Source organism: Salmo salar, chromosome ssa22 (genome assembly GCF_905237065.1).
Source record: "Salmo salar chromosome ssa22, Ssal_v3.1, whole genome shotgun sequence".
NCBI lineage: Eukaryota > Metazoa > Chordata > Actinopteri > Salmoniformes > Salmonidae > Salmo > Salmo salar.
The window spans coordinates 3,896,401-4,033,629 of NC_059463.1; the positions used below are offsets into that span (position 1 = coordinate 3,896,401).

At 41.6% G+C, this 137,229-nt stretch overlaps 1 protein-coding gene and 1 non-coding gene across 4 annotated transcripts; one reads left to right on the forward strand and one right to left on the reverse strand.

The window, feature by feature from the left end:
- The first annotated feature begins 46,102 nt into the window (after positions 1–46,102).
- On the forward strand, positions 46,103–107,725 carry LOC106582652 (matrilin-4). 3 transcript variants are annotated; one of them, XM_014165906.2, is made up of 13 exons: positions 46,103–46,385; positions 50,963–51,104; positions 51,324–51,526; positions 51,852–52,242; positions 52,666–52,788; positions 53,173–53,295; positions 69,581–69,703; positions 76,168–76,290; positions 100,961–101,083; positions 102,211–102,615; positions 102,894–103,046; positions 103,423–103,527; positions 106,573–107,725. In XM_014165906.2, the coding sequence occupies exons 2-13, from the start codon at positions 51,032–51,034 to the stop codon at positions 106,629–106,631; spliced, it is 2,004 nt and encodes a 667-aa protein (XP_014021381.1). In that variant the 5' UTR covers positions 46,103–46,385; positions 50,963–51,031; the 3' UTR covers positions 106,632–107,725. The 3 variants fall into 3 exon arrangements, with proteins under 3 accessions (XP_014021381.1, XP_014021382.1, XP_014021383.1); XM_014165907.2 differs by having other exon boundaries at positions 51,351–51,526; XM_014165908.2 differs by lacking the exons at positions 52,666–52,788; positions 53,173–53,295.
- On the reverse strand, positions 47,913–47,967 carry LOC123729731 (U7 small nuclear RNA). The gene has a single exon (XR_006761439.1). It is a non-coding gene; the product is annotated as a U7 small nuclear RNA (small nuclear RNA).
- Positions 107,726–137,229: the final 29,504 nt, after the last annotated feature.

Below are 137,229 nucleotides of genomic sequence, written 5' to 3' on the forward strand. Positions count from 1 at the left end.
GTATTTTATCGATGGCGGTTGTGGTATCATTTAGGACCTTGAGCATGGCTGAGGTGCACCCATGACCAGCTCGGAAACCAGATTGCATAGCGGAGAATTTACGTTGGGATTCGAAATGGTCAGTGATCTGTTTGTTGACTTGGCTTTCGAAGACTTTAGAAAGGCAGGGCAGGATGGTTATAAGTCTATAACACTTTGGGTCTAGAGTGTCTCCCCCTTTGAAGAGGGTGGATGACCGCGGCAGCTTTCCAATTTTTAGGGATCTCAGACAATACGAGAGGTTGAACAGGGATTGCAAGTAATAGGCGTTGCAACAGTTGCGGTGGATAATTTTAGAAAGAGAGATTCCAGATTGTCTAGCCCAGCTGATTTGTAGGGGTCCAGATTTTGCAGCTCTTCCAGGACATCAGCTATCTGGATTTGGGTGAAGGAGAAGCGAGGGGGGGGGGGGGCTTGGGCAAGTTGCTGCATGGGTGCAGAGCTGTTGGCCGGGGTAGGGGTAGCCAGGTTGAAAGCATGGCCAGCCGTACAAAAATGCTTATTGAAATTCTCGATTATTGTGGATTTATCGGTGGTGACAGTGTTTCCTAGCCTCAGTGCAGTGGGGAGCTGGGAGGAGGTGTTCTTATTCTCCATGGACTTTAGTGTCCCAATACTTTGTGGAATTTGTACTACAGGATGCAAATTTCTGTTTGAAAAAGCTAGCCTTTGCTTTCCTAACTGACTGTGTATATTGGTTCCTAACTTCCCTGAAAAGTTGCATATTGTGGGGGCTATTCGATGCTAATACAGTATGCCACAGGATGTTTTTGTGCTGGTCAAGGGCAGTCAAGTCTGGAGTGAACGAAAGGCTATATCTGTTCTTAGTTCAAATAAAAAAAAATTAATGGGGCATGCTTATTTAAGATGGTGAGGAAAGCACTTTTAAAGGATAACCAGGAATCCTCTGACGGGATGAGGTCAATATCCTTCCAGGATGCCAAGTCGATTAGAAAGGCCTGCTCGCTGAAGTGTTTTAGGGAGCGTTTGACAGTAATGAGGGGTGGTCGTTTGACTGCGGACCCATTATGGACGCAGGCAATGAGGCAGCGATCGCTGAGATCCTGGTTGAAGACAGCAGTAGGTTCCTTGATAATTTGTGTGAGATTGAAGGCATCTAGCTTAGATTGTAGGATGGCCGGGTGTTGACGACATTCGATCCTCGTTTGTTAAGCATATCCAAGTTTAGGTCGCCTAACAGTACGAACTCTGAAGATAAATGGGGGGCAATCAGTTCTCAAATGGAGTCCAGGGCACTACTGGGGGCTGAGGGGCGTCTATAGCAACAGTGAGAAATGTATTTCTGGAAAGGTGGATTTTTAGAAGTAGAACCTCGAACTGTTTGGGCACAGACCTGGATAGCATGACAGAACTCTGCAGTACATTGCAACCCGCCCCCTTTGGCAGGTCTATCTTTGCGGAAAATGTTGTAGTTTGGGATGGAAATTTCAGAATTTCTGGTGACCTTCCTCAACCAGGATTCAGACACGGCTAGGGCATCAGGAGTGTCCTAGTCATCAGGTGGAGTTTGCTAAAGCAGTGAATAAAACAAACTTAGGGAGGAGGCTTCTGATGTTAACATGCATTAAACCAAGGCTTTTACGGTTACAGAAGTCAACAAATGATAGCGCCTGGGGAATAGGTGTGGTACTGGGGTCTACAGGGCCTGGGTTAACCTCTACATTACCAGAGGAGGAGTAGGATAAGGGTACGGCTAAAGCCTATAAGAACTGGTCGCCTAGTGCGTTGGGAACAGAGAATAAAAGGAGCAGATTTCTGGGCGTAGTAGAAGAGATTCAGGGCATAATGTACAGACAAGGGTATGGTAGGATGTGAGTACAGTGGAAGTGAACCTAGGCGTTGAGTGACGAGAGGTTTCGTCTCTGGTGGGACCAGTTAAGCCAGGTGAGGTCTCTGCATGTGTGGGGCGTGGGACAAAAGAGCTCTCTCAGGCAAGATGAGGGTGACGGAGGACTCCACAGTGAAATAAAACAATAAGGACTAGCCAAGACAGCAGTAGACAAGGCATATTGATATTAGATAGGCATATTGACATTCGAGAGAGTCATAAAGCAGTCACAGGTGTTGATCGGGAGAGCTAAGACAACAACGGGTAAATGGCGATGAATGGGCTGAGCGGGTCAGTTACCTATAGTCCTGCAGAATTTTTTTGGTACCCTTCCCCAGATCTGTGCCTCGACACAATCCTGTTTTGAAGCTCTACGGACAATTCCTTAAACCTCATGGCATGGTTTTTGCTCTGACATGCACTGTCAACAGTGTGATCTTATATAGACAGGTGTGTGCCTTTCCAAACCATGTCCAATCAATTAAATGTACCACCAGTGGACTCCAATAAAATTGTAGAAACATCTCAAGGATGATCAATGGAAACAGCATGCACCTGAGCTCAATTTCGAGTCTCTTAGCAAAGGGTCTGAATACTTACGTAAATAAGGTATTTCTGTTTTTTTATGCCGAATGTCTAAAAACCTGTTTTCGCTTTGTCATTATGGGGTATTGTGTGTAGATTGAGGTTTTGTTTTATTTAATCCATTTTAGAATAAGGCTGTAACCTTCAATGTAGAAAAAGTCAAGGGGTCCGAATACTTTCTTAATGCACTGTATATATAATAGGACTAGAGCTGTTACGGAGACCATATTACCGCCGCACCTGCGGTCATGAGTAATGACCACAATCAAATTCCATGTGACGGTAATTAGGCTTCTCTAAACTCTGATGCTGCTGTTGGTCATTAGTAGCCTACCAAACGTGCTAACTGCCTGGTACTCAGCACTCTATTGTCCCTCTAATCACTCTGACATCAATGAAAATGTTAAAAACAAAATCAAATCAAACACTTCATGAGAGCCCATGAGCTCATGTTGCCCAACATTTCTACAGGCTATGCAATAGTGTGAGAACAGAGTTTTGATGGCCTCTATTAAAAATAGGTGTATCCCATCAGCTTTAGGCTAAGCTTACTAAATTTATTTATGAACTTTCGTAATATTAAGCACATTGTTTCGCTTTACAACAGGAGCATAGCCTACCTGGCTGGCATGAAAAATTAACATTGGGAAAGCGTCCTCTATTCGCTGTTTAAGTGCATAGATTACTTTTTTTCCCCATGCCTCTGTTCCGAGATTGGACCATATCATGAACCTTTCTAAATCAAATCTAATTTGCTGTCACATTCGCGCTCATAGTCTACTGCCATGAGCGCATTGCTGCACTTATGTGAATAAATAGCCTAATAGTTTATCAACATTTTAAGCTAAACGTTCTGATCTGTTGCATGAGCCTCATTGCTTTTAAAAGTTTTTTTTGATGTGTGTGGTTGTATTAATTTGGGATCTATTGCATCCCACAACTGTCCCAGAATATCTTTGGAATATGTATTTTTTGCACAGAAGGACAAGTTGACCAATAGAATAGGTTTACTGTTGTACTATGGGGGATAGTAGATTGGCATAGGCTAGTGCTTTTGCTGTTCGTTAGGTCTACTTATCTTGTTGGCTGATGAAAAGTAGGCTAATTGTGGACAGTTCTAACATCTTCAATATGAGCCTCGGAAATCGGATAAGAGGGTAAGTATGTCTTCATTCACTTGTAGCCTACTTCTTAGCTGAAATGCATGTGAGAAGGACCTGATCACATGACGGGCATTGCCATGTGAGTGAGAGGTGCTTCGGTGCACAGCAGCTGGGAGAAGGGAATTATAATTATACACTTTGGCCGCAAAAGGCATGGATTTTTTTGGTGGGCATTACGGCCACACAAGGGGGATAGTGCTGGGAAATTCGAGGCCTCATGAGAAAATTATCAAGTGCTTGTCAAATTGTGAATGAGAGACTGATGACGTGAGTGCAGCTTGAACAAGAAACTAATCAGAGCTCATGCCTTTTCATGGAACTTTTTTCAAATCATTAGAGTCCTATCATGCAGCCTTAGAATGTATTAAAAATCAAAAACGCATAGCCCAATGTTTGTTTCACAACTAAAGTTGCATAAATAACTCTAAATGAAGCATATAGGAGAACCATTTTCTTTGTTAACCGCTCAACACAGATTAGCCACATGTGTGCACTTCCTTTGAAATCTTATGTAGAAAATATCCTTTCTATTCTATTAAGCTATGTTCAATTGTATTCTTCATACTATAAAATAATGCCACGGAATTCTAAGCAAATCTGTTCTGCTAAATGAACTAGTGTAGCCCATAGCCATATGGCATAGGGGGGGTCTAACATATCATGGTCTAACATAAGGACAACTTAGAGTATGATATTCTGTTCTTCTGAAATAGACTACATTTTCTTCCTATGTTTCTTTAGACCTGTCTAAAATAATGGATTTATTGTGATGGTGTAGACTATATTAAATGGATTTATTAGACTTTTTAGAATGTAGATGTTCCAAAGGTCTGCATCAGTGGCTTGTAGGCTGTGTGTGGAAGCCAGAAGATGCTAAACGTGTCTATGTTAATTCATGGTCAATTCTAGTATTGAAATGAATTTTATAATATCTGTACATTACAATTATACCTGTGATTACAAAAGTACAATGATGAATGTTTTGCTTCAGTTTGAGATTAAGAATCAGTGGTAGACTTTGTAAGTGCATGAAGAGGTCAACTGTACAAAAGTCATGTGCCTGTTTGTTGAAACTATACTTTCAGTTCCTGTTGATACTATGTTCCAGTCTTACTTCTGCTAGCACATGTTAGCAATAGGAGGAAGAAGGATTGGGAAACTAACTGCAAATAGCAATAAGCTGAACTCCACCTAGCAGAGACATCTTTGTATTAGCAACTTAATTATGAGCTTATATGGTATTAAAGTTAAGGGACGTCACCCTGGGCGAGGTGATCCTCAGTACTTGCAAATTACTGTAAGTGTATACTCCGGGTTGCAATCCATCTTGCAATCCTTATTAAACAAACTAACCTCTGATCAAAGAGGTATCCTGTGGTCTCTTGTATAAAGATAGGGCAGAATTCCCTTACAATTCTTGGCGAAGAGGATTGGATAGATAGCGGCAGTCTTCAACTGATTCCAGAGTGACAACAGGTCAACCATACACGGGGGTCACCAGTGACCCAGGGAATTCTCACTCCACATAGAGGTTGGAGCAGACGAAACCCGCCTGAAGTCGCTGGAGCAGGGGAGACGGTCTACTCTATCCCAAACAAATTTAGATAAGACCCGGATTCTTTGATCATGGGTTGGCGAGTTTAGTTAAGAAAATAGCATTTCGTTTTAAGAAAATAGAATTAGTCGAGATCGAGCCAGAGTCCTCTTGAAGTCTAATTCTGGTCCTTTCTCAAAAAGGGGTTTGAGTCCTCTTAGAGAAGGCCAAAAATATTTAGAAGGTTGAATGGTTTATAGGGGTGAGAGTCCCCTTGAGAAGAAGGGTCCTTTTTCTATTAAAGGGGTTGGAAGGGTCCTTTCTCAAAAAGGGGTTTGAGTCCGCTGAGAGAAGGCTGAATGAGAGAGGGGCAGTCCTCTTGAAAGAAGGGTATTTTCTCTATTATAGGGGTTGGCTGAATGGGAGATGGTGGTTTGAAAGTAATGGTTTGGAAGATTGTGACAGCATCATGATGTAAAAGGGGCTGTTATAGTACTCATCAGACATATACTGGGAAAGTGAGAGAAGTGCATTTGGGAGAAGATATACTTGTGTTCTTTCCCATTTGGGGGAAAAAGAGCTTGGGAATATTATTATAAAGATCAGGCTTAAGATGTTTTTTTTTCTCCATTTGTGAGCATATGTAAAAAGATAGCTTGTTTGTACTGTAACTTGTTATACTGTAAATAATTAATCTGTTAAACTGATCAATATTGTTTTCTGTGTTTTACAGAGGAAAATGGGAAACAAAGGAAAACCGGTGGTTCCTGAGGACACTGGACCGAAACGATCAATGACGAGACTATGGGGAGAGTGGGCAACAAGTGAGATCCCACTGTGGCACAAGGAAGTGGTTTTCCACCAGGAGGGACATTGAGGATGAAGAAATTGGAAGAAATATGACAGAGACTTGAGGACAATGAAAGACTAAAGAAAAGGGGAAAGCCAGGAGGAAACTGGGGGTTATTTAGAAAATGGGAAGTGCATGGAGCTGTGTGTATGAACTGTGCGGGATGGGAGTACAAAGAGCTAGATAAGGTCTGGGAACACATAAAACATGCCAAAAGACAATTCTCAGATATTGAAGAAAAAGGAGAAGATGCCAAACTACAGATGGCTCAGCTGGTTTTCTACCAAGGGAAATCCCCACATCCACAACCATATGCTCCGCAACCAGATGGGCTGCCAAGAGAAAAATGAGCAGGTCACCCACGGAGTGGTGGTGGAGAACGAGCCCAGGGAAGAGGCCGTGGAAGAGGAAACTCAGACTTTCATCTGCTGTACCTGCAATCAACCTGGCCACACTTCCCACTTCTGTCCCCAGAAAGGATGCTTTGTATGCAGCAAACCTGGTCATTTTCAGAGAGATTGCCCAAACGCTCAAGGCAACCCAGAACCAACAGATCGTGGACCCTGGCTGAGTGCCCCTCCACACACAGCGGCGCACAACCCAGGGTTCTGACGAGACGAAGGAGAAGAGGAAGTTGAGACAAAGACAAGATGATAGTGCTAATCTTGTGCCACAGTTGGTGAAACTGTTCTCCTCATCAGTCACCCATGGTGCAAGTTTAGATAGAAATTCAATCCACTTACCTTCTATGCGATACGGGGGCAACCATAACGGTTATTAATGCGAAATCATACCCAGACCCACCTCTGTCTGAAGCTACTGTCATTTTGGTTGGGGTGTCGGAGTGCCCATGACTGACCACTTAACTAAACCACTCATGGTGAAGTTGGGAGACATGACTTTAGCGCACACTTTACTGGCCTCTCCACATTGTCCTAAAAATTTGTTGGCCAGAGAACTACTATGCACATTTGGGATTGAGGTTCACTGTGATACTAATGGAGTAGACATTTCTACTCCTCCGAGTTGTGAACAATTGGTACATGTCCATTTTGATTCTTTAGACATATTATACTCTGACAACTTAGTTGATGGGGAGATGACCAAAGATATTGCGAATTTAGCTAAACATTGGTGGGTAACTGGCAGGGAAGTGAAAGAACCCGATTTGCATTGTACCGCATACTATTCAAAACACTGCCGAGATGAGGGGTTTGAAATAGACTGGGGTGTTGATAAGCCTGATGTTTTACAACCCTTAATATGTACGTACATAAAGATTTTGTGGGGATTACTGTGACAGTGCAATTCAGAAAGGGTTTTTCAGAGGAAATGGGGATGTTCCGCATTTATCTGTAGCTAAAATTGACACTTTGGAATGGAAGGACATAGGACTTGCTTTAGTCGCTTTGAGCAGGATGATGATTGGGGATTGGATCATGATGGGAACAGAGTGTAGCCATCATTGAAAATTGTTGAAATAAAGTGTTTATTTGATGTAACCCTTGTAGTGAGAATCGCAACTCCAATAGAGCCACTATTGGAAATAGAGGACGTTTTTCTCTTAGATACTGATGAGCACTTACTATCACAAGTGCCAGATTGTCTGTGAGCAGTTGATAAGTATGACATTGGTAAAAATGAAGGGGGCGGTTCCTCTTGTGGTTGCACCAAAAACTACATTTAGACCATCGTGGGCACAGTATCCCTTGAGCAAACAAGCCCAAGAGGGTATTGCTCCAGTCCATGCGGCTTTGGTTAGGAGGGGAGCAATTGTTCCATGTCCTGATACACCCTGTAACATACCCAGTCTTCTTGTAAGAAAAGAGAATGGAGATTAGAGATTTGTACAAGACCTGCGGGTTGGTAATCCCTCAAGGTTTTGTTTCACCACCCACCACATTTTCGGCAGCTTTATCTGAAAATGTAGAGGGTAGCACTCTGATTCGGATGATCTGGATGATCTGTTGCTCTGCTCTCCATCAAAGGCTGTATGTGAGGTCAATATTGTCATGTTATTGAACTTCCTGGCTGAAAATGGTCACAAGGTGTCTAAATCAAAATTGCAGTGTGTTAGAAAATCCGTAAAGTATTTGGGTCACGATGTCACTCCTGAAGGGAGAAAATTGGGTACTGAGAGAGTGGAGGCTATATTGGCAGTGCCTAAACCTCTTACCAAACAACACATGATGTTATTACTGGGGATGGCTGTCTACTGCAGAGCCTGGCTGTCTGACTATGCTGAAATAGTCACTCCCCTTCGAGCTTGTATTTATGGTCCCCAAATGACCGCACAGGATCCAGTTATTTGGAATGAGAATGCAGAAACAGCCATGGTTGCTCTGATTAACCATGTCTGGGTTTGCCAGACCATTCCAAACTTTTTAATTTGATTGTGGGTGAGAAAGGGGTTGTATGTCTGCTGTTCTTACACAAGAACATGGAGCTCAACAAAGACCAGTAGGATACTATTCTAAGCATTTGGATCCAGTAGATGGGGATGGTTTGTTGTCTTAGAGCGGTTGCTACCGCAACTGAGGTTGTGTTGGCTTGTGCTGATATTGTTGCAATGAGGGAAACTTGTAGATAAAATTTGCAGAGCTCGCCCTGAGTTGTCTGATGTCCCTTTGTCTAATTGGGACTTGATATTCTTTGTTGATGGCTCCGCTTAACGACACTCAAAAATGGGAACCATTAATGGCGTACTCAGTGGTTACTTCCTCTGTTGTTGAATCTGCTAGACTACCATCACATTTATCTGCCCAGGCGGTTGTATTGTTTGCATTAACCTGTTGGGGGTAGGGGGCAGTATTGACACGGCCGGATGAAAAACGTACCCGATTTAATCTGGTTACTACTCCTGCCCAGTAACTAGAATATGCATATAATTATTGGCTTTGGATAGAAAACACCCTAAAGTTTCTAAAACTGTTTGAATGGTGTCTGTGAGTATAACAGAGCTCATATGGCAGGCAAAAACCTGAGAGGATTCTATATGGGAAGTGGCCTGTCTGACAAGTTGTTGTTCATCTGGGCTCTTTTTATTGAAGACTGAGGATCTTTGCTGTAACGTGACACTTCCTACGGCTCCCATAGGCTCTCAGAGCCCGGGAAAAAGCTTAACGATATCGAGGCAGCCTCTGGCTGAAACACATTATCGCTTTTGGCAAGTGGCCGATCAGAGTACTATGGGCTTAGGCGTGTGCCCGAGTCGACCCCATGCTTTATTTTCTTTCGTCTGTTTACCTAAATGCAGATTCCCGGTCGGAATATTATCGCTTTTTTACGAGAAAAATGGCATAAAAATTGATTTTAAACAGCGGTTGACATGCTTCGAAGTACGGTAATGGAATATTTAGATTTTTTTTGTCACGAATTGCGCCATGCGCACGACCCTGATTTACCATTTCGGATAGTGTCTGGGACGCACGAACAAAACGCCGCTATTCGGATATAACAATGGATTATTTTGGACCAAACCAACATTTGTTATTGAAGTAGCAGTCCTGGGAGTGCATTCTGACGAAGACAACAAAAGGTAATCAAACTTTTATAATAGTAAATCTGATATTGGTGAGTGCTAAACTTGCCGGGTGTCTAAATAGCTAGCCCGTGATGGCTGGGCTATGTACTTAGAATATTGCAAAATGTGCTTTCACCAAAAGCTATTTTAAAATCGGACATATCGAGTGCATAGAGGAGTTCTGTATCTATAATTCTTAAAATAATTGTTATGCTTTTTGTGAACGTTTATCGTGAGTAATTTAGTAAATTGTTATCAAATTCCCCGGAAGTGGGGGTATGCTAGTTCTGAACGTCACATGCTAATGTAAAAAGCTGTTTTTTATATAAATATGAACTTGATTGAACAAAACATGCATGTATTGTATAACATAATGTCCTAGGTGTGTCATCTGTTGAAGATCATCAAAGGTTAGTGCTGCATTTAGCTGTTTTCTGGGTTTTTGTGACATTATATGCTAGCTTGAAAAATGGGTGTCTGATTATTTCTGGCTTGGTACTCTGCTGACATAATCTAATGTTTTGCTTTCGCTGTAAAGCCTTTTTGAAATCGGACAGTGTGGTTAGATAAAGGAGAGTCTTGTCTTTAAAATGCTGTGAAATAGTCATATGTTTGAAAATTGAAGTTTTTGTATTTTTGAGGAATTTGTAATTCGCGCCACGCCTATCATTGGATATTGGAGCAGGTGTTCCGCTAGCGGAACGTCTAGATGTTAACACTCATGACACTGATGATATTTCTTTAGGAAATGCTGGAGCTGATTCTGCAGCAAAAGCCGCTGCTGTGTCACCTTTTTCTCGATGCAGAAGGAGCTTAACCCTTTCTGTTAAACCGCTATTTCTCTTTACAGGACTCCGATTTTTGCAATTCGTTCCAATCATTGGCAGCAGAGAACTGGAAGGAAAGGCGGCCAAAAGAGGAATTGTCTTTGGGGGTGACCAGTGAAATATACCTGCTGGAGCGCGTGCTACGGGTGGGTGCTGCTATGGTGACCAGTGAGCTGAGATAAGGCGGGGCTTTACCTATCAAAGACTTGTAGATGACCTGGAGCCAGTGGGTTTGGAGACGAATATGATGCGAGGGCCAGCCAACAAGAGCAAACAGGTCACAGTGGTGGGTAGTAGGCTTTGGTGACAAAACGGATGGCACTGTGATAGACTACATCCAATTTGCTGAGTAGAGTGTTGGAGGCTATTTTGTAAATGACATTGCCGAAGTCAAGGATCGGCAGGGTAGTCAGTTTTACGAGGGTATGTTTGGCAGCATGAGTGAAGGATGCTTTGTTGCGAAATAGGAAGCCGATTCTGGATTTCATTTTGGATTGGAGATGCTTAATGTGAGTCTGGAAGGAGAGTTTACAGTCTAACCAGACACCTAGGTATTTGTAGTTGTCCACATACCCCAAGTCAGAACCATCCAGAGTAGTGATGCTAGACGGGCGTGCAGGTGCGGTCAGCGATCGGTTGAAGAGCAAGCATTTAGTTTTACTTGCATTTAAGAGCAGTTGGAAGCCACGGAAGGAGAGTTGTATGGCATTGAAGCTCGTCTGGAGGTTAGTTAATAACACAGTGTCCAAAGAAGGGCCAGAAGTATACAGAATGGTGTCGTCTACGTGGCGGTAGATCAGAGAATCACCAGCAGCAAGAGCAACATCATTGATGAATACAGAGAAAAAGAGTCTGCCCGAGAATTGAACCCTGTGGCACCCCCATAGAGACTGCCAGAGGTCCAGGCCATGGGGATTGGGATTGGCATCCAAATTATCCTAAGACCATGGCTCCCACTTTGTGAATTTGGTAATATAAAGTTAGATAGAAGCATTGAGGGTGAATCAATCAATTAAGGGGAAGCTAAACGAATTTATGAAGGAAATGAACCTGTTATGGGTGCAATGCTTGCCTCTGGCTCTGATGTACATGAGAGAAAGGACCTCTGACGGCATTGCCCACATGAGGTACTTATAGGTCAACGTATGAGAATGACACTCCTTTTCCGCAGAACATAATAATGATGATGGGCTGTGAGGAGAAATGTTAAGGTATTGTCAAGTTTTGAAGTCTATATTCCCTCAGGCACCCTACCTGTCCCGATGGAGAGACCTCTGCATGACGTGCAACCAGGTGACTGGGTGGTGAAAAAGGACCTGAAAAGGAAAAACATTACACCAACCACGTTGGAACGGACCATTCCAGGTGTTGCTGGTGTTATCCACCTCTCTCAAAGTAGCAGAAAGAGGTACCTTGACACACGCATCTCACTGCAGGAAGATCAACGACCCAACATAAACATGAAGTGGGTTACACTGACCTTGCTGCTATTATTAACTATCACCACAGCTAAGAATCAGAATCAAGGTTTCATAGACTCTGTTAAAGTACCTATCTTTAAAAGGCGAAGGCGGGAGACTGTTGGGGAACGGTCAACCTATTCCAGATAGAAATATCCCTACAGAACATCCTGGGGAATGTCATCAGATCTGCAAAAGCACAACGAACTCTGACTTTAGTGTTGTCTGACAAACAGGCGACACGAATGAAATTGCCCTCAATATTGTTGGAAGGATATACAGTGGAAGTCCGAAATTTACATACAACTTAGCCAAATACATTTAAACTCAGTTTTTCACAATTCCTGACATTTAATCATAGTAAAAATTCCCTGTCTTAGGTCAGTCAGGATCACCACTTTATTTTAAGAATGTGAAATGTCAGAATAATAGTAGAGAATTATTTATTTCAGGTTTTATTTCTTTCATATTCCCAGTGGGTCACAAGTTTACATACACTCAATTAGTATTTGGTAGCATTGCCTTTAAATTGTTTAATTTGGGTCAAACGTGTCAGGGTAGCCTTCCACAAGCTTGCCAAAATAATTTGGGTGAATTTTGGCCCATTCCTCCTGACAGAGCTGGTGTGACTGAGACAGGTCTGTATGCCTCCTTACTCGCACACGCTTTTTCAGTTCTGCCCACACATTTTCTATAGGATTGAGGTCAGGGCTTTGTGATGGCCACTCCAATACCTTTTCTTTGTTGTCCGTAAGCCATTTTGCCACAACTTTGGAAGTATGCTTGGGGTCACTCTCCATTTGGAAGACTCATTTGCGACCAAGCTTTTACTTCCTGACTGATGTCTTGAGATGTTGCTTCAATGTATCCACATACATTTCCTACCTCATGATGCCATCTATTTTGTGAAGTGCACCAGTCACTCCTGCAGCAAAGGACCCCCACAAACATGATGCTGCCAGCCCCTGTGCTTCACGGTTGGGATGGTGTTCTTCAGCTCGCAAACCTCCCCCTTTTTCCTCCAAACATAATGATGGTCATTATGGCCAAAAAGCTCTATTTTTGTTTCATCAGACCAGAGGACATTTCACCAAAAAGGATGATCTTTGTCCCCATGTGAAATTGCAAATTGTAGCCTGGCTTTTTTATGGCGGTTTTGCAGCAGTGGCTTCTTCCTTGCTGAGCGGCCTTTCAGGTTATGTCGATATAGGACTCGTTTTACTGTGGATATAGATACTTTTGTACCCGTTTCCTCCAGCATCTTCACAAGGTCCTTTGCTGTTCTTGATTTGCACTTTTCACACCAAAGTACGTTCATCTCTAGGAGACAGAATGCATCTCCTTCCTGAGCGATATGACGGCTGCGTGGTCCCATGGTGTTTATACTTGTGTACTATTGTTTGTATAGATGAACGTGCTAACGTCAGCTTATTGCTCCCAAGGATGAACCAGACTTCTGAAGTTCAACCAATTTTTTTCTGAGATCTTAGCTGATTTCTTTTGATGTCAAGCAAAGAGGCACTGAGTTTGAAGGTAGGCCTTGAAATACATCCACAGGTACACCTCCAATTGACTCAAATTATGTCAATTAGCCTATCAGAAGCTTCAAAAGCCATGACATCATTTTCTGGAATTTTCCAAGCTGTTCAAAGGCACAGTCAACTTAGTGTATGTAAACTTCTGACCCACTGGAATTGTGATACAGTGAATTATAAGTGAAATAATCTGTCTGTAAACAATTGTTGGAAAAATTGTGTCATGCACAAAGGATGTCCTAACCGACTTGCCAAAACTATAGTTTGTTAACGAGACATTTGTGGAGTTGTTGAAAAACGAGTTTTAGTGACTCCAACCTAAGTCTATGTAAACTTCCAACTTCCAACTTCAACTGTATGACTATGGTTGAGTGCCATGCTGTTCAGCAACAATGGACTCCTAATGAACTCTTTACAGATATGAGAGAAATATTGCTTTAATAATGCTGTGTGTTTTGATTAAACTAATGTGTAAAATGTGTTTTTCTACCATTACAACAACCACCATGGTTCGACTACAGGATATTGATTGCCATTTGGGAAAAGGTTTGGATCAGGAAGTTACCCTTGAGAATAATGAGGAACGGATTCAGCTTAAGGTACAGGACAAGAAGAGGAGATCGGTTACATATAGTTTATTACATGAGTTGCCATTATCAGGAGCATTAGACAATGGTCCACAGTTCTGCATGTACCAACACACCATGTTTCATTATCCATGTCCATTTATGGGATGTTGCAAGTGGTGCGATGCCCTTTGGATTTCACATGCTGATCCTACCATACCCAGACATGATCATCATATTGAACCATTTAATTGTGCTATGTGCCAAAGAGATGATTGTCGTATTTGTGCTACATTCCGTTGTGAACCAAAATAATTGTAATGTTTGGGTTGGAGGTTTACCTCCAAAGGGGGGAGTGAAAGGAATTTAATAATATCTGTACAGCAATAAGAGGAAGAAGGATTGGGAAACTATCTGCAAATAGCAATAAGCTTCACTCCGCCTAGCAAAGACATCTTTGTATTAGCAACTATTAATTATGAGCTTATATGGTATTAAAGTTAAGGGACGTCACCCAGGGCGGGGTGATCCTCAGTAAGGGATAAAATGGGGAAAACACCATCTTTTGTACTGAGTGTGCTACTTGCAAATTACTGTAAGTGTATACTCCGGGTTGCAATCCTTAAACAAACTATCCTCTGATCAAAGAAGTTTCCTGTGGTCTCTTGTATAAACATAGGGCAGAATTCCCTTACAGTATTTGCTATTTATTAGGATCCCCATTAGCTGTTGCAAAAGCAGCTCCTCTTTCTGGGGTCCACACAAAACATGAAATGATTCAGAACATCAATAGACAAGAACAGCTCAAGGACAGAACTACATAAAAAAATTTTTAAAGGCACACGTAGCCTATATATCAATACATACACACAAACTATCTAGGTCAAATAGGGGAGAGGCGTTGTGCCGTGAGTTGTTGCTTCATCTGTTTTTTGAAACCAGGTTTGCTGTTTATTTGAGCAATATGAGATGGAAGGAAGTTCCATGCAATGAGGGTTCTATATAATACTGTATGCTTTCTTGAATTTGTTCTGGATTTGGGGACTGTGAAAAGACCCCTGGTGGCATGCCTGGTGGGGTAAGTGTGTGTGTAAGTTGACTATGCAAACAATTTGGGATTTTTAACACAATGTTTCTTATAAAAAGAAGTGATGCAGTCAGTCTCTCCTCAACTCTTAGCCAAGAGAGCCTTGCATGCATAGTATTTATATCAGCTCTCTGACTACAACGAAGAGTAAGACATGCCACTTTATTCTGGGCCAACTGCAGTTTAACTGGTCTTTCCTTGCAGCACTGGACCACAAGACTGGAAAATAATCAAGATTAGAAAAAACTAGAGCCTGCAAAAAAGCAGAGCACCAATATTTTCAACCATTGAATCTATATGTTTTGACCATGACAGTTTACAGTCTAAGGTAACGCCAAGTAATTACCAGATTCAGCTGAGGTCTACAATTTAGGAAATTATTTTTACCAAATACTAGGCTCTTAGTTTTAGAGATGTTCAGGACCAGTTTATTACTGGCCACCCATTCCAAAACAGACTGCAACTCTTTGTTAAGGGTTTCAGTGACTTCATTAGCTGTGGTTGCTGATGCATATGGTTGAATCATCAGCATAGATGGACACACATGCTTTGTTTAATGCCAGTGGCAGGTCATTGGTAAAAATAGAAAAGAGGGCTAGGCGAGCTGCCCTGCGCTAAACCACACTTTACATGTTTGACATTAGAGAAGCTTTCATTAAAGAAAACCCTTTGAGTTCTATTCGATAGCTAGCTCTGAATCCACGATATGGCAGAATTTGAAAAGCCATATGTTTTTTTCAACAACAGGTTATGGTCAATAATATCAAAGGCTGCACTGGCCGTGCTGCTGCTCCAGTTTCAACTGTTCTGTCTGCGGCTATGGAACCCTGACCTGTTCACCGGACGTGCTAAATGTCCCAGACCTGCTGTTTTCAACTCTCTAGAGACAGCAGGAGCAGTAGAGGTACTCTGAATGATCGGCTATGAAAAGCCAACTGACATTTACTGCTGAGGTTCTGACCTGTTGCACCCTCGACAACCACTGTGATTATTATTATTTGACCCTGCTGGTAATCTATGAACATTTGAACATCTTGGCCATGTTCTTTTATAATCTCCACCCGGCACAGCCAGAAGAGGACTGGCTACCCCTCATAGCCTGGTTCCTCTCTAGGTTTCTTCCTAGGTTCTGGCCTTTCTAGGGAGTTTTTCCTAGCCACCGTGCTTCTACACCTGCATTGCTTGCCGTTTGGGGTTTTAGGCTGGGTTTCTGTACAGCACTTTGTCACATCAGCTGATGTAAGAAGGGCTATATAAATACATTTGATAAAATTTGTGAGACTGGCAGTTATTAGCTTGACAATCACCTGCTGACAAAATTTCATGATCACCACAGCCCTAAACAGGACCCAATATTAGATTTATGAATTACTGCTCAAGTTAGGAGTGCGCTATTTGAACCATATGTTAGCACACCAATCTCCAGGCCATGTGGGGCAGCAGCGTAGCCTAGTGGTTAGAGCGTTGGACTAGTAACTGAAAGGTTGCAAGATCAAATCCCCGAGTTGATAAGGTACAAATCTGTCGTTCTGAGCAAGGCAGTTAATCCGCTGTTCCTAAAGCTGTCATTGAAAATAAGAATTTGTTCTTAACTGACTTGCCTAGTTAAATATAAAATGTAGGTACAGTATTTAACTATGGCTCAGTATTTTCTATCGTGTAGTTTTGCCTAAAGTGTTTGTGAATGAGTTCAAATCGCTGTAAAGCCATTAAAACAAGTATTTCATATCTGCTTATGCTCATAAATTATTTCCGCTCTGAGCTTGCTCTACCACATAAACATTGTGCTCTCTTTGCCTCAAATTCTTCATGTACAAGTGGAATCTGGATCCGTGTTTGCGCATGTAAAGAAATTACTGAAGTAGCACAGAGTTATGTTTTACTTTACCTGTCTAAATGAGGGGTATTTGGACATACCTGTAGTCAAGTTATATTCTCTGAGGGCCAATTAAGGTCATACATCAGTCTCTCACTCCTACTGTATGGCAGGAAGATCACAAGGAGCAATCACCATTAACATTGTTTTCATATTTCTACCTTTGGGATTCCTTTTAGACAGTGTCTTTCAACATCACCCAGCTGTGAGCAGCTTCTCAATTGATCTGTTATCCCTCAGCCTCCAGACCAGAGGTACAGTTTGCTGTTTGATACGAAGGTGATGAGTTATTGGAAAATGCCTCTGCTGTGACAGCAGACTGGCTGGGTAGTAGCCCCTTTTATCCAGCCAGTGGAACACAGAGATCCAGGGGCCTCTGGACTAAACTGTAGGTAGCAGGCCTGTTGACACTGCCAGAAGAATGCTCCTGGGGGCACTACCACTGGCTCAACACTGCAGGACAGTACCCGTACGCACAAACGCGTGCACACGCACTCAGTCTTACACACGCAAGCACACGCAAGCACACACTCACTGGGATTGAGGACTTGTTCATGAGGATGAAATGGACTCCTTGGAGACCCCTTATATAAAACAGGAGGGGAAAAGATATGAATGGAAGTGCAAGAATGGGTCCTTTCATGTTGCGGGTTACTTTTCAGCATGTGAATCAGTTTGAGAGTTTCTTTATTCCTCAACACATGATACAGATTAGTGGGACTACAGAGATCTCCTGTGCCAGTCGGCCTCCTCTCACGCATGTTTGTCTTGTTAATGACGAAGGGAAGAGGGCCACATGCCTCTCCATTCCCTCCAGATGATCACATACGTGTAATCACATACATTCCTATAGAGCCTACACATTATTCTATCAGGCTTTTCGTCTTTGTCTGTGAATATCTATTTTGGTTTTAAATCAGACTGGGCTCTACTGGGTCCAGAAGCATGATTTCAGAAGGTCTGTGCCATTTTATGCTATGGCCATTTGAGTAAAGTAAATTACTAGCCAACAACTTAAAATGTTCTACTCCCAAAAACATTTTTGGTAATATCAATATTAGTGAACACATTACGTCATAGATGATTTGCCCTGAAAGACACACCCTGCCTAGCTGGTGTATGACACAAGGCTGCGTTGTTCTTGTTCTCAGGCCTGCTGGTATTCCCAAGTAGTGACAACTATCTGCCTTTAGCTTTCAGGACAGCTCAGGACATCTGCTCCACAGCAGCAGAGGACAGCCAACCAATGAGGATCTAGTCTGAAATCTGGGATGGAGTTTTAGCCTGCCTGGTGACGTCAGGTGGTACATTAGTTAATAGACCAACAAAGAGTTCAAAACCTCTCTGCCAATAACAGCTAGTTTTCAGTTTTCCCCTCCCCTCTCAGACCATTCTCAGACAGTCCAAGCCAAATTTGTGCTTGAGAAATTGCTCTAGCCAAGAAGATATTTGTTTCATTTTGACCATTTTAATTGAAAACAATCACATTAAGGTACTTAATTGTTACCCTGAAATTATTTGATATTACGATAAAAAAAACTGCTTCATTGGGCCTTTAAAAACATGCTTTAAAATATAAGCCATTTAGAAGCTATTATCCAAAATGACTTAGTCATGCGTGCATATATTTTTATATATGGGTGGCTCTGGGAATCAAACCCACAATTCGATAGTTACAAGTGCCAAGCTCTACTAACTGAGCCATACAGGACCGCTTATTATCTGAAGAGGTTTTAAATTAAGAAAAATTGCTATTAAAGTGACAGGGTTGACCGTAACAGGGTTTTTGATTTCATCTCTCCCCTTGTAACAAGGGGAATGGGAGCTTGTTGTGTGCAACAGGGAGAGGCAACAATGCAAGCGTAGCATTTTTTTGTTATCTATGTGTAATAGCATTGGCATGTTATGCTCAATGCCCTCAGTTTTTTACCACAAAACACCAGAAAATGGCCAAAAAGACTAGAACCAGCTCATCTGAGGGAGACATGTAAACATCACATTTAAATAACAAAAAAATCTTCAGAAATTACTTTCCCAAAGCAACAAAATAACTAGGCATTTACAATGATAGTAAAAACTCTGGTTAGGTGCAAATCTTGGTTAGGTGGTTTTAAAATCGTCCTAGAAATTGGATGTAAATAGTGGGATATGCCAAAATAGGGATTACAGAGAAGACAACTAATTTGAATGAAAACTCACTGCTCTTGAACTTTTTGACATGGTTTAGGTTATAGATTTATATTAACTGTTAAATTGAGTATTTTATCAAAATGTACACATAATTCCTGAGGAACAAAAAAGCACTATTCATAAAATGACCCTACTGTGGGAGAAAAAAAAAATACTACTTAGAACAGTTTAATTTCGATCATATTTTTTGTGTCTACTTAATAAATTATGACTGCACTAGATTGCTCCATTGCTAAATTAAAATAAATTGATAGATTTAAAAGTAAACGTGCTTTGTCTACTGGATTAGCAGAAAATAAGAGAGAAAAAAAATTATTACAATGCCAGTGCTGTTCAGTTAAAGGGTAATACAACCTCAGTCACAAATCAAGATTAAATTACATGCATCCCTCCATCTTTCCACATATATTTGCTTGAAAGGAGTTTCTTGGTGTAATGATATATGGAGCTGACAGTATTTTACTCTGCTTTCTCTCATAACATTCATGTTCCAGCGATGGCTGTCATTTCTCCTGAAATAACATCCCCAGTTCTGTCGCCACATGCGCTTTCCTTCTCTACTTACATTTTTCTTCGAATGCATTCAATTAATTTTCCACTCATGTTTTTTTTCTTCACCAGTGCTATTGAACAGGCAGTATAATGGGTCTCTTTACTGGAAGAGCTGTGACTGGGTCAAAAGAGCGTGACTCACTGTGTTTCTCTTCAGGTTAGCTTAGAGTCTGAAGCCTTCTGTCATAAAGCGTTAAGATTAGCCAGGGTGCCTAACTGTTTCTGCACTTAACAATGCTATGTCGTTGTCTTAGTAAGACAATGAACAAGTGGGAAACAGAACGACACCACCCAGGTTATGTCACTACTGTATATGTATTATGCCATCAGCACAACATAACAAGTGTGCTAGTTTTCTGCTAATGCTAGCAAAAATGCTGTACGATGGATCAGATGCTCTGGGATAGCACTAGCTATACTTAGCGCTAGCTGTATGGGCACCAGGGCTACATTCCAATTCTCTGCCATTCTCTCGAAGTGTGCACTTGTACACTCCCCCTAATAGATTTAAAAGGGATATGGTGAGGGATATGGTGGAAACTTACTCTAGCTATGTTTGCTCCAAACCAATGCTTTTAAATGCATGAGAGGGACTGAATGAGTGCACACTTCGGGAGAGGGGTAGAGAATCAGAATGCTAGCTAGCTCTGCATGAAGAAGTGGAAGTTGTCTGAAGGTGTCAGAGTCTGGGGCATTTTTCAGCACCCCTCTTGCCTGTAGGGGTGTAGGTGAAGCTGACGGTGCATCGAGCTAGTGCCTAGCTCCACTCCTATTCCACAGATGCCTTGGTTTCATGCATGTTAACATTAGACGCCTCCTCCCTAAGTTCGTTTTTTTTCACTGCTTTAGCACACTCTGCCAACCCGGATGTCCTAGCCGTGTCTGAATCCTGGCTTAGGAAGTCCACCAAAAACTCTGAAATCTTCATCCCTAACTACAACATTTTCAGACAAGATAGAACGGCCAAAGGGGGCGGTGTTGCAATCTACTGCAGAGATAGCCTGCAGAGTTCTGTCCTACTATCCAGGTCTGTACCCAAACAATTTGAACTTCTACTTTTAAAAATCCATCTCTAAAAACAAGTCTCTCACAGTTGCTGCCTGCTATAGACCACCCTCTGCCCCCAGCTGTGCTCTGGACACCATATGTGAACTGATTGCCCCCCATCTATCTTCAGAGCTCGTGCTGCTAGGTGACCTAAACTGGGACATGCTTAACACCCCAGCCATCCTTCAATCTAAGCTTGATGCCCTCAATCTCACACAAATTATCAATGAACCTACCAGGTACAACCCCAAAGCCGTAAACACGGGCACCCTCATAGATATCATCCTAACCAACTTGCCCTCTAAATACACCTCTGCTGTTTTCAACCAAGATCTCAGTGATCACTGCCTCATTGCCTGCATCCGTAATGGGTCCGCAGTCAAACGACCACCCCTCATTACTGTCAAACGCTCCCAGAAACATTTCAGCGAGCAAGCCTTTCTAATCGACCTGGCCCGGGTATCCTGGAAGGATATTGACCTCATCCCGTCAGTAGAGGATGCCTGGTTATTTTTTTTAAATGCCTTCCTCACGATCTTAAATAAGCATGCCCCATTCAAGAAATGTAGAACCAGGAACAGACATAGCCCTTGGTTCTCTCCAGACCTGACTGCCCTTAACCAACACAAAAACATTCTGTGGCGTTCTGCATTAGCATCGAACAGCCCCCGTGATATGCAACTTGTCAGGGAAGTTAGAAACCAATATACACATGCAGTTAGAAAAGCCAAGGCTAGCTTTTTCAAGCTGAAATTTGCTTCCTGCAACACAAACTCAAAAAAGTTCTGGGACACTAAAGTCCATGGAAAATAAGAACACCTCCTACCAGCTGCCCACTGCACTGAGGATAGGAAACTCTGTCACCTCTGATAAATCCACTATAATTGAGAATTTCAATAAGCATTTTTTTACGGCTGGCCATGTTTTCCAGCTGGCTAACTCTACCGCGGTCAACAGCACTGCACCGCCCACAGCTACTCGCCCAAGCCTTCCCCATTTCTCCTTCTCCCAAATCCAGTCAGCTGATGTTCTGAAAGAGCTGCAAAATCTAGACCCCTACAAATCAGCCGGGCTAGACAATCTGGACCCTTTCTTTCTAAAATTATCTGCCGAAATTGTTGCAACCCCTATTACTAGCCTGTTCAACCTCTCTTTCGTGTCGTCTGATATTCCAAAAGATTGGAAAGCAGCTGCTGTCAACCCCCTCTTCAAAGGAGGGGACACTCTTGATCCAAACTGCTACAGACCTATATCTATCCTACCCTGCCTTTCTAAGGTCTTCGAAAGCCAAGTCAACAAACAGATTACCGACCATTTCGAATCACAACCGCACCTTCTCCACTATGCAATCTGGTTTCAGAGCTGGTCATGGGTGCACCTCAGCCACGCTCAAGGTCCTAAACGATATCGTAACCGCCATTGATAAGAAACAATACTGTGCTGCCGTAGTCATTGACCTGGCCAAGGCTTTTGACTCTGTCAATCACCACATCCTCATCGGCAGACTCAATAGCCTTGGTTTCTCAAATGATTGCCTCGCCTGGTTCACCAACTACTTCTCTGATAGAGTTCAATGTGTCAAATCGGATGGCCTATTGTCCGGGCCTCTGGTAGTCTCTATGGGTGTGCCACAGGGTTCAATTCTTGGACCAACTCTTTTCTCTGAATACATCAATGATGTCGCTCTTGCTGCTGGTGAGTCTCTGATCCACCTCTACGCAGACGAGACCATTCTGTATGCTTCTGGCCCTTCTTTGGACACTGTGTTAACAACCCTCCAGACAAGCTTCAATGCCATACAACTATCCTTCCGTGGCCTCCAACTGCTCTTAAATACAAATAAAACTAAATGCATGCTCTTCAACCGATCGCTGCCTGCACCTGCCCGCCCGTCCAGCATCACTACTCTAGACGTTTCTGACTTAGGTATTTGTAGTTGTCCACATATTCTAGGTGTCTGGTTAGACTAAGCTCTCCTTCCAGACTCACATCAAACATCTCCAATCCAAAGTTAAATCTACAATTGGCTTCCTATTTCACAACAAAGCATCCTTCGCTCATGCTGCCAAACATACCCTCATAAAACTGACCATCCTACCTATCCTCGACTTCGGCGATGTCATTTACAAAATAGCCTCCAATACCCTACTCAATAAACTGGATGCAGTCTATCACAGTGCCATACGTTTTGTCACCAAAGCCCCATATACTACCCACCACTGCAACCTGTACGCTCTCGTTGGCTGGCCCTCGCTTCATTCTCGTCGCCAAACCCACTGGCTCCAGGTCATCTACAAGACCCTGCTAGGTAAAGTCCCCCCTTATCTCCGCTCACTGGTCACCATAGCAGCACCCACCTGTAGCACGCGCTCCAGCAGGTATATCTCTCTGGTCACCCCCAAAGCCAATTCCTCCTTTGGCCATCTCTCCTTCCAGTTCTCTGCTGCCAATGACTGGAACGAACTACAAAAATCTCTGAAACTGGAAACACTCATCTCCCTCACTAGCTTTAAGCACCAGCTGTCAGAGCAGCTCACAGATCACTGCACATAGCCCATCTATAATTTAGCCCATACAACTACTTCTTCCCCTACTGTATTTACTTATTTATTTCGCTCCTTTGCACCCCATTATTTCTATTTCTACTTTGCACTTTCTTCCACTACAGATCTACCATTCCAGTGTTTTACTTGCTATATTGTATTTACTTTGCCACCATGGCTTTTTGTGCCTTTACCTCCCTTATCTCACCTCATTTGCTCACATTGTATATAGACTTATTTTTCTACTGTATGTTTGTTTTACTCCATGTGTAACTCTGTGTTGTTGTATGTGTCGAACTGCTTTGCTTTATCTTGGCCTGGTCACAATTGTAAATGAGAACTTGATCTCAACTTGCCTACCTGGTTAAATAAAGGTGAAATGAAATGAAAAAATCTGTAGATAAGACCGTCCAGACTGAGGGACAGGAACGGTGATGGGGTGCCACAGCCACCTCCACTCCACATTGAACACGTAAACTTCCGGAACCACACACAGCATGGACTTTGGTGACTTGCAGCAAGGCAATAGTGAGGTGAGTTGGGCAACTCTTCCTGTACATTCCAGGCCTGGTCACTTATTGTAAAATAAGTTGTGGTGCTAGAAATATAGTAGAGTTTGTTTTTTAGGGTTTAAACTGGTTAATTGAAATGTGCTTCTTTTGCAGGTATAGAGAAAACACACCCCATTGTCTCACCAATGTTAAGATTAGACAGTGTTTAGGCTGGGATTCAAACACAGAAACAACCTGAATGCTGCAATGGACTGCAGCAATTTCTGCTTGAGCCAACATCCACACGACCCACTGTGAATGTGTACATTGTCACAATTAAATTGTCTTTAAAAATGTAGAGCTGTGCTTAAAACCGCTAAATTAATCTCTTCCACTGCTCACTTCTAAAGTGGATACCTACTCAACTAAAGTGGAAAGTTTGGCGACAGCGGCCAGTGTGACAGAGGTGCGACTTCATGACATGGAAACAATGCAAACTAAGCTAGAAGGGGAAATTAATCTCCTAAAAAAATAAAACAATCACTCATCATTCCCATAAATTCAATGTGCTGGTCACAAGACTTGAAACTGATGTCGAATCGGGCAACCCAACATTCTTCATGAGCAATCTTTTCTATGAACTGTTTGGGCAGGATAAGCTGGGTCCCCATGCCGCTGATAAACACTGCACACCACACAGGTCCTCTCTGCAATGGATATCTGTGTATGATTGTACAAATCCACAGTTTTGAAGTCTAACTACAAATTGTTCACCTCGTAGCTGAAATCAGGGATTCTGACCTATGCAGAGAAGAGGATCAGTATCTACCCAGACCTGAGTGCCGAAATGCTGAAACAGAGGGTGACCTACAACAAGGTGAGATCCCAGCTAAGCAAGCTAAACTTGAGATGCGGCTTCATCCACAAAGCAAAACTCACCTTCACTTTCCAGAATACAACACACAAGTTTTCCACTGTCAAGGAGGATCAACACTTCTTAATGAAGCACATGGACATGCTGCTAACTCCAGACCCGAATCCTCGGGATGCGAAAGAGGCAGGATAGCCGGCATCCTGACGAGATTATGTTGGTGAGAAAATAGACCGCCGTTGCCCTCTGTTCTATTGGCACACGTGCAATCACTGGAGAACAAACTGGATGAGCTCCATTCGAGACTATCCTATCAACAAACCTGAAACTAATATCCTATGCTTCTCAGAGTCGTGGCTGAACAAGGACTGGATATACAGCTCGATGGTTTTTCTATGCATTGCCAAGACAGGAGGGCAGACTCGGGTAAGACTAAGAGAGGAGGGTTGCGCAATCTCCAATGTTCAGGAAGTCTCTAGTTTTTGCTTGCCTGAGTTAGTAATAGCAACTTATCATGAGGTATTCTATTTACCAAGAAAGACAACTACAAAAAAATGGACGAAGACTATTAACCACAACAAACTAATGCTGGCACTAAAATCGCACTCAACGGGCTGTATAGGGCCATAAGCAAACAGGGAAGTGCGTCGTTTCTCATGGCTGTGATTTTAATGCAGAAAAAATTCACTCAGTTTTACAAAATGTTCACTAGCATGTCACCTGTGCAACTAGAGCGAGAACTTAAGACAACCTTTAGTCCATTCACAGAAATGCATACAAGGTTCACCCTCGCTTTGGAAAATCACACCATAACTCTATCCTCCTGCGTACAAGCAAAACAGGAAGTACTAGTGAGGCGGTTAATAATGTAGTGGTCCAATAAAGCTCATGCTAAGCTACAGGACTGTTTTGCTAATACAGACTGGAATAGGCAGCAGCTACTCTTCCTGGGGTCCATCAAAAATGAAGGCAGTAATATACAGTTGAAGTCAGAAGTTTACATACACTTAGGTTGGAGTCAGTAAAACTCGTTTCTCAACCACTCCACAAATTTCTTGTTAACAAACTATAGTTTTGGCAAGTCTGTTAGGACATGTACTTTGTGCATGACACAAGCAATTTTCCCAACAATTGTTTACAGACAGATTATTTCACTTATAATTCACTGTGTCATAATTGCAGTGGGTCAGAAGTTTAAATACACTAAGTTGACTGTGCCTTTAAACAGCTTGGAAAATTCCAGAAAATGATGTCATGGCTTTAGAAAGCTTCTGATAGGCTAATTGACATCATTTGAGTCAATTGGAGGAGTACCTGTGGATGTATTTCAAGGCCTACCTTCAAACTCAGTGCCTCTTTTCTTGACATCATGGGAAAATCAAAAGAAATCATCCAAGACCTCAGAAAAATAATTGTCGACCTCCACAAATCTGGTTCATCCCTGGGAGCAATTTCCAAACGCCTGAAGGTATAACGTTCATCTGTACAAACAATAGTACGCAAGTATAAACACCATGGGACCACGCAGCCGTCATACCGTTCAGGAAGGAGACGCGTTCTGTCTCCTAGAGATGAACGTACTTTGGTGCGAAAGGTGCAAATCAATCCCAGAACAACAGCAAAGGACTTTGTGAAGATGCTGGAGGAAACAGGTACAAAAGTAACTATTGCCACAGTAAAACGAGTCCTATATCGACATAACCTGAAAGGCCGCTCAGCAAGGAAGAAACCACTGCTCCAAAACCGCCATAAAAAAAGCCAGACTACGATTTGCAACTGAACATGGGGACAAATATCGTACATTTGCAGAAATGTCCCTCTGGTCTGATGAAACAAAAATAGAACAGTTTGGCCATAATGACCATCGTTATGCTTGGAGGAAAAAAAGGGGGAGGCTTGCAAGCTGAAGAACACGGTCCCAACCCTGAAGCACGGGGGTGGCAGCATCGTGTTGTGGGGGTGCTTTGCTGCAGGAGGGACTGGTGCACTTCAGCAAATACATGGCATCATGAGGAAGTAAAATGATGTGGATTTGTTGAAGCAACATCTCAAGACATCAGTCAGGAAGTTAAAGCTTGGTCGCAAATGGGTCTTCCAAATGGACAATCCCAAGCATATTTCCAAAGTTGTGGCAAAATGGCTTAAGGAAAACAAAGTCAAGGTATTGGAGTGGCCATCACAAAGGCCTGACCTTAATCCTATAGAAAATTTGTGGGCAGAACTGAAAGAGCGTGTGCGAGCAAGGAGGCCTAAAAACCTGACTCGGTTACACCAGCTCTGTCAGGAGGAATGGGCCAAAATTCAACCAACTTCAACCAAGCTTGTGGAAGGCTACCCGAAACGTTTGACCCAAGTTAAACAATTTAAAGGCAATGCAACCAAATACTAATTGAGTGTATGTAAATGTATGACCCACTAGGAATGTGATGAAAGAAATAAAAGGTGAAATAAATCTCTACTATTATTCTGACATTTCATATTCTTAAAATAAAGCGGTGATCCTAACTGACCTAAGACAGGGAATTTTTACTTGGATTAAATGTCAGGAATTGTGAAAAACTGAGTTTAAATGTATTTGGCTAAGGTGTATGTAAACCTCCGACTTCAACTGTACATATTACCTCAATTACCTCAACTAACCCATATCCCTGCACATTGACTCGGTACCGGTCCCCCTTGTATATAGCCTCGTTATTGTTCTTTTATGGTAAAAAAATGTTTTATTTAGCTTTTTTTACTTTTTAAAAACTCTTCATTGTTGGGTAAGGCCTCATAAGTAAGCCTTTTATGGTTTTATTCGGTACATGTGACAAATAACATTTGATTTGAGTAAATATACACTACTTCTGAGGTGAGCCTTCATCTCCTAGTTTGAGACACGATTCCAATCAGTGAAAAGGTTGAAAATCTGACTTGGAATACTTTAATGGATTAGCAAATCTTTGAAACATTTTTGATGGAAAACAAATATTGTCCCAGCATTACAACCAGCTAGAAGATCTACTTCCTCCTTTCATGAGGGCTCTGCCAAGTCATTCTGCCCACAGCAGTAAAAAAAGAGAGTGTCTGTGGATGGAGGACAGAGACAGCGGTTCAGACAGCGATTCATACCTAGAGTGACTGTAAACACGGTCCACTGTCTGGCACTGGCTAGAGGTAACGTGTGCTGACCATTTAGGACTGCAAGTGGTTGAACAGGGCCACCCTCGACCCCGCGGAAATACACACCGCAAATGGAAACACAATCAAAACATACAGACAGATGTAGTACAGATGACTGATGCAGCATGACAAATACATTTCACTGTCACACATTGTGCAAAACACATTTCCCCACCTCAAGTAAACTTAAAATACACCACATATGCCCGCAAATAAGCATAAACCCTTCTTACTAATGATTGACGAAGCACGACAAACAAAGGTTTGTTTTACTTTCACACACAGTGCGCCGTGGTGCATTCTCCCACGGCAACATGACAAATTCTAAATGACCCCACTTGTGATCTCAGCTGTCAAGCCTCTTTGGCACCTCTCCTTTTTAACTTGCAAGGAACAGGAGCCTATGTCATTACAACCGGACTCATATTGTGTGCTCCTGGATCATAAGGTCAAATATCTGGACTAACTAGGAGTGGCAACTTGTAGCAGAGTGGTCATTTATTAACTGGCACAGCCACAAAGTCATAAAATCTGATTTTAAACCTAACCCTAACCTTAAACTAAGACCAAAAAGCCCCCCACCACACACATTTTTTAAAATGCAATATAGCCAATTAACCTATCTAAGGGGAAATTACTCAGTTCTGCCTCCAGGACAAGACTCATGACAATAAACATCAGCCTACCAGCTTGTACCTCCACTCTAGCCCTACCGTGACCCTGGGGACTGTGGCACCTTAGGATCACCTGTCATTCACAGTCAGCGTTTTTCATAGACTGACTCCCTCCTCTGGGACGGCTGGAGATCACTTTCATCAGCTTACTGTGGAAGGAGCCAATCTCCTGCTCATGCAGAGAAGAGCGTCAGGACCAGGTGAAAGTGCTTCCTTTTGTCTGTGTCGGAGATGTAGAGGGATTTGGCACATGCAAAAATCTAAAAACATTTATTAAAATGGTCAGGAATGCCTCGGACGCTGTGTTCGCACCGTCAACAGTCTTCTGTAATAAAATATTTTGAGACGTTGTCTGGGTCAATAGAGCGGTCAGTGTTGTGGGGCTGGAAACCCAAAAGGCCATGTTGTCGTCATAAAATGGGAGACACTTTTCACCTTGATCTCTTTTTACTTAGATTCCAACTCTCACCCAGGCATCAGGTTGGTCCTTGAAGGCTAGTTTGACAATGTCTGTCTTAGCGTCACTGGAGCTGTCCAGGCCCATATAACCAGAGTCTGTAGCAGTCCACCGCACCAGCGGCTGGGTAAGATTACAGAGCTTGTGTCAGATCATGTAGTACAGGACTTTAATTGAATACTGAAGAAAGAAATGGCAAATATGTGGGGGAACATGCATTCTAAGGCTCACCCTTCAAAAGGTCTTGTTTCAGTTTCCATCCTGAGCTACTGATGTAAACACGAGGGTAAAACAACCTATTGTATACACAACGTTCCTTCATACCATACTAAAAGCAACTGTCAATTTGGCTAAAGTTAGTTTGCCGACAACATAACCCACTAAACTCCCCGTGTGTCATGATGACAGGACCGTGTGAAATCCTTTATCATACATTGATATGACTTATTACCCCATTTGTCATGTATATTGGTTGAGTACACAGATTTGCAGACTTTATTGCAGGTGCTCCAACAGTGCAGTAATACCTACCAATAAAAATAAAAATACACAAGCACTAAAAAAACAATTATATAGGATGAGCCATGACTAGGATACAGTATATACACAATGCATTCGGAAAGTATTCAACCCCTTGACTTTTTCCACATTTTGTTATGTTACAGCCTTATTCTAAAATTTATTAAAATATGTTTTTTCCCTCATCAATCTACAAACAATACACCATAATGACAAACAACCATTTTTTAGAATAAAAAAAAGAAATATCACATTTACATAAGTATTCAGACCCATTACTCAGTACTTTGTTGAAGCATCTTTGGCAGTGGTTACAGCCTCAAGTCTTCTTGGGTATGACACTACACGCTTAGCACACCTGCATTTGGGGAGTTTCTCCCATTTTTTTCTGTAGATTCTTTGATGCTCATACAGATTGTGTCAAGGCTCAGGAGAAGACCCAGATGCAGACAGTTTCGAAGTAACAACATTTTTACAAAAACAGGGGGCAGACAGAGGTCAGTAATCCTGGGTGGTGTGACAAGGTACAGAACGGCAGGCAGGCTCAGAGCAGGCAGAATGGCCAAAACTGTGAAAACAGGAACTGAGAGAAAGACAAGAGCGCAGAAATAACGCTGGTAGGCTTGATGAAACAAAACTAACTGGCAACAGACCCGAGAACACAGGTATAAATATATTGGATATAATGGGGAAGATGGGTGACATCTGGAAGGGGGTGGAGTCAAGCACAAAGACAGATGAAACAGATCAAGGTATGACAGATTGGATGGGGAGTGTCACTGCACAGCTATTTTCAGGTCTCTCCAGAGATGTTCGATCGGGTTCGAGTCTCTGGCTGGGCCAATCAAGGACATTCAGCAACTTGTCCCGAAGCCACTCCTGCGTTGTCTTGGCTGTGTGCTGAGGGTCGTTGTCCTGTTTGAACGGGAACCTTTGCCCCAGTCTGAGGTCCTTATCGCTCTAGAGCAGGTTTTCATCAAGGATCTCTGTACTTTAATCCATTCATCTTTCCCTTAATCCTGACTAATCTCCCAGTCCCTGACACTGAAAAACATCCCCACAGCATGATGCTACCACCACCATGCTTCACTGTAGGGATACTGCCAGAGGAACTCTGGAGCTCTGTCAGAGTGACCATCAAGTTCTTGGTCACCTCCCTGACCAAGGCCCTTCTCCCCTGATTGCTTAGTTTGGCTGTGCGGCCTACTCCATGAAGAGTCTTGGTGGTTCCAAACGTCTTCCATTTGAGAATGATGGAGGCCACAGTGTTCTTGGGGACCTTCAATACTGCAGAAATTGTTTTGTACCCTTACACAGATCTGTCCTCGACACAATTGTGTCTCGGAGCTCTACGGATAATTCCTTCAACCTCATGGCTTGGTTTTTGCTCTCACATGCAATGTCAACTGTGGGACCTTATATAGACAGGTGTGTGCCTTTCCAAATCATGTCCAATCAATTGAATTTACCACAGGTGGACTCCAATCAAATGGATGCACCGGAGCTCACTTTCGAGTCTCATCGCAAAGGGACTGAATACTTATAATAAGTATATATAAGTATGAATACTTATATTATAAGGTATTTCTGTGTTTAAATGTTAATACATTTGCAAAATGTTCTAAAAACCTGTTTTCCCTTTTCATTATGGGGTATTTTGTGTAGATTGATGAGGGAATAGTTTTTTATTTTACCCATTTTTGAATAAGGCTGTAAAGTAACAATGTGAAAAAAGTCAGGGGGTCTGAATACTTTCATTCACATCTTTCATTCACATGTAAAGTGAATGAAACAAGTATGTAAACATTATTAAGGTGAACAGTGTTCCATGACTCTGGTGCAGAACAGTGACTAAGGTTCAGTATAATGTAGACTATATGATGGAGGTTGGGTAAAGTTTTTCAACCAGGCAATGGGTCACAGACAGAGCTGGATGAGAAATGAGACATTTGGAGGATGTTTAACCGGTGGGGGCCTTGTAGACTGGATTTTTGGGCGACCTTTGCATGGAGTATTTGTACAGCCTGTTCAGGGTGAAACTGCAGATACTGTCTCACTGACTCCCTGCTGACTCTTGGCAGTGGAGAGAAACTTTGGTACGGTCTGCTGAATGAATGGAACTCAATTCAAAAAATAGACAAACTCTCCATTGTTGTTTTTAGAAGACTGAAGTTATGAAAAATGGTTGACACTTCCAATGTAGGCTACTCCTCAGAATTCAAGATTCTAAGAATTTAAACAGCTTTACAATTCCATGATTGATTTAGGTGAACTTTTTTTTTTTCATATCAAAATAAATCAACAAATTAGCCCACCATTAGGAAACCTTTTTCTTTCTTGTTCGACATTGCATTGAAGTGTGACTTTGGCATGCCTTCACTCTGAATAATTCTGATTCCACTATGATATAAGCATATTCCCAAAGGATGAGTGATCCATTAATACAGGTACTTTGCAAAGCAAGTAGGTTATAATACATACAACAAAAGATGCCTAAGATGGTTTCCACTATGATTTTAGGTGTACAGACGGGTAGGAGAGAAATTGTGTGTTTTAATTCCTGACTAATGCTGTGGCAGGAAACCACTTCTCCACTACGACAGCGTTTCCTAACTCCAGTCCTCAAGTGTCCCCAGACAAATAAACCTGATTCAACTTGACCTGGGCTTGATGATTAGTTGACAAGTAGATTCAGCTGTGCTTGCCCCGGGCCACAAAAAAATATGTACTGTTGGGGGTACTCGAGGACTGGAATTGGGAAACAGTCAAATCTTTCGCGGACACACACTTTATCCTCTTCCTAGTAGACATAATTGCATTCTATTTGCTAAACAGTCCATAGAGTGAAGGTGCATTTTATAAAAAGTAACCCTCTGATTTCTTCCCTTCCTTTTCTGAGCAAATTACTGTATGCTGTCAGAATTTGATTTCCAAAAAAAAAAATCTTGCTTAAAAAAATTATGAACAACATGTGGCCATTAGAACAAAGACCGTAACCAGAGAGGAAGAGGTGAAGCGAGAGAGCTGACTACGCCTCCAAATCTGTGGTCAATGAGAGTGTCGACATTATTCAACATAAGCTTAAATTGCTAATTTGCTATGTGAGGCTTATTTGATTGAATAGAAGTTTCGTAATGTTTAGGTTGTTATGAATGTACTGATATAAATGGATATTGTGGCTGTTCACATGGTAGAATGTTTGCGCCTCCTCCCGCCTACATTCGCTGACATTTATTTCCATTGTTAGAGCGGTCAGTAGAGTATCTTGTCAGTATATAGATCATCTTTGCCGTAACTAAACGGCACCACTCAGCTCTCTGAACAAAGACAACCACATTCAAGGTAGAGCGAGAGAGCGAGAGAGACTATTTTCTTATTACCCACAGGGCCATGGAATGTGCCTCATAATTTGGTGTGTTGAAAAGGTTCTCCGATATGAGTGGAGAGGTGGACATAGAGACAGAGGAAAGAAGGAAAATAAACCAAACAGCAGGTTACTGTTCTGAAGATGGAGGACCCATAATTGGCACTGGCACACTCTTGCTGGGGCTGTTGTGCATAGGGCCTGAGTAAAATAATTCCTGTAAAGGGCCTTGTAATTTTCAGAAGTCAAACTACACACAACCAAAGACATTGTGAGAAATTTCCAAGACAAGTGCTTGGATAGCAGATCACTGCTTGGTTTCCCAAAAGCATCTTAAGGCTAAATGAATCGTTAGAACCTTCGTAAGAGCATCGTTAAATCTCCGAGCCGTTTCCCAAAACCATCATCACTAAAGTTGCACTTGTTTCCCCAACTGCCTCAGAACACTCGTAGAACACCTAAGTGCGTCGTGAAATGCGTTTTTTTCCCTACCACTTGATACACAGAAGATCTCGAGTAAATATGGTATCAAGATGTTTGTCTCTCAGAGACCACTTATAACTTCACAACGAAGTCGACTACAAATACAAAGTTGCCATGTCTTTAAAATTGATGAGTTTCATTCCAAAACGGCATATATCCTTTTTCAGAAATGTTGGTAAATTAACTTTTATTGTTTAAACAAATTATGAAAAGACGTGTTTTTTCGCTATCTAATCATGGCATGTGGTTGTTCATAACAAATCTATTACTTTGTGGTTTCATTTCAGAGATATATAGAATTTAGCAAAAACATGATTATTTGAATCTGCCTCACTCTCATATCAATAAATAGTACTGCTAGGTTTTACAGTGTCAAATTTAACAACTTAAGTTTTAATAAATAAAAGGACAAATTATACATTTGACAAAACACACACACACACACACACACACACACACACACACACACCCGTTCAAAAGTTGAGTCAATTAGAAATGTCCTTGTTTTTTAAAGAAAAGCTATAAAATAACAATTGATCAGAAATAGTGTAGACATTGTAAATGTTGTAAATCACTATTGTAGCTGGAAACGGCAAAATATTTAATGGAATATCTACATAAGCGTACAGAGGCCCTTTATCAGCAACCATCACTCCTGTGTTCCAATGGCACGTCGTGTTAGCTAATCCAAATGTATCATTTTAAAAGGCTAATTGATCATAAGAAAACCCTTTTGCAATTATGTTAGCACAGCTGAAAACTGTTGTTCTAATTAAAGAAGCAATAAAACTAGCCTTCTTTAGACTAGTTGAGTATCTAGAGCATCAGCATTTGTGGGTTCGATTACAGTCTCAAAATGGTCAGAAACAAAGGACTTTCTTCTGAAACTCATCTATTGTTGTTCTGAGAAATGACGGCTATTCCATGCGAGAAATTACCAAGAAACTGAAGATCTGGTACAACGCTGTGTACTACTCCCTTCACAGAACAGCGCAAACTGGCTTGAACCAGAATAGAAAGAGGAGTGGGAGGCCCCGGTGCACAACTGAGCAAGAGGACAAGTACATTAGAGTGTCTAGTTTGAGAAACAAACGCCTCACTAGTCCTCAACTGGCAGCTTCATGAAATAGTACCTGCAAAACACCAGTCTCAACGTCAACAGTGAAGAGGCGACTCCAGAATGCTGGCCTTCTAGGCAGAGTTGCAAAGAAAAAAACAGACTTCTAGGCAGAGGAACTCTGCCTAGAAGGCCAGCATCCCAGAGTCACCTCTTCACTCATGTTCTATTTTGCAAATTGTAGGCTACCATCTGTAATATATATATGATGTGTAACAACATGTGCAAAGACATAAAACATTTGCAGCCATATGTGAAATGTTTCTAGAAGCTGATCTGTCGTCAGTAATGTGGAATAATTCTAACGCTAAGTTAAGATTTGAATGGAGAAAGCTGATCAGAGAGCAGTGCTGCCTTTCAGTCTTACAGATGTCAGATCTTAATATTACCCATTTTGTCACAGGAGGAAAATAATCCTGCAGCTGGAAGATTTGAATAAATATTTAAATGTATAAAAATCGCTGCCAGGGGACAGCTGGAAGCGGTGTTTGGAGGCTATACAATTCAATACCGTACCTAGAGGGCTATAGTTTGGGGAAGACCGCAAACCAACCATACTAATATCATCAAGTATTACCAAGTATTCTCACGGCTTCCTACAGCACTGCTCTAGCGCAGTGGTCTGAGCAGCGAGCTTAAACTCTGAGCATCACAAGTTCACGCCCAGTGCTCTGCAATATTTTGACACTGTATGAACGGAAACTAAAATGTTGGAGTAGTATACTGTTATTATATAACTAATCCAAAAACTGATGCCTACCTGCCTCCAAAGACACCTACCTTTAGTATGTAGCACTTTTCCAGTAGGTCACTGCCATTTGGAACGGGATTCGAAGGCAGCATCATGTCACAATGCATTCACATTCCACCAAGCGCAAGAAGTTTGTAGCGACATTGTAGCCACTGTAGCAGCATGAGCAACTAGTGCTAGCAATTCAGCGAACAACTACCCCAAAATGGAAATATCTGACATCAATAACACGTAACAGAATCAATCTCCTCAGTACCGACCATAAAACAAATAGGCTCACATCAATAGCTTCATCCCAGATACCCTAGAGCAGGTATTCCCAAACTGGGCAAAGCCATCGGGGGTACGCCAAATAAAAATGTGATTCACATTTTATTTTTCTCGACACATTTTCAAACAGTCCATTTATATTTTCCAATGGGGCTATACATTTGGGTGAGGTTTTTTTCTCACCTGAGTAGCCAAAAATACAATTAAAACATCTAGTGTTCAGCGAAATAACAATACAATGTCAAATACAGGTAGCCTAGTCAAATAATTAACATCCAATCACATTAACTGTTACGGACCATTAGTGGAATTCCCACGAGAGAGTTTGTAGCTAAACGTAGCTGCTGCTCATGTTGGTATCTGTACTGATGGCGTAAAAGCCATGACAGGGAGACATAGTGGAGTGGTAACGCACGTACGCCACTTGGGTACACTGCAGCATCCACCGAGAAGCTCTTGCTGCCAAGGGAATGCCTGACAGCTTGAAATACGTTTTGGACACTACAGTGAAAATGGTTAACTTTGTTAAAGCAAGGCCCCTGAACTCTCGTGTATTTTCTGCACTATGCAATGATATGGGCAGCAACCATGTAACGCTTTTACAACATACAGAAGTGTGCTGGTTATCAAGGGGAAAATTGACAATTTTCACTTGTCTGACCGCTTGCATGATACTGAGTTTCTCACTCTTTCTGGGTGAGGTTTTTTCTCACCTTAATGATCTGAATCTAGGATTACAGGGACACTGCTCAACTATATTCAATGTGCGGGACAAAATTGATGCTATGATTAAGAAGTTGGAGCTCTTCTCTGTCTGCATTAACATTGACAACACACAGGTCTTTCCATCGTTGTATGATTTTTTTGTGTGCAAATGAATAAGCTTACGGACAATGTCAAATGTGATATAGCGAAGCACCCGAGTGAGTTGGGTGTGCAATTACGCAGGTACTTTCCCGAAACGGATGACACAAACTGTCACGTCCTGACCATGGTAAGCTGTTATTTTCTATGGTAGACTGGTCAGGGCGTGACAGGGGGTGTTTTTCTGTTTTGTATTTCTGTTCAGATTCTAGTTTTCTATTTCTATGTTGGGTTTGTTTGGGATGATCTCCAATTAAAGGCAGCTGGTCCTCGTTGTCTCTAATTGGAGATCATCCCTAAGTTTTTTCCACCTGGGTTTGCGGGATCCTGTTTTTGCACAGCTCTGTAAAGCCTGCAGAACATGACGGTCGTTTTTTTGCTTTAGTGTTCTGAGTTAAAATAAATATTTATCATGAGCACTCAACACGCTGCACCTTGGTCTACTCCTTACGACGTTCATCACACAAACAACTTGATCCGTTATCCCTTTCATGCCCTGCCTCCAGTACACTTACCGATATCTGAAAGAGAGAGCCTCATCGAAATTGCAACAAGCGGTTCTGTGAAAATTGAATTTAATCAGAAGCCACTGCCAGATTTCTGGATTGGGCTGCGCTCAGTGTATCCTGCCCTGGCAAATCGCGCTGTTAAGACACGTATGCCCTTTGCAACCACATACCTATGTGAGAGTGGATTCTAAGCCATCAATAGCACGAGAATAAATACAGGCACAGACTGTGTGGAAAATGATTTAAGACTGAGACTCTCTCCAATACAACCCAACATTGCAGATTTATGTGCATCCTTTCAAGCACACCCTTCTCATTAACCTGTGGTGAGATATTCACAGTTGTCGATGAACAAATATTTTATATGTAAGATGGTTAAATAAAAATGATTGATTATTATATTATTATTAGAGATTTGAGACTGGGACGGACGTTTACCTTCCAGCAGGACAATGACCCGAAGCATACTGCTAAAGTAACACTCGAGTGGTTTAAGGGGAAACATTTAAATGTCTTGGAATGGCCTAGTCAAAGACCAGACCTCAATCCAATTGAGAATCTGTGGTATGACTTAAAGATTGGCTTCCGCTAGTGTACAGCATTCAACTTGAAGGAGCTGGAACAGTTTTTTCTTGAAGAATGGGAAAAAAATCCCAGTGGCTATATATGTCAAGCTTAAAAAGACATACCCCAAGAGACTCGCAGCTGTAATTGCTGCTGCAAAAGGTGGCTCTACAAGGCAGTTGGCCTAGGAACAGTGGGTTGTCATTGAAAATAAGAATGTGTTCTTAACTGACTTACCTAGTTAAATGAAGGTAAAATAAAAACAAGTAAAATAAAAGTTATGCACGCTCATGTTTGTTTGTCTATTTCTTTTTTGTTTCACAATTAAAAATATTTTGCATCTTCAAAGTGGTAGGCATGTGGTGTAAATCAAATAATACAACCCCCCCCAAAATCTATTTTATTTCCAGGTTGTAAGGCAACAAAATAGGAAAAATGCCAAGGGGGTGAATACTTTTGCAAGCCACTGTACATGTACAAATTACCTTGACTAAACTGTACCCCAGTATATAGCCTCGTTATTGTTATTTTGTGTTACATGTTCCTTTTCTTACGTTTATTTGGTACATATTTCTTAACCAACAATGCAGTTCAAGAAGGACTTAAGGATTTGTAAGTAAGCATTTCACGGTAAGGTAATACACCTACTGTATTCAGCACATGTGACAAATAAAGTTTGATTTGATGTAAGCTTGAATGCATGATATCATACAGGCTACGATTTATTGAGATAGTAAAATATACTGCTCATCCTAGATCTGAATGAAATAATCTTATTAAATACTTTTTTATTCAAATAGCTGAATGTGCTGACAACAAAATCACACAATAATAATCAATGGAAATCCAATTTATCAACCCATGGAGGTCTGGATTTGGAGTCACACTCAAAATTAAAGTGGAAAACCACACTACAGGCTGATCCAACTTTGATGTAATGTCCTTAAAACAAGTCAAAATGAGGCTCAGTAGTGTGTGTGGCCTCCACGTGCCTGTATGACTGCCCTACAACACCTGGGCATGCTCCTGATCAGGTGGCGGATGGTCTCCTGAGGGATCTCCTCCCAGACCTGGACTAAAGCATCCGCCAACTCCTGGACAGTCTGTGGTGCAACGTGGCGTTGGTGGATGGAGTGAGACATGATGTCCTAGATGTGCTCAATTGGATTCAGGTCTGGGGAACGGGCGGGCCAGTCCATAGCATCAATGCCTTCCTCTTGCAGGAACTGCTGACACACTCCAGCCACATGAGGTCTAGCATTGTCTTGCATTAGGAGGAACCAACCGCACCAGCATATGGTCTCACAAGGGGTCTGAGGATCTCATCTCGGTAGCTAATGGCAGTCAGGCTACCTCTGGCGAGCACATGGAGGGCTGTGCGGCCCCCCAAAGAAATGCCACCCCACACCATGACTGACCCACCGCCAAACCGGTCATGCTGGAGGATGTTGCAGGCAGCAGAACGTTCTCCACGGCGTCTCCAGACTCTGTCACATGTGCTCAGTGTGAACCTGCTTTCATCTGTGAAGAGCACAGGGCGCCAGTGGCGAATTTGCCAATCTTGGTGTTCTCTGGCAAATGCCAAACGTCCTGCACGGTGTTGGGCTGTAAGCACAACCCCCACCTGTGGACGTCGGGCCCTCATACCACCCTCATGGAGTCTGTTTCTGACCATTTGAGCAGACACATGCACATTTGTGGCCTGCTGGAGGTCATTTTGCAGGGCTCTGGCAGTGCTCCTCCTGCTCCTCCTTGCACAAAGGCGGAGGTAGCGGTCCTGCTGCTGGGTTGTTGTCCTCCTACGGCCTCCTCCACGTCTCCTGATGTACTGGCCTGTCTCCTGGTAGCGCCTCCATGCTCTGGACACTACGCTGACAGACGCAGCAAACCGTCTTGCCACAGCTCACATTGATGTGCCATCCTGGATGAGCTGCACTACCTTAGCCACTTGTGTGGGTTGTAGACTCCGTCTCATGCTACCACTAGAGTGAAAGCACCGCCAGCATTCAAAAGTGACCAAAACATCAGCCAGGAAGCATAGGAACTGAGAAGTGGTCTGTGGTCACCACCTGCTGAACCACTCCTTTATTGGGGGTGTCTTGCTTATTGCCTATAATTTCCACCTGTTGTCTATTCCATTTGCACAACAGCATGCGAAATTTATTGTCAATCAGTGTTGCTTCCTAAGTGGACAGTTTGATTTCACAGAAGTGTGATTGACTTGGAGTTACATTGTGTTGTTTAAGTGTTCCCTTTATTTTTTTGAGCAGTGTAGCTTATTTTACTGACTTTTAAGGATGATTAACAGCCAGAATAGTGGCGTTGCACTGTGAAGCTTATTGTTCCATTGGAGCTGCAGTTTGTCTAATGAGTAGGCTTGGGTTGTGATTAATTCATACTATAATTCATAAACTATCACACCTGTGTATACAGTGCATTTGGAAAGTATTCAGACCCCTTGACTTTTTCCACATTTTGTTACGTACAGCATTATTCTGAAACGGATTAAATAAATAAAAAATTCTCAATCTACAGACAATACCCCATAATGACAAAGTGAAAACAGATTTTTAGAAATGTTTGCTAATGTATAAAAAAAACAAATACTTTCAGTAAATAAGTATTCCCTTTGCTATGTGACTCGAATTTGAGCTCACGTGCATCCTGTTTCCATTGGTCATCATTAAGAGGTTTCTACAACTTGATTGGAGTCCACCTGTGGTAAATTCAATTGATTGGACATGATTTGGAATGTCACAGCAAAAACCAAGCTATGAGGTCGAAGGAATTGTCCGTATAGGTCTGAGACAGGATTGTGTCAAGGCACAGATCTGGGGAAGGCTACCAAAACATTTCTGCAGCGTTGAAGGGGACCAAGAACACAGTGGCGTCCATCATTCTTAAATGGAAGAAGTTTGGAACCACCAAGACACTTCCTAGAGCTGGCTGCCCAGCCAAACTGAGCAATCGGGGGAGAAGGGCCTTGGTCAGGGAGGTGACCAACAACCTGATGGTCACTCTGACAGAGCTCTAGAGTTCTTCTGTGGAGATGGGAGAACCTTCCAGAAGGACAGCCATCTTTGCAGCACTCCACCAATCAGGCCTTTATGGTAGAGTGGCCAGATGAAAGCCACTCAACAATAAAAGGCACATGACAGCCCGCTTGGAATTTACCAAAATGCACCAAAAGGACAAGATTCTATGGTCTGATGAAACCAAGATTGAAGTGTCTGGTCTGAATGCCAAGCGTCACGTCTCGAGGTAACCTGGCACCAGCCGTACGTTGAAGCATGGTGGCGGCAGTATCATGTTGTGGGATTTTTTTCAGCGTCAGGGACTGCGAGACCAGTCAGGGGTGAGGGAAAAATGAAAAGAGCAAAGTAAAGAGAGATTCTTGATGAAAACCTGCTCCAGAGCACTCAGGACCTCAGCCTGAGGTGTGGGCTCACCTTCCAACAGGACAATGACCCTAAGCACACAGCCAAGACAGCACAGGAGTGGCTTCGGGACAAGTCTCTGAATGTCCTTGAGTGGCCCAGCCAGAGCCCGGAATTGAACTTGATCGAACATCTCTGGAGAGACCTGAAAATAGCTGTGCAGCTATGCTCCCATTACAACCTGATAGAGCTTGAGAGGATCTGCAGAGAAGGGAGAAACTTCCCAAATACAGGTGTGCCAAGCTTGTAGCGTCATACCCAAGAAGACTCGAGGCTGTAATCGCTGCCAAAGGCAAAGTACTGAGTAAAGTACTGAGTAAAGGGTCTGAATACTTATGTATGTGATTTCAGTTTATTTAATTTTATACATTTGCAAACATTCTAGAAACCTGTTTTTTCGTGGTTATTATGGGGAATTGTGTGTCGATTGAGGGGAAACATTTGAATTCCTTCGGAATAAGGCTGTAATGTAACAAAATATGGGGTCTGAAAACTTTCCAAACGCACTGTATTATTAAATGACACTGAATGTTGAAGAAACATGGTTTTATGTACGTTGATAACTAATATTGAAAGGTGATATGATGCAATATATGTAGATTAGAAGGCCAAGGCTACTACATACTAATTTAAGATAAATACATTGGATACAAAACAAATACTGGCATGTGATGAAGGACAACATGTCCAATATAATATATATATATATTAAATGAAATGAATACAGCATTGTAATATTATTGGTGTGTTTCTCTTTCGTTGTACGGGATTAGACATATGAACTGCCTTCATCAAATGCCGAGCCTCAAAACTAGAAGCATGTGGAGACATCAACACTTGTAATTTTTAGGCTTGGTCAAGTTGTTTACTGTAAGAGTAGAATAATTGAGCATCTACTTTTAACTACTAACACCAACCCAATGGTGCAACACAATAGGGGATGGGAAAGTAGCAAGAGAAAGTTAGCTAGGTAAACAGACTGCATGCAACTAGCTAGAAAAAAAAGACTCAACAAAATGCACAAATAACTTGGCTGGCTAAAAAGACTAGATTGAACATAACACAGCTGGCTGTTTTTCATCAGATGTTGCTAAAATATCTTACCTCCAAATTAATCGGGTAAGACTGTTTTCTCCTGCCAAGCCAATGCAACGGTGATAAACACAATCAGGTGCCCACTTTAGTCCCTGAAAACAAATGGGAAAAAACTATTTGCTATACAACTTGCTATAGCAAGTTCACCAATTCCTAATTTAAAATCTGTCTGGGTCTTCACAATTGACACATTGCTGAATCTATGGTTAGTTAGTTTAGTTGTTAAGAGATTAACAGACGAAAAGCAGGATGAGATCGCCTACTAGCTAGCTTTTGCATCCGACATGTTAGCTATTTAGCGCAATGAGCTGAAAAACACCAGTTACTCAACATTTGAAAGTAATTTGTTGAGCATTTTAAACTAATTTGTTATAATTTGTTTAACCTAATGTTATACTTACAATTTGCTAAGTTTTTCCTTATTCTTCTGGGAAACATTATCCCAAGTTTGGACTTCTGTCCTCCATTAAGTTAAAACAATTTACATTTTCGCTGCGCCGCAAGGTGTTATGGGCTAGCCTCCCCGGCGAAGGATGCATGGGATTAGGGCATGCCAATTTTGACATCCTGCCTAAAAATTCTGCCTCAAAAGGCAGCATCCTTATTATCACCAGCTGATGTCTTATTAAACCATCAATACATGTTAAATTCACCTGCACAGCTGATCTCAATTTTAACTATTATTGGTCATCTCATTATCGCTCCGTCTCCCCTGTAACTATTCCCCAGGTCGTTGCTGTAAATGAGAACGTGTTCTCAGTCAACTTACCTGGTAAAATAACAGATAAATAAAAAATAAAATAACAAAAAAGATGCTTGCAACCTAAGTCTTTCAAGATATGCTCGACGTCTAGTTGGTATTGCATCGCAACAACTTAATCCTTTTTGAACAGACTAAGCCAAGGGCGATTTATCTATTTGACAAGCATTCCGTACAATAGAAATTAAGTACTTCCTTGTTTATCATGCATAGCAGACACTTTAAATGTTGGTGTAGCCTACTGACTTATTATTTTATTTGTTTCCTATTTATGTTATCCAAAAGTGTCTGGTATGGTCATTTCTTATGAACATCAGGGGTAAAATAACCCTGGACTGTCCATATTTGAAATGTGTAACTAAATCAATCAAACCCATATCAACTCAGTAGGACTATATGTGCGTGCTGAATGCAGTCACCCTAACCGCTAGACCACCCCAGACCACTGTTGAACTACATTTTGAGTTCATTCATAACCTTAGGATACACTAGACACTTGTTTGTGGTAGATTAGTGGAGACCTATATCCATCTGGTCTTGATTGCATTTTATTTCACCTTTATTTATCTAGACAGTGTCTTGACATTGGCCTGTGGGTAAGGTTTATGACCCCCCCCATAAATACCTTTCTCCCTTCCCCCTCTCTTTCTGACCCTTCTGAAGGACTGTTGAATAGCCTTTGTTAAATATAGAAAGTCTGGGAACATCAACCAAATGGGGAAAAGGAACCATATTTTGGTAATAAAACCAGTTGGAAATATGCTTTGGAACTTATTGAGTATGGATGTCAGTTCGGTTGTCATCTGAGACATTATGACTGATGACAGGACGACATAAACTGTACCTGGGAAAGTATAAACCCTCTAGTTATCAGTCACATGGAATTGTTATGCAATTGAAATGTTTGATATTGAAATTGTTTGTTAGGAGATTAAATGTAATTTTAGCTTCCAATTGAGAGAATTGGGTTTTCATAAGGAAAGTACCCTGCTTGATCAGTGGCCCGCCCCTGTGAAGAGACAGGGGTTATAAACGATGAAACACACCCTCCTCCCCTCGCCACTATATAAGACAATGACACAATGTAACCAGTGAGTTCCACTACGTGAGGTCTGCAGCCTCTGTGTTAAAGGGACACACATGTCAAGTACAGAACTAAGCCAATCTCGGCGTGAGCTTTGGTTGTGAATGGTATGAACTTTGAACACTTATTCACTACAGAAGTGATACTTCCTAGCCGTTGAGTTAGCAGCGGCCGCTGTAGACGTGGGCTAGGATGCAGTCACCCTAATGGACGACGGATCCAGTCTAACCCAGACGAAGATACCACAACGTATCCAATTTACCACCAGAGACATTCTTCCGAGGACAGGAAGATCTCTCTTGGCCAACCCGGCCTACTATCTACGACCACTCTACCGAAGCGCAGCTCAGAGTAAATATTTATTGCATTTTCCTTTTCCAAATGGGCGGTAATTTAGAATGCATAAGATTCTGTATTTACGATAACATAGCTGTTTCTTTGTTCCTCAGTCTTCCCGCTCTTTCATTCAAGCCCAACCCCCTTTCTTTGTGTAACAAGCCACCATGTCGGCTCCGTCCACCAGGGCCGTTTTCTGTATGACATCATTTGTATTCTGTGTATATGTAATTCTGTGTGATTAGTTAGGTTTTTAGTAAATAAATAATTGAACTCAATTTTGTATTGCTGATTCAACTTGTTAACCAGGGTTCGTGAAGATAACCAAGAATTTACAACTTTCATTATGAGACAGAAATAAGGTGAGGATTAAGATGACGGCTATCGATGTAAAATATTACTAAGTCTTAAGAGTTTATTCGGAAGTGTCACGTCCTGACCAGCAGAGGGAGTAATTGTATTATATTTGGTCAGGACGTGGCAGAGGGGTATTTGTTTCATATGGTTCGGGTTTTGTGTGTTATTTAAGGGGTGTTTGATTTATGTAGTCTGGGGTTTAAGTTTTGTTCTAGTGTTGGTTTTCTATGGTTTATCTAGTTGTTTTGTTTCTTTGTTAGCCTGTGTGGCTCCCGATCAGGAACAGCTGTATGTCGTTGTTCCTGATTTGGGAGTCATATATTAGGAGTGTGTTTTTCACCTGGGGTTTGTGGGTTGTTGATTTTGCACTGCTGTATGTAAGTACATAGCCTGTAAAACTGTCGGTTTGTCGTTTTCCGTGTTCATTTTATTCTAATTAAATAGAAAGATGAGCATTCATATCCCGTCTGCGTTTTGGTCACCCATTCACCACGACAGCCGTTACAGGAAGATAACGGCTCTATAAACATTCTTCCGTGGTGTCCCGACTTTCTAGTTAATTACATTTACATGATTAGCTTAATCAAGTAATATTAATTGCAGAGAAAGGATTTTATAGAATAGCATGTCATATCACTTAATCCGGCATAGCCAAAGACACGACAACAGTTGAGAAAAAAATTCTTATTTTCAATGACGGCCTGAACCCGCCAAACTCGGGCGACGCTGGACCAATTGTGCACAGTCCTATGGGACTCCCAATCATGGCCGGTTGTGATACAGCCTTGATGCATCAGGAAAATTCTCTGTGGCAAAATAGTGATCGAGTTAAGATCCAACATCTGTATCAGTATCGACACATGCCTCAACAACCCACTTAGCAATCATTCTCTCTGCGTGGTGTTTTGGGAAACACCGTTGTGTTGGAAAGATGCATCGCTAAAACACTCAGAAGCCCAAGTTCCATTGCTAACATGAAACTGGGCACAGTATAATAAAATTGGGGATTAAACGCACAGGACAACAACTGTCCATCACTGGCAAATCCATAGTCCAAACACATTATTGCAAAACAATGAAAACATCCAAGCTTATGCACAGTAGTTTTCCCACTAACTTTCTGTACCAGTTCAGTTTTATATGCTCGTCTTGTTTCTGTAGACATAGCGATGTATGTTGAATTGTCTCACAATAACCTCACTCTTACAACTATGTTCCCCTTATATAGACTTTAAGAGGTGAGTGGGGCTCTATGTTCAGAGAATGTCTTGTCCAGATCACTGAGCTCTTATTTGACCCTGGGTTCACAGTTGACTTGAGCTGTCTGCCTAAACACCAGGGTGCCAGGAGTTTAAATTAGACTTTCTCCTAGAGGTCACGGTGTCAGGAGCACAGACCTACTGGTTTTTCACACCATGCATGGCTACATAAGGCATGAAGTAAACAAAATGTACTCCAACATTACTGTTATTGTTGTCACTGGTAAGTTGTTGTTACAGTATTAGCATTGGTCATTTGGAAAAGCACCAACTGTGCCTAGAGTTAAGTTTTATCAAACTTTATTTAGTAATCTCAATAAGTTTGAATTTATTGTATTCAACACAAAAGGCGCAAGATCATCCCAGTCCTGGCATGTGTCCCTCCTGTGCCTTCCCAGCGGTTCCTATTTCAAAGGGGGGTGGGGTCTACACTTGCACTGTCATTGCCTGTATTTTAATACCTGCATGAGCCTCCACTCCTTCATTCCATGACAGAATACCAGTTGAGACGAGGCTAAAACCTCACAGGAACACTCATTCCTCCCAGCTTGGTGACTTAGGAGAATCTTGGATACCTTTGCTTTTACTTGGACTTTTTGTGAGTCACAGCAGGCATTTTGTGTGTTTTAAAGTTGCATTTACAGCAGTAGCTTACCTGTTCCATTCCAACGGCCAAGGTTCCGTCCTACCCAGCGTCATTCCCAGGAGAGTGAGCGAATCCCCGGGTTGGTACAGGTGAGTGGGGTCCATGGAATTCGTTATCTGCAGCGATGCTGAAAATGTAATGGAGAAAGTATGTTTTTTTTTCAGTATTCACTGACTGCATATCTATAGACCATATCTATAGACGTGTCAGTGTGTTTTGTTTTGCTACTCTATAGGCAAATAAATATTTTGGTCAACCAGGCAACATGACCCAGTAAGGAAATGCCTGTCTGATCCTTCATTAGCGGAGCTATGGGATTGTTGTTTCTGATGTTACCATCATAGGGTATAATAAGAGTTGCCAATATGCAGTCTATCCCTGAGGTGTAGCTAATTTATATACACCTATACTGCTCAGTCATATCAAAGCTATGTATGCACTACTGTGCAGTCACGGTAGTCTACACTTGAAAAGAAAAAATGCTTTTTAGTAAAACTATCACAAATATATTTACAACTTATATTGTTAGTATTAGTGTTAGGCTAGTACATTACTGTAGTAGAAATTGCAGCAGCTGGTAGCCTATTGGTTTGTGCTGGACTAGATCATGATGATGGTTATCTTTAAAGAGTTCCTTGGGATAGGATGGAATTAGTCAAATCTATATTTGCCAATCTGTGCTTATTAGGCTAATGGTTTGATGAAATGCTATTATTAAATTGCAGTTTAAAAAGTATACCATAAACAAAACTTGGCTTATACTATCATTTAGTACAATTCATTATTTAGAAACTATCAAACAGGATAATAACCAACAAATCCACATCTCCCAATTAAATTGTGTATAATGAGAATTGTGGTTAGTTTAAAAAACAAAGAATGTTTCTATGCAACCTGGTTATCAATGCAACATTGTGTATTGTAGAGTCAGTATGTTGAGGGTTCTAACTGCCTGTATGTGTGGGTGCACAGTGACTGCCTGGAGAAGAAGAGGCAGGAGAAACTGCTAACAGTAGCAAAGTCCACATCTGCTTCCAATCGAGATGGAACAAGAAGCTGCTGTGTCTTAATCTGAATATGTGCTCAAGCTGTCACTCAACTCCCTTCCAGCCACAGAGCCAGCCACAACTGTCTCTTCTCTTCACTCACTCTGAATGTGTAGCTCCCTCTCCCTCCCTCCCTCTCCCACCTCTTTCTACCCTCTTGTAGAATTTACTTAACTTGATGTGCACCAGATTCATTCATGTAGAAATGAATTGACCAAATTTTGTTTTCTCAAAGAGTTTGTCTTTTTTGGGGGGGGTAGAACTCGTTAGAATAATACCGAGCATGTTTTGCAACCGTACCTTAACAACTGCTGGCTTAGGAACTGGCAGAGAAGCTCATCGGTGAGAAAGAATCCCCACAGGAAAAATACTGTAGTTGCATTACTATATTTATATACTATACACTGTGGTGTTTTTGCACAAAAACACTACAGTGAATACTGTGGTATTTACTGTTGTGTTTTTGGTGATATAACTGTAGTATTTACTGTAGTGTTTTTGCAGACATTAGTGTTTAAAGTTTTTTATTTACATTGAATTTTTTTATGATCCTTTTTTTAATGATCTTTTTTGGGCTTTCTCCTTGAAGAAACCGACCAGACAAATAGTAAAAGAGCAAATTTTCCATAACCTGTAAGTAGGTAGGACTGGGGACTGAATGCCTATGTTCAGCTCTTTTCTTTAACCTGTAGGGAACAAAATATATAGTCACAAATTGGGATGTGAGGGAGGGGAATGGGCATATGCAAATTGTGTAGTATAGCATTCTACAGTATACTACAACATTCTATAGTTAGCACTACACAATCAAGGGATAATACAATGTGTAGTATAGTATTCTACAGTATATTTCAATATTCTATAGTAAGCACTACATGATTGAGGGATACTACAGTGTGTAGTATAGTATTCTACAGTATGCTACAAAATTATATAGTAAGCTCTGCACACGATCGAGGGATAGAACAGTGTGTAATATAGTATACTACAAAATTCTATAGTACGTACTACACATGATCGAGAGATACTAAAGAGTATAGCCTACTACAGTTTACTACATAATACTATAGAATGCTATAGTAAGCACTATAGTATTTTTTTTGTTGTAAACAGTGTTATGTGGGGCAGATGAAAGCATAAAGATCCCTACTGAAATCTTCACTATACCATCCATTGTTAACTGGAAATAAAAGTTTTGAATAAAGAATTGTTTCATTTAGTAGCTAGGACAAACAACTCAGAGCTAGAACTGACACAATTAATTAATTAATTTGGGGGGTACTTGAGTTTAAACATGATTACCTGAATACATTTTGTCTATCTGACATAGTAATTTATAATTATTATTTCTCAATTTCAATAGGTGACTCCAGGATGATGGCCTTCTAGGCAGAGTTGCAAAGAAAAAGCCATCTCTCAGACTGGCCAATAAAAATAAAATATTAAGATGGGACACAGACACTGGACAGAGGAACTCTGCCTGAAGGCCAGCATCCCGGAGTCACCTCTTCATTGTTGACGTTGAGACTGGTGTTATGCGGGTACTATTTCATGAAGCTGCCAGTTGAGGACTTGTGAAGCGTAAGCTTATCAAACTAGACACTCTAATGTACTTGTCCTTTTGCTCAGTTGTAATGTACTTGTCTTCTTGGGCCTCCCACTCCTCTTTCTGTTCTGGTAAGATTCAGTTTGCGCTGTTCTGTGAAGGGAGTAGTACACAGCGTTGTACAAGATCTTCAGTTTCTTGGCAATTTCTCGCATGGAATTGCCGTCATTTCTCAGAACAAGAATGGACTGACGAGTTTCAGAAGAAAGTTCTTTGTTTCTGACCATTTTGAGCCTGTAATCGAACCCACAAATGCTGATGTTCCAGATACTCAACTAGTCTAAAGAAGGCCAGTTTTATTGCTTCTTTATTTAGCACAACAGTTTTCAGCTGTGCTAACATAATTGCAAAAGGGTTTTCTAATGATCAATTAGCCTTTTAAAATGATAAACTTGGATTAGCTAACACAACATGCCATTGGAACACAGGAGTGATGGTTGCTGAAAATAGGCCTCTGTACGCTTATGTAGATATTCCATAAAAAAATCTGCCATTTCCAGCTACAATAGTCATTTACAACATTAACAATGTCTAGACTGTATTTCTGATCAATTTTATGTTATTTTAAATAGGCAAAAAATTTGCTTTTTTTTCAAAAACAAAGGCATTTCTAAGTGACCACAAACCTTTGAACAGTAGTGTGTGTGTGTATATATATATATATATATATATTTTTTTTTTTATATATATATTTTTTTAAAACGTGAATCACATTTTTATCAATAGGCCATAATTGATTTTGGCCCAATAGGCCTGGCATATTGCCACGTTCATGGAGCTTTACGTTTTTATTGGCTTATTTTGCCTAAAAACCTTTAGGCCTACCTATAAAAAAAACTGCATCTCTGCCCAGCCTGGCAAGAGTGACCAAAGGGATGTTAAGCATCCCCAGTGGCTCTGCAAGTGTGGAGAGGATATTCTCCGTTGCTGGCCTGCTCTCCAGTCACCATAGCATGAGCCTGAAGCCACAGACTGGCCAAACTCGTGTTTTTAAAAATGAATTCAAAGGCACTAATAAGTCATTTTTGTGTTGAATTTGTATTGAATTCTAAGTACGTCACAGCCTATATGTGCAATTTATAGACTATAATGATTTAATACAACGAAATGGTGTATAAATGCTGAGCACTTTCCAAAAGGATTTCCAACAGCAGAACTCCGCTCACATGCTATGGTAGTGGGGCACACTGAAGCTTCTTTGTACCTGCACACAGACACATGCACAGGGTTACGGCAGGCGGCTTCTAAAACACACGTCTAGAGTTACTTCTGCACTGGGTCTGGGAGGAGAACAAGTGAGACTGATCAAGATCACAATGCATAAGGTTTTCTCTGAGCAGGATCTGGGCTCTTTGCGAGGTCCTGATCTATCTTTGTCATCACACTTAGTTCTGTTTGTATCCCTCTTTTCTGCTTTCCATCACTCTCTTGTTATCTATGAAATTAGTCTGTGGGATTTCACATACGTCTTCATATCAGAGGGATTCCTGGCTCATGTCAATTGGCATCCGTTTAATGGTTCACTAAAACTTTGCTGCCAAGTAGGCATAGCACACTCCACAGTTGTTTTTTGATGTGGTATCTGCTTACTCTCTCTGAGGAAGTTGCTTCCATTGGGCATTCACAAATTGACCAAAATGAGGCCAATGAATGACAACAACCACTTTTTCAAGGTACAACTATCTAAGTGATAACAATAAACCTCACCAGGACCCCTCTCTCAGGACCCAAGAAAATAAGTGCTTTTTGTAAATGTCCATTTCGCATAAACATGTCCCAGTAATTTGTTATTTTCCAGCGATTACTCCTGTGCTGCGTTTGAACCCCTTGCATGCGGTGATGTGAAGGATTAGTCCTGTGTGCAGCTGTCTGTTAGGATAAGACTGACTCCTGTATACCTCCGCCATCTGTTTGGAGTCAAGAGTTTTTACGGCAGAGCTGGGCAGGAATGTGCTGGTGGTAAGGTACCCATGGATGTCTCTGACATGTTTTGTTCTGTATTCTGTCATTGCAGTGCAGTGTGAAGCCTGCCTAAACCCAGACCAGCTCTGACAAGTCCAGCTCCCAGCCCAGCACCCTGAACATGAGACAGCTGTGTGTCTGTGTGTCTGTCCTGCTAGTCTTGGCCACCCTGGCTGTGGCTAGGCCAAAAGCAGGTTAGCCAATTCCAACTGTGAAGTAATAAAATTACCATGAATGCATTGCAATTCGGCACACATTCAATTGCTTCTTACCTCATAATTTTTGGTTAGATTCAATTAGAATGAGATCCGGCATTGCAAGGAAGTTAATGCAATTCATACAAAATTACTGTTTACTTGTATGCTTATGCCGTAGATAATTTCATATTCATGCAGCTTGTGATGAATTTGCAGCTGATTTTCAACTCAATTCCAATCCAGCACTGGAGCAGAAGTGCAAGTCCGGCCCAGTGGACCTGGTGTTCATTATTGACAGCTCTCGCAGTGTGCGACCCCACGAGTTTGAGACCATGCGCAAGTTCATGATCGACATCATCCACACACTGGACGTGGGATCGAACTCTACCCGGGTGGGCCTGGTGCAGTACTCCAGCCAGGTCCACAACCTCTTATCATATTCTCAATTTATCTGTGTTTTTACACCTTAGCGAAGAACTACGCTTGGAAAGGGAAGATAGTTCTTGGCATGTATTTCTTATCTTGTCTTCCATTTCCAATCGTAGTTATTGTAGCTCCACAAAGTCTAGAGAACTATCACTAAAGGCTAAAAGCTTTTGCGATGCACATGATTTTTTCCTAGGGTTTAACTAAACAATTTTTTCCACTGTTAAAGACTCAGTTGTACCTAAATAGAGATAGTTAGACATGTAAACCCTGCAGATGAAGAGGTGACTGATGCTTTGTATGCTTCTATGACTCTAGGTCCAGAACGAATTCTCTCTCAAGACCCACGCAAAGCTGCAGGGCATGGTGAAAGGCATCAATGAGATCATCCCCTTGGCACAGGGCACAATGACGGGCCTGGCCATCAAGTATGTCATGAACCATGCCTTCACGGCTGCTGAGGGTGACAGACCCAAGGTGCCCAACGTAGCTGTCATTGTAACGGACGGACGGCCCCAGGACCGTGTGGCAGAAGTGGCGGCCGAGGCTCGGGACAAGGGCATCGAGATCTACACAGTAGGCGTGGCCCGGGCGGATATGACCTCACTGCGCGCCATGGCATCGCCGCCCTTCGAGGATCATGTCTTCCTGGTGGAGTCCTTTGACCTGATCCACCAGTTTGGCCTGCAGTTCCAGGACAAGCTCTGCGGTGGGTTGAGTTGATATGTAATATTATTGAATTATCATCAAACGTGTGTTCAGCGATATGTGCGATGTAAGCAATTATCAAGATACCACTCAGTTTCAATCATATTGAGAAAATCACACTTTACAGTTGCTGAAGTGTCAAGGTCACCAGTGTTCACAAAGGTAAGTATTTGTACCTGAGACTTTTAAAGCTTGTAAAATGTTTATCCGTTAATGTATCCTCAAACTCAACTCATTTTCAGCTCTCGCTATAAGTTACATCCTTGGCAGCACAATATCAAGCATTGAATTCTAATTCATTCTAATTCTAGCTTTTGGGAACTTGATCATCTGTCAAAACAGTATGAGCAAATCCTTGATATTTCCTAATGTCAATGATATGAGAGTGAAAGGTAGATTTTTTGCTCACCTGCTGGGGTTCCAGGGATGGATCTATGCCTGGAGTCTGACCATGGCTGCGAGCACCTCTGTGAGAGTTCCCCTGGCTCTTTCCACTGCCTGTGTCAGCCAGGATACACTCTCAACAAGGATGCCAAGACCTGCACAGGTAGGCTGTCCATTGGGCTAGACATGAGACAACTTAATACTTTTTTTAAATGAATGAACGATATATAATGTCAGTCAAGTGCATGCATAACTGTAGTGTATTTAATTTCATCACATCACTTGAATTTAACAGTAACTGGGCCTGGTTCTTGTATATGCCAATGGGAAATTTGTAAGAAAGGTTTAATTGTGAGCATGTAGCCATGTATCTATTCAATTTGCATTGTGGAAGTTCAGCTTTATGTCGTCTCAAATGGAAATTATCTTCACATTTCTATCACAGAATCTGTAACGATTCAGATTGAATAGAGCCCTAGGTCAAGTTAGGATTCAGCAGTTACTGATTTACCATCAACAGTGATTTTTGTCTCTTTGTATGATACAGCCATAGACCTGTGTGCTGAAGGGAAGCATGACTGTGATCAGATCTGTATCCCCTCCCCTGGAGACTTCACCTGCGGCTGCAACATTGGCTACACCCTCAACAACGACAAGAAGACATGCACAAGTTAGTGAGGCCATCATCAGGCCAAACAATACAATGCACTAAAAGCAACATAATCCATCCAAACCCATAGACCAGTGGTCACCAACCTTTTCTGAGTCAAGAACACTTTGATGAAACATTAACCAATTAAAAACAGTTATGTAGCAATGAGGTTGTGCAATAGGCCCAATACAGTATCACTGCATATTGGCTATGCTTGAATTACCCTGCCAATTTTGTTCTTCTCAGACCATTTAGAAATTATATTCAAACATTTTAGGTATATACCTAAATCATATGATCACACAGGTAATAGATCATTTGTTTTATTACTTCTGAGGCACAGCTGAGTGAGCATAATAATTAATTTATAGGAACACATTGCTATACTCATTTATTGCAGCTGCAGTGCTGGTTTTAGCTATAGCCAAAAATTCTGAAAAATCAGAATGTAATTATTTATTTTTAGATTTATTATTATTACTCATTGTTTTTTCACAAAAGTAGTGCACTGGGCCTTTAATAGTCCTGTATTAGCGGACTAATATAGCATCTGCAGTAATATATACTAATATAGCATCGGCAAAAATATTTTCCCAGCATTGAGAAACACTGAATTTGGACTTACTGCTATTAGCCCGTAGAAACGCATTGAATAACAGCTTCTTACATGGATAAACATACAGTCCCCCCAAAAGTCTAAAAGAAGTTTGTTCTGAAGTGTCATGAAACTTTTTTGTTGTTGTATATATTTAACCTCTTATTTTAGGCTCTAAACTATCTCCATATATATGCTTCCATATATTTTTTTAACTGGTACCCGGCTACCGGGGCTTGTGGGCATCCTAGAGCAAAACAACCAACATGTAAGTGTTCGTGAGAGACTCACCTTTCCACCATATTAGTGTGTAGCCCAAACGGTTCGGACGCTACAGACACTTTCGTGAGAAGACTGATTTTCGGGATGTCTCGTGGTCTGACAAACACTGCTCTAGCTCTGACACCTTTCACCGCAGATGCGGATGCAGTGGATTGAGATGCAGCCCATGCAAAATATCAGATACTGTATCTCTAGCTAAAATTGACAGATTTTTATGATGCTAATTAGATTTCCACGGGGACATCGACTCTAGGGAATTTTAAACATTAACTTACTCATAAAAACAGCAGCTCTTTGCTGTTGTCGTTGTGAGTCTCTCTAGTCAACTTCGTTCGATGCTACTTTTTACAGTCTATGGCTCAAGGAAACTGTGCAGACACAGTGATCTGAGCTTTGATTGGCCAGCGGTAGGCCTATAAGTGCACTTGATTTGCTCTCAGGGCCTGCCGGGTAGGCGGAGTTCTACCTTCAGACACATGAAATGGTTAAAAACGGGAACACTTTGCCATTCCCGTGCTAGGGTTGCTGAATCAAGTGCACCTTACTATAAGACTCTAAATTGAGCTCAGATGCATCCTGTTTCCATTGATCATCTGTGAGATGCTTCTACAACTTGATTGGAGTCCACCTGTGGTAAATTCAATTCATTGTTCATGATTTGGAAAGTCACACATCTGTCTATATGTGACCAACCGGTTCAAATCTGTCTTATGTAGAAAAAATATTTCTATATTTGATAAAATGGTATACCATACAACAGTTGAGGAACAACGGGAAAGTGATTTTGCTTTGAAAATTGATAAACTTGTAAGCTCACTTTTGAGAAAAATGGACTTTGAATGTTTTGGTACTACTACTGGAGAACCCTCCTTTGTCGACACCCATTCAGCATCGTTGTCATGTCCTGACCAGCAGAGGGTGTTGTTGTGTAGTTTTGGTCAGGACGTGGCAGAGTATGTCTGTGTATGTGTGTTCTGGGTGTTGTATTTCTATGTGGGTCTGTGTGGCTCCCGATCAGGGACAGCTGGTGATAGTTGTTCCTGATTGGGAGTCATATATTTAGGAGTATGTTTGTCACTTGGGTTTGTGGGTGGTTGTGCTAACACTGCTAGTCTTTTTTGTTTGTAGTAAGCCTGTCGTGAGTTTCGTGTTTATTGTTTTCCTGTGTATACTTTGCTTTAATTTATTGTTCTTTACATTAAAAGATGAGTATCCACATTCCGCCTGCAGTTTGGTCCATTCAACACGGCTTCAACAATTATGACAATCGTTCACACCCTCTTAAGCTTTAGCCACACCGATCTCTTTAAATCAAATCAAAACAAATTATATTTGTCACATGTGCCGAATACAACAAGTGTTGTGATCTTACAGTGAAATGCTTACTTACAAGCCCTTAACCAAAAGTAAAACATGTATTAATTAAATAAATATAAAATATAAGAAAAATAACAAATTATTGAATAACAATAAAATAATAGTAGCGAGACTACATAAATGGGGTACCGGTACTGAGTCAATGTGCGGGGGCACCGGTTAGTTAAGGTAATATGTACTTGAAGGTAGAGGTAAAGTGACTATGCATGGATAATAAACAGAGAGTAGCAGCAGCGTAAAAATGGGGGTGGTCCTGGAAGCCATTTGATTAGCTGTTCGGGTGTCACGAGCGTCGTAGTAAATGGACCAAGGCGCAGCGGGTCGAGTACTCATCTTAACTTTATTAGTGAACACTTAAATAAACAAAACAAGAAACGAATGAACTAACAGTCTTGCAGGCTAAATACAGCAGTACTAAGAACAACCTCCCACAATACCCATAGCAAATACACTCCTAATTATAGGACCTTCAATCAGAGGCAACGATAACCAGCTGCCTCCAATTGAAGGGCCCAATCCCAATACATTAAACAAAGAAATAAACACCCTAGAACCGACATAGAAATATACAATAGAACTTAACCAAAACCCCCGGAATACATAAATCAAACGCCCCTCTACATAAACACACACTCAAAACCATATAAAACAAATACCCCCAGACGTGACATCGGGAGTCTTATGGCTTGGGGGTAGAAGCTTTTAAGAAGCCTTTTGGACCTAGACTTGGCGCTCCGGTACCTCTTGCCGTGCGGTAGCAGAGAGAACAGTCTATGACTAGGGTGGCTGGAACCTTCGGCAAGTTTTTGGTATAGAGGTCCTGAATGGCAGGAAGTTTGGCCCCAGTGATGTACTATCCTCTGTAGTGCTTTGCAGTTATGGCAGAGTAGTTGCAATACCAGGCGGTGATGGAACCAGTCAGGATGCTCTTGATGTTGCAGATGTAGAACTTTTTGAGGATCTGAGGACTGTTGTGGAATATTTAATCAAAGGGAAGAGAGACTGCAGATTCTTTCAAACAACACTTTATTATGAGATTTGTACAAATGGAAAATCAACTACCCACTCAGCAGTGCATAGTTGAAAAGATCAACGAACAGTGCCGGTTCAACGCTTTTATAGAGAAAATACATACAACCCCTTTCTGTATACGTTGCAGTCAGCAGATAGTGTGTAAAAGGTAATTCGTTTTCTGTCTAAACTTAAGATAGACGATTGAGCCCTCGGGCTATTAAACTTGTGCTAACTGCATTCACAACAACAAACACTATATTGTACTCCTTTCTGCAAGGTTCCATACATGTGACTTTCTGTAGATAGTAAACCCATGGGATTTCACATGCTGCGGTTGCACCCAAATGTCTCTTAGCTGTAAGCCCAGTCTTATGACTAAGTCACACCAATACAAGTTTGTATCAGGTTAGAAAAAACACTAGCATATAACAAGAGACTATTCTTTAAGCAGTAAAACACAGGATAGCATGACTAATTATGTAATTTTCCACGACAGGACCCATGCCAAATCTTTTCAGTCTCCTGAGGGGGAATAGGCATTGTTGTACCCTCTTCACGACTGTCTTGGTGTGTTTGGACCATGATAGTTTGTTGGTGATGTGGACACCAAGGAAATTAAAGCTATCAACCTGCTCCACTACAGCTCTGTCGATGAGAATGGGGACGGGCTCGGTCCTCCTTTTCCTGTAGTCCACAATCATCTCCTTTGTCTTGATCACATTGAGGGAGAGTATGTTATCCTGGCACCACACTGCCAGGTCTATGACCTCCTCCCTATAGGCTGTCTCATCGATGTCGGTGATCGGGCCTACCACTGTTGTGTCATCGGCAAACTTAATGATGGTGTTGGAGTCGTGCTTGGCCATGCAGTCATGTGTGAACAGGGAGTACAGGAGGGGATTGAGCACACACATCTGAGGGGCCCCAGTGTTGAGGATCAGCATGGCAGATGTGTTGTTACCTACCCTTACCACCTGTGGGTGGCCCGTCAGGAAGTCCAGGATCCAGTTGTAGAGGGAGGTGTTTAGTCCCAGGGTCCTTAGCTTAGACATGAGCTTTGAGGGCTTTATGGTGTTGAACGCTGAGCTGTACTCAATGAATAGCATTATCGCGTAGGTGATCCTTTTGTCCAGATGGGAAAGTGTAGTGTGGCATGCAATAGAGATTGCATCATCTGTGGATCTTTTGGGGCGGTATGCCAATTGGAGTGGGTCTAGGGTTTATGGGATAATGGTGTTGATGTGAACCATGACCAGCCTTTCATAGCACTACATGGCTTGAAACATGTTGGTATTACAGACTCAGTCAGGGACAGGTTGAAAATGTCAATGAAGACACTTGCCAGTTGGTCAGCGCATGCTTAGAGTACACGTCCTAGTAATCCATCTGGCCCTACAATGTTGTGAATGTTTACCTGTTTAAAGGTCTTACTCACATCGGCTACGGAGAGAGTGATCACACAGTCGTCCGGAACAGTTGATGCTCTCATGCATGCTTCAGTGTTGTTTGCCTCGAAGCGAGCGTATAAGTTATTTAGCTCGTCTGGTAGGCTCGTGTCACTGGGCAGTTCCCTTTGTGCTTCCTTTGTGTTCCCTCTGTGCTTCCCTTTGTAGTCTGTAACAGTTTGCAAGCCCTGCCACATCCGACGAGCTTCGTAGCTGGTGTAGCACTATTCAATCTTAGTCCTGTGTTGAAGCTTTACCTGTTTGATGGTTTGTCAGAGGGCATAACGGGATTTCTTATAAGCGTCCGGGTTAGAGTCCCGCTCCTTGAAAGCAGCAGCTCTGCCCTTAAGTTCAGTGCAGATGTTGCCTGTCATCCATGGCTTCTGGTTGGGTATGTACTTATTGTCACTGTGGGGATGACGTCGTCAATGCATTTATTGATGAAGCCAGTGACTGATGTGGTGTACTCCTCAATGCCATCGGAAGAATCCCGGAACATATTCCAGTCTGTGCTAGCAAAACAGTCCTGTAGCTTAGCATCTGTGTCATCTGACCACTTCCTTTTGAGCAAGTCACTGTTACTTCCTGCTTTAGTTTTTGCTTGTAAGCAGGAATCAGGAGGATAGAGTTATGGTCAGATTTTCCAAATGGAGGGTGAGGGAGAGCTTGTTCTACGTCTCTGTGTGTGGAGTAAAGGTGGTCTAGAGTTGTTTTTTTCTCTGGTTGCACATTTAACATGCTGGTAGAAATTAGGTAAAACGGATTTAAGTTTCCCTGCATTAACATCCCTGGCCACAAGGAGCTCCGCCTCTGGATGAGCATTTTCTTGTTTGCTTATGGCCTTATACAGCTCATTGAGTGCTGTCTTAGTGCCAGCATCGGTTTGTGGTGGTAAATAGACAACTCTGAAAAACATAGATGAAAACTCTCTTAGTAAATAGTGTAGTCTACAGCTTATCATGCCACTGATCCCGAGGGGTGTAGCGGTCTAAGGCACTGCATCTCAGTGCTAGAGGTGTCACTACAGACACTGGTTCGATTCCAGGCTGTATCACAACCGGCCGTGATTGGGAGTCCCATAGATTGGCACACTATTGGCCCAGCATCATCTGGGTTAGGGTTTGGCCGTCATTGTAAATAAGAATTTGTTCTTCACTGACTTGCCTAGTTAAATAAAGGTTAAATAAATAAAATAAAAAATATAATGAGATACTTTACCTCAGACGAGCAAAACCTTAAGACTTCCTTAATATTCGATTTTATGCAGCAGCTGTTATTTACAAATAGACTCAGACCTCCACTTCTTGTCTTACCGGAGGCAGCTGTTCTATCATTCCGAAAAAAAACCTCAGACAGCTGTATGTTATCCATGTCGGCTTCAGCCACAACTTTGTGAAACTTAAGATATTACAGTTTTTAATGTCCCATTTGTTGGAATGTCTTGATCAGAGCTCATCCATTTAGTTATCAATTGATTGCACGTTGGCTAATAGGACTGATGGTAGAGGGGGATTACTCACTCGCCATCAGATCTTTACAAGGCACCCCAACCTATGTCCCCGATATCTCGGTCTCTTCTTCATGCGAATGACGGGGATTTGGGCCTTGTCCGGTGTCTGAAGTAAATCCTTCGCATCTGACTCGTTAAATAAAAAATATTTGTCTAGTACGAGGTGAGTAATCGCTGTCCAGAAGCTCTTTTGGTCATAAGAGACGGTGGCAAAAACATTATGTACAAAATAAGTTACAAATAACGTGAAAAAACACACCCAATAGCACCATTTTTTTTTTTAACGGAAGCCATCTCCTCCGGCGCCATCATCAAGGGTAGATGCAAGCGTTCTGTACAACAACAGCAGTCAAGCACCCAAACGACCTTGCTAGCTACTTTCAATCAAAAATGAGGGAACAGCTCACTGAACATTACTCGCCCTAGCAGAGCTGGTTAGGTTATTATGTTATCCAGAGTGTTGGTGATTCCAACTGTGCTGTCAGATTGTCCGCTGACCTCACAACGGCAGTCAAGCACCCAAGCTAACTGGCTAACATTGGCTAGCTTGCTAGTTACTTCCAGACACAAATGAGAGAACACCCCACTCTGACCATTTTACTCTCCCTAGCAGAGCTGGTTAGGCTTTTTCATGTTATCTAGAATGTTGGTGACTGTAACTGTGCTGCTGGCAACAATGTAATTACGATTTTTTGCCAACGTTTACTGACACCGGCCATATTCAGCGGGTTTTGAGCATTCGTAAATTCATTAGTTATTCTGCACTCTGGCACACTCAGACGAGAGTATTTTGTTAAGACGTGTAGCTAGCTAACAATGAGCCAAAATCCCAACTCATGACGTTACTACCCTGCATGAATCTGTAGGTAGCTAACCAACGAGGTTCAATGTTAGCTAGCTAACATTAGGCTATTACTAGACAAGCAAATGGCTCTGAGATACAAATAATAAGATCATACACGTAACGTTAGCTAGCGAGCCAGCCAGCCAACATTAGCTAGCTAACAGTACACTAACTTGAAATGAAACCCCTTTCTATCAAAATTAAAAACGTGTTATATCTGAAACTATTGCTAGATAAACTATCTTACCCGTATACATCATGGATGGATGCATCTCCTGTAGGATACCATGGTTGCCCTTAGTTTGCAGATGTAATCCAGAGACAGTTGTTTTCTACATCTCCTTAGCTATCAAACTTGATTTCCAATGATTTCAAAACTCAGTCCTCCAGAAATTGTGGAGCATACACGTAACATTAGCTTGCGAGCCAGTCAGATAACATTAGCTAGCTAACAGTAGACTTTAACTTGACATTAGGCTCATGCAGTTTTACTATGCGATACATTTAAAGAAATCTGTGTTAGACAGGATTACCTAGACATACTGACCAGCTGAAATAGACAGAAGCGTGCTATATGGCAGAACAATCCAAATTCAAGTTTGTTATTAAGGCACATGAAAGTTCACATATTCGAGAAGGCATTTCTGCCAAACAAAACACATTTTTTTACGCCTAGTTTCCTGAAACGGGTCACATATAAGGTCCCACAGTTGACAGTGCATGTCAAAGCAAAAAGCAAGGCATGAGGTCAAAGGAATTGTCCGTAGAGCTCCGAGACAGGATTGTGTCGAGGCACAGATCTGGGGAAGGGTACCAAAACATCTCTGCAGCATTAAAGGTGCCCAAGGACACAATGGCCTCCATCATTCTTAAATGGATGAAGTTTAGAGCCACCAAGACTCTTCCTAGAGCTAGCCCGGCCAAACTGATCAATCGGGGGAGAAGGGCCTTGGTCAGGTAGGTGACCAAGAACCCGATGGTCACTCTGTCAGAGATCTTCTGTGGAGATGGGAGAACCTTCCAGAAGGACAACCATCAATCAATGAAATGTACTTATAAAGCCCTTTTTATATCAGCCGAGGTCACAAAGTGCTGTACAGAAACCCAGCCTAAAACCCCAAACAGCAAGCAATGCAGATGTAGAAGCACGGTGGATAGGAAAAAATCCCTAGAAAGGACGGAACCTAGGAAGAAACCTAGAGAGGAACCAGGCTCTGAGGGGTAGCCAGTCCTCTTCTGGCTGTGCCGGGTGGAGATTATAAAAGAACATGGCCAAGATGTTCAAATGTTCATAGATGACCAGCAGGGTCAAATAATAATAATCACAGTGGTTGTAGAGGGTGCAACAGGTCAGCACCTCGGGAGTAAATGTCAATTTTTATTTCATAGCTGATAATTCAGAGTTAGAGACAGCAGGGGCGGTAGAGAGAGAGTCCAAAACAGCAGGTCCGGGACAAGGTAGTACATCCAGTGAACAGGTCAGGGTTCCATAGCCGCAGGTAGAACAGTTGAAACTGGAGCAGCAGCATGAATAGGTGGACTGGGGACAGCAAGGAGTCATCAGGCCAGGTAGTCCTGAGGCATGGTCCTGGGGCTCAGGTCCTTCGTGAGAAGAGAGAGAAAGAGAGAGAGAAGAAGAGAGAGAAGGAAAAAAGAGAGAGAATTAGAGGGAGCATACTTAAATTCACACAGGACATCAGATAAGACAGGAGAAATACTCCAGATAACAGACTGACCCTAGCCTCCCAACACAAACTATTGCAGCATAAATACTGAAGGCTAAGACAGGAGGGGTCGGGAGACATTGTGACCCTGTCTGACAATACCCCGGACAGGGCCGAACAGGCAGTATATAACCCCACCCACTTTGCCAAAGCACAGCTCCCACACCACTAGTGGGATATCTTCAACCACCAACCTACTACCCTGAGACAAGGCCGAGTATAGCCCACAAAGATCTCCCCCATGGCGCGAACCCAGAGGGGGGCACCAACCTGGACAAGATGATCACGTCAGTGACGCATCCCTCCTAGGGCCAGCATGGAAGTGCACCAGTAAGCCAGTGACCCAGCCCCCCCGTAATAGGGTTAGAGGCAGAGAATCCCAGAGGAGAGAGGGGAACCGGACAGGCAGAGACAGCAAGGGCGGTTCGTCGCTCCAGTGCCTTTCCGTTCACCTTCACACCCCTTGGCAAGACTACACTCAATCATATGACCTACTGAAGAGATGAGTCTTTAACCTCTCTGGGCTAGGCGGGACGAATTCGTCCCACCTATGCAACAGCCAGTTGAATCCCGTGGAGCAAATTTTCAAATACCTTAGAAATGCTATTACTTCAATTTCTCAAACATATGACTATTTTACAGCATTTTAAAGACAAGACTCTCGTTAATCTAACCACACTGTCCGATTTCAAAAAGGCTTTACAACGAAAGCAAAACATTAGATTATGTCAGCAGAGTACCCAGCCAGAAATAATCAGACACCCATTTTTCAAGCTAGCATATAATGTCACAAAAACCCAGAAGACAGCTAAATGCAGCACTAACCTTTGATGATCTTCATCAGATGACACACCTAGGACATTATGTTATACAATACATGCATGTTTTGTTCAATCAAGTTCATATTTATATTTCAAAAACCAGCTTTTTACATTAGCATGTGACGTTCAGAACTAGCATACCCCCCGCAAACTTCCGGGGAATTTACTAACAATTTACTAAATTACTCACAATAAACGTTCACAAAAAACATAACAATTATTTTAAGAATTATAGATACAGAACTCCTTTGTGCAATCGAGGTGTCCGATTTTAAAATAGCTTTTCGGTGAAAGCACATTTTGCAATATTCTCAGTAGATAGCCCAGCCATCACGGCTCGCCATTTAGACACCCACCAAGTTTAGCCCTGACCAAAGTCAGATTTACTATTACAAAAGTTTGATTACCTTTGTTGTCTTCGTCAGAATGCACTCCCAGGACTGCTACTTCAATAACAAATGATGGTTTGGTCCAAAATAATCCATCGTTATATCCAAATAGCGGCGTTTTGTTCGTGCGTTCCAGACACTATCCGAAATGGTAAATCAGGGTCACGAGCATGGCGCAATTCGTGACAAGAAATTTCTAAATATTCCATTACCGTACTTCGAAGCATGTCAACCGCTGTTTAAAATCCATTTTTATGCCATTTTTCTCGTAAAAAAGCGATAATATTCCGACCGGGAATCTCCGTTTAGGTAAACAGAGGAAAGAAAACAAAGCATTCGGTCGACGCGGGCACGCGCCTGAGTCTCACAGTACTGTAACCAGCCACTACCCAAACGCGCTACTTTTTTTCAGCCAGAGCCTGCAAAGCCACGATTCAGCTTTTTGCCGCCTTCTGAGAGCCCATGTGAGCCGTAGGAAGTGTCACGTAACAGCAGAGATCCTTTGTAATGGATAGAGATGGCAAAGAAGGCCAAGAAATGGTCAGACATGGTACTTCCTGTACAGAATCTTCTCAGGTTTTGACCTGCCATTTGAGTTCTGTTATACTCACAGACACCATTCAAACAGTTTTAGAAACTTTGGAGTGTTTTCTATCCAAAGCCAATAATTATATGCATATTCTAGTTACTGGGCAGATTAAGTCGGGTACGTTTTTTATCCAGCCTGTGAAAATACTGCCCCCTAGCCATAACAGGTTAAAGTTAAAACATTTTTGGGTTCTAGTCAAGATTCTATCAGCCGTGTTTAGCACTAACCGAAGTTTATTTAGTGCTTTATCCAGGTAGCCGGAAAGTAGAGCTTTGCAGTAGTCTAATCTAGAAGTGACAAAAGCATGGATACATTTTTCTGCATAATTTTTAGACAGAAAGTTTCAGAGTTTTGCAATGTTACAGAGTCGGAAAAAAGCTGTCCTTGAAATATTATTGATATGTTCGTCAAAAGAGATCAGGGTCCAGAGTAACGCCGAGGTCCCTCAGTTTTATTTGAGATGACTGTACAACCGTCAACATTATTTGTCAGATCCAACAGAAGATCTCTTTGTTTCTTGGGACCTAGAACTAGCATCTCTGTTTTGTCCGAGTTTAAAAGTAAAAAATGTGCCGCCATCCACTTCCTTATGTCTGAAACATAGGCTTCCAGGGAGGGCAATTTTGGGGATTAACCATGTTTCATCGAAAGTCACAGCTGTGTATCGTCCGCATAGCAGTGAAAGTTAAAATTATGTTTCCGAATAACATCACCAACAGGTAAAATAGTGTAAACAATAGTGGTCGTAAAACGGAACCTTGAGGAACATTTGATTTGTCAGAAGACAAACCATCCACAGAGACAAACTGATATCTTTCCGACAGATAACATCTAAACCAGGCCAGAACTTATCTGCGTAGACCAATTTGGGTTTCCAATCTCTCCAAAAGAATGTGGCCTCCAGAAGAAAGCGGCACTAAGGTCTAGGAGCACTAAGGTCTATGCAGCTTGAAGATTTAGAGGCCAAGACTATTTTCATCAATGTGTCAAGAGATGTAATGTTAAAAAACTTGAGTCTCTCCCTTGATCCTAGGTCCTGGCAGAGATGTGCAGACTCAGGACAACTGAGCTTTGGAGGAATACGCAGATTTAAAGAGCAGTCCGTAATTTTCTTTCTAATGATCATGATCTTTTCGTCAAAGAAGTTCAGGAATGTATCACTGCTGAAGTGAAAGCCATGCTCTCTTGGGGAATGCTGCTTTTTAGTTAGCGTTGCGACAGTATAAAAAAATATATTTTTGATTGTTCTTATTCTCCTCAATGAAGTTGGAAAAATAGGATGATCAAGCAGCAGTGAGGGCTCTTCAATACTGCACAGTACTGTCTTTCCAAGCTAGTCGGAAGACTTCCAGTTTGGTGGAGCGTCATTTCTGTTCCAATTTTCTGGAAGCTTGCTTCAGGGCACGGGTATTTTCTGTATACCAGGGAACAAGTTTCTTATGACAAATGTTTTTCGGGGTGCGACTGCATCTAGGGTATTGCGGAAGGTTAAATTGAGTTCCTCAGTTAGGTGGTTCTCTGGGATATGTGGGACGCGTCCCACCTCGACAACAGCCAGTGATATTGCAGGGCGCCAAATTCAAACAACAGAAATCTCATAATTTAAATTCCTCAAACATACAAGTATTATACACCATTTTAAAGATAAACTTCTTGTTAATCCAACCACAGTGTCCGATTTCAAAAAGGCTTTACGGCAAAAGCAAACCATGCTATTATCTGAGGACAGCACCCCATCAAACAAACACAGATAATCAGAATTCAACCCACCAGGCACAACACAAAAGTCTGAAATAACATATAATGCATGCCTTACCTTTGAAGATCTTCTTCTGTTGGCACTCCAATATGTCCCATAAACATCACAAATGGTCCTTTTGTTTGATTAATTCCGTCGTTATATATCCAAAATGTCCATTTATTTGCCGTGTTTGATCCAGAAAAACACCGGTTCCAACTCGCGCCACATGACTACAAAATATCTCATAATTTACCTGTAATCTTTGTCCAAACATTCCAAACAACTTTCCTAAAACATCTTTAGGTATTTTTTTAACGTAAATAATCGATAAAATTTAAGACGGGATAAACAGCGTTCAATACCGGAGGAAAACGATGTGGAGCGTGCTTTCTGGTCATGCGCCTCTATCAAACAGTACACTTCCCTCGAGCGTCATTCTGAACAGCCGTACTTCTTCATTACACAAAGTAAAAACATCAACCAATTTCTAAAGACTGTTGACATCCAGTGTAAGCGATAGGAACTGCAAGCAACTGCCTTAGAAATCTAGGTTTCCAAAGAAATCTATTGAAATAAGAGTGACCTCAACAACAACAAAAAACCCTGCTTGGTTTGTCCTCTGGGTTTCGCCTGCCAAATAAGTTCTGTTATACTCACAGACATAATTCAAACAGTTTTAGAAATTTCAGAGTGTTTTCTATCCACATCTACCAATTATATGAATATCCTAGCTTCTGGGCCTGAGAAACAGGCAGTTTAATTTGGGCATGCTTTTCATCTGGACGTGAAAATACTGCCCCCTATCCCAAAGAAGTTTTAACTGATTTTTGTACTCTGATGTCCTTGGGTAGGTGGAGGGAGTCTGGAAGGGCATTTAGGAATCGTTGGCTTTTCCGAGAATTTATAGCAGGCTTTTGATGATGCTTGGTTGGGGTCTGAGCAGACTATTTGTTGCGATTGCAGACGTAATAAAATGGTGGTCCGATAGTCCAAGACAAAACTAGGTCCAGAGTATGACTGTGACAGTGAGTAGGTCCGGTTGGACAAAACCCTCTGAGTCGATGATGGCTCTGAAAGCCTTTTGGAGTGGGTCTGTGGACTTTTTCATGTGAATATTAATGTCACTAAAATATTATCTGCCATGACTACAAGATCCGATAGGAATTCAGGGAACTCAGTGAGGAATGCTGTATTCGGCCCAGGAGGCCTGTAAACAGTAGCTATAAAAAGTGATTGAGTAGGCTGCATAGATTTCATGACTAGAAGCTCAAAAGATGGAAACGTAGTCATTTTGCTATTGTAAATGTTAGCAACACCTCCGCCTTTGTGTGATGCCCAGGGGATATGGTCGCTAGCGTAACCAGGAGGAGAGGCCTCATGTAACACAGTAAATTCATCAGGTTTAAGCCATGTTTCAGTCAGGCCAATCACATCAAGATTATGATCAGTGATTAGTTAATTGACTATAACTGCCTTGGAAGTGAGGGATCTAACATTAAGTAGCCCTATTTTGAGATGTGAGATATCACAATCTTTTTCAATAATGACAAGAATGGAGGAGGTCTTTATTCCACTGAGATTGCTAAGGCGAACACCGCCATGTTTAGTTTTGCCCAACCTAGATCGAGGCACAGACACGGTCTCAATGGGGCCTGCTGCCTGGCCTGCACCCTATCTCATTGTGGAGCTAAGGGAGTTTGAGCCCTGTCTATGTTCGTAGATAAGATGAGAGCACCCCTCCAGCTAAGATGGAGGACGTCACTCCTCAGCAGGCCAGGTTTGGTCCTGTTTGTGGATGAGTCCCAGAAAGAGTGCCAATTATCTGCAAATTCTATCTTTTGGGAGGGGCAGAAAACAGTTTTCAACCAGCGATTGAGTTGTGATACTTTGCTGTAGAGCTCATCACTCCCCCTAACTGGGAGGGGGCCAGAGACAATTACTCGATCCCCACACATCTTTCTAGCTTATTTACACGCTGAAGCTATGTTGTGCTTGGTGACGTCTGACTGTTTCATCCTAACATCGTTGGTGCCGAATTGGATAACAGTATCCCTATACTCTCTACACTCGCCAGTTTTAGCCTTAGCCAGCACCATCTTCAGATTGGCCTTATCATCGGTAGCCCTGCCCCCTGGTAAACAGTGTATGATCGCTGAATGATTCTTTTTAAGTCTAATACTACGGGTAATGGAGTCGCCAGTGACTAGGGTGTTCAATTTGTCAGAGCTAATGATGGGAGGCTTCGGCGTCTCAGACCCCGTAACGGGTGGAGGAGAGACCAGAGAAGACCCGGACTCTGACTCCAACTCATTGCTTAATGGGGAGAACCGGTTGAAAGTTTCTGTCGGCTGAATGAGTGACACCGGTTGAGCATTCCTACAGAATTTCCTTCCAGAAGCCATGAGAAAATTTTCCGGCTGCGGGGACTGTGCGAGGGATTTATACTTCTATCTGTACTTATTGGTGGCACAGACGCTGTTTCATCCTTTCCGACACTTAATAAATTACCCTTACGTCTGAAGCTGGGCTTGCAGCTCGGCAATCCTCGCCATAAGGCGATCGTTCTCCTGTATATTTTGAGTACAGCGACTACAATTAGAAGGCTTAATGTTACTACTTAGCTTCGGCTGGTGGAGGTCGTGTACAACCATGTCCAGATAAAGTGTCCAGGGTGAAAACGTTAGCAGGAACGTTAGCATCAAACCTTACAGCAGCACGAAAACAAGTCTAAGTTGCGACTGGAAATTACGTTCAATGCTTACCAGCACTCCACCAATCAGGCCTTTATGATAGAGTGGCCAGAGGGAAGCCACTCCTCAGTAAAAGGCACATGACAGCCTGCTTGGAGTTTGCCAAAAGGCACCTAAAGGACTCTCAGACCATGAGAGACAAGATTCTCTGGTTTGATGAATCCAAGATTGAACTCTTTGGCCTGAATGCCAAGTATCACATCTGGAGGAAACCTGGCACCATCCCTACGGTGAAGCATGGTGGTGGCAGCATCATGCTGTGGGGATGTTTTTCAGCGCCAGGGACTGGAAGACTAGTCAGGATCGACGAAAAGATGAACGGAGCAAAGTACAGAGAGATCCTTGATGAAAAGCTGCTCCAGAGCACTCAGGACCTCAGACTGGGCCGAAGGATCACCTTCCAACTTCCAGCACACAGCCAAGGCAATGCAGGAGTGGCTTTGGGACATGTCTCTGAATGTCCTTTAATGGCCCAGCCAAAGCCCGGTCTTGAACCCAGAGAGACCTGAAAATAGCTGTGCAGTGACACTCCCCATCCAACCTGACAGAGCTTTAGAGGATCTGCAGAGAATAATTGGACAGAACTACCCAAATACAGTGGTACCAAACTTGCAGCAAGAATATTTGAGGCTGTAATCGCTGCCAAAGATGTTTCAACAAAGTACTGAGTAAAGGGTTTGAATACTTCTGTAAATGTAATATTTAAGTTTTTATAGATTTGCAAGAAATGTAAAAGAATTACGCATATCTGTGATAAGCTGATTTGTTAGATTTGTCTTAATGACCCCTTTGAAATCTCATATTTCTGCATGAAAACAACGGTGAGGAAATATTTTTTTTAAACTGTAAAATCCACTGTAAGTATACTGTACTTTCACTCAAAAACATTTTTTCATTAATTAATTTCCTCACCCTTGTTTTCATGCAGACATATGATAATCCAAAGGGATCATTAAGATAGAGCTTACAAAGCAGTCTAACATAGATATGGATATTTCTCATAAGCTTGCCAAGCAAGTCCCATAATATAAACCTTAAAGTAATATTTCCTATCGACTTAAGGGTCCCGCTTTAAATGACGTGCAGCTTATAAAGCCTTCATGAGCACTACATCAATGTGTGACAAATACAATTAAGAGCATTATTGAATTACTATTTAATATTATGCATTATAACTTAATTTCTATAAGCATATAATTTTTTTGCATTTTCCTTCCTTCAGTGATCGACTACTGTTCGTTTGGGAATCACAGCTGTCAGCATGAATGTGTGGATGTACTCAATGGCTATTTCTGCCGCTGTGCTGAGGGATACATGCTCCAGGAGGATGGAAAGACCTGCCAGAGTAAGTTTCTACACACTTTAAAGGGCCATTGCAGCTGTTTTTATCTCAATATCAAATCATTTCTGTGTAACAATTAAGTACAGTACCTTACTGTGATTATTTTTAACAATTTTAATTTAAAACAAACAGCAAAGAGCAATTTCTCAAGTAAGAATTTTGCTAGGACTGTCTGGGAGTGGTCTGAGTGGGGAAAGGAAAACTGAAAACTAGCTGTTATTGGCAGAGGTTTGGAACTCTCTTATTTATCTATTAGCTAATTTATTGCCAGGTGACGTCAACAGGCAGGCCAAACCTCTATCCAACCAAAACAGGCTGAAATTTCAGGCGGTCTCACACTAAAAGGGCATTATCATTAATTTCACAGTATTATTCCAACCTCATATTGTGGAAATACATATAAATCACATTTTTGACTGCACTGGGCCTTTAAGAGAATTGAATCTTTATAAAGCCAGGAGCACGCTTAAGCTATTGAACCCAAATATTGAAGTCTATGTGAGATTAATTGACAATTTATTTTTTATATGAGTCTACACATAGGCATTTGGGTGTACAACTGTTTTATTTTACATGGGGGGGAAAATACTCTAATTTGGATGTTCGTAAAAAAGTGGTGACCATTATCTGTGTGTACTGTTACAGGTAGTCCATACGTGCCATATGTTCTGAACCAACATTAGATTAATAAACACTAGCTTAATAAGCGGTATGACCTACAGTAGTTACTCCTCTCTGCTATCCAGTTCACTTTCAATGAGTTTTCTAACTTAATAAAATACACTGGACTCAACTGGATATGGTCACTTGCCTAGTAATACTCAAGAAAGTCTCAAGATCAAACTGCTCTTTGACAGATAGGTCCCATGAACTGAAACCTTATATTTTCCCCAGGCCACATCCATGGATGACTATACCGCCGAATGTAATATCAAAGCATTTATTCATTTATTACGTCATCATACATCTGCCAAAAAAGTATATTGGTTATTTCTCCAATTGATACATCACATGCACGCATGCATACGATTATCTCCTGGTAATGCCTACTTGCCATATCAATATTTTTGTACTGTTTTGTTATTTATATGTGCCAGACGTGTCTACAATTTCAGTGGTTTGCGAAAGTATGCACCACCCCTTGTCATTTTTCCTATTTTGTTGCCTTACAACCTGGAATTAAAATAGATTTTGGGGGGGGTTGTATCATTTGATTTACACAACATGCAACCACTTTGAAAATGCGAAATATTTTTTATTGTAAAACAAACAAGAAATAAGACAAAAAAACTGAAAACTTCAGCGTGCAATACTTTGTATACCTTTTGCAGCAATTACAGCTGCAAGTCTCTTGGGGTATGTCTCAATAAGCTTGGCACATCAGGCCACTGGGATCATTGCCCATTCTTCAAGGCAAAACTGCTCCAGCTCCTTCAAGTTGAATGGGTTCCGCTGGTGTACAGCAATCTTTAACCTGTTGGGGCTACAGGTTAGCAATGAACTACGAGTCGGGATTGCTAACAAGGCTGGAAATTCAAAACATCAAAAATCAAATAATTTCAATTTCTCAAACAATCAACTATTTTACACAATTTAAAAGATAAACATCTCCTTAATCTAACCACATTGTTCGATTTTCAAAGAGGCTTTACGGCAAAAGCATAAAGTTAGATTATGTTAGGACAGTACATAGCCACAAAAGTACAAACATCCATTTTCAATTCAAGGTCAGGCGTCACCAAAAGCAGAAACCAGCTAGAATTATGCACTAACCTTTGTCAATCTCCATCAGATGACACTCCTAGGACATTATGTTATACAATACATGCATTTTTTGTTCCATCAAGTTCATATTTATATCCAAAAACAGCATTTTACAGTAGCGTGAAATTCAGATTTTTTTCTTCTCTGAAATGCTTCCGGTGAACATAACAAAATTACTATTCGAAAACATTGGTAAATTATAATATTGTCATTCAAAGAATAATATATTATCATCTCGTAATTGCTACCGAATGGCCAGATCTCAAAATAACTTTACTGGGAAATCACATTTTGCAATAAACGGGGTGCTATGCTAAGAACAATAAGCTATGCTATACAGTTAGCATCATCTAATATCGATAATAACATTGTAAATATCCCCTTACCTTTGATTATCTCCATCAGAAGGCACTGCCAGGAATCCCAGGTCCGGAACAAATGTGGTTTCTTTTGACAAAGTTCATAATTTATGTCCAAATAACACCAAGTAGTTAGCGTTCATTATGCTCCCACAAAACGTGGTGGGGGGGGGTGTAAAATCACGCCGAAAAGCAAAAAAAACCTAGTAAATAATCTATTTACGTTCGTTCAAACATGTCAAATGTTGTTTAGCATTAATCTTTTGGTCCATTTTTAACGTTAAACATCAGTAATATTTTCACACAACCTATCCTATGTCTAGATAAACAATAATGACAAACTCACGCTTCTCAGATTTATGCGCAGGCGCAAAGAAATGAACTGACGACATGTCAACTTCCTTGCATTCTAATTTGCTCTCTGTTTATCATAGACGCTTCAAACAACTTTATAAAGATCGTTGACATCTAGTGGAAGCCGTAGGTGTTGCGAAATGAATCCTTTCTCACTATGGTATCTATAAAACAATGACACTAAATAGTACAGTCACAAAATTCACATTTTTTTTTAAATCTATTTTTCACAGGTTTTTGCCTGCAATATGAGTTTTGTTATACTTACAGACACCATTCAAACTGTTTTAGAAAATTCAGAGTGTTTTCTATCCGAATGTGTTAATAATATGCATATCCTAGCTTCTGAGTTGGTGTAGGAGGCAGTTAAAAATGGGCACATATTTTTTTCAAAATTTCTCAATACTGCCCCCGAGGCCCAACAGGTTTTAAGTCATACCAAAGATTCTCAATTAGATTGAGGTCTGGGCTTTGACTAGGCTATTCCCAGACATTTAAATGTTTCCCCTAAACCACTCAAATGTTGCTTTAGCAGTATGCTTAGGGTCATTGCCCTGCTGGAAGGTTAACTTCCATCCCAGTCTCAAATCTCTGGAAGACTGAAACAGGTTTCCCTCAAGAATATCCCTGTATTTAGCGCCAGCCATCATGCCTTCAATTCTGACCAGTTTCCCAGTCCCTGCCGATGGTATTCTCGGGGTGATGAGAGGTGTTGGGTTTGTGCCAGACATAATGTTTTCCTTAATGGCCAAAAAGCTCAATTTTTGTCTCATCTGACCAGAGTTCCTTCTTCCATATTTTTGGGGAGTCTCCCACATGCCTTTTGGCGAACACCAAACATGTTTGCTTATTTTATTCTTTAACCTCTCTAGGGGAGGTGGGACTAAATCGTCCCACACTATTCAACAGCCAGTGAAAAATCAGAGCGCCAAATTTAAAACCACAAAATGTCATAATTCAAAGTTCTCAAACATAGGACTGACTATTTTGCACCATTTTATAGATACACTTCTCCTGAATCGAACCACGTTGTCCGATTTCCAAAAGGCTTTACAGCGAAAGCAAAACATTAGATTCTGTTAGGAGAGTACATAGACACAAATAATCACACAGCCATTTTTCAAGCAAGCATATATGCCACATAAACCCAAACCACAGCTAAATGCAGCACTAACCTTTGATGATCTTCATCAGATGACACTCCTAGGACATTATGTTATACAATACATGCATGTTTTGTTCAATCAAGTTCATATTTATATAAAAAAACAGCTTTTTACATTAGCATGTGATCTTCAGAACTAGCATACCCACCAAAAACTTCCGGTGAATTTACTAAATTACTCATGATAAACGTTGACAAAATACATAACAATTATTTTAAGAATTATAGATACAGAACTTCTTTATGCAATCGCTATGTCCGATTTTAAAATAGCTTTTCGGCGAAAGCACATTTTGCAATATTCTGAGTACATAGCTCGGCCAGCACGGCTAGCTATTTTGACATCCGCCAACTTCGTGGTCACCTAAACTCAGAATTACTATTAGGAACATTGGATTACCTTTGCTGTTCTTCGTCAGAATGCACTCCCAGGACTTCTACTTCAACAACAAATGTTGTTTTGGTTCCAAATAATCCATAGTTATATCCAAATACCTCCGTTTTGTACATGCGTTCAGGTCACTATCCGAAGGGTAACGCGCGAGCGCATTTCGTGACAAAAAAATTCAAAATATTCCATTACCGTACTTAGAAGCATGTCAAACGCTGTTTAAAATCAATTTTTATGCTATTTTTCTCGTAAAATAGCGATAATATTCCAACCGGGCAATTGTATTCATTCAAAGACTGAAAGAAAAAAAATTGAGAAGTCTCGTGAACGCGCATCTCCAGTCTCACTGTCCCCAGGCTGACCACTTACAAACTCTGCTCCTATACTTTGCCCAAAGACAGCAGACACCCCATTCCACTTTCTGGCGGCTTTAGAGAGCCAATGGAAGCCTTAGAAAGTGTCACGTTACAGCACAGATGCTGTAATTTTGATAGAGATGCAACAGAAGGACAACAAATTGTCAGACAGGGCACTTCCTGCATGGAATCTTCTCAGGTTTTGGCCTGTCATATGAGTTCTGTTATACTCACAGACACCATTCAAACAGTTTTAGAAACTTTAGTGTTTTCTATCCAAATCTACTAATTATATGCATATTCTAGTTTCTGGGCAGGAGTAGTAACCAGATTAAATCGGGTACGTTTTTTATCCGGCCGTGAAAATACTGCCCCCTATCCCAAAAAAGTTAAGCAATGGCTTTTTTAGCCACTCTTCTGTAAAACCCAGCTCTGTGGAGTGTATGGCTTAAAGTGGGCCTATGGACAGATACTCCAATCTCCGCTGTGCTGCTTTGCAGCTCCTTCATGGTTATCTTTGGTCTCTTTTATTGCCTCTATGATTAATGCCCTCCTTGCCTGGTCCCTGAGTTTTGGTGGGCGGCCCTCTTTGGCAGGTTTGTTGTGATGCAATATTCTTTCCATTTTTTAATAATGGATTTAATGGTGCTCCGTGGGATGTTCAAAATTTCGGATATTTTTTTATTACCCAACCCTTATCTGTACTTCTCCACAACTTTGTCCCTGACCTGTTTGGAGAGCTAGTTGGTCTTCATGGTGCCCCTTGCATAGTGGTGTTGCAGACTCTGGAGGCTCTCAGAACAGGGGTATATATACTGAGATGGTGACAGATCATGTGACACTTAGATTGCACACAGGTGGACTTTATTTAACTAATTACATGACTTCTGAAGGTAATTCGTTTCACCAGATCTTATTTAGGGGCTTCATAGCAAAGGGGGTAAATACATTTTTACGCACCACTTTTCCGATTTGTTATTATTTAGAATTTTTTTAAACAATTTATTTTTTTCATTTCACTTCACCAATTTGGACTATTTTGTGTATGTCAATTACATGAAATCCAAATCAAATTAATTTAAACTACAGGTTGTAATGCAACAAAATAGGAAAAATGCCAAGGGGGATGTCACGGATGTTGAATGGAGGAGTGGACCAAAGTGCAGCGTGTGTGTCGTTCCACAATTTATTTACTCTGTGAAACTATGCAATACACAAATAAACTGAACTGACACAACAACAAACCGTGATAGTGGAGAAACATACACTGACTCAAAATTAATCTCCCACAAACCCAGATGGAAAAAAAACCCTACTTAAGTATGATCTCCAATTAGAGACAACGAGGACCAGCTGCCTCTAATTGGAGATCATCCCAAACAAACCAACATAGAAATACCAAAACTAGAACCTAACAACATAGAAATACAAGACCTAGAAAAACACCCCCTGTCACGCCCTGACCTACTCTTCCATAGAAAATAACATCTTACTATGGTCAGGACGTGACAGGGGATGAATACTTTTGCATCATTGGTATTACCAGGTCGCAGTTGTAAATGAGAACTTGTGCTCAACTAGCCTACCTGGTTAAATAAAGGTGAAATAAAATAAAATACAAATAAAAAATACAATAACTCAAACGGAAAACAGTCAGAAAGTACATTAGACTGACTGCCGGAAGATTTTTCTCAGCTCACCCTCAAATCCGCATAACGTTCAAGATGGTTAGGATGATCTGCCATTAGTAGTAAGCTGGACTGCCAGTTTGAAGTAAATGGGTATCACTTCACCTAAGGTGCACACTCGTAATAAATTAATATTAGTTATAAGCATGTATGAGTTCATACTGTTTTACAGTCAACACATGATATCTCCTGTCTTTGGCAATTTTTCAACATGACTCAAAAGATTTTACCTCAGGATCATTATGGAATGATAAGACATTTTAAGACTGTCATAACTCCTTAAATAACTGCATGATAATGCATAATGTGTGTGTACCTTAGTGAACTGTATTCTGTACATGAAACCACATCCATGCAGTAATCAGTTTCTCTGTTTTTTATGAAACACAGTGATGGACCTGTGTGGTGAGGGGAAGCATGACTGTGAGCAGATCTGTATCGCCTCGCCAGGCGTCTTCACCTGCAACTGCAACGCTGGCTACATTCTCAACAATGACAAGAAGACCTGCACAAGTTAGTGAGGCCAAACCGTACAATGTATTTAGCTGGAAGCAGATTTATCCAACAGAATATTTAAGGTGGCTGCTTGTTAAGGTTTGCGGTGATCATCACGAGCACAACAAATCTACATACTGTTCCATATTGATCAAGCCCGAGACCCGCCTTTAAAATATGAATAGTGGAAATCTGTGCTAAAATGTCAATCAATCAAAATGATTGGTAGCGATTAACTTTGACTATATATCCATAACACATTCATTACACATCTATAAGTGTTTAATGAACATGTTATAACATGTCCCAACCACATTATTAAAGATTAATTAAATAAATCCATAGCATATCTATAGCGCATTCATGTCATGCTATGCAAGAGTTCATATTTAGGCATCTTAATAGATGCAGCATTACAATGATAGAGTTATTATCATTATGGCTGTTCTGAAAAGTGTGCTTCTGCCATACCATTGTTATCATATATGCCAAAAGGCCAAATCTCATTTTGAAAATGTTGAAAATTAAGCTTACTTATACAACGGGTGTTTTGGAATTCCCATTGTTAGACCTAATGTTATAGTCTAGGGCAGCAGGTAGCCTAGCGGTTAGAGTGTTGGGCCAGTAGCCAAAAGGTTGCTGGTTTGAATACCCGAGCCGTCAAGGTGAAAAATCTGTTGCGGTGTTGCCAATTTAGCAAGTTTGTCACTATATTTAGCGAGTTTTCAGACCCCTCCAGAGACTTTTATGGGTAAAAGATTCTAGCGACAAATTCAAAATGCCATCTAGTGACTTCTGGGACAAATCAAGGAGCCAATAGCAGATCTCACTGAAAAATAGTTGGCAACACTGATCTATTGATGAGTCCTTGAGCAAGGCACTTAACCCTAATTTGCTCCAGTGGCACCGTACTACTATGGCTGACCCTGTAAGACAACACATTTCACTAGACCTATCTGGTGTATGTGATAATAAAACATCTGTTTATCCTGCCCATGATACACTAAATGCCATCCACATGGCGAGTACATTCAGAAAAAGTGCCACCATTTACGTTGTTACCAAGCAACACACTACTCCTACTACTACTTTTACAGACCCACTGCCCAACCATGCAATTTATAAACTTAATCACCACTGTAAAAAGCATCTAGGCATTATAATTTGCAACATCAATATTGAAATTCGATCTCCACTGTGTCCAATAATAATGAACGGAACGAGACCAATGATTTATAAACAATATACACTAGATGACTGATAGGGGGCGCTGTGTTGAAGCCACAGTGTCTCCATCTTGGCATCCCCTTACCATTTTACATTTTTTGGGGGAAGCTTTAGAAATGCATTTATTAATGTCTACATTAGTTTTTGCCATATGAGGGCGATTCGTGCAAGTTGGTGGAAGAACACGGGGGAGTTCTTATAGAACACCAGCAAAAAAAAGCCTCTACCTACATGTTGCTTATGAGTGCATTGCACACTACTTTTGGATTATAATTCGATTTTAAGGCTCGTATGATTGTCCTTTTTAATTATAAACTTCAACCAGTAAAATGGCTCTTTGGCTAGGTTTTTTGATATAGCCTAATTCAATGAGCGTTAGCATTCCAACTAACAACTGCTGCATCCCAGATAGTTATTTTGCAAAGAGCACAACCAAATATAATCTTAGAGACTGTTCAAGCAATTTATAAGTAATAAAAATGTAAATCTAGACTATGTTGAATGGGCGCAGATGGCGATAGTTTTCTTACTGCAGCCAAGAGTCGCGTGTATCTGTGTGTGACGTCAGTGTGTCGTGTACTGGAAAAGGTTCTATTAACTTCTATGGGCTAGGCGTCCCACCTGCGGGACACAGCCAGTGAAATGTCAGGGCGGCAAATTCAAAAACAACAAAATGTCATAATTCAACTTTCTCAAACATACAACTATTTTACACCAAACTTCTCGTTAATCTAACCACATTGTCCGATTTCAAAAAGGCTTTACAGCGAAAACAAAACATTAGATTATGTTACGAGAGTACATAGACAAAAATAATCACACAGCCATTTTCAAAGCAAGGATATCAGCTATGAAAAAGCCAACTGACACTTACTCTTGTGTTACTGACTTGTTGCACCCTCAACAACTACTATGATTATTATTATTTGACCATGCTGGTCATTTATGAACATTTGAACATCTAGGCCATGTGCTGTTATAATCTCCACCCGGCACAGCCAGACGAGGACTGACCACCCCTCATAGCCTGGTTCCTCTCTAGGTTTCTTCCTAGGTTTTGGCCTTTCTAGGGAGTTTTTCCTAGCCACGGTGCTTCTACACCTGCATTGCTTGCTGTTTGGGGTTTTAGGCTGGTTTTCTGTACAGCACTTTGAGATATCAGCTGATGTAAGAAGGGCTATATAAATACATTTGATTGATTGATTGATTGATTGATTGATTAATTGTGTCAATAAAACCCAAAACACAGCTAAATGAAGCACTAACCTTTGACGTACTTCATCAGATGACACTTCTAGGACATTATGTTACACAATACATGTATGTTTTGTTCGATAAAGTTCATATTTATATCCAAAAACAGCATTGTACATTGGCGCGTGATGTTCAGGAAATGTATTCCCACCAAAACGGCCGGTGAATGTGCACATCAATTTACAAAAATACTCATCATAAACGTTGACAAAATATATAACAATTATTTTAAGAATTATAGATAGACTACCCCTGGATGCAACTGCTGTGTCAGATTTTAAAATAGCTTTACGGAGAAAGCACATTTTTCAATATTCTGAGTACATAGCTCAGCCATCACGGTGAGCTATTCAGACACCCGCCAAGTTCGGAGCAATCTAAACTCAGAATTAGTATTACAAATATTCTCTTACCTTTGCTGATCTTCGTCAGAATGCACTCCCAGGACTGCTACTTCCACAAGAAATGTTGTTTTTGTTCGAAATAATCCATATTTATGTACAAATACCTCCGTTTTGTTCGTGCGTACAGATCACTTATCCAAAGGCATAACGCGCGAGCGCGGAACGAGAGACAAAAAGTCAAATGTTCCATTACCGTACTTAGAAGCATGTCAAACGCTGTTTAAAATCAATTTTTATGGTATTTTTAACGTAAAACTGTGATAATATTCCAACCGGACAATAGCATATTCATTCAAGAAGAAAAAGAAGGAACGGCGTGCTCGTGTGACCGCGCATATCCAATCCCTTTGTTGCCAGGCAGACCACTCAGTAACTGAGCTCCTATTATCTGCCCCAGTGACAGGAAAATGCTCAAACCACTTTCTGAAGGCTTTAGACAGCCAATGGAAGCCTTAGGAAGTGCAACGTCACCCCACAGACACTGTAGCTTCGATAGAGAACCAAAAGAAGAACTATAATTCTCAGACTTTCCACTTCCTGCATGGATTTTTCTCAGGTTTTTGCCTGCCATATGAGTTCTGTTATACTCACAGACACCATTCAAACAGTTTTAGAAACTTCAGAGTGTTTTCTATCCAAATCTACTAATAATATGCATATTCTAGTTTCTGGGCCAGAGTAGTAACCTGTTTAAATTGTGTATGTTTTTCATCCGGCCGTGAAAATACTGCCCCCTAGCCCAGACAGGTTAATATATTTCATTAACCTTTTAATAATGTGGTTGGGATCTGTTGTAACACGTACAGGAAAGCTTACGGTTGTGTAATGAATGTGTTATGGATATATAGTCAAAGTAAATCGCTAGGGAGATCAAAATGTACACAATAGTTAACTGGAGGAAAATGTGGGAGGGTCATGCTTTTTCAATTTCAGTCAAGGGGAGGTTTTAGTATTTTTTTTATTTAGTCCAGGGGAGGGTTATGTAATTTGTACTCGATTAAATGTTATATTGCTCAGGGTTTGAGAATTAGTTGCTTATCATGGTATCTCATGGGTGTCCGATGATGGCCCTCATCCCTGATTTTCTGCTGGGTGTGCAATATCAAGTTCGCCTAGTGTGGTCTCAATAAAATGATCCATAACTTATACTATAGGCTATAGGCCTAGGCTATATGAAGAGCATGCTCGTAGAAGCACAGGGCAAAGTTGTATTTTTAAGAAAATGTACTTCAGTCCCAAGCTTTTTGCACTGCTCGGATGGTGTATATGAGTGGCGGTTGGTGCCGTTTAAAATGAGGGAGGACAATTATTTTTTTTTTATGAGCATGGCCTTATTTCTATTACAGCATACTGTTTGACTGTCATTCATATTCCATTCACCCAGCTCAATTTAACATCGATAGGTTTACTACATGATACTAAAATGTTCCTTATACCCAGCATGAGGTTACTACAACCTAGCCTATGAATGAAAGTTTACAACATAGGTGCACAGGTCCAGCGAAATTTGAGTAATCAAGGTGACAGACATTGACACATTCAATACTGCCTTGCACAATCTTGTCTGCAGCTAGCTGATCTAGGGTGTAATCATAAGTCTAACACTTGCAAACAAGAGTTTCTATTGTTTATCCCCGTTTCGTTCAGTTTGCTTCTGTTTAATACATTATTTTCAACAAAATTGACGGAATGAATACACCCTTGATCACACACAAACACAGTTCACTGTCATAACAGCCACATACAAACTGCATGATCCCTTTGATTATTCTATGCTTCCTTCTCACATCTAGGCGCTCTTCTCTTTTCACCTTTTCCCCTCGCTTGTGGACTTCAGTGCACAACACATCAGCTGTCTGTGACCAGGCGAAAAAACCTTTCCAACAAACCTTCATATCGTAACCGCTAAACTGCTACACACAGCCTACATCATCACCATATTAGCTAACGCTATTAGAACTAACGCGTTAGTAAACCCACTACAATCATGCAGTAAGTACAGTGCACAGTTAGCAAGCAGTTTAGCAGTTACACTGGTGGGTCCCAGTAGCAATAAATTAATAAAACTAAAAGCTTACCTTGACTTGGAAGAGTTCCAGTGTTGGATAGCCATAACCAGATAGGTAACATAGCGTACCTCTCTGTTTGAGCCGGGTGTTTGAGTAGGCTAAGCTAGCTAGCTGCATTCGCTAACTAAGTAAGTGAACGTGAAAAGATAATAGAAATATAGCTAGGTCTCTCTCTTGCTTTTCCTTCATTTTTTTGTTCAAAACTGTTAAACTTTTGTCTTTCTCTTTCTTTAAGTCGACTACTCACCACATTTTATGCACAACAGTGCTAGCTAGCTGTAGCTTATGCTTTCAGTACTAGATTCATTCTCTGACCCTTAAATTGGGTGGACAACATGTCAGCCTACATCATCACCGTATTAGCTAACGCCAAGTCAACATAGCTATTAGAACTAACGCATTAGTAAACCCACTACAATCATGCAGTAAGTACAGTGCACAGTTAGCAAGCAGTTTAACAGTTACACTGGTGGGTCCCAGTAGAAATAAATTAATAAAACTAAAAGCTTACCTTAACTTGGAAGAGTTCCAGTGTTGGATAGCCATAACCAGATAGGTAACATAGCGTACCTCTCTGTTTGAGCCGGGTGTTTGAGTAGGCTAAGCTAGCAAGCTGCATTCACTAAGTGAACGTGAAAAAAAATAGAAATATAGCTAGGTCTCTCTCTTGCTTTTCCTTCATTTTTTTGTTCAAAACTGTTAAACTATTGTCTTTCTCTCTCTTTAAGTCAACTACTCACCACATTTTATGCACAGCAGTGCTAGCTAGCTGTAGCTTATGCTTTCAGTACTACATTCATTCTCTGACCCTTAAATTGGGTGGACAACATGTCAGTTCATGCTGCAGAAACTCTGATAGGTTGGAGGATGTCCTCCAGAAGTTGTCATAATTTATGTGCAAGTCTATGGAAGGGTGTGAGAATCATGAGCCTCCTAGGTTTTGTATTGAAGTCAATGTTTATTTATTTCACCTTTATTTAACCAGGTCGGCAAGTTGAGAACAAGTTCTCATTTACAATTGCATCTATATACAATGTGAGCAAATGAGGTGAGATAAGGGAGGTAAAGGCAAAAAAGGCCATGGTGGCAAAGTAAATACAATATAGCAAGTAAAACACTGGAATGGTAGATTTGCAGTGGAAGAAAGTGCAAAGTAGAAATAGAAATAATGGGGTGCAAAGGAGCAAAATAAATAAATAAAATGTACCCAGACGAGGATGGAAACTAGTTGTTCTCCGGCTACACTATGGTGCTACCCTACAGAGTGGTGTTCAGGCTACTGTAGACCATTGAAAAACAGTGTGTTTTTATCAATTATTTGGTGATGTGAATATATTTAGTATAGTTTTATCTAAAAAGGATAATATTTCACCATTTTTTTCTTCTGAAATTCAGGATGGTCCTCCCCTTCCTCCTCTGAGGAGCCTCCACTTGTGTACAGTGCATTCGGAAAGTATTCAGACCTTTTTCCACATTTTGTTATGGTACAGCCTTATTCTAAAATTGATTAAATATATTTTTTTACTCATCAATCTACACACAATACCCCATAATGACGAAGCAAAAACAGTTTTTATTGAATACAAAAAACAAACAAACTTATTTACATAAGTATTCAGACCCTTTGCTATGAGACTCTAAATTGAGCTCAGATGTAACATGTTTACATTGATCTTCCTTGGTAAATTCAATTGATTGGACATGCTTTGGAAAGGCACACACCTGTCTATATAAAGATCCCACAGTTGATAGTGCATGTTAGGGAAAAAACCAAGCCATGAGGTCGAAGGAATTGTGTCGAGGCACAGATCTGGGGAAGGGTACCAAAAATATTCTGCAGCATTGAAGGTCACCAAGAACCCAGTGGCCTCCATCATTCTTAAATGGAAGAAGTTTGGAACCACCAAGACTCTTCCTAGAGTTGGCCACCCAGCCAAACTGAGCAATCAGGGTCACTCTAACAGAACTCCAGAGTGCCTCTGTGGAGATAGGAGAACCTTCCAGATGGACAACCATCTCTTTAGCACTCCACCAATCAGGCTATTATGGTAGAGTGGCCAGATGGAAGCCACTCCTTAGTGAAAGGCACATGACAGCCCGCTTGGAGTTTGCCAAAAGGCACCTAAAGGACTCTCAGGCCATGAGAAACAAGATTCTCGGGTCTGATGAAACCAAGATTGAACTCTTTGGCCTGAATGCCAAGCTTCACCTCGGGAGGAAACCTGGCACCATCCCTATGGTGAAGCATGGTGGTGGCAGCATCATGCTGTGGGGATGTTTTACAGCAACAGGGACTGGGAGACTAGTCAGTATCGAGGGAAAGATGAACGGAGTAAAGTACAGAGAGATCCTTGATGAAAACCTGCTCCAGAGCGCTCAGGACCTCAAACTGGGGTGAAGGTTCACCTTCCAACAGGACAGCGACCCTAAGCACACAGGCAAGACAACGCAGGAGTGGCTTCGGGACAAGTCTCTGAATGTCCTTGAGTGGCCCAGCCAGAGCCTGGACTTGAACCCGATCTAACATCTCTGGAGACCTGAAAATAGCTGTGCAGCAACACTCCCCATCCAACCTGACAGAGCTTGAGAGGATCTGCAGAGAATAATTTGAGAAACTAGCCAAATACAGGCGTGTCAAGCTTGTAGCGTCATACCCAAGAAGACTCGAGGCTGTAATTGTTGCCAAAGGTACTTCAACAAAGTACTGAGTAAAAGGTCTGAATACTAATGTATATGTGATATTTCAGTTTATTGTATTTTTTTACAAATGTGCCAAAATTACTCAAAACCTGTTTTTGCTTTGTCATTATGGGGTATTGTGTGTAGATTCATGAGTAAAAAAACAATTCAATCCATTTTAGAATAAGGCTGTAATGTAACAAAATGTGGAAAAGGTCAATGGATCTGAATACTTTCCCGAATGCACTTTATAAAAAACAAGCCTACAATGCTTTAGGCCTACACACCGCAATGGATAGGTGTTCCAAATCATGAGCCCTACCTGTAGGTTTTCATTCCAACCCTAATCTAACACACCTGATTCTAATAATTACCTATTTTCTAAGATGGATCGGGTTAGTTACAACTGGGGTTAGAATTAAACTTTACAGTACGGTAGCACTCCCTGAACAGGGTTGGTTGCCCTGTAATGATAGGCTATTCAATAGGCTACATCTGTCGATACAAATATTTATTGAGGAAATTATACGTAAATTACTTAATTTACGTATTTTTTTGCACTCCCTCGCCTAAAAATATAGCACACCACTGCATGTAAGATCTGTGGTATGTCTGTAGCAGTGGTGTCTGTATGCTGCATGTGTTCCCCGCTGACTTCATCCATCTGAACAGATGCCAAAATGCAACCATCCCGTGCTCATTACAAACACAATAAAAGACCTTGAATGACAGCACCACTCTGTTCACCCGAAACCTTTGTGCTGCTATTTTGATTTGCCAATCTGCGCTGATCATGTTTTAGCCTTCTCCATTTACAATGTGTCATATGGGGAAGCCCAGGGGAGTCAGAGGTGAAACTCACAATAAAATAAGACAGCAGGAGATCGTTTTGCGGTGCTCAAACAAAAGTTGTTCTTTAATTAAGGTTGGAGGAACAGGGAGGGGAGAAATACAACTGAAAGGCCTCTTAGGTCATGGGTGGGTCACTCGGTGTCCGGCCTGGCGGCTCCTCGGACCGCCCAAGTGACTGCACCTCTACTTATACTAATTTGGGGTAACGAAGGACAGGTGGACCAATTCCAGGTGCCAATTGGTTGCAGCACCTGGACTGAGTAGTATTGGTGTTGAATCATCAGCCCTAGTTGGTGCCTGTAGAGCTGTCCATGGTGCTGACTCACCTTGGCCTCTCTAGCCCTCTGGAGCTGACCAAGGTCTTGCTCCTTCCTCTGTAGCTCCCTGCTGGCCCCCGGGTTGCCACACTTGGATTAGCCTAAACTGTAATTAAACTGGACTGGATTATTTTATCGCACCAGCATTGCAATCCAATGTATGTACGATTTATGCAATAAACTGAGATGTATTGCGGCGCTGTAAAAAAAAAAAAATGTTTCCCCTGCGCTACAGACGGCTAATAAAGTAAAGGGCTAGTGCACTACTTTTGTGAGAAAAATAAAATAATTGAATGTTTTTTTAATTTAAAAAAAAATATTCCGATTTTCAGGGGGTGCTGCAGCACCCTCAGCACCCCTACTTTCCGCAGCTATGCCTACTGATGTCCTGAAAACATGAGGTATTTTTTGGGGGGAGGATCCCCGTTACCTGCTGCACTCTTCCTGGGATCCAAAGCTAGCTACTGATATAATTGATTTTAATACAAATTATATGGACCTGATTATATAAAACAATATATAACAACACTTTAGTCTGCAATGCTTTACGCTGGAAACAAGCTTTAAAATTCCGGGGAAAGATTCAAATTCAAAATTCATCCTCCTATTGCAACATCTGCCTATATGCCCACACATCTTGTCTCAAGAACATTTTCTATTTTTAATACCTCAAAAAACAAGCTAGGCATACCTAATTTCAAACTAGGCCATTTTCAATGTCAGTTTCATTTGAATATGCATTTAGATCTTCATGAATAACTGTTTTGCTGGCTCTCTGAAAGACATGAGCCACTGGAGAGCAGAGTGGTCAGTCCTTACAGTAAAGGGCAGGCCACCCATGTAGTACTTGAAGTTGATGGAAGCCACAACAGCCAGGAGATCCTGCCGGGTGACACAGTAGCGGCGCTCATGTTTGTCAAATGTTTTGCTGAAGTACGCCCCCACTCTCTCCCCCTCTGGCCCCACCTCTGCCAGCACCCCACCCATGCCCACATTGTTTGCGTCTGTGTCCAGGATAAAGGGCAAGGTGAGGTCAGGGGGGTCGACCACGGGGGCCTCGATCAGTGCACGTTTGAGGGTGTTGAAGGCCTCCTCACACTCCACTGTCCAAGTGAAGGCCTTGTCCTTCGGCAGCAGGCAGTTCAGGGGAGAAGCAACGCTTGAGAAGCCCCGTATCAAACCTCCTCTAGCATGAGGCCAGGCCCAGGAAGCTCTTCAGCTGATGCTGGTCGGTGGGGGTGGGCCAGTCTCAGACAGCCCCCACCTTGTCCTCCATGGTGCTCATACCCTCCTTCCCCACTCGTTGGCCCAAGAGGGACACCTCTCTCCTCATGAAGTGGCACTTCTCAGGGTGGAGCTTCAGTCCTGCGGCAGCCAAGCGCTCCAGCACACGTCGTAGCGCCACCAGGGCTGACTGGAAAGAGCTGCCATGGGCCAGGATGTCATCGAGGTATACCAGACACTGCTGTCGGGGGAAGCCATCCAGCACCCTGTCCATCAAACGCTCAAAAGTAGCTGGACTGTTGCACAGGCCGATGCACAGGACCTTGAACTGCCAGTGTCCTCGGTTAGTGGAGAATGCAGTTTTGGCTCTGGCCTCTGGGGAGAGGCGCACCTGCCAGTAGCCACTGCAGAGGTCTAGTGAGGAGAACCAGGAGGACCCCCTAACCAGGTCCAGCGACTCATCGATACGTGGTATGGGGTATGAGTCCTTCCTGGTTATCTCATTCAGCCACCTGTAGTCTGCACAGAACCTCAGCTTGCCCACATTCTTAGGAACCATGGTGACTGGCACCGCCCAGGGGCTGTCTGAGGGCTCGATGAAGTCTGACCGCTGCATCTCCAACACAGCCTTGTCTGCCGCCTCCTGGTGTGCCAACGGGATACAGCGGGGACACATCTTGATGGGTCGAGCATCACCTGTGTCGATCTCATGCTGCACCAGATGAGTCTGACCCACGTCTTCCTTACTCAGCGCAAAGCTGTCTCTGAATTCAAACAGCAACTGCTACAACCATTCCTGCTGCTCGAGGTCAAGACCAACACAGTTCCTCCCCCATATCTCCTTCACTGCAGACAGTGTCCTCTCCTCTCCCATCTGGGGTAGCTGGGCTGTGGGGGCGCGGCCCAGGCTCACGGAGGGATGTGTCGTGGAGGTAGCGGGGGAATGTAACACACAGCCGTAGGTGACAGAGGGGCTGGGGAAAAGTCACAGACAGATGTGGGGGAGGGGGGCAGCCATGAGTCTCTGCTGCTTCAACTGTTGGAGTAAAGGGTAAATTGGGTTGAGTGAATGTGACATTAGGGGGGGCCACGGTGACTGCCAGCCCTCCCTGGAAGCTCAGTGTTCCCCCATTTAGGTCTAACTGGCCGCCTGTGCTCCTAACAAAGTTCAACCCCAGGATACAAGGGTCCTGCACAGCTGCACCCACACAAGATGATGCACAGACCTGCCCCCTACTGTCAGAGTCATTATTCCCTTCCCTTTCATGGGTGCCAGCTCCCCTGTGACTGTGTGGAGCTGCACAGTTGTGGGCTCACACTGAGTCCAACCTGGCACAATATCCGGCCTCACCAGGGTTACTGTGGACTCAGTGTCCACCAGGGCAGAGCAGGGCACCCCCTCCACAGTGACAGGGACATGACAAAAGTCCCCAACACAGGTCCAGCCCACCCCAACAACAGGCTCCATCAGCTTGCCCTCGTCTGCTTCTGGGGTAAGTTGAGCCTTGCTTTCCGTCTGTGCCGGTGGGCTCCTACTGAAGATGATAGTGGTTGGGCAAGAAAGCCAGGGGTCCGCACTACCCGGTCTATGCGGACCCCGAGCCGTTTCCCTGAGCTCTGGGGGACATGGGGCAATCCCGGCGCAGATGGCCTGACTGGCTACACCCCCAGCAGACCCTGGGACCAGGGTGTGTGTTTCGTGTCGCCTGTAGCGACACAGCACAAATGAGTTCAGTCATTTCAGCCACCCATGCAGGCTTTTCCGTCTCTGGGCTGCTCTGCCCCACAGCTCGCACAGTGGGTCTGTCTCCCTGCACCCCCACCAAAGCCCCAGCTGAAGCCCCAGCCCACACCAGCTCCCTCTCCAAAGCCATCTCCAAGGCTATCTGCAATGACTCAGGATGAGCCAGCTGGGTCTGTATGCTCAGCTCCATAGGAGAGAGCGCCTGTATGAACTGGTCCCGTGCTAGCTCGCTCTGCACGGAGGGAGGCATGTGAGCATATGCCCGCTGAGAGAGGCTCTCAATGTCATTAGCTAGCATCCGTAGTGGCTCTCCAGGCTGCCTGCGTCTATTACTCAGTTCGGAGCGCAGCAGCCCGGGCTGTACACACTGTCCAAAGCGCCTCCTCAGTGTTCCCACTACAGCCCCATAATCACATCTGTCCTCGGGGCTAATCAATATCAAACAGGCCAGAGCATCATCTGTGAGGCACAAAGCCAACTGCAGTGCCCTATCTTCATTCGACCACCCCCCAAAATGAGCTAACAGTTCAAACTGTTCATGAAAAGCTTCCCAATCCTGAAGCACAGTCGATGAAGCACTCATGCCCGCTTCAGCCGCCATCATTCTAATATGCTCCCTCAAGCGGCCTCTGGGCTCCGACGCCCTGGCGATCTCCTCAGCCAGATCCTCCGACATCCATGCACACGCACCTCCTTGGCCATAATCGTCCCCTACCTCCACCTTCACTTTCGGATTCCCTCGAAGCATTTCCAACCGCCGTTCTCACCTTCGTTAGCTAGCCACAGAAGTCAGCAAGCTAGCTGGCTAACTTATATCAACGTTTTTACTTCTGACACCAATGTAATGACCTGACTAGATCATAATGGAACAATTGTCCAGAAAGAGGTTTGAGTTTACGAATTTACGGTTGATTAACCCAACACCACACAGGCTACTGTTTGGCCGTAGCCCACACCAAATAAATGAAGGATACCCTATAAAACAACCGTGACCTTCTCTTGTGAAGGCCATACGTAAGAGAGAGAACAATGGCTAAACCTGGTCTCAACTTCCAATGCTCCATCCCCCTGCCCAACCCGCCTTCACGCCACTCCGCCAACCACCAGGATGCCCAGCATCAGAACATTCCAGGCATTCCAGTGATTGGCAGATAGCAGGTTGATTGGCATGTCGGACCCCGCGAACACTGGGTACTGGTAAGTACAACACAACCAACTAATAGCCTAACACATTACACACAGCTGTCTGTGCGGGTCGCTACAGTATTAAGGATCCCCATTAGCACTCTTCCTGGGGTCCAACAACATTAAGGCAGTTATAAACAATACAAATTATTACATGACATTACATTTCACAACACATTGTGTTCCCTCACGCCTTTACCACATATCTACAATACAAAATGCATGTGTATGTGTGTGTAGAGTAAATGTGTTAGTATGTGTATGCGTGTATCTGTGCCTGGGCGTGTCTCTTCACAGTCCCCGTTGTTCCATAAGGTGTATTTATATCATTTTTTAAAATCTGATTCTACTGCTTGCATAATTTACCTGATGTGGAATAGAGTTCCATGTAGTCATGGCTCTATGCAGTACTGTGTGCCTCCCATAGTCTGTTATGGATTGTGAAGAGTCTTCTGGTGGCATGTCTTGTGGGGTATGCATGGGTGTCTAAGCTGTGTGCTAGTAAGGCTAGGCGTCCCACTAGCGGGGCACCTGTCAACAACATCCGGTGAAATTGGAGGGCGCGCAGTTCAAATAAATAATCGTAATATTAAACATTTATGAACATTTATGAACAAGTATCTTATATAATTTAAAAGCTTAAATTCTTGTTCATCTAACTGCATTGTCCGATTTACAATAGGCTTTACAGCGAAAGCATACCATGCGATTGTTTGAGGATGGTGTCCCACATCAACCAATTTTTCAACCAGCACAGGCTTCATAAAATCCCAAATAGTGATTAAATAAATCACTTACTTTTGAAAATCTTCCTCTGTTTGCAATCCCAAGGGTCCCAGCTACAACATGAATGGTTGTTTTGTTAGATAAAATCCTTCTTTATATCCCAAAAAGTCTGTTTAGTTGGCGCCATCAATAGAAATCTAAAATTAGCTGATTTTCAACTGGGACTCTTTGTACAAAAACTCAAAATTCTTGCTTATTTTTGAAGAAACAAACCTGAAACAATCAACAAAGACTGTTGACATCTAGTGGAAGCCATGGGAATTGCAATCTGGGAGCTGGAATTGCATAGAACCCATAGCTTTCCATTATAAGAGCATGGGAGCTCAAAACAAAATAATTCCGGTTGGTTTTCCTTTGGATTCTTCCCTGCCAAATCAATTGTGTTATAGTCTACATTATGTAAACATTTCTACAAACTTCAAAGTGTTTTCTATCCAATGCTACCAATTATATGCATATCCTGGCTTCTGGGCAGTTTCCTTTGGGCACGTCAGTCAGGCGGAAATTCAGGAAAATAGACCCTAGCCCTAAGAACAGACAGCTTGGTGCATTTATGTCAATTCTTCTCACAAATGCAAGTAGAGATGAAGTTACTCTCTCCTCGAGCTTGAGCCAGGAGAGATTGACATGTATATTATTGTTACTGCTCCGTGTACGTTTAAGGGACAGCTGTGCCCTCTTTTGTGCCACCTGACCACACGACTGGACAGTAGTCTAGGTGCAACAAAACTAGGGCCTGTAGGACCTGCCTTGTTAATAGTGTTGTTAAGTCAGAGCATCGCTTTATTATGGACAGACTTCTCCCCACCTTAGCTACTGTTGTATCAACATGTTTTGACCATGACAGTTTACAATCCAGGTTAACTCCAAGCAGTTTAGTCACCTCAACTTGCTCAATGTCCACAACATTATTACATATTTAGTTGAGGTTAATGGTTTAGACTTTGTTAAGTTTTGCAGCGATTTCACTCGCTGTAGTGTAGGAAGCATTGGAGTCAACATGGGCCAGCATCTCTGTGGAACCCTTTTGACATCTTGTAGAGTAAATGCCCCAACGAATTGAGGCTGTTCTGAAGGCAAAAGGGGTGCAACTCAATATTAGGAAGGTGTTCCTAATGTTTTGTACACTCAGTGTATATTCGGATCTGCGTATAAATGTATAATATGTTACGAATTTTCAAAACGTATGATATGTTACGAATTCTAGCTAGGTGGCTAACGTTAGCTATCTCGCTAACTTTAGCTAGGCTAGGGGTTATGGGTTAAGGTTAGGAATTATTAAGGTTAGGGGTAGGGCTGTGGCGGTTACAAAATGTATTCCGAAAGTGACTGTCAAGCAAATGACTGCCGGTCTCACGGTAATTGACTGTAATTAACATAAACACATTTAGCATCTCCTGGCTTCCACACAGCCTACACGCCACTGATGCAGACCTTTGGAACTACATTTTAAAAAGTCTAACAAATCCATGTAATATAGTCTACACCATCACAATAAATCCATTATTTATTTTAGACAGGTCTAAATAAACATGATATGAAGAAAATGTAGTCTATTTCAGAAGAACAGAACTGAGTTGTCCTTATGTTAGGTCTGGATCTGGCTATGCCAAAAGGCTGTGGGCTACATTAGTTAATTTAGCAGACAAGATTTGCTTAGAATTCCGTGGCATTATTTTATATTATTTTAAATTATGAAGAATACAATTGAACAAATCTGAATAAAAGAGAAAGGATATTTTCTCCAAACGATTTGAGGGAGTGCGCACATGCGGTTATTCTGTGTTGACCGGTTAACAAAGAAATAGTTACTCCTATATGCTTAATTTAGAGTTATTAATGTAATTTATGTTTTGATTTTTAATAAATTGTAAGGCTGCATTATGCGACTCTAATGATGATTTGAAAAAAGTGTCTTGAAAGTCATGAGTTCTTGCTTAGTTTTTTGCGCAGGCTGTACACACTTCTTCAGTCACTCATTCACAAATTGACAAGCACTTGATAATGGCCTGAATTTCACGGCGGCATCCCCTTTGTGTGGCCATAATGCACCCTTTTGCGGCCAGTGGCCATTGTGCCCTTGGCCCGGAGTGCTGCGTTCTACTCTTCTCCCTGCATATGTAGGAACTCCTTCAAGACTGTTGGAAAAGCCTTCCTCATGAAGCTGGTTGAGAGAATGCCAACATTCTGCAAGATGTCATCAAGGCAAAGGGTGGCTACTTTGAAGAATATAAAACATAAAATATATTCTGATTTGGTTACTACATCATTCCATATGTGTTATTTCATAGTTTTGATGTCTTCACTATTATTCTATAATGTAGAAAATAGTACAAATAAAGTAAAACCCTGGAATGAGTAGGTGTGTCCCAACTTTTGACTGGTACTGTATCTTAAGCCATCACTTTAGATACGGTGTACCTTTTAGTTAGAATTTTGTCAACAGACTCACTAGAATATATCAAGAGAACGGGATCAGAATATTAGGGATCAATGGAAGAAATCCATCGAAATATATGCATTCTCGTCTCCGTTTCAATTGGTAGATCTAAAAATACTCTGATCTTGTAAATGATTTAGAGTTAGACAAATATTTATGAATCATACTGATGAATAAAATACAGTGGTTTGATTCATCCTGAAAGTTGCAATATTCAGTTCTACATCCAATGGTAATGTTGGAAGATTAGTGTACATATAATTATAATATAGAGAATAGTGTACAATACAGGCTATACCGTTGTCTATTGTCTGCACTAACCATCGGGTTCAAACTGTTACGGCTTGGTCTGCGCTCTGCTCCATAATGATTTAATAAGCCTACATGTCATTTTTTTAAAATATTATCAACTGTTACTAATGATCCTACCAAGATGATCATACCAAGATGGCGTAGCAGTCAGACGTGTGTTTGTCATTGTCTTATCCCGTGTCTTATCCCGTGTACACAGTTTTTTATTTTCATATATATTTTAATCTCACTTTCATTCCACGAACTAAATATACTTTCCTGCAACCCGCCTCACCCAATGTGGTACGGATCTGCTATTTTTATTCTTTATAACTGGAACCTCCATCAGGAGCTAACTAGCTACTAGCTTTCAGTCTTTGTTAGCCACGGTTAGCGGTCTTCACCTTTAGCTTGGACACCAGCCAGCTTTAGCTCGGACAATACCTGCTAGTCTGCACAGCGTGATGTCAACCCAGAGCATATCAGACTGCTTCTCTCTACCACATCACTGGATTCCTGCCTCAAGCTCTGGACCATTACACCAGATCATCGCAGCTAGCTAGCTGCAATCGAGTGGCTACTGTTAGCTAACGCCTCTGTCCCGAAGCAAGCACCAGTTAGCCTTGAGCTAGCCTCGAGCTATGCCCATATACCAGCTAACTTCTTGGGCTACAATGCCTCTTTTGCCAATTGGCCTGGACCCTTTATAGTTGACATGGAGCCCCGCCGATCCATCACAACTGGTCTGCAGGCGTAATCGTCAGATGTGGTTACAACAGGCTTTTCCGTTGCGAGCTCGCCGAAAACCCATCTGCTAGCCCCGGCCCGCTAGCTTTCTGAATGCCGTTGCCTCCCGCTCGCCTAGCATAGTAGCGACTACCGAACGGCTCTCTGACTCATCTATTGCTGCTCATTGGACACTATGATCACTCGGCTACACAGCTGATGCCTGCTGGACAATGCACTAACGCGGTACCTCTTTTTGTTTATCTGTCAGTCCCAGCCTCGAACTCAGGTCCTGTGCATATCTAACTGACCCTCTGCCCATTCATTGCCATTTTCCAGTTGTTGTCTAAGCTCTCCCAATCAACAGCCATGATTGCTTATGCCTCTTTCTAGTGTCAATATGCCTTGTCTACTGCTGTCTCGGTTAGTACTTATTGTTTTATTTCACTGTAGAGCCCCCAGTCTCGCTCAATATGCCTTAGATAGCTCTTTTGTCCCACCCCCCACACATGCGGAGACCTCACCTGGCTTAACTGGTGCCTCCAGAGATGCAAATCTCTCTCATCGTCACTCAATGCCTAGGTTGACCTCCACTGTACACACTTCCTACCATACATTATGCCCTGAATCTATTCTACCACGCCCAGAAATCTGCTCCTTTTATTCTCTGTTCCCAGCGCACTAGACAACCAGTTCTTATAGCCATTAGCCGTACCCTTATCCTACTCCTCCTCTGTTCCTCTGGTGATTTAGAGGATAGCCCCCAGTACCACACCTATTCCCCAGGTGCTCTCATTTGTTGACTTCTGTAACCGTAAAAGCCTTGGTTTCATGCATGTTAACATCAGAAGCCTCCTTTGTTTTTTTCACTGCTTTAGCACACTCCACCAACCCTGATGTCCTAGCAGTGTTTGAATCCTGGCTTAGGAAAATAATTCTGAAATTTCCATCCCCAACTACAACATTTTCCATCAAGATAGAACTGCCAAAGGGGGCGGAGTGTCACTTCCTGACCATAGAGAGCTCGTATTTTTCTATGGTAGAGTAGGTCAGGGCATGACTGGGGGGTTTTGTCTAGTTTATTTATTTCTATGTTTGGTTCTAGTTTATTTTTCTATGTTGGGGTTTTTGTCTAGTTTACATTTTCTATGTTGTGTTCTAGGTTCTTTTTTCTATGTTGGGTTTTTGTCTAGTTTACATTTTCTATGTTGTTTTCTAGGTTGGGGTTTTTGTATGATTACCAATTAGAGGCAGCTGATCATCGTTGTCTCTAATTGGGGATCATATTTAAGTTGCTGTTTTTCCCACTAGTGTTTGTGGGAGATTATATTGAGTTTATGCATGTACCACCTCTTCGTCACGGTTTGTTGTTTTTATTTATAGTTTGTCTGTCTTGCATAGTTTCATATAGAAATGAAGATGTGGAATGATACACACGCTGCGCCTTGGTCTCTTTCATACGACATCCGTGACACGGAGTTGCAATCTTCTGCAGAGATAGCCTGCAGAGTTCTGTCATACTATCCAGGTCTGTGCCCAAACTGTTCGAGCTTCTACTTTTAAAAATCGACCTTTCTAGAAATAAGTCTCTCACTGTTGTCGCTTGTTATAGACCCCCCTCAGCCCCCAGCTGTGCCCTGGACACCATATGTGAATTGATTGCCCTCCATTTATCTTCAGAGTTCGTACTGTTATGTGACCTAAACTGGGATATGCTTAACACCCCGGCCGTCCTACAATCTAAGATAGATGCCCTCAATCTCATAGGAATTATCAAGGAACCTATCAGGTACAACCCTAAATCCGTAAACAAGTGCACCTTCATAGATATCATTCTGACGAACTTGCCTTTTAAATACACCTCTGCTGTCTTCAACCTTCAACCTTCAACCAGGATCTCAGCGACCACTGCCTCATTGCCTGCGTCCGTAATGGGTCCGCGGTCAAACGACCACCCCTCATCACTGTCAAACGCTCCCTAAAAAAACTTCAATGAGCAGGCCTTTCTAATCGACCTGGCCCGGGTATCCTGGAAGGATATTGACCTCATTCCGTCAGTAGAGGATGCCTCGTTATTCCTTAAAAGTGCTTTCCTCACCATCTTAAATAAGCATTCCCAATTAAAAAAAATTAGAACTAAGAACAGATATAGCCCTTGGTTCACTCCAGACTTGAGTGCCCTTGACCAGCACAAACACATCCTGTGGTGTACTGCATTAGCATCAAAATAGCCCCCGCAATATGCAACTTTTCAGGGAAGTTAGGAACCATTATACACAGTCGGGTAGGAAAGCAAAGGCTAGCTTTGTCAAACAGAAATGTGCATCCTGTAACACAAATTCCCAAAAGTTTTGGGACACTGTAAAGTCCATGGAGAATAAGAGGTTAAGAAACACTGTCACCTCCGATAAATATTTCAAGAAGCATTTTTCTACGGCAGGCCATGCTTTCCACTTGGCTACCCCTACCCCGGCTAACAGCTCTGCACCCCCTGCAGCAACTTGCCCAAGCCCCCCCCGCTTCTCCTTCACCCAAAACCAGATAGCTGAGGTTCTGAAAGAGCGGCAAAATCTGGATCCCTCCAAATCAGCTGGGCTAGACAATCTGGAACCTCTCTTTCTAAAATTATCCACTGCAATTGTTGCAAGCCCTATTACTGGCCTGTTCAACCTCTCTTTCGTATTGTCTGACATCCCTAAAGATTGGAAAGCTGCCGTGGTCATCCCCCTCTTCAAAGGGGGAGACACTCTAGACCCAAACTGTTACAGACCCATATCTATCTTGCCCTGCCTTTCTAAAGTCTTTGAAAGCCAAGTTAACTTCTTTGGGATAGGGGGCAGTACTTTCACGGCCGGATAAAAAACATACCCGATTTAATCTGGTTACTACTCCTGCCCAGAAACTAGAATATGCATATAATTAGTAGATTCGGATAGAAAACACTCTAAAGTTTCTAAAACTGTTTGAATGGTGTCTGTGAGTATAACAGAACTTATATGGCAGGCCAAAACCTGAGAAGATTCCATGCAGGAAGTGTCCTGTCTGACAATTTGTTGTCCTTCTGATACATCTCTATCGAAATTACAGCATCTGTGCTGTAATGTGACACTTTCTAAGGCTTCCGTTGGCTCTCTAAAGCCACCAGAAAGTGGAATGGGGTGTCTGCTGTCTCTGGGCAAAGTATAGGAGCAGAGTTTGTAAGTGGTCAGCCTGGGGACAGTGAGACTGGAGATGCGCGTTCACGAGAACTCACCATGTTTTTCTTTCTCTCTTTGAATGAATACAACGTTGCCTGGTTGGAATATTATCACTATTTTACGAGAAAAATAGCATAAAAATTGATTTTAAACAGCGTTTGACATGCTTCTAAGTACGGTAATGGAATATTTGGAATTTTTTTGTCACGAAATGCGCTCGCGCATTACCCTTCAGATAGTGACCTGAACGCACAAACAAAACAGGGGTATTTGGATATAACTATGGATTATTTGGAACCAAAACAACATTTGTTGTTGAAGTAGAAGTCCTGGGTGTGCATTCTGACGAAGAACAGCAAAGGTAATCCAATTTTTCTAATAGTAATTCTGAGTTTAGGTGACCCCGAAGTTGGCGGATGTCAAAATAGCTAGCCGTGACGGCTGAGCTATGTACTCAGAATATTGCAAAATGTGCTTTCACCGAAAAGCTATTTTAAAATCGGACATAGCGATAGCATAAAGGAGTTCTGTATCTATAATTCTTAAAATAATTGTTATGTATTTTGTCAACGTTTATCATGAGTCATTTAGTAAATTCACCGGAAGTTTTCGGTGGGTATGCTAGTTCTGAAGATCACATGCTAATGTAAAAAGCTGTTTTTGATATAAATATGAACTTGATTGAACAAAACATGCATGTATTGTATAATATAATGTCCTAGGACTGTCATCTGATGAAGATCATCAAAGGTTAGTGCTGCATTTAGCTGTGGTTTGGGTTTATGTGACATATATGCTTGCTTGGAAAATGGCTGTGTGATTATTTGTGTCTATGTACTCTCCTAACATAGTCTAATGTTTTGCTTTCGCTGTAAAGCCTTTTTGAAATCGGACAATGTGGTTTGTTGGATCACACTTTGCCTGTAACATCCGACCTTACAACCACGGGTGACCCTACCAGTAGCTTAAGCTCCAGACGGCAACTCAGGATCTCGCTGACAAGAAGACCTGCACAAGTTTGTGAGGCCATCATCAAGCTAAACAATATAATGCATTTAGCTAGTGGCAGATTTACCCAACATCGTATTTGAGCCAGCTGCTGGGTGAGATTTTTGTTGTGATCATTACAAGTGGAACAAATCTCCATTTTGCTCTATATTAATCAATTTTGAGCTCCATCTTTGAAATTGGAATACTGGAAATCCATGCTTCAAAACAACAACAACAACGTTTTTATGTAGAAATTTTTCTGCCATTTCCTGGTTGCTAAAATTTGAATATTTTGCCTAATTTCAGATTGTGACAAAACAAGCAATGTATGTAGAGAATCATTGTACCATCTAAACCCCTGTGAAATATATTTTTAATATAACCCAAAATATTGTATTTTCAGCTGTTTGAGACTGGTGTACAAAACTGAATGTAAAAGATGTAAAAAACTAAACTTAAGAAGGGGAAGCATAGAAATAGCACACATAGAACATTTACCGGTTCTTAGACTTGCTTTCAATGAGAATGACAGAGCTATAACTCACATTTGCCCAAAAAGTTATATATTGCAGCTTTAAAGGAAGATAAATATATTTTTTTCCCCATCCTTATTACTTCTACACAACAGGATTTTATTCAAATCTCTCAGCAGAACTGAGTTCAAATAGTATGATTTCTTTCAAATACTTTTGATTGTCTGATTCAGCCTACCTGGAATGATGGATTGTACTTTTTGGACTATATCATTGCTTCCATTGCGCCGGCCAAGCTCAATCAAAAGCAACTCAAGTTACCATTATAGACATCACTGTAGGTTGAGAATGATTGTCCTCCTGTTGCTTCCTGTTTGTGGGTCTTCCGATAGCTGAAGAGGATAATCCAAGAGATGCAGATTCTGCTGCAGTGTGGCCAAGGGTATGTGATGGTGGTGGATGATTGTTAGGCCTTCTTGGAGGTAAACCTCTCCTTACATTGTCACTTGTCTTCTGCGGTGTGGCAGAGATGTTGTAAAGTGTAACTCACTTGTTGACTGTCTTCCTCCATGTGGTTCTGTCCTATGCATTGTCCTCCTAATTAGTGGTGTTGATGGGGCACTTTTTCAGGTTGGTACTTGTAGTGTTTCTTCTGTCCACCAAATTGCTTTGCGTTTAGCTGGGAGTACAGGACCTATACTGGTGAGCTGGTGATGGTAGTGGTGATGCTTTAAAAAAACACTAGAGTTAATACTTCATGTCATTTTGAATATTGAATAGCTTCCTGTGTGTTTATGTTAGGCTAATCGTTTCTTTCAGTGGCTGCAGCTCAAGCCCGTTTTCCATCGATATAAAGCTTGTGCCTATTCCATAACATGGAGCTTGTGAAGCTGTGTTTTTCTACACATGACAGGATCTGAACAAGACAATCATCACGAAATTGTCTGTTAAACCCGAACCGTTTGAGCTAGCAACTCATCACTCTCACTCTCACGACATTGTTGTTTGTTTTGCTCTACAACATCCACAAGCTTTACGGCAGTTGTCTGAACTTTCTGATTCCTACGACCTAATTTCGGAAACTGACTGTCCAGACAGAACTGTTTGAGCAACAACAACATCTCAGGAACAATTAGCACTCACTTGTTTTGCTCTACGACGCACACAACCTTCAGGGGAGTCGTCATTAGGTAACCCAGTACCGGACATTTTATAAATGTGTTATTCACATGTCTATGGGCTATAACAGTAAAGGCCAATATTTTATGAAATAATTTTAAATAAATATTTTTTTTGTATACCTACAGGGGTCCTAAAATTCCAAATCAAATAGCTAAATGATCCATCCTATGACCATCTTAAAACAATTCCATATGTTAGCTTAGTAGATATTGCGAACCAAGGGCTTAGACTTACAAGGGTTTAATGTTTGCCTCCTTCAGGACACAGGCGTTGGTGCGCCTGTCTTCCCAGCTGATCCTCATGATTTGCAGAGGAATCTTTGGTGGTGCTTACTGTACGTGGTCTTGGTTTCCCCATACAGTAGGGTTGGAAGAACTACAGCTTTGTAGATGAGGACTTAAGTTGTGACCTGAATATCACCATAATCAAACACTAATTTCCCCAGTCTGGCAAATGCTCCACTGACACATCTTAGGCAGCGGTGTATTTCCACTTCTATTTTAGCTTTAGAGGAGAGAAAGCTGCCAAGGTATTGAAAGTGATCCACATTTACGGGGGTGATATTGTCAATATATATTGTTGTGTCCTGTGTTGTCTTGTCTGGTATTGCCAACACATGTTGTCTTGTCAGGTCGGGCTTGGTGTCTTTTTTATGTTTAGTGCCAGACCTAGGACTGTGTACGCCTTTGCAAAGGCATCCAGGATTCCCAGTATGTGTTCTTCCAAGTGGGCTGTACATTGGTTAGGAGAATAACTCCATTTGAGTTTGTATTGCTGACACCTTCGTTTCTAATCATGCCTCTTCAAATGTTGTGGTCCTGGCTGACCCTGGCAATACAATCCCCAAGAAGAATGATCTTCCTTAGGAATACTTGAGAGTCCAAGTTGGTATAGAAGGTCTCAAACAATAGAAGTATTTGAGGCGGCTGCTGCGTGAGATTTGTGGTGAACATTGCAAACTCAACAAATCTACATACTATCCTGTATTTATCAAGCTTAAAATACATATTTTCTGGCCTTATTGCTTGCACACAACAGGATTTTGTTGATGTTTTTTATCAAATAGTATGTATTTTCTTTGTAATATTTGTAGCGTTTGATTGAGCCTGCCAGGAGTGCCAGTTTGCACATTTGGGACTATGTCATTGGTTGAAGTGCTCCAAGCAAGCTCAATCAAAAGCAACTAAAGTATTCCTAACAATACAAATTCTATTTGAACCCAGGTCTGTGCTGTTGGTCACAATCAAATAACATTAAGTTGCCTTTAAGACACGTACTTAATCTTTAACTACCTTGGTAACCAGATGCAATTACTGGCTAGTTTTGCTACCAGCTTATCCGAACAATAGTTAGCATTTAGCAAATATTTTTCTACACCAGAAAAGGACAACTTCTAAATGTTATGTAGCAGAAACAGCCAAATATTTTTTTTAAATCAGATTTTAGTGACCTCAATGTAAGCCTCTTAGAAATTTGATAAATGTGCACTTTGTTAGTATCAGCTTTTTTGAATGGTTGCCAATAACAGTGTCATTGTGCTATCCCCCATCGTGTTCCATTGATCCCGGACATAACCTATGACACTACACACTTCTCATCCACAGTCCCTCAGTTTGTCAGTCTCTCCATGTGTGTTTGTCCTCCACAGATCTTGACCTGTGTAACACAGTGGTGCATGGCTGTGAGCACCAGTGTGTCAGCACACCAGGATCCTACTACTGCATCTGCCCTGAGGCACAGCTACTGGCGGAGGATGGCAAAGGCTGCGGAAGTAAGTATACTTCACACACCCACTGAATACAATAATGAATACCCTCTACAACTACTGTGGTTCACCAGGATGCAATGGCTCTACAACTACTACTATTCAGTTGTCCCTCTGTAGTATCTACAATATCATATCTAATGTGCTCTAGGACTAGGACTGGAATTACATAACCTACAAATAAAACCTCTTCCTAAATAAAATATTTAGCCATGTAAGTAATTGAGAAAGCTTTACAATAAGGACCTGTTAAAATGCATAATAACTGCACATTCCACAGTGTATTATTTTTGTTCGGTAGGTTACAGGTACATTATCCATTACCCATAGGCTACCACTCAAAAGTTTAAGTAATAATAGATTCAGTATAAACAGGAAAATAAAATAAAGAAGTTGGCCTCTACCCCCAACCTTTCATCTCGTTCTCCCAACTCTGCCCAGCCAACATGTCACCATTCCAGATAATGTATTTAGAAATCCCATCATTGGGTGGTTGGTAGTTGGGTTTCCCAAGGGACTCCATAGTCCAGCATAGATGACCTAAATTGTAAATACAGAAAAAATGATTTGATTGGTAATGTGTATGGAATGTTCTCAAACCATTGCTGTCCATGATATCAGCAAGGGTATGAATTCCACATTTGGACTATTGGGGGATGCAAAATACTGCTTTCCAGATCACAAGGCATTATTGTCAAATAGTGGAGCATAGCATTCCATTTTGCACCAATAGAAATTGTGTTAGCATTAATAGGACCAAAGTGTAGTTTACATTGTTAAAGGGATATATCAGTGACGACCACCTCTTCCATGTCTCTCTATACTCAGCTAGGGGGCAGAAGAATCATCTCTAAACCAAATTAGGATTGGGCGAAATGCTGCCTGGAAATACAATTTAAAGTTTGGTACGAATAGTCCTCCTACGTCTTTCCCTCTTTGTAAGTTTGTTAATTTTTACAGGGAAAAACATAAAAAAGCCTTTTCTTCATCAAGAGGTAACACTGCCAAAGGAGCTGTTGTCTCTGATGAATCCAACAGTGTTTTATGAAAGTCCAACAATCCATGCATGGTAAATGCAACAAGGGCATGTTACTGTATGAAAAGTGCCCTGATTCGCCCCGTGTCCCACCCAGCCTGCAGATCAGCCAACATTGACCTGGTCCTCCTCATCGACGGCTCCAAGAGTGTGCGTCCCCAGAACTTTGAGCTGGTCAAGCAGTTTGTCAACCAGGTGGTGGACTCCCTGGACGTGTCGGCGCACGGGACACGAGTGGGCCTAGTGCAGTACTCCAGTCGCGTGCGAACCGAGTTCTCCCTCAACATGTACCAGACGGCGGTTGACATCAAGAAGGCGGTGATGAATGTGGAGTACATGGAGAAGGGCACCATGACGGGCCTGGCTCTCAAGCATATGGTAGAGAACAGCTTCTCAGAGGCCGAGGGTGCCCGCAAGAATGTCCCTCGTGTGGGCCTGGTCTTCACTGACGGCCGCTCTCAAGACGACATCACCGAGTGGGCCAAGAAAGCCAAAGAAGCAGGTACTGTAGGTGACACACGGGCTGTAATTTATTTGCCTAATATATTATAAAGCTTCTGCAGTAATGTTTCCATAAGACCAAGAACATTAAGACCAAGAACATTAAGATATGAAATATGAAAGCCAACTACTTAAAGACAACAAATCATGTCCAAATCGACTGCCATTCACTACTTTGGTGTGTGGCTAGATGTTTCAAAAAAACAGTGCTTGCAATCAAATACAATTCAGGACTTCATCCACCACTTCAGTGAGATACTGCATTGTCCTGTGTGCCAGGTATCACTATGTATGCTGTTGGCGTTGGGAAGGCTGTGGAGGATGAGCTGCGCGAGATTGCCTCGGAGCCACACGACAAGCACTTCTTTTATACCACTGACTTCACTTTCATCAACCAAATAGCAGAGAACCTCAAGCTCAACATCTGTGCAGGTATTCTATTCTATGATCAAAGCAAATCACAACATAATCAGAACTTGTTATTTTAGAGCACCATCTAGAGTCAGGCAAAGATAATAGAGAGGATGAGGTTAAATACTTTTTACACAATAGACACCTCCTTACATTTCTTAATTTGGAGAGCTGATGAAAGTGATAGAATAAAATATAAATATGTTTTTTTCACAATGCGTGTGTATGTGGTCCCCTGTGGCTCAGTTGGTAGAGCATGCCGCTTGCAACGCCAGGTTTGTGGGTTCGATTCCCATTGGGTAGCAGGAAGGGGGAAAGAAGTATGAAAATTAATGCACTCATTGTAAGTCGCACTGGATAAGAGTGTCTGCTAAATGATGTAAATGTGTGTTTTCAGAGGAGAGCCAGGGAGAGATTGAGGTAAAAAACCCATGTGCCTGTGAGAGTCTGGTTGAGTTCCAGCAAGCCACAATGACCACTCTGGAGCAGCTGACAACAAAACATATCCTTTTATATACAGTTCCTGTTCATTTAAGGTGAACATTGTAGCTTGTCTTTTACCTGTTGTAGCATGATGATTTATATACACACTCGCAGCTGAGACAAAACTAACACACACCCAAATATTGTTCATTTATACAAGTCATGGTGCCTGTTCCTCTAGTCTATTTATTTTTATTTTGCACTTGCCACAATCTTCCCCCCACCATGTGTGGTGTGGTCCACACATGTTTGTTTTTGTCTCCACAAAGCCAGAAAATTGGCTTGAACATAAAATCAACCAGTGTTTGCTGTCTCTGGTTAAATTATTATTTAGCTCTCTGGACAATATTAAACATGATTGGACATCAAAGGACATAATGAATACTCAAAACAGTCATCAATATATACTTTAATGTCCAGTTTCTTGGACACAGATTAAGCTTAGTACTTGACTAAAATGTTCTTTCAATGGAGATTCTTCATTAAGCATGCTTTTTATTCCAGGACTAGGCTTAAACTGTGTCCGGGAATCCGGCCCAAAATGAAAAGAAAGATTTGGTTAAACTCATCTGCATACATTTGTGTTGGATTCTGATCACTTTCATAAACGGTAAAAGGTAACATTCATGAAAAAACATGTTGTATCAGTTCTGAGTCAGTAAAGCATGACCATGTCTGTTCTGGTCTACATGGTAAACTATCACTTTTAACTTAAGCGTAACATACCTAATATTTCATTGGCCCCCAATTCATCACTGTGTAAAGTGGATCATTGTTTACTCAAAGGCTCTAGAAACAGATTTGTCCAAAGGACAACGTTTCAAAGACCAATTGTTTATTTTTCTTGTAAATGCTTAGGGATTAGAGGTGATGAGGAGTTACAATGGCACTTCTGTTGCAGTGGAATTCCACGTCAGTCTCCATCATGCTATTGTACTGGGTAGCACATAAGGATCTTTTGATTGACTGTGCACATGGCTACTTTTCATTGGGAGGACATCTTTTTTGTGCAGCGCCCATTATGACATTTGTGCGAGTAGATTAGATTTACTGATGGCCATTGATCCAGATATTTCAGATACTGCCTTGTTATTTTGTCCTAACATTTTACTGTTTTGTGACAACAATTACTATAACAAAATACTTTATGTAGTTTATATAAATGTGTTTTAAAACCATACAGTTGATACAGTGCCTTCGGAAAGAATTCGGCCCCTTGACTTTTTCCACATTTTGTTACGTTACAGCTTTATTCTAAAATAGATTACATTTTTTTTAAAATCATCTACACACAATACCCCATAATGACAAAGCGAAAACAGGTTTTTAGAAAATGTTGTATCGTATTTACATAAGTATTCAGACCCTTTGCTATGAGACTCAAAATTGAGCTCAAGTGCATCCTGTTTCCACTGATCATCCTTGAGATGTTTCTATAACTTCATTGGAGTCCACTTGTGGTAAATTTGATTGATTGTACATGATTTGGAAAGGCACACACCTGTCTATATAAGGTCCCACAGTTGACATTGTATATCAGAGCAAAAATCAAGCCATGAGGTTGAAGGAATTGTCCATAGAGCTTTGAGACAGTATTGTGTCCAGGCACAGATCTGGGGAAGGGTACGAAAACATTTCTGCAGCTTTGAATGTCCCCAAGATCACTGTGGCCTCCATCATTCTTAAATGGAATAAGTTTGGAACCACCACCACAAGAATCTTCCTAGAGTTGGCCGCATGGCCAAACGGAGCAATCAGGAGCGAAAGGTCTTGATCAGGGAGGTGACCAAGAACCCGATGGTCACTCTGACAGAGTTCTAGAGTTCCTCTGTGGAGATGGAAGAAACATCCAGAAGGACAACCATCTCTGCAGTACTCCACCAATCAGGCCTTTATGGTAGAGCGACCAGGCAAAAGCCACTCCTCAGTAAAATGTACATGACAGCCCACTTGGAGTTTTCCAAAAGGCACCTAAAGACTCTCAGACCATGAGAAATAAGATTCTCTGGTCTGATGAAACCAAGATTGAACTCTTTGGCCTGAATGCCAAGCGTCACGTCTGGAGGAAACTTGGCACCATCCTTACGGTGAAGCATGGTGGTGGCAGCATGATGCTGTGGGGATGTTTTTCAGTGGCAGGGACTGGGAGACTAGTCAGGATTGAGGCAAAGATGAACGGAGCAAAATACAGAGAGATCCTTGATGCTGCTCCAGAGCACTCAGGATCTCAGACAAGTGGGCAAAGGTTCCCCTTCCAACAGGACAACTACCCTAAGTACACAGCCAGGACAACGCAGGAGTGGCTTCGGGGCAAGTCTCTGAATGTTGTTGAGTGGCCCAGCCAGAGCCCGGACTTGAACCTGATCTAACATCTCTGGAGAGACCTGAAAATAGCTGTGCAGCAATGCTCCCCATCCAAGCTGACAGAGCTGAGAGGATCTGCAGAGAAGAATGGGAGAAACTCCGCAAATACAGGTGTTTCAAGCTTGTAACGTCATACCCAAGAAGACTCGAGGCTATAATCACTGCCAAAGGCGCTTCAACAAAGTACTGAGTAAAGGGTCTGAATACTTATGTGATATTTCAGATTTTTTCATATTTATAAATTAGCAAAAACGTATAAACTGTTTTTGCTTTGTCATTATGGTGTATTGTGTGTAGATTGAGTCGAAAAAATCAACAACAATTGAATCAATTTTAGAATAAGTTTGTAACCTAATAAGTCAAGTGGAATAAGTCAAGTGGTCTGAATATTTTCCAAAGGCACTGTACCTTAGGTACTTAATATATATGCATTTAAGTGATATACTGTTGGCCCAAATACGTCAGTGTCTGTAACTCAAGTTTTTGCACAGATCTTCCCATCAACATCAATGTATGATTTATGCCAAAGTCCAAGTTTAGTGCACACATTTCAAGTTAGGATTCGGACCAAAATTAATCCCATGAAAAAAGCCATATGATTCTTCTACTACAATATCATTCAATTCAGCTCAACTTCATTCGTACAGCCCATTTGACCATAAAATGGAATGATGTGTTTATTTCCTTAACCCTTTTCTACTGGCGGGGATGACTGCTCGATTGGAGGACTTGGAGAACCAGCTGCTGTCACGGAAATGAGGGGTGTCAACCATGTAACCCAAAAAAGATGTGGAGATGCATTGAGTATAGAGGACTCTTCCTGTCAATAATGTAACAGGAAAAACAAGTCCTGTCAATGTCGAATTTCCATGATGTAAATTACCCAAAACAATATTTCATGTAGAGTATCTCGTATCAGAGCATGAATGTGCACATGCACTGGAATTAAGTCATGTCAAACACATCAATAGGAACAGTTGGCACACTACTTACTGTAGACATAAGCACAGGCGACTAGAAAGTACAGCCGTTGTTTATAACTTAAATACAGTATTTTTCCATTCACACACCAGATACCAGTTTCTTTGTGCCCTATTTATACTTGATCTGTTTTATATGGTTTGTTAAATGTGATGTATTTATAGCCATTTTTTATACCGGCAGTAGATATCTGAGAAAAGAGAAATTAAGTGTTATTATTACCAGTCCTTATGATCTAGCCAAGGTCAATTCAAAGCACCAATCAGTGATTCGTAGAAAGTAATATAATACAATATTTGTAGAGGAATGAATGATAGCAGAGTCAAAAAGAGTACAAAGAATGGTTCCTGGATTTACAAAAGTGAAACCAAGCATCACACAATTACCCAGATCAAACCAAAACATTACTGTCAAGAGGATGAGATCAAGTACTGTATTAACTTGATCACATGAATTGTCTTATTGGGTAACTATGTATGAAATTGAATTAGGTAATGACTTTACTGGTATATTATGTGAAATCAAAATACCACCAAAAACAAAGCAAAGTTTATGCCCCACCTTTTTGCTATGGTTTAATTTTAAATGGAGTGAGCTTTTTACAGTTTAATTAATTTGCCCTCTCTGTTATGCATTTTACTGCATTTTTGAGGGACAGAGAGAACGTCACTGAGATATGTAACTGAACAAGAGGGCCTTTTTAGTTTCTTGTTATTCTTTGTTTAGTCTTGTATTAAACGACCACGTGATGGAAAGATTTATACCCCTATATTTGGTTACCAGTACTTTTTGTATATTTTCTAATAAACTTTTTTGTAATGTTCAAAGTCTCTCTGTATTCTGGCACAGATGGCAATAAAGACTAAATTGTTCGCTGTATTGTTTCTTCATAACTCTGAACGGAATCGTAGGATCATTGCAACCTGAGAGCAGTCACCCTGTAATTGGTCAGAGATGTGTTATGGTGTGTACCCCCAAGGGACTAAATTTACGATTGATGTGTAATGGGATTTTGCTTCATTATTGTTTTCAAACAGAGACATACTTTATGATGATGAACTTCAGTTCCTATCTCCATAGAGGGTCTAATAAGTCCCTGGGATACCTTGTGTTCTTTTCACAACAAGTGTCCCACCATGGATGACCTTTGTAAGTACCTTCTAATTAAGGCTAATGGGGGGAGCTCCTCTTTCCATTGTCGTGTTTGCTGACTTCCAGCCAAGACTCTGGAGAATGTGAAATGCCAGATGGTCCCCCAAGCCTTGGTGAAGACATGTTAATTGTCCCAAAAGGTAGCCTGGCCTTCGACTCTCACAAGGAGCTGTGGAAGAACATAAGCAAATGCTTTTCAACAACAAACTGCCTCTAAAGTTTTCAGACTGATGTAACATTGTCAAGTGAGCACAGGAAACAGAGGAGCTCAGACAAGGATGTTTTGGCACACAGCATTGTAGCAACCTACTGGGCACACACTGGTTGAATCAACGTTGTTTCAGCGTAATTTGTCAACATATTGTGTCATGGAATCAATGTGGAAAATACATTGGATTTGAAAAAAGTAATCAACCAGTGCTGTTTTCATCTCATTTCAACCAGCAGTGTAAATATTAAAATGAAGGTAAAACTTCTACTTAAATACATTGACTTAACCTAACTGTTACATCAATGTAATATCAACATAATCATCAGATCTATGTACAGTACACATTGAAATTCTGTAGAAAATTCCACAAAGAAAGAAAGAAAATCTTTTTCATCCTATATTCAATATACAGCTGAAGTCGGAAGTTTACATACACCTTAGGCAAATACATTTAAACTCAGTTTCACAATTCCTGACATCTAATCCTAGTAAACATTCTCTGTTTTAGGTCAGTTAGGATCACCACTTTATTTTAAGAATGTGAAATGTCAGAATAAAGGTAGCGAGAATTATTTATTTCAGCTTTCATCACATTCCCAGTGGGTCAGAAGTTTACATACACTCATTTAGTATTCGGTAGCATTGCCTTTAAATTGTTTACCTTGGGTCAAACGTTTCGGGTAGCCTTCCACAAGCTTCCCACAATAACCTGGGTGAATTTTGGCCCATTCCTCCTGACTGAGCTGGTATAGCTGAGTCAGGTGTGTAGGCCTCCTTGCTTGCACAAGCATTTTCAGTTCTGCCCACACATTTTCTATGGGATTGAGGTCAGGGCTTGGTGATGGCCACTCCAATACCTTGACTTTGTTGTCCTTAAGCCATTTTGCAACAACATTGGAAGTATGCTTGGGGTCATTGTCCATTTGGAAGACCTATTTGCGACCCAGCTTTAACTTCCTGACTGATGTCTTGAGATGTTGCTTAATATATCCACATAATTTTCCATCCACATAATTTCCCTCCCTCATGATGCCATCTATTTTGTGAAGTGCACCAGTCCCTCCTGCAGCAAAGCACCCTCACAACATGATGCTGCCACCCCCGTGCATCACGGTTGGGATGGTGTTCTTCAGCTTGTAAGCCTCCCCTTTTCTCCTCCAAACATAACTATGGTCATTATGGCCAAACAGTTCTATTTTTGTTTCATCAGACCAGAGGACAAAAAGTACTATCTTTGTCCTCATGTGCAGTTACAAACTGTAGTCTGGCTTTTTATGGCAGTTTTGGAGCAGTGGCTTCTTCCTTGCTGAACAACCTTTCAGGTTATGTCAATATAGGACTCGTTTTACTGTGGATATAGATACTTTTGACCTGTTTCCTCCAGCATCTTCACAAGGTCCTTTGTTCTGGGATTGATTTGCACTTTTCGCACCAAAGTACATTCATCTCTAGGAGACAGAATGCATCTCCTTCCTGAGCGGAATGACGGCTGCGTGGTCCCATGGTGTTTATACTTGCGTACTATTGTTTGTGCAGATGAACGTTATACCTTCAGTCGTTTGGAAATTGCTCCCAAGGATGAACTAGACTTGAGGAGGTCTACAATTGTTGTCTGAGGTCTTGGCTGATTTCTTTTCATTTCCCCATGATGTCAAGTATAGAGGCACTGAGTTTGAAGGCAGGCCTTGAAATACATCCACAGCCACACCTCCAATTGACTCAAATTATGTCAATTAGCCTATCAGAAGCTTCTAAAGCCATGACATCATTTTATGGAATTTTCCAAGCTGTTTAAAGGCACAGTCAACTTAGTGTATGTAAACTTCTGAACAGGTGGGAATTGTGATACTGTGAATTATAAGTGAAATAATCTGTCTGCTGTAAACAATTGTTGGGAAAATTACTTGTGTCATGCACAAAGTAGATGTAGATGAACTATAGTTTGTTAACAAGAAATTTGTGGAGTGATTGAAAAATTAGTTTTAATGACTCCAACCTAAGTGTATGTAAACTTCTGACTTCAACTGTATACTATTTGGTGGTTGAAATGTTGAATTTCGTATTTGATTAGACATATTTTATTTCACCTTGTTTAAATGTTGATAGTAAAATGGTATGTTTAAATCAAATTCATTGTTTCAATTTCATGCTATCAACCTAAATAAAGATGTATATTGTAATAAAATGTGAAGCAACAGTCCAACGATTCCTGTCCGAACATTGACTCCTACTGGTATATGAGGGGTATTGCACTTCAGTGAGAACAAGTCTACCACCCAGGGGCCTCATTTATAACCGTTGCATACATTGTACACTAAGTATCTGTTGCGCTGTTTCTGAAAAGACTGCACAAGCACAAAAATATTGAGATTTATAAACTTGGCGCCTGCCGTACATACGCATGTTTCCTTGAACAAAACTATAAACACAGCATGTTGGTTCAATGTTTCATCAGCTGAAATAAAAGATCCCTCTCTCAAATGTTGTTCACAAATTTGTTTACATCACTGTTAGTGAGCATTTATCCTTTGCCAAGATAATCCATCCATGTGACAGATGTGGCCTATCAAGAAGCTGATTAAACAGCATGATCATTACACAGGTGGACCTTGTGCTGGGGACCACAATGCCACAGATGTCTCAAGTTTTGACGGAGCGTGCAATTGGCATGCTGACTGTAGGAATGTCCACCAAAGCTGTTGCCAGAGAATTGAATGTTTATCTTTCTACTATAAGCCGCTTCCAATGTCGTTTTAGAGAATTTGGCAGTACGTCCAACCGCCCTCACAACCGCAGACCACGTTTAACCACGCTAGACCATCCACATCTGGCTTCTTCACATGCGGGATCGTCTGAGACCAGTCACCTGGACAGCTGATGAAACTGTGGGTTTACACAACCGAACAATTTCTGCACAAACTGTCAGAAACCATCTCAGGGAAGCTCATCTGCATGCTCGTCATCCTCACCAGGGTCTTGACCTGAATGCAGTTCGGTGTCGTAACCGACTTCCGTGGGCAAATGCTCACCTTTGATGGCCACTGGCACGCTGGAGAAGTGTGCTCTTCATAGATGAATCCCGGTTTCAACTGTACTGGGCAGATGGCACACAGCATGTATGGCATCGTGTGGGCGAACGGTTTGCTGATGTCAACGTGCCCCCTGGTGGCCATGGGGTTATGGTATGGGCAGGCATAAGCTACGGACAACGCGCACAATTGCATTTTATCGATGGCAATTTGAATGCACAGAGATACCGTGACCAGATCCTGAGACCCATTGTCGTGCCATTCATACACCGCCATCACCTCATGTTTCAACATGATAATGCATGGGCCCATGTCCCAAGGATCTGCATGCAATTCCTGGAAGCTGAAAATATCCCAGTTCTTCCATGGCCAGCATACTCACCAGACATGTCACCCATTGAGCATGTTTACGACAGCGTTGTCCAGTTCTCACCAATATCCAGCAACTTTGCACAGCCATTGAAGAGGAGTGTGACAACTTTCCACAGGCCACAAGCAACAGCCTGATCAACTCTATGCGATGAAGCAAATGGTGGTCACACCAAATACTGACTGGTTTTCTGATCCACACCCCTACTTTTTTTATATATATCTTCTGACCAACAGATGCATATCTGTACTCCCAGTCATGTGAAATCCATAGACTAGGGCCTAATGAATTTATTTCAATTGACTGATTTCCTTATATGAACTGTAACTCAGTAAAATCTTAGAAATTGTTGCGTGTTGCGTTTATGTTTTTGTTCAGTGTAAATCAGACCTGCTGTATAACTGTGTGCATGTGAACGAGCATTATGACTACAAACGTCAATGAAAAAGTTGAACCATGTTCTTTCGGGAGTATGAAATCATCACAGTCAGAAAAGGTGAGGAATGTATTCTGCAATGATCATGGAAATAAAATAAATAATAAGAAATAAATTCCTAATTATTTTAGGATGCAAAGATAAAATTAATATATTTTTGCTCTTCTCACTAACTGCAAATTATTGCATATTGTTATTATATTTAGCTACCTGTTTATTTGTTATGAATAAATCATCATATATTCCTCATTTTCACAAGGCTACTAGGCAACTTTTTCCTTGTTGCAATGCAAAACAATACTTCAACCACTAGAAGTTTGTGGGAGGTTAAGCACATTTTCACATCAAGTTAAGTTTTTATAAATGGCAACTTTTGCATGAAAACTGGCACATGCAGGTTTTGCAGTATATTTTGTTCATTTGCAATGCTTATAAATGAGGCCCCTGGGGCTTCATTTATAAACAGTGCATATGTACAAAATATACCACAATATGTGTATGTGCCAGTTTTCAATTCAAATATTTGTATTGCAAGCTGGTAAGTAAGTACAGTATTATGTGCAAATGGGAGATATGATGAAAAGCTTATTCATAAAAAAACTACAAACAGGAAAACATATAAACAAGAATGCAACCATTTGCCATTATTGAGACGAGCTTTTATTTTTAGAATCTAAAATAAGCTCATCTCTCATTTAATTGGATCTAGTACCCCAGTGAATAGATAGGCTATATGTATTTCAAGTTTTGCAACTGATATTTTACATTGAAGTAGGCCTATGTGTCAAGTTTAAAGTTTTTATTGTCACATGCACAAGTACAGTGAAATGCCTTTCTTGCTTGCTCTTTCTCAACAATGCAGTAATGAATATCGGTAGTACTATAACAAATAAATAAAAAAGTTAAATAAAACAAAAACATATGAGAAATAGAACTGTATACTATAGGTACTGTAATTAACAAAAAAAATTGTAGCCTGCCCTACAATGTTTAAGAATCCGCATCCATCCGAGTCCATCATATTTAGGTGGGTATAAAACATTGTTGAATTCCAATGTTATGCTGACAGGTCCATGACAATTTCCCATTGTTTTCTCATTCAGAAAGGAAACAGTAAAAATAAAGAAAAACCCTTGTGTCAGTGTGTCCAAACTATTGACAGGTACTGTATGTCCTTCCTTAGTATAGGCTCTGAGATTAAATAGGCTAAAATGTCGCGCTCCTATCGCACGGCAATACTGTAGCCTATACCCATACTGTCAAATATTTTACATAAACTACCGGTCTATCTACTGTGCTGGCAGAATGTTTGAAACTTTAGCCTTAATTTACAATGTATCTGGAAAAGCACTATTTTCTACATTGTAGAATAATAGTGAAGACCTCAAAACCATGAAATAACACATATGGAATCATGTAGTAACCAAAAAACTGTTAACCTGTTATGGCTAGGGGGCAGTATTTTCACGGCTGGATAAAAAACGTACCCGATTTAATCTGGTTACGACTCCTGCCCAGTAACTAGAATATGCATATAATTATTGGCTTTAGATAGAAAACACTCCAAAGTTTCTAAAACTGTTTGAATGGTGTCTGTGAGTATAACAGAACTCAAATGGCAGGTCAAAACCTGAGAAGATTCTTTACAGGAAGTACCCTGTCTGACCATTTATTGTCTTTCTTTGACATCTCATTCCATTACAAAGGATCTCTGCAGTAACGTGACACTTCCCACGGCTCCAATAGGCTCTCAGAGCCCGGGAAAAACCTGAATGTCGTCATTCCAGCCCCAGGCTGAAACACATTATCGCCTTTCTCAAGTGGCCGATCAAGGGACACTGTGGGCTTAGGCGCGTGCACTGGCCGCCCCCGTCTTTGTGATTTTTCCTCTGTTTACCGAAAAGGAGATTCCCGGTCGGAATATTATCGCTTTTTTACGAGATAAATTGCATAAAAATTGATTTTAAACAGCGGTTGACATGCTTCGAAGTACGGTAATGGAATATTTAGAATTTCTTTGTCACGAATTGCGCCATGCGCTCGACCCTGATTTACCATTTCGGATAGTTTCTGGAACGCACGAACAAAACGCCGCTATTTGGATATAACGATGGATTATTTTGGACCAAACCAACATTTGTTATTGAAGTAGCAGTCCTGGGAGTGCATTCTGACGAAGACAACAAAAGGTAATCAAACTTTTGTAATAGTAAATCTGATTTTGGTGAAGGCTAAACTTGTCGGGTGTCTAAATAGCTAGCCCGTGATGGCTGGGCTATGTACTTAGAATATTGCAAAATGTGCTTTCACCAAAAAGCTATTTTAAAATCGGACATATCGAGTGCATAGAGGAGTTCTGTATCTATAATTCTTAAAATAATTGTTATGCTTTTTGTGAACGTTTATCGTGAGTAATTTAGTAAATTGTTAGTAAATTCCCCGGAAGTTTGCGGGGGTATGCTAGTTCTGAACGTCACATGCTAATGTAAAAAGCTGTTTTTTGATATAAATATGAACTTGATTGAACAAAACATGCATGTATTGTATAACATAATGTCCTAGGTGTGTCATCTGATGAAGATCATCAAAGGTTAGTGCTGCATTTAGCTGTCTTCTGGGTTTTTGTGACATTATATGCTAGCTTGAAAAATGGGTGTCTGATTATTTCTGGCTGGGTACTCTGCTGACATAATCTAATGTTTTGCTTTCGCTGTAAAGCCTTTTTGAAATCGGACAGTGTGGTTAGATAAAGGAGAGTCTTGTCTTTAAAATGCTGTGAAATAGTCATATGTTTGAAAAATTGAAGTTTTTGTATTTTTGAGGAATTTGTCATTCGCACCACGCCTATCATTGTATATTGGAGCAGGTGTTCCGCTAGCGGAACGTCTAGATGTAAGAGGTTAAACAAACATATCATTTTGAGATTCTTCAAAGTAGCCACCTTTTGCCTTGATGGCTGTTTTGCTCACTCTTGGTATTCTCTCAACCAGTTTAACATGGAATGCTTTTCCAACAGTCTTGAAGGATTTCCCACATATGCAGAGCACTTGTTGGCTGCTTCTCCTTCACTCTGCGGTCCACCTCATCCCAAACCATCTCAATTGGGTTGAGGACCGGTGATTCTGGAGGCCAGGTCATCTGATGCAGCACTCCATCACTCTCCTTCTTAGCCCTTACACAGCCTGGAGGTGTCATTGTCCTTCCTAAACAACAGGTGTAGACTAACAGTGGTTTCCAGCCAGGGGTACTAGGCCTATCAACAGGGGGTACTTGAGAAGACTTAAACCACTGTGCACACCATGTCATTTCAAAGTAGAAATGTGGGTAAAATTTGGTTGAGACATTGATCAATGAGATTTCAACCTTAATTCACCCACTCAAAAAGGACAACCAGAAGGTTGTTGAATACCCAGTGCACAACAAAGTTCAAATGGGAATACAATGTCAGATATTTTGTATTCACACAATAATTTAATGTGTTATCGCTGTGCTTGATATAATAGCACAACCAAATGACCTGGATTGCATTTGTGATTACATTAAAAGTACATAGTGCAGGTGAGCAATGCTGTTTGAGATTCTGCACAGACCTGTGACTTTTGCATGCTATGTTGAACATCCATGCTTTCTAATATTACATTAGATATTTATAGTTACAGTAACCTCAAAATGTGTCAATTAATAATTATTGTTACATTAGTTTGTAAGATAGCCTTAACTTTTGGCTATTTGTTGTAGTAATATTGAATTGTGTTTGGTTGACAATGCAACCAAAAATCAACATTTAAAAGCGATGAATCTAATTTTTACATTTACATTAAAGTCATTTAGCAGACGCTCTTATCCAGAGCGACTTACAAATTGGTGCATTCACCTTATGATATTCAGTGGAACAACCACTTTACAATAGTGCATCTAAATCTTTTTAGGGGGGGGGGGGTTAGAAGCATTACTTTATCCTATCCCAGGTATTCCTTAAAGAGGTGGGGTTTCAGGTGTCTCCGGAAGGTGGTGATTGACTCCGCTGTCCTGGCGTCGTGAGGGAGCTTGTTCCACCATAGGGGTGCCAGAGCAGCGAACAGTTTTGACTGGGCTGAGCGGGAACTGTGCTTCCTCAGAGGTAGGGGGGCCAGCAGGCCAGAGGTGGATGAGCGCAGTGCCCTCGTTTGGGTGTAGGGACTGATCAGAGCCTGAAGGTACGGAGGTGTCATTCCCCTCACGGCTCCGTAGGCAAGCACCATGGTCTTGTAGCGGATGCGAGCTTCAACTGGAAGCCAGTGGAGAGAGCGGAGGAGCGGGGTGATGTGAGAGAACTTGGGAAGGTTGAACACCAGATGGGCTGCGGCGTTCTGGATGAGTTGTAGGGGTTTAATGGCACAGGCAGGGAGCCCAGCCAACAGCGAGTTGCAGTAATCCAGACCGGAGATGACAAGTGCCTGGATTAGGACCTGCGTCGCTTCCTGTGTGAGGCAGGGTCGTACTCTGCGAATGTTGTAGAGCATGAACCTACAGGATCGGGTCACCGCCTTGATGTTAGTGGAGAACGACAGGGTGTTGTCCAGGATCACGCCAAGGTTCTTAGCACTCTGGGAAGAAGACACAATGGAGTTGTCAACCGTGATGGCGAGATCATGGAACGGGCAGTCTTTCCCCGGGAGGAAAAGCAGCTCCGTCTTGCCGAGGTTCAGCTTGAGGTGGTGATCCGTCATCCACACTGATATGTCTGCCAGACATGCAGAGATGCGATTCGCCACCTGGTTATCAGAAGGGGGAAAGGAGAAGATTAATTGAGTGTCGTCTGCATAGCAATGATAGGAGAGACCATGTGAGGATATGACAGAGCCAAGTGACTTGGTGTATAGCGAGAATAGGAGAGGGCCTAGAACAGAGCCCTGGGGGACACCAGTGGTGAGAGCACATGGTGCGGAGACAGATTCTTGCCACGCCACCTGGTAGGAGCGACCTGTCAGGTAGGACGCAATCCAAGCGTGGGCCGCACCGGAGATGCCCAACTCGGAGAGGGTGGAGAGGAGGATCTGGTGGTTCACAGTATCAAAGGCAGCAGATAGGTCTAGAAGGATGAGAACAGAGGAGAGAGAGTTAGCTTTAGCAGTGCGGAGAGCTTCCGTGACACAGAGAAGAGCAGTCTCAGTTGAATGACCAGTCTTGAAACCTGACTGATTTGGATCAAGAAGGTCATTCTGAGAGAGATAGCAAGAGAGCTGGCCAAGGACGGCACGTTCAAGAGTTTTGGAGAGAAAAGAAAGAAGGGATACTGGTCTGTAGTTGTTGACATCGGAGGGATCGAGTGTAGGTTTTTTTCAGAAGGGGTGCAACTCTCGCTCTCTTGAAGACGGAAGGGACGTAGCCAGCGGTCAAGGATGAGTTGATGAGCGAGGTGAGGAAAGGGAGAAGGTCTCCGGAAATGGTCTGGAGAAGAGAGGATGGGATAGGGTCAAGCGGGCAGGTTGTTGGGCGGCCGGCCGTCACAAGACGTGAGATTTCATCTGGAGAGAGGGGGGAGAAAGAGGTCAAAGCACAGGGTAGGGCAGTGTGAGCAGGACCAGCGGTGTCGTTTGACTTAACCTGTTTAGGATAGGGGGCAGTATTGACACGGCTGGATAAAAAACATACCCGATTTAATCTGGTTACCACTCCTACCCAGTAACTAGAATATGCATATACTTATTACATATGGATAGAAAACACCCTACATTTTCTAAAACTGTTTGAATGGTGTCTGTGAGTATAACAGAACTCAAATGGCAGGTCAAAACCTGAGAGATTCCTTTACAGGAAGTGGCCTGTCTGACCATTTCTTGAACTTGTTTTCCATCTCTATCATTTACTAAGGATCTCTGCTCTAATGTGACACTTCCCACGTCGTCCATAGGCGCTCAGAGCCCGGGAAAAAACAGAATGTCGTCATTCCAGCCCCAGGCTGAAACACATTATCGCCTTTCTCAAGTGGCCGATCAAGGGACACTGGCTTATGCGCGTGACCCCGACCGCCCCGCCTTTGGGATTTTTTTCCTCTGTTTGCCGAAAAGGAGATTCCCTGTCGGAATATTATCGCTTTTCTACGAGAAAAATGTCGTAAAAATTGATTTTAAACAGCGGTTGACATGCTTCGAAGTACGGTAATGGAATACTTAGAATTTTATTGTCACGAATTGCGCCATGCGCGACACTTCTTTACTATTTCGGATAGTGTCTGGAACGCATACGAACAAAACGCCGCTATTCGGATATAACGATGGATTATTTTGGACCAAACCAACATTTGTTATTGAAGTAGCAGTCCTGGGTGTGTATTCTGACGAAGACAACAAAAGGTAATCAAACTTTTATAATAGTAAATATGATTATGGTGAGTGCTAAACTTGCCGGGTGTCTAAATAGCGAGCCCGTGATGCCTGGGCTATGTACTTAGAATATTGCAAAATGTGCTTTCACCAAAAAGCTATTTTAAAATCGGACATATCGAGTGCATAGAGGAGGTCTGTATCTATAATTCTTAAAATAATTGTTGTGCTTTTTGTGAACGTTTATCGTGAGTAATTTAGTAAAATATTAGCGAATTCCCCGGAAGTTTGCGGGGGGTATGCTAGTTCTGAACGTCACATGCTAATGTAAAAAGCTGGTTTTTGATATAAATATGAACTTGATTGAACAAAACATGCATGTATTGTATAACATAATGTCCTAGGTGTGTCATCTGATGAAGATCATCAAAGGTTAGTGCTGCATTTAGCTGTCTTCTGGGTTTTTGTGACATTATATGCTAGCTTGAAAAATGGGTGTCTGATTATTTCTGGCTGGGTACTCTGCTGACATAATCTAATGTTTTGCTTTCGCTGTAAAGCCTTTTTGAAATCGGACAGTGTGGTTAGATAAAGGAGAGTCTTGTCTTTAAAATGCTGTGAAATAGTCATATGTTTGAAAAATTGAAGTTTTTGTATTTTTGAGGAATTTGTCATTCGCACCACGCCTATCATTGTATATTGGAGCAGGTGTTCCGCTAGCGGAACGTCTAGATGTAAGAGGTTAAACAAACATATCATTTTGAGATTCTTCAAAGTAGCCACCTTTTGCCTTGATGGCTGTTTTGCTCACTCTTGGTATTCTCTCAACCAGTTTAACATGGAATGCTTTTCCAACAGTCTTGAAGGATTTCCCACATATGCAGAGCACTTGTTGGCTGCTTCTCCTTCACTCTGCGGTCCACCTCATCCCAAACCATCTCAATTGGGTTGAGGACCGGTGATTCTGGAGGCCAGGTCATCTGATGCAGCACTCCATCACTCTCCTTCTTAGCCCTTACACAGCCTGGAGGTGTCATTGTCCTTCCTAAACAACAGGTGTAGACTAACAGTGGTTTCCAGCCAGGGGTACTAGGCCTATCAACAGGGGGGTACTTGAGAAGACTTAAACCACTGTGCACACCATGTCATTTCAAAGTAGAAATGTGGGTAAAATTTGGTTGAGACATTGATCAATGAGATTTCAACCTTAATTCACCCACTCAAAAAGGACAACCAGAAGGTTGTTGAATACCCAGTGCACAACAAAGTTCAAATGGGAATACAATGTCAGATATTTTGTATTCACACAATAATTTAATGTGTTATCGCTGTGCTTGATATAATAGCACAACCAAATGACCTGGATTGCATTTGTGATTACATTAAATGTACATAGTGCAGGTGAGCAATGCTGTTTGAGATTCTGCACAGACCTGTGACTTTTGCATGCTATGTTGAACATCCATGCTTTCTAATATTACATTAGATATTTATAGTTACAGTAACCTCAAAATGTGTCAATTAATAATTATTGTTACATTAGTTTGTAAGATAGCCTTAACTTTTGGCTATTTGTTGTAGTAATATTGAATTGTGTTTGGTTGACAATGCAACCAAAAATCAACATTTAAAAGCGATGAATCTAATTTTTACATTTACATTAAAGTCATTTAGCAGACGCTCTTAAACCAGAGCGACTTACAAATTGGTGCATTCACCTTATGATATTCAGTGGAACAACCACTTTACAATAGTGCATCTAAATCTTTTTAGGGGGGGGTTAGAAGCATTACTTTATCCTATCCCAGGTATTCCTTAAAGAGGTGGGGTTTCAGGTGTCTCCGGAAGGTGGTGATTGACTCCGCTGTCCTGGCGTCGTGAGGGAGCTTGTTCCACCATAGGGGTGCCAGAGCAGCGAACAGTTTTGACTGGGCTGAGCGGGAACTGTGCTTCCTCAGAGGTAGGGGGGCCAGCAGGCCAGAGGTGGATGAGCGCAGTGCCCTCGTTTGGGTGTAGGGACTGATCAGAGCCTGAAGGTACGGAGGTGTCATTCCCCTCACGGCTCCGTAGGCAAGCACCATGGTCTTGTAGCGGATGCGAGCTTCAACTGGAAGCCAGTGGAGAGAGCGGAGGAGCGGGGTGATGTGAGAGAACTTGGGAAGGTTGAACACCAGATGGGCTGCGGCGTTCTGGATGAGTTGTAGGGGTTTAATGGCACAGGCAGGGAGCCCAGCCAACAGCGAGTTGCAGTAATCCAGACCGGAGATGACAAGTGCCTGGATTAGGACCTGCGTCGCTTCCTGTGTGAGGCAAGGTCGTACTCTGCGAATGTTGTAGAGCATGAACCTACAGGATCGGGTCACCGCCTTGATGTTAGTGGAGAACGACATGGTGTTGTCCAGGATCACGCCAAGGTTCTTAGCACTCTGGGAAGAAGACACAATGGAGTTGTCAACCGTGATGGCGAGATCATGGAACGGGCAGTCTTTCCCCGGGAGGAAAAGCAGCTCCGTCTTGCCGAGGTTCAGCTTGAGGTGGTGATCCGTCATCCACACTGATATGTCTGCCAGACATGCAGAGATGCGATTCGCCACCTGGTTATCAGAAGGGGGAAAGGAGAAGATTAATTGAGTGTCGTCTGCATAGCAATGATAGGAGAGACCATGTGAGGATATGACAGAGCCAAGTGACTTGGTGTATAGCGAGAATAGGAGAGGGCCTAGAACAGAGCCCTGGGGGACACCAGTGGTGAGAGCACATGGTGCGGAGACAGATTCTTGCCACGCCACCTGGTAGGAGCGACCTGTCAGGTAGGACGCAATCCAAGCGTGGGCCGCACCGGAGATGCCCAACTCGGAGAGGGTGGAGAGGAGGATCTGGTGGTTCACAGTATCAAAGGCAGCAGATAGGTCTAGAAGGATGAGAACAGAGGAGAGAGAGTTAGCTTTAGCAGTGCGGAGAGCTTCCGTGACACAGAGAAGAGCAGTCTCAGTTGAATGACCAGTCTTGAAACCTGACTGATTTGGATCAAGAAGGTCATTCTGAGAGAGATAGCAAGAGAGCTGGCCAAGGACGGCACGTTCAAGAGTTTTGGAGAGAAAAGAAAGAAGGGATACTGGTCTGTAGTTGTTGACATCGGAGGGATCGAGTGTAGGTTTTTTCAGAAGGGGTGCAACTCTCGCTCTCTTGAAGACGGAAGGGACGTAGCCAGCGGTCAAGGATGAGTTGATGAGCGAGGTGAGGAAAGGGAGAAGGTCTCCGGAAATGGTCTGGAGAAGAGAGGATGGGATAGGGTCAAGCGGGCAGGTTGTTGGGCGGCCGGCCGTCACAAGACGTGAGATTTCATCTGGAGAGAGGGGGGAGAAAGAGGTCAAAGCACAGGGTAGGGCAGTGTGAGCAGGACCAGCGGTGTCGTTTGACTTAACCTGTTTAGGATAGGGGGCAGTATTGACACGGCTGGATAAAAAACATACCCGATTTAATCTGGTTACCACTCCTACCCAGTAACTAGAATATGCATATACTTATTACATATGGATAGAAAACACCCTACATTTTCTAAAACTGTTTGAATGGTGTCTGTGAGTATAACAGAACTCAAATGGCAGGTCAAAACCTGAGAGATTCCTTTACAGGAAGTGGCCTGTCTGACCATTTCTTGAACTTGTTTTCCATCTCTATCATTTACTAAGGATCTCTGCTCTAATGTGACACTTCCCACGTCGTCCATAGGCGCTCAGAGCCCGGGAAAAAACAGAATGTCGTCATTCCAGCCCCAGGCTGAAACACATTATCGCCTTTCTCAAGTGGCCGATCAAGGGACACTGGCTTATCGCGCGTGACCCCGACCGCCCCGCCTTTGGGATTTTTTCCTCTGTTTGCCGAAAAGGAGATTCCCTGTCGGAATATTATCGCTTTTCTACGAGAAAAATGTCGTAAAAATTGATTTTAAACAGCGGTTGACATGCTTCGAAGTACGGTAATGGAATACTTAGAATTTTATTGTCACGAATTGCGCCATGCGCGCGACACTTCTTTACTATTTCGGATAGTGTCTGGAACGCATCGAACAAAACGCCGCTATTCGGATATAACGATGGATTATTTTGGACCAAACCAACATTTGTTATTGAAGTAGCAGTCCTGGGTGTGTATTCTGACGAAGACAACAAAAGGTAATCAAACTTTTATAATAGTAAATATGATTATGGTGAGTGCTAAACTTGCCGGGTGTCTAAATAAGCGAGCCCGTGATGCCTGGGCTATGTACTTAGAATATTGCAAAATGTGCTTTCACAAAAAAGCTATTTTAAAATCGGACATATCGAGTGCATAGAGGAGGTCTGTATCTATAATTCTTAAAATAATTGTTGTGCTTTTTGTGAACGTTTATCGTGAGTAATTTAGTAAAATATTAGCGAATTCCCCGGAAGTTTGCGGGGGTATGCTAGTTCTGAACGTCACATGCTAATGTAAAAAGCTGGTTTTTGATATAAATATGAACTTGATTGAACAAAACATGCATGTATTGTATAACATAATGTCCTAGGGTTGTCATCTGATGAAGATCATCAAAGGTGAGTGCTGCATTTAGCTGTCTTCTGGGTTTTGGTGACATTATATGCTGGCTTGAAAAATGGGTGTCTGATTATTTCTGGCTTGGTACTCTGCTGACATAATGTAATGTTTTGCTTTCGTTGTAAAGCCTTTTTGAAATCGGACAGTGTGGTTAGATTAACGAGAGTCTTGTCTTTAAATGGCTGTAAAATAGTCATATGTTTGAGAAATTGAAGTAATAGGATTTTTAAGGTTTTGAAAATCGCGCCACAGGATAGCAGTGGCTGTTACGTAGGTGGGACGAATTCGTCCCGCCTAGCCTAGAGAGGTTAACAAACGAGGATCGGATGTCGTCGACCTTCTTTTCAAAATGGTTGACGAAGTCATCCGCAGAGAGGGAGGAGGGGGGGAGGGGGAGGAGGATTCAGGAGGGAGGAGAAGGTGGCAAAGAGCTTCCTAGGGTTAGAGGCAGATGCTTGGAATTTAGAGTGGGAGAAAGTGAATTTAGCAGCAGAAACAGAAGAGGAAAATGTAGAGAGGAGGGAGTGAAAGGATGCCAGGTCCGCAGGGAGGCGAGTTTTCCTCCATTTCCGCTCGGCTGCCCGGAGCCCTGTTCTGTGAGCTCACAATGAGTCGTCGAGCCACGGAGCAGGAGGGGAGGACCGAGCCGGCCTGGAGGATAGGGGGCATAGAGAGTCAAAGGATGCAGAAAGGGAGGAGAGGAGGGTTGAGGAGGCAGAATCAGGAGATAGGTTGGAGAAGGTTTGAGCAGAAGGAAGAGATGATAGGATGGAAGAGGAGAGAGTAGCGGGAGAGAGAGAGCGAAGGTTGCGACGACGCAATACCATCCGAGTAGGGGCAGAGTGAGAAGTGTTGGAGGAGAGCGAGAGGGAAAAGGATACAAGGTAGTGGTCGGAGATTTGGAGGGGAGTTGCAATGAGATTAGTGGAAGAACAGCATCTAGTAAAGATGAGGTCAAGCGTATTGCCTGCCTTGTGAGTAGGGGGGGAAGGTGAGAGGGTGAGGTCAAAAGAGGAGAGGAGTGGAAAGAAGGAGGCAGAGAGGAATGAGTCAAAGGTAGACGTGGGGAGGTTAAAGTCACCCAGAACTGTGAGAGGTGAGCCATCCTCAGGAAAGGAACTTATCAAGGCGTCAAGCTCATTGATGAACTCTCCAAGAGAACCTGGAGGGCGATAAATGATGAGGATGTTAATAACCTCTTACATCTAGATGTTCCGCTAGCAGAACACCTGCTCCAATATCCAATGATGGGCGTGGCGCGAAATACAAATTCCTCTAAAATCCGAAAACTTCCATTTTTCAAACATATGACTATTTTACAGCATTTTAAAGACAAGACTCTCGTTAATCTAACCACACTGTCCGATTTCAAAAAGGCTTTACAGCGAAAGCAAAACATTAGATTATGTCAGCAGAGTACCCAGCCAGAAATAATCAGACTACCCATTTTTCAAGCTAGCATATAATGTCACAAAAAACAAAACCACAGCTAAATGCAGCACTAACCTTTGATGATCTTCATCAGATGACAACCCTAGGACATTATGTTATACAATACATGCATGTTTTGTTCAATCAAGTTCATATTTATATCAAAAACCAGCTTTTTTACATTAGCATGTGACGTTCAGAACTAGCATGAATTTACTAAATTACTCACGATAAACATTCACAAAAAACATTACAATTATTTTAAGAATTATAGATACAGAACTCCTCTATGCACTCGATATGTCCGATTTTAAAATAGCTTTTCGGTGAAAGCACATTTTACAATATTCTCAGTAGATAGCCCGGCATCACAGGGCTAGCTATTTAGACACCCACCAAGTTTAGCACTCACCAATATCAGATTTACTATTAGAAAAGTTTGATTACCTTTCCTGTTCTTCGTCAGAATGCACTCCCAGGACTTCTACTTCAATAACAAATGTTAGTTTGGTCCAAAATAATCCATCGTTATATCCAAATAGCAGCGTTTTGTTCGTGCGTTCTAGACACTATCCGAATGGTAAATAAGGGTCGCGCGCGTGGCGCATTTCGTGACAAAAGATTTCTAAATATTTCATTACCGTACTTCGAAGCATGTCAACCGCTGTTTAAAATCAATTTTTATGCCATTTTTCTCATAAAAAAGCGATAATATTCCGACCGGGAATCTGTGTTTCGGCAAATAGAGGGAAAAACACAAAGACGGGGGCGGCCAGTGCACGAGCCTAAGCCCTTTGTCCTCTGATAGACCACTTAGCAAAAGCGCTCGTGTGTTTCAGCCAGGGCTTTTAATTACGTCATTCAGCTTTTTCCCGGGCTCTGAGCGCCCATGGAAGACGTAGGAAGTGTCACGTTAGAGCAGAGATCCTTTGTAATGGATAGAGATGGCAAAGAAGTTCAAGAAATGGTCAGACAGGGTACTTCCTGTACAGAATCTTCTCACGTTTTGGCCTGCCAAATGAGTTCTGTTATACTCACAGACACCATTCAAACAGTTTTAGAAACTTTGGAGTGTTTTCTATCCAAAGCTAATAATTATATGCATATTCTAGTTTCTGGGCAGGACTAATAATCAGATTAAATCGGGTACGTTTTTTATCCAGCCGTGAAAATACTGCCCCCTAGCCATAACAGGTTAAGCTTGAAAGGGCTGGTAACTGTGACAGCATGGAATTCAAAGAATGCGATAGACAGATGGGTCAGGGGAGAAAGAGAGAATGTCCACTTGGGAGAGATGAGGATTCCAGTGCCACCACCCCGCTGGCCAGATGCTCTCGGGGTATGCGAGAACACGTGGGCAGACGAGGAGAGAGCAGTAGGAGTAGCAGTGTTATCTGTTGTAATCCATGTTTCCGTCAGCGCCAAGAAGTCGAGGGACTGGAGGGTAGCATAGGCTGAGATGAACTCTGCCTTGTTGGCCGCAGACCGGCAGTTCCAGAGGCTGCCGGAGACCTGGAACTCCACGTGACCCGTGCGCGCTGGGACCTCCAGGTTAGAGTAGCAGCTGCCACGCGGTGTGAAGCGTTTGTATGGCCTGTGCAGAGGGGAGAGAACAGGGATAGACAGACACATAGTTGACAGGCTACAGAAGAGGCTATGCTAATGCAAAGGAGATTGGAATGACAAGTGGACTACACGTCTCGAATGTTCAGAAAGTTAATTTTACGTTGCAAAAATCTTATTGACTAAAATGACTAAAATGATACAGTACTGCTGGCTGGTGAAGTAGACTAGCTAGCAGTGGCTGCGTTGTTGACTTTGTTTGAAAGTGTAGCTGGCTAGGTAACCTCGATAGTTTCAGTACTACACCTTATCATGATACAAAGGCAACTATGTAGCTAGCTAACATAGCACTAATCAAGACGTTCCTTTGTAATGTATTTAGTTTCTACAATGCTGCTCGTCGGTAATAGTTGGCTAGGTTTGGAAAAATGGCGTCGCGGGGGACAAAAATAGCTGGCTAGCTAACCTCGATAATTACTCTAAACTACACAATTATCAAACTATGACAAAGACAACTATGTAGCTAGCTAACACTGCACTAGTCAAATCGTTCCGTTGTAATGTATTAGTTTCTACAGTGCTGCTAGTCGGTAAAGGTTGGCTAGCTAGCAGTGGGTTTGATGATGACTAGTTGTGTTGACTAAGTCTGGAGTCTGGAGAACGGCGTCGCGGCGCAGCTGGCTAGCTAACCTCAGTTTAATCTAAGCCACTGATTTAATCCTATTCTTTAACTATAATGTTTGGTATATTTGGAGATCCGGTGTCCCTAGAATCAGGACAGCTGTTGCTCAATATGCGATAATGTGACTAGAATGACGTTTTAAACAACAGCCAATTCCAGGACATTGACATGTTTTATATGGGCAGAAAGCTTAAATTCTTGTTAATCTAACTGCAGTGTCCAAATTACAGTAGCTATTAGAGCAAAACAATACCATGCTATTGTTTGAGGATAGTGCACAAAAACAAAACACTTTTATCACGGCAACTGGTTTGATACATTCACCTCTGAAGGTAATTAATGCACTTACACAGTTATCTTGCTCTGATTTGTCATCCTGAGGGTCCCAGAGATAAAATGTAGCATAGTTTTGTTTGATAAAATCCATTTTTATATTCAAATGTAGGAACTGGGTTCACGGTTTGACCCCACTGCTGATTCTGGCTTCACCCACTAGTATACCTTGCGAGGTAACTGAGTTAGCTCATCAAACAATATTTCATTAGCTATTTCTGCACAATGGCACTTATTAGAGCCTTGAATCTCATGGACCTCACTGTCACCACTGGTCTAGCTAGCCATGTAGCCAGCAGGGTTGCATTGGTTTCCATTGGACTAGGACTAGACTAGAGATTGCTAGCTAGTTAGCTAATGCTGGCTACAATGTAGAAAATAGTAAAAATAAAGAAAAACCCTTGAATAAATAGGTGTGTCTAAACTTTTGACTGGTACACAGTGTATATATTTTTTTTACCAATGTCAATTTTTTCTTCCACTTTGACAGAGTATTTTGTGTAAATTGTTGCCAAATAATGACAATTAAATCAATTTTAATACTACCTTGTAACACAACAGCATTTGTAAAAAGTCAATGGGTGTGAGTACTTTCTGAAGGTACATTGTTTAATTTATACTTTATTTTAACAAGTCTCTTGAGGTGCCTGAATCTGGAAAAAATCTCTTACTGTATTAGTTGCTAAAAGGGTAGTGACTCCTCAAAAACTATGAAAATAAAATGAAGCTCCATTAAAGTTTTATATAATCAGTGCTTTAGACTCTAAATAACAGTTTTTTTTACTCAAAAAAGGCATTTGATATTGTGTAGACCAGTGATTCCCAACCCTTTTCGGTTTCTGTACCACCAACTGAATTTTACTTAGCCCGGAGTACCCCTGAGGTACCCCCTCATGTGCATTTTATCAGTAGACCTATGGTCTCATCCCACTGGGGACAAACATTTTGAATCAGCGTTGTTTCAATGTAATTTGTCAATGCATTGTGACGTGGAATTTATGTGGAAAATACTTTGGATTTGAAAGAATGTCATCATGGTAACCAACTTTCAACAAAGACAAACCTTCTATAAAATATGTTGACTTTTACCTTTGAAACAATGTCAGAACTTTAACGTTATATCCACTATCTCCTACTGGAGAGTTAATCTATCTGAGGCTATACATTTGGTCTCCCATCTAGGGTTTTAATCTAGCCCAGTTTTGACATATCTATTTTACTACTACCAATGTGTAGTCATGAGAATTATTAGAAACTAAATACTAAACTCTGTTCAAATGAAGCCATCCCAAAATGTAGGTTTAACAGTGTAAATGAAATGTACCCATACTTTATAAGTCTTATACCATCAATGATATTATTTAGTTGAAGTTGGAAGTTTACATACACTTAGGTTGGAGTCATTAAAACTCATTTTTCAACCACTCCACAAATTTCTTGTTAACAAACTATAGTTTTAGCAAGTCGGTTAGGACATCTACTTTGTGCATGACACAAGTAATTTTTACAACAATTGTTACAGACATATTATTTCACTTATAATTCACTGTATCACAATTCCAGTGGGTGAGAAGTTTACATACACAAAGTTGACTGGGCGTTTAAACAGCTTGGAAAATTCCAGAAAATTATGTCATGGCTTTAGAAGCTTCTGATAGGCTAATTTAAATGTTAATTTTTTTATTTCACCTTTATTTAACCAGGTAGGCCAGTTGAGAACAAGTTCTCATTTACAACTGCGACCTGGCCAAAATAAAGCAAAGCAGTGCGACAAAAAACAACACCGAGTTACACGTGGGATAAACAAAAGTACAGTCAATAACACAATAGAAACCTCTATATATAGTGTGTGCAAATGGAGTAAGGAGGTAAGGCAATAAATAGGCCCTAGTAGCAAAGAAATTACAATTTAGCAAATTAACACTAGAGTGATAGATGTGCAGATGATGATGTGCAAGTAGAAATACTGGTGTGCAAAAGAGCAAAGAAAAGTTAATAAAAACAATATGGGGATGAGATAGGTAGTTGGATGGGTTATTTACAGATGGGCTGTGTACAGCTGCAGCGATCAGTAAGCTGCTCAGATAGCTGATGCTTAAAGTTGGTGAGGAAGATATAAGTCTCCAACTTCAGCGATTATTGCAATTCGTTCCAGTCATTGGCAGCAGAGAACTGGAAGGAAAGGCGGCCAAATGGGGTGTTGGCTTTGGGGATGACCAGTGACATATACTTGCTGGAGCACGTGCTACGGGTGGGTGTTGCTATGGTGATCAGTGAGCTGAGATAAGGCAGAGCTTTACCTAGCAAAGACTTATAGATGACCTGGAACTACTGAGTTTGGCGACGAATATGCAGCGAGGGCCAGCCGACGAGAGCATACAGGTCGCAGTGGTTTGTGGTATATGGAGCCTTGGTGAAAGAAATTGACATCATTTGAGTCAATTGGAGGTGTACCTGTGGATGTATTTCAAGGCCTACCTTCAAACTCAGTGCCTCTTTGCTTGAGATCATTGGAAAATCATGTTATGTCTCCTAGAGATGAATGTACTTTGGTGCGAAAAGTACAAATCAATCCCAGAACAACAGCAAAGGTGAAGATGCTGGAGGAAACAGGTACAAAAGTATCTATATCCACAGTAAAACGAGTCCTATATCGACATAACCTGAAAGGCCGCTCAGCAAGGAAGAAGCCACTGCTCCAAAACCGTCTTAAAAAAGCCAGACTACGGTTTGCAACTGCACATGGGGACAAAGATGGTACTTTTTGGAGAAATGTCCTCTGGTCTGATGAAACAAAAATAGAACTGTTTGGCCATAATGACCATTGTTATGTTTGGAGGAAAAAGGGGAGGCTTGCAAGCCAAAGAACACCATCCCAACCGTGATGCACGGGGGTGGCAGCATCATGTTGTGGGGGTGCTTTGCTGCAGGAGGGACTGGTGCACTTCACAAAATAGATGCCATCATGAGGGAGGGAAATTATGTGGATTTATTAAGCAACATCTAAAGACATCAGTCAGGAAGTTAAAGCTTGGTCACAAATGGGTCTTCCAAATGGACAATGACCCCAAGCATACTTCCAAAGTTGTGGCAAAATGGCTTAATGACAACAAAGTCAAAGTATTGAAGTGGCCATCACAAAGCCCTTGACCTCAATCCTATTGAAAATGTGTGGGCAGAACTGAAAAAGCGTGTGCGAGTAAGGAGGCCTACAAACCTGACTGAGTTACACCAGCTCTGTCAGGAGGAATGGGCCAAAATTCACCCAGCTTATTGTGGGAAGCTTGTGGAAGGCTACCTGAAACATTTGACACAAGTTAAACAATTTAATGGCAATGCTACCAAATACTAATTGAGTGTATGGAAACTTCTGACCCATTGGGAATGTGATGAAAGAAATAAAAGCTGAAATAAATCATTCTCTACTATATTTCTGATATTTCACATTCTTAAAATGAAGTGGTGATCCTAACTGACCTAAGACAGGGAATTGTTACTTGGATTAAATGTCAGGAATTGTGAAAAACTGAGTTTAAATGTATTTGGCTAAGGTGTATGTAAACTTCCAACTTCAACTGTATGTAGCATTTGTAAAGTCATCAACAGCTATTGTTTTAAATTCAACCCAGGGTTCAACTAAAAATAAGCAATACATATAGGCCTAGGATTTCAAGCTTTGGTTGATTTATAATGTAATCTTCAAGTTAATAATTAATATGTTTGATTCACGTCTCCATCTCAACCAAAAAGCGAAGTTAAAGAATAGGACGAAATCATATCAAACTTTAAATGCACTTTAAATAAAGTTTTATTTTATTTAGTCCTATTCTTTAACTTAGATTTTTGGTTGAGATGGAGACGTAAATCCAACATATAAATTATTAATTTGTAGACAATCTGGAATATATGCCATACTAATAAATCAGTGGCACAAAAGATGCATCTCCTTCAAATGTTGATATTTAGTTGCGTTGACAACCAAACACAATTCAATATTATTTTTGCAATACAGTTAAATAGCCTATTAACACCTCTTACAGCTCCTTAAGGATAGGGGGCAGTATTGACAATTTCAGAAACAATATGTGCCCATATTAAACTGCCTCCTACTGAAACTTAGAAGCTAGGATATGCATAATATTAGTAGATTTGGATAGAAAACACTCTGAAGTTTCTAAAACCGTTTGAATGGTATCCGTGAGTATAACAGAACTCATATGGCAAGCAAAAACCTGAGAGAAATCCTACCAGGAAGTGGAAATCTGGATGCATGGGCTCTCTTCAAGTCTTTTCCTATTGAGTACACAGTGATGTAGTAATAATTGTGCACTTCCTACAGCTTCCACTAGATGTCGACAGTCTTTACAAAGTTGTTTGAAGCTTCTACGATGAACAGAGCCCGAATGACAAGGACGGGAAGTTGTTGAGGCAGGGGATGACATCACTTCTTGGGGCGCATTCACGAGCGAGGATCCTCCCGTTCCAAAGCTTTTTCAAGACACAGGAACCGTCTGGTTGAAATATTATTGAATCTTCATGTTCTGAAGGCCCTAAAGATTGATGTTTTACAATGTTTGAACGAACGTAAATACAACTTTTTTTTACTTTTCGTCGTGACATCGTCTGCGTGCTTTCTACACTTGGAGTAGCTTACTGGACGCACGAACAACAAGGAGTTATTTGGACATAAATTATGGACTTTATTGAACAAAACAACATTTGTTGTGGACCTGGGATTCCTGGAAGTGCCTTCTGATGAAGATGATCAAAGGTAAGGGAATATTTCTAATGCAATGTATGATTTTAGATGACTCCAAGATGGCGGCTATCTGTATAGCCTAGTGTATATTTCTGAGCTCAGTACTCAGATTATTGCAAAGAGTGCTTTCCTCGTGAAGCTTTTTTGAAATCTTTCATAGCGTTTGCATAAAGGAGATGTTCATCTATAATTCTTTGAATGACAGTTTAATTTTATATCAATGTTTATGACAAGTATTTTTGTAAATTGTGGCGCTGTTTCACCGGCAGTATTTGAGGGAAAATATTTTCTGAACATCACGCGCCGATGTAAAATGCTGTTTTTATATATAAATATGAACTTTATCGAACAAAAAATGCATGTATTGTGTAATGTGATGTCCTATGAGTGTCATCTGATGAAGATCGTCAAAGGTTAGTGCTGCATTTAGCTGTGTTTTGGGTATTTGTGATGCATGCTAGTTGCTAGGAAAATGGCTGTGTGGTTGTTTTTGTCGATGTACTCTCCTAACATAATCTAATGTTTTGCTTTCGCTGTAAAGCCTTTTTGAAATCGGACAACGTGGTTCGATTCAGGAGAAGTGTATCTATAAAATGGTGTAAAATAGTCGTATGTTTGAGAAACAGAAATTATTAGATTTGGTTTTAAATATGGCGCTCTGATTTTTTCGCTGGATGTTTTAAGTTGTTAACAAGTTGAAAGTTATTTTTAATTTGGCGAATTTCTTTCCTTCTTAATACGTTTGAGCCAATAAATTGTGTTGTGACAAGGTAGGGGTGGTATACAGAAGATAGCCCTATTTGGTAAAATACCAAGTCCATATTATGGAACGAAAAGCTCAAATAAGCAAAGAAAAACGATAGTCCATCATTATTTAAGACATGAAGGTCAGTCAGTGCGGAACATTTCAATAACTTTGAAAGTTTCTTCAAGTGCAGTCGCAAAAACTATCAAGTGCTATGATGAAACTTGATCTCATGAGGACCATCACAGGAAAGGAAGACCCAGTTACCTCTGCTGCAGAGGATAGATTCATTAGAGTTACCAGCCTCTGAAATTGCAGCACTTTAATTACTTGTTACTTTATCTCTTATTCATATTTTTTTTTAAACTGCATTGTTGGTTAGGGGCTCGTAAGTAAGGATTTCACTGTAAGGTTGTAGTCGGCACATATGACAAATAAGATTTGATTTGATATGAAATAAATGTTTCACAGAGTTCAAGTAACAGACACATCTCCACATCAACTGTTCAGAGGGGACTGCGTGAATCAGGCCTTCATGGTTGAATTGCTGCAAAGAAACCACTACTAAAGGAGACCAATAAGAAGAAGAGACAGACCGGTGGAAATCTGTCCTTTGGTCTGATGAGTCTAAATTTGTGGTTGCAAACGCCATGTCTTTGTGAGACAGAGTAGGTGAATGGATGATCTCCGCATGTGTGGTTCCCACCGTGAAGCATGGACAAGGTGGTGTGATGGTGTGGGGGTGCTTTGCTGGTGACACTGTCTGATTTATTTAGAATTCAAGGCACACTTAACCAGCATAGCTACCACAGCATTCTGCAGCGATACGCCATCCCACCTGGTTTGCGCTTAGTGGGACTATCATTTGTTTTTCAACAGGACAATGACCCAACACACCTCCAGGCTGTGTAAGGGCTATTTGACCAAGAAGGAGAATTATTGAGTGCTGCATCTGAAACAGGCCTTATCCCCTGCCCAGTCCAGGTTGTGGCGATGGCAAGACAGTTTCACAGAATGCAAGGTAGCATCTGCCACACTGTCGACTTCAGGTCCTTGGCATTACAGCCAGAAACCTAATCTACAAAATGCAAGAGAAGAAAAATAAATAAACACACTATGTTAACATATTTTCCACCCCTTATATTTTATACACTGTACATTTCTTTTTGACAGTGTCGTGTCTTTGGGCACCATTAACTGAAGACATGTTTATCAAAATAACTCCCTGTTATTATTATCACGCGATTAAACTGATTAACCTCTTGACGGTCGCCTAGGATAGGGGGCGCCACAGCGCATTTTGAAAAACATTCGTGCCCATTTTAAACGGCCTCCTACTCAAACTCAGAAGCTAGGATATGCATATAATTAATACTTGTGGATAGAAAACACCCTAAAGTTTCTAAAACTGTTTGAATGGTGTCTGTGAGCATAACAGAGCTCATATGGCAGTCAAAACCCCGAGACAGATCGAAACAGGAAGTGGAATTCTGAATTGCGAACTCAACTTCATCACGTTGCCTATTAATCACACCGTGAGCTATGGTTCATTGAGCACTTCCTATTGCTTCCACTAGATGTCCCCAGTCTTTACAAAGTGATTTGAGTCTCCTACTGTGAAAACTGACAGAATGACACGCTGTGGAACGTGGTCACACGGAGAGGGCCATCACCATTATGACGCCGGCGCCCCTGGTTACCCTCCCCTTTCGAAACGTTTTGAAACACAATGCAATCGTCCCCCTCGAATCTTATTGGAGCTCTCGTTGAAAAAGGCCCAACAGATTTATGTTATACAACGTTTGACATGTTTGAACGAACCTAAATAAGAAAAAAATGCATTTTGTTGAAAGAGTAGCCCCGCGCACGTCGGAACTTTTGGTGAAGCCTTCAGAAAGCGCTAACAAGAACAAGCTATTGGGACGTAAAGGATTAACTTTTTCGAACGAAAATACATTTGTTGTGGACCTGGGATTCCTGGAAGTGCCTAAGGATGAAGATAATCAAAGGTAAGGGATTAACGACAATAGTATACAAGACTAGATGTGATATGCGATTGTTCCAAGATGGCTAGCCTATTGCTATTGCTAGCCTATTGTTCTGAGTATCGCAACCCCTTTTATCGCAAAGTGTGATTACCCAGTAAAGTTATTTTTAAATCTGGCATTACAGATGCTTTCAAGAGATATTCATCTATAAATCTTAGAATGACAATATTACATTTAAAAAAAATTCGAATAGTAATTTAGTAAATTGTAGCACTGTTTCACCGGATGCATTTGAGGGAAAATAGTTAGTCAACGTTACGCGCCGATGTAAAATGCTGTTTTTATATATAAATATGAACTTTATCGAACAAAAGAATGCATGTATTGTGTAACATGATGTCCTAGGAGTGTCATCTGATGAAGTTTGTAAAAGGTTAGTGCTGCATTTAGCTGTTTTTTGGTTATTTGTGATGCATGTGGTTGGTCGGAAAATGGCTATGTGGCTACTTTTACGATATACTCCTCTAACATAATCTAATGTTTTGCTTTTGCTGTAAAGCCTTTTTGAAATCGGACAACGTGGTTCGATTCAGGAGAGGTGTATCTATAAAACGATATAATTTGGAAAAAAAATTGGGGAAAAAAAATTATTAAATTTTGTTATGCTAATGGCGATATGATTTTTCGCTGGATGTCCATCCCGCATACGGGACAGAGGCCGCACAGGGGTTAATCGTTGAATTGTAATTAACTAGGAGATCGTGGCACCAAGGAAAATATTCAGATTACAAAGTTATAATTTTCCTAATATAACTTTCCTATATTAAAACATTATATATTATATTATAGTATCTGACCGATTATCTTCTGGTTTAAATGGTGTATTTTACCTCGTCCAGTCTCATTCCAAACGTCGCAAATTGTTGTATCTGCACGAACCCAGTCTTTACTAAATCATCCATACATCAACTGTCTTAAATTCATTTATTTACTAAACAAAGTAATTCACAGAAAGTATACAAACAGTCATTATCGTCACAAAGAATTGGTAATGTGCCCTAGTGGGCTAAACCGGCATGGCGGCTTGATAAACCAACAAGGGGCAGGGGGGGGGGTCAGCTGAGAAGACCCTACAGAGTTGATAAATATTAACAATTGATATGCTAATCCTTTGCACATGAACGCTCACTCATTTGGGAACAATTTCAATCAATATATATTTACGCTCAGTGTGTCGTCGGGATCCTTGTTGGAGAGTTTTTGTCCTGTTGGAGAGTTTTTGTCCGCATTCTCTCTCTCTCGGTTAGAATGGATCTTTCAAAGCGACATTCATTAATACCGTTATAGAATGTATGTTTCGTCGGTCTTCGCATTCGATGATATCAAATTTCTACCTGCAGACTATTAATTAATATCAAAGACTTGTTATTATTCTGTCTCGATTGTCTAATAGTTTAACCATACCGTGGTATGGTTAAAGTTCAGTAGAGGGATGCAGCGTCAAACCTATTGGCCAACTCTTCATGGAGTGGAGGCCTGGTCTGAAGAAAGTAAATCAGGGTGGGGGTTTTATACTTGAACATAGAACAGCCTGTCACATGATGCCAGGTCCTGTCTGTGTCCCTGGGGGCATGCCGATGACTGAGTTAAGCTTTTGAACAGAAATACAATTCTCTCCCATTAACCTCTACAGCCAGTGTAATCCCGTGGCGCGTTATTCAAATTCCTCAAAAATGCAAAAACTTCAATTTTTCAAACAAACATATGACTATTTTACACCATTTTAAAGACAAGACTCTCGTTAATCTAACCACACTGTCCGATTTCAAAAAGGCTTTACAACGAAAGCAAAACATTAGATTATGTCAGCAGAGTACCCAGTCAGAAATAATCAGACACCCATTTTTCAAGCTAGCATATAATGTCACATAAACCCAAACCACAGCTAAATGCAGCACTAACCTTTGATGATCTTCAGCAGATGACACGCCTAGGACATTATGTTATACAATACATGCATGTTTTGTTCAATCAAGTTCATATTTATATCAAAAACCAGCTTTTTACATTAGCATGTGACTAGTTCATGTGAACTAGCATTCCCACCGAACACTGCCGGTGAATTTACTAAATTACTCACGATAAACGTTCACAAAAAGCATAACAATTATTTTAAGAATTGTAGATACAGAACTCCTCTATGCACTCGCTATGTCCGATTTTAAAATAGCTTTTCGGTGAAAGCACATTTTGCAATATTCTAAGTAGATAGCCCGGCATCACAGGGCTAGCTATTTAGACAACACAAAGTTTAGCCCTCACCAAAGTCAGATTTACTATAAGAAAAATGTTATTACCTTTGCTGTTCTTCGTCAGAATGCACTCCCAGGACTTCTACTTCAATAACAAATGTTGGTTTGGTTCAAAATAATCCATAGTTATGTTCAAATATCCTCTGTTTTGTTCGTGCGTTCAAGACACTATCCGAAGTCTAAAGAAGGGTGACGCGCCCGACGCGTTTCGTGACAAAAATGTCTAAATATTCCATTACCGTACTTCGAAGCATGTCAACCGCTGTTTAAAATCAATTTTTATGCCATTTTTCTCGTAAAAAAGCGATAATATTCCGACCGGGAATCTGTGTTTTAGTACAAAGAGAGAGAAAATAAAAACATGGGGTCGCCTCGTGCACGCGCCTCAGTCTCATTGTCCTCTGATAGACCACTTACCAAAGGCGCTAATGTTTTTCAGCCAGGGGCTGCCTCGACATCATTGAGCTTTTTCCCGGGTTCTG

Excerpts from the sequence above, each read along its gene's own strand:
- LOC106582652 (XM_014165906.2), top strand. The coding sequence starts at position 51,032 with ATGAGACAGCTGTGTGTCTGTGTGTCTGTCCTGCTAGTCTTGGCCACC. Across the intron at positions 51,527-51,851 it reads TGGTGCAGTACTCCAGCCAG|GTCCAGAACGAATTCTCTCT; the intron begins GTCCACAACCTC and ends CTATGACTCTAG. Across the intron at positions 52,789-53,172 it reads GGATGCCAAGACCTGCACAG|CCATAGACCTGTGTGCTGAA; the intron begins GTAGGCTGTCCA and ends TGTATGATACAG.